The sequence below is a fragment of the Phaenicophaeus curvirostris genome, chromosome 5 (genome assembly GCF_032191515.1).
Source record: "Phaenicophaeus curvirostris isolate KB17595 chromosome 5, BPBGC_Pcur_1.0, whole genome shotgun sequence".
Classification (NCBI taxonomy): Eukaryota; Metazoa; Chordata; class Aves; order Cuculiformes; family Cuculidae; genus Phaenicophaeus; species Phaenicophaeus curvirostris.
In genome coordinates, this window is record NC_091396.1 from 3,787,017 (window position 1) to 3,931,195 (window position 144,179).

A 144,179-nucleotide genomic window follows, 5' to 3' on the forward strand; every position below is an offset into this window, starting at 1 on the left:
ATCACAAGTGATATTCAGAAACATTTGTCCTCCAAACAAATTTACCTGTGTCTAAAATGACCCATGTCTTGCTTCTGGGGATTCCTGACATGGACCATTTTGAGTAAGGGCCAGATCCTTGGTTGACGTTGGTTGGCATTGCTGCATTGACTTTGGTGTAACTGTGAAGGAGTCGAACCAGCTGAGCACTTAATCAAGTGACTAAGCATTGTCTAACATATTAGGGACCATTAAATTTGACTTGTGAAATTTGTACTAAACAAATATGGAGAAATATTTTAACTTTCACATTTCTAGAAGTTTTTGCTGTAATTTGCCATGCTCCTCCTTTGGCGCTGTTGCAGTGTTCTTCCCCTACATCACCATTTTATTTTCAGCTCGGTGATTCTCTTTTTTATTTTGGTGTTCTCTTTGAGCAATGAAACTCTGTCCGCTTTTCAAGACTAATATATAGCCTCTGAGTGAAGGCAAGGCTGTGATTCAAATCAAGACTTCTGTTGACATTATAATCCTTAGGAGCACAGCTGGAGCATTTCATGAACGGTAGCAAAGACCCTTCATTGATTTACTGCCTTGGTATTCAATCAGGAGTCCGTGTTCTGTGTCATTAGCTGCAACATACAGAAAATAACTCAGTGAACTTCTAATTAAGGCATTTAGCTTCTTGCCTATCTTGTAAGAAAAATTTTGCGCTATATATGAGATGCTGCTTCTTTTATGGATTCTCCCCTATTTTTGTAGCAGGAGGGCTTCAAGCCCTAAGAAGGTCCTGCGGGCTATAAGTGGGATATACCCTAACGATGGCCTCTGACCCTTCCAAGCAGAAGATGAAACAGTGTGGGATGGCAAGAATTTTCTCCTCCAAGCTCTATACCTTTTCTTTTTGTTCCAGTTTCATGTAAAGCTTTTATAGTGATAATCGTCCCTCAAGCACAAAAGAAAAGAAGAAATTACTCCAGTTCTCATGAAAGCCACAAAGGGGATGCACAGCTCTGCTTCTGGACAGCAAATAAACCCTTCCCTTTTTGCAGTGCCAGTCCCCAGCCGCAGCATGCACGAGAGCAATTTCGAAGCCGTGCTCTTTCTCGTCTCGCCCCTTGTTCCCAAGGAGAGAGCGACCGCGCTGCCAGCCCCCACTGACCTGAAGATGAGAGTTCCCTAGATTGTTTCCAGCTTGCACTGCTAGTCCTGCTCAACGAATAGCACTTACAGTATTTTTGGGGTGGTGACTCACAAGAAAGTCATGAATGCCCCCTGAAGAGGCGGTCAAAAGCCCCCTGGTAGAAGTGTTTTGTTTTTCCTGTTTTCGTTGTCCAGGCTGCCTGTGGATATTTCCACAAGTCTCCAACATGGTTTTCTCAATTCATTGTCCACACAGCAAGCTGTATCCTAAAAGGCAAAGGAGCAGAGATGCAGACCCTAATCTAACACCATTCCTGTTTATCACCCCCTTATTGTAACAGCCAGAACACAGCCCTTCTAGTCATCGCAAACAGTAACAAAGTGCCAGCCAGGACCACAAGCTCCTGAGTGCCTTTCACTTCCTTATCTGCCTGCTAATTTCAGTGGTACTTCAGGCAGCTAAACACCATGAAAATTCAAAAGTTTGGGGATAAAGATATCTTGGCAGGTCAGTTATCAAGCACATCAATCATATTTTTTTACCTTCACAAAGATCTTCAGAAATTTTATTAAAGTAGGGTTATTATCACAGATATTTGCATCTCCCAGACCTATAAGGTTAATGGCTTGATCAAGACCAAAGAAAAGTAGATGTTGAAGCAGGATATGGATTCAAAAAAGGGCTCAGAACAGCTGCTTACCTTCTATCATCTCTTACATTTATAATCTCAGATGCCTTCGTTGTATTTTAAACCCTAGTAGTTACTGGGTTTCCAACTTCCCTTTTCTTACAGAGCCAGAGGTTCAGCTGGTCAGAGAACTGCTAAAGCTGCCCTGTGCCAGGAAGATTGTAGTCGAGACCGGACTTGACATCTGTTGGTACATCTAGAGCTTGGTTACACAAAGCTTGCTGAATAATTCTTTGCGGGTCCCATCACGGTTTTATTTTATATACATTGTTAGGGCTGGGTTTTCCAGGAGGTGTGTGATAGCCGTAAAACACCATGAAATCACAAGGCTGGATCTCAGCTCAGCAGCAATCCTCCCATCAAGGTGACCCCCTAACCATAAAAATCTCAAACCAGAACAAGATCCCATCATCTTCTCAAAAATGGACCATTAGAGACACTAAGTAAGTCAAAGGAAAGCTCAATGCAAAACTTTTGAGCTTGGAAACATTACAGGGCAAACTAGAACAGACCTCTCCTGAATCACTTTCAGTTTTATACGTTGATGAAACAGGTCTAGACCCTGTGAACTGTGCAGTTGTGGGGGCCAGCGTCTTGTGGAAGAATTATCCTGCAAGTGGATTAACTGAAGCTTCCCAGGGTGACCCCACAACCTGGGAAAAGCTGATAAAGATAATGGACAGGACTGTAAGAGCAAAATTCCCTGTGTTCATGGGCTTTTTGGCATAATTTTATGCCCTGTTAATTTGCTATGAAGAACTGGGTAGAAAGAGTGGCTTGGAACAGAAATACTGGATTGCCACCTTCATTATTTAAGGGTGCAGTGTCTGCTGCAATGAGGTCCTGATATTTTAGTGAGCCTTTTGGGTATAATTAAAACAAGCAGAATAATAGGTGATTTATGGCTGTTGGCTTATTGCTGACCTACAGTTGCAGCAGAGACATTCACTGGAAACCTTATCAAGAATTGTTTGGTATATTCCTTTAGAAATATTTAGCTCTGATTTCTCTCACAGACATGAAGAGGGAGAATATTGTTACAATATCTGACTTTCAGAGCAACAAAAATCTTTCTAGTGTGGTTAAAGACTATGTGCAAGTCCTGCAGGAGTTGAATGACAGTAGATGGATAAACGAGCTATGAAGTGTTTCCATTATTGACACTTTAAAATAGCAATTTCTTAATTGACTGTTTCTTAAGTAAACAATTTCTTAATGTTATTCTTGTCAAACAAATAAAATATCCCATAATACTCTCTTCTCCCAGAGCCTGGATACTAACTTAGCAAAAATCAGTGTGAAAAAATCACCCTATCAATTTAAGCAGTGCAAGTTCTGACATTAGTAAAATAATGTAATGTAAAATAATGAGAGTGTAAGGTTTACAACTGCTTATTTGGTGGGGCTGGGGTTATCCAATGGGAGAAATACTACCAAAGTCCAGTGAGATATGGTTACCAGGCAGGAATCCCAGGAGATTCTGTTACCACACTGGAATCCCATGAGACAGTATTATCAAGAAGGAATCTGTAGTATTCAGTTCACCACAAGGCAGTAATATTAGATTTTTAGAATTAAATCCTGTGGTATCTTGTTTTATAAGGGTTGGCACAGAAAGAACAGAGAAAAATGCCGTGGAAGAAAGATGTCTCCTGGGAACCTGAGCTGGAAGCCCAAATCCTTACACCAATTTCTAGCAAAAATAAAATGTCACAGATTTTCCTCATGATCCTGAGATATTTTTACTAAACATGATGTCAGTCACTTATTAGCCAAAGAGTTTTTGGATTTTTTATTTATCATAGAATGGTTTGGGTTGGAAGAGGCCTTAAAGATCACACAGTTCTACTTCTCTCCTAATGTGAGCAGGGACACTTTCCACTAAATATAATGGATTTTTCTTTTATCACAGGTAGTACTATTTTGCATCATAAATGTGCAATAAAGCTATTTTACATTGGCACTAACCAAGCTGATGAGACATTCAGATCTCTGTCTTACACTGTATGTTCATGTGATGCCTCACACAATGACTTTTGACCAGTACTGAAATGTAAGAGAATTAATAAAACAATATTTTTTTCCTGATTATATTTTTCTTAGTACCAGGAATGCTAGCCTGTTTGGCAAGGAGTGACTGAATATTTCTTTCAAGAAGACCTAACTTCATTTAGCCTTTCTGGAGATCTGCCACTACTCCTGTAAGCTTTGATAGCCTTTAACCAGCAACAGAGAGCATTCTCAGAAAGCTATTGCCAAGGTAACTAAAGGACAAAACTAAAATTTGCTATTTCAATTTTATCACAACAGGTAAGTCTGGATGCTCATCCTCTCTTAAATGCAATATTCTGCCTGCCTGTATCATAGTACAACTTTATCAGTATTTAATCAGGTAGCGTCTGATCAGATCAGCTTAGTGATCAGCCTGAATCAAAGCCGAGTATGTGTCAAATTAGGACCTAATAGCAAGTTCCAGGTGTGCTTTTAATCCATCAGTATTTCTAAATAGATCCTTTCAGAGACATATCTCCAAAGCTGAGATTTGGAAGGTGCGTGATAGATGTAATAGGTCACAAATTCACGTCTTCATGCCTCCACACAAACAGAGTCAGGAAAGTGTCAGAATGTCTCGTCTCTCAAAACTTTATCTTATTGAAAAGGGAGACAGGAGAATCAAGGACTTCAGGTGAGAACCTAGAAGAGGGAGTGGAAAATTATGGAAACGAGACTTGGTAATCTGTGCTGGGACATTTAAAAGATCCATCAACAGGGGTGCCAAGCACAGCTGCAAGGATCAAGACTGAAAGCCACTGAGGAGAGCACAGTGTCCTTGCAGATGTCGTTGCTCCTTGCATCCTCAGTGTGATACCCAGCCAGCCATTCCAAAGTATCGCATCCTCCTGGCTGTGGTGACAACAAAGGTGTCACCCACAGGACAGCGTCAGGTATTCCCAGCGTTTTTCAAAGCTGCGGAAGGACTTGTGACTGGAATTCAGATGTGATCACAGTAAGCTGAAGAAAAAGACGAGGAGGTGGCAGGAAGGAATATAAAACTCAAGAGGCATTAGCCTGTTTGCTGTGTTTGCGAATACATTTGCTTGAGTGCCTGTGAACAAGAAAGCAGGCACAGCTGAATAGTAGGCTTAAGGAAAGTCAGTTTAGCTTCAGAAGAGGGTGTACATGCGCTGATCAGATCTTAACCTTAAAAGACATAATCAAACAATCGTGTGAGCATGGGAGACTTCTGAATGTGCTAAGTGGACCATTAGAAAACACAACACCTATAGTGGGGATATTGGTGACACAGAGGTACTAGAGAGATTACAAAGAGAGATTACTGGTAATGACAGATGGAGAAATTACTGTACCCACACACTGGAGAGATGCAAATCACAACCATAGTGCTTTTGTGATAAGGATTTCAATTTGGTAGGTAATGGTTTGGGACCATTAGTTCACATACCGTGGCTTTACTCAACAGCCCTCAAATGTTAATGGCTTGCAGCCCTGGTGACAAGAGTTGCATCACCCCAGTGGCCCTGGGACAGCTGAATCACCCACGTCTTTGTGAGCATCTGAAGATTCATCGCACATCTCCGATGCACATTTTGCTTGATGCATAATGTACCTCTGTTCAGAATGAGAATTTTAAATGGAACATAAATTTTGAGTGAACCCCATTGTTAAATTCATTCTCTCTGCCCGGTGAAGGAAAAAAGTAAAATTACTGCATCATCTTGGAAGGTTTAACTTCAGTATTTTCAACATTAAGCCAAAAGCCAAGCCAATAATTTGTGGATGTTCTGACTGTCAATCAACAATCTGTCAGGGAAATCCCCTCATCTATAAGAAAATATGGGCATTTCACAAGGTTGTCTTGCCCTGCTTAGATAAATGCTTTTTTTTCTTAATACAATGTGCTTCTAAAAGATTTTTCTCTTGCATTCGAAAGAAATCATTCTCCTCTTCCCTTGTTTCCCCAGAGCCTTTCGCAAATACTTTCTGCATTGTCAGTCTCACCAGCAGCATCTCCTGTGCTCGCCTATACAAATGAGTATGCAATGCATATTTTAAATCTTGTTTCAGTGAGTGACTTGATGAAGTCAGGTGGAGTTGCAGAGCAGCCTACGCGGCAAGTCACACGATTGAGACTTGGAGCAGAAATCTGGTCATGAATTTGGTTTGGGATTTATTGCTCGGCAACTTGGAGCACAGCTAGTCAACAGCTGGCTCTCTAGCCAAAACACACTGGCAAACACAGAAAAATTGCCATGGTAACAGAGTTACAGAGCATATTGCAATGGCACTCTAGTCTACTAAGGGAATTCCTAAGTGGTACCACAGTAAAAATTATGACTAATAATAACCAGTAACTATTGCTACTACTAATAATAGCAATAATTATATTTATACTATAACAACAGTGTGATATATTTGGCTAGTATTTGGTGATTCCAAATTGTTGTTTTAATGTGACTGGCTGTGTCTTATAACATTTTTGCTGAGGTAATGCAGCATTATACTGTTAGTCCATGAGCAAAAGTGTTTTCTCCTCTGCACCTAATGGAAATGTCTTTCCATTAGTTCTAATTATCACGGAAGCTGAAATAATACATAGTAATATAAAATCATAGAATAGTTTGGGTTGGAAGGGATATTAAAGGTCACATAATTCCAACCACCCTGCCATGGGAAGGGACGTGTCCCACTGGATCAGGCTGCCCAGGGCCCCATCCAACCTGGCCTTCAAGACCTCCAGAGATGGGGCAGCCACAACTTCCCTGGGCAACCTGTGCCAGTGCCTCACCACTCTCATGGTGAAGAAATTCCTCCTTGTGTCTAGTCTAAATCTGCCCCTCTCCATTTTACAGCCATTGCCCCTTGCCCTATCACTACAAGCCTTTGTGAACAGTCCCTCCCCAGCTTTCTTGTAGACCCTTCAGGTACTAGAAGGTCACTATAAGGTCTCCTTGGAGCCTTCTCCAGGCTGAACAACCCCAACTCTCTCAGCCTGGCCAACTTTGCATAAATTAGTCACATGCAACATTGTCATAAATTAATACGATGTTGGTGACGGAAGGGCTGAAGTCTCTATAGCAGCAGGAGTAGCACCACACCAGGGCATTGGGTACAAACCATTTCAGCCCTGAAAAGGAAGAGTTCCTGATTCTACTTTGCCAACATCACCAAATCATGATTCGATGTATTTGGGAGCCAACTCTGCAGCTTGTGCTCATGTTGAGTTGAAAGCACCTTGAAGCATGAGAATGGGTTGTAAACCACCCCTCAGGTGGTTTATTAAAAAATAATGGGAATTTGCTGCTGTTAAATGATAAACTGCACCAGTGTACGAGGTTTTTTCCTGCGATCCTGAAATATGAGTGCACTTGCACCAAAGCTGCTAAAGGAGGAAGTTCTGCAGTAGCCTTTTTACTTACACTCCATAATTTCCCTACTGCAATTTAAATAAATTACTGGGGGGGGAAGGAAATTTTCTAAGCTCTGCAAAAATCTAAGGTGGGACACCACTTGCCAGCACAAATCTTCTCCCTCCTGTCCTTCATCCTCCCAGCTCCCCATCAGTGGCCCCAGGTAAACCTCTTCCTCAGACAATGTGATAAAGTGCAAAGAAGTTCTAGAGGGAAAGAAGAAGAGATCTGACTGCAGGGGCAACTTATTTACCAATGCTGCTGCTTGCCTTTCCAAATACTGAGAATGAAAACTGTCACTACTACCAAAAATAACATTCTTATTAAATCATTTTGGCAGCAGTTCAGTGGGGACTTCCAGGCAAACAAACAGGGTAGCTTTGAGGTCTCCCTAGCTCTCACTCCTTCCAACAACTTCCAGTCCACAGCCAGCAGGATTTTTACTGGCGTCACAGTCCAGCAGTCCATGAAAAAGGTGACCGAACCAGGATTTTTATCTATCCTCAGCATAGGGTAGAGCCAGCACCAAGAAAACCCTCACCTTTCCTGGACTCCCTTGTTTGGCAGGATCTTCAGGACTGGTCCAGTCTCTGATTTGACACAGTTCTCTAGTCTTAGCAGCTTCAGCTCCCTTTCTTGCAGCCACTCTTCTTGCATGTGACAAGACATGAGCTGCCCCATCCTCCTCTTAAAAGCAATACACGAGTAGGTAGGTATTGCCCATCCAGGTGTCTTTGCTGGTGTTGGCCAATAAAGATTAAATGAACATGACCTGAATGCAGTAATTTGCAATTAATACTGCAGAAACACTGTTGAAATCTAGTGGCTGCCTGGGCATTTTGGAATACAGCCTGCAGCTGACTTGTATTGTGTTTGCTGTTTTGTCCTGCGTGTGGTTTGATTGTAACTGAAGTTTTAGGCTGATTTGTTTACTAGAAAAATAATAATAGTAATGATAATATGTGCAGTATTGTAGACAATAGGAATGACATATTACAGTAAGGACTACTGTATCATCATTATGTTCCTTTGTCTTCCAATCCCAGAAGCAATCAAGACTCCAATGGCTTTTTATTCCTGCATTTGTACTTCAGACGACAAGTAGCCTCTGAATATGCTGGTCCAACAACTGTCAGGAATATAAATTTACAAATTAAGACATGGAAGGAGGAAAGGGAAGAACACAGACTAATTTTGAAAGTTTTTTTTTAAATGTCAGAATCCTTTTTCACCCAAATACTGGTACCTAAGTTTAGGATAAATGGATATTCAGAAAACTCCTGATTATTTTATAATATCTCATTCTGGCATTAGGAAGTTTCATTAAGGCAACCAAAAGTGTTTGTTTTGCATTTCCAGAGCAATGCTGAAATATCACGGATGTACTGAAACCAGTTCCTCTGATTTTCTGGTACATATTGGAAGAAATTCCATGTAGCTTGTCCCATGCTGGTCAACAGGAGCTCTGCTCTGCTCCTTTTGCAGCGGAGGGCGTGCTGCGGTGGTTATTCTAAGACTGTAAGACTTTGGGGTTCGCAGGGCTTTTTCTGGCCATGTCTCTGACTGAGTGGAATATTTTGTGACTGTATATAGCATGTGGCAAATAGCATAGCAGTGACTGCACAGCACTGTCTGAATTCCCTGGCCAGGGAGTTTTCCCTTGGTTATGTATCATTCCTATCTCACTGTCCTGACTCCAAAAGCTCATGTGTGCATCCTTCATTCCCATTAATATGAATAATAATAATATACATGGAGACTAATATAAAAAAAAATCATTCTGAATGGGTGTGCTTCTTTTGGTTTTTCCCATTATCTCAGGAAGTTATGAGGCAATGAGGGAGAATAGTTTAGTTCAGTGTCTTTCATGCAATAACTTGACCATTATTCCAGTTGGGTAGTAGCAAAGTGAAAATGTTGGGGCTGTGAGACATATTCTGCTTGCTTATGGCAGCTAATGAGTTTTAGATGACCACGCTATTACATTCAGCATTTACAGGACACGCGTATTCAGGAAGGAGACTGGGCTTAGTTCCAACTTGCTTCCAATTCACCGATGGAGGGAATGATGTCCTGGGAAACTATTAAAAATACCAAAGTCTTCATTCTGTTGTTACCTGTCAGGTTTAAGCCTATTTTTTTTTTCTCCAGACAATCTTTAAACATGGTCATTTCAAGTCTGCACATAACTCATTCCACATCTTAAAAACAAAAAGCAATCCTAAGCAAGCTAAGTTTCTAAGTTTATTTCCTGGAGATATTTTCCCGCAGAGCACCTTAGCAGTATGGATTCTGTACATGCCCTTGGTTCAAATATAAAGACATTTTGAAATGGAAGTAAAAATCCTAAACTGAATGTTCATTTCTGAGAGCTAAGGAGACTGTGGCTTCACTGAACAAACTGACTCAGAGTTCAATCTTGTTCCTTCTTTCACCTGTAGGAATAAAAGTAGATTCTTGCAAGAAATCTGCTCTTTGAGCAGTACTATCACACCAGGAATTGTCCAAAAGGAGATAAGCGTCTCTCTCTTCTTTGGCTTGTTGTTTTTTAACCTGAACCTATTAGTTCCTGTAATGCTGTAGCTCTTGTAGCTTTATTAGTGGGATGAGAAAGCTGGAGGGGAAACAGATAATATTAAAATGGTTGACTAGAACTAAGTTGCTCCTGGCCTGAAATGATGAGAAGAATTAAATGATTAAGTAAAAAATCATGCAATGGATTTTGTCTTCTCTGTGTGTTTCTTGGTGTTAAGGGGATTTTTCTGGGCAAGGATCATTAATCCAAAACGTATTTACTTATATTTTGTGTGACTTGAAGGAAGAACTGGCTCCCATTGTAATCTACAAGGCTTGAGAGAGTGAATAATGATTGTGCCAAATCCTAAGACAAATCCTCTAGACATGTCTGATGACAGATGACTGATGCGACTGTTGACAGATAACCTGTTTTACATACTTCTGCAATATGCTGCTTAGCTATATATGAGGCTTCTTCGCTTTTCTTTCCAAGTGCCTCAAAGTGCAAGAAATTTCATTTTACCTAGTATGTTACTGCTGTCACTACCTTCAAGCAACGCAGAATTTGATGGGTAATCTCTGTGCTGGTTGGTCTTCAAGCTCCAGAGCTGTACCTATGTAACAGCTGTTATCGGTTACCTTTGCAGTTTACTTTTCTAAAACTCACCCAGCAAACCATACAGGTTTTTTTTCTGGCTGTTCTCTGTCTCCAGGCTGATTTCATCAGGAGTAACGTAGTGATGAACAGGGTACTTGTCTGAGTGGGTTGTCTGTTAAACCGTGGTTTTATAACTGTTTTCAGGGCCTTCTGTGGCCAGAGTGCAAGATAAAGCTATAGCCATTGCCAATACCACTAATAGTTATAAAGAAAGAAGAGGAGAGGTTTCAGGATGTATGTGGGAGCTCCCAGAAGACAGCACAGAGCAGAGCCTGTCCAAAATCAAAGGACAACTGTGTCTCCTGGTGCAGGTGAGTGCCATGATCCTGTTGAACCCATGCATCTCTCCTGTCCTCGGGGCTGAAGTTAGCATCGTAGGTTCTCTGAGCACTTGCCTAGAACAAGGTTTTGAGAACCTCTACCACAGTACTTCAACCCCAACAGATCAGGTTTATCTTCCACAACCTGGTCTTGATTCCCATTCTGTTGCCTCTGACGTATGTGAAGGCATCTCAGAAACGCTGTGACCAGCAGGTCCAGGGAGGTTATTCTCCCTCTGGACTCGGCACTGGTGAGACCTCTCCTCGAATCCTGTGTTCAGTTCTGGGCCCCTCACCACAAGAAGGATGTTGAGGCTCTGGAGTGAGTCCAGAGAAGAGAACCGAGCTTGTGGAGGGGCTGGAGAACAAGAGGAATGGCTGAGAGAGCCGGGGTTGTTTAGCCTGGAGAAGAAGAGGCTGAGGAGAGACCATGTTGCTCTCTATAACTACCTGGAAGGAGGTTGTACAGAGGAGGGTGCTGGCCTCTTCTCCCAAGGGACAGGGGACAGGACAAGAGGGAATGGCCTCAAGCTCCACCAGGGGAGGTTTAGGCTGGACATTAGGAAAAAATTTTTCACAGAAAGGGTCATTGGACACTGGAACAGGCTGCCCAGGGAGGTGGTTGAGTCACCTTCACTGGAGGTGTTTAAGAGTCGGGTAGACAAGGTGCTGAGGGACATGTTTAAGAGTCGGGTAGACAAGGTGCTGAGGGACATGCTTTAGTGATTGATAGGAATGGTTGGACTTGATGATCCAAGAGGTCTTTTCCAACCTAATGATTCTATGATTCTATGATGGTAGCGTAGCTGCCCCTCAATGCCACAGTGACCAACAGGCTGGGAAGGAGAATAGCAACATGGAGGTGTTCTGAGGATACAACCGTTACGTCCTCAGAGGACTCAGACCTTGCAGTGATGAGCGCTGTGAAAAGTCCAAGAGTAAATAAGGAAAAGAGACATCTGTTTGCTTCACAGTTGTGACACTAAAGGTCAACTGGAAGAACTAGTCTCCTACATGCTCGGTGGGGTTATGAATTGTACAGCTATGTCCATATATGTTCTGACAGATTTTAAGTGGTGCTTTGCTGGGAAGTTTTAAAATTCAGCAACACACGTCATTTGCTTACAACAGCCAATTTTCTTCACATTAGCCACCGTTAAAAAATGATTCATACAAGAGAGGCCACATGTTGAACAGGCTCATGTAAACCAATTGTGCTACATTCAATGTCAGCTAAAACATTCTCACACAAAAAGTTAACTTAAGCTACTATTTCCCACAATAATAATAACAAAAATAAGCTTAACAAACACTTACCCTGATTCTCAAAACTCATTTTCTATTATGTTTCCTTTTACCAGTTTTGTTTGGCAGAGTGACAAGTAATGTATCAGCAAAAGTATGTGTGCCATAATCTGACAAAAGGAAAAAAATGTATATTTTTAGTTTGAAAGTGTTTATAATTTCAATAGGTAAAAAAGAATACAGGACAAGGAAGAACAAAATAGCATATGCAGGCATGTCAGCAACGAATATAGAGTATAAGCATGTGAGTTTTAGTGTAAGAATAAGCCTGGCTGGGAACTAAGTTTTCTGGAAAAGACCTACACTCATAATCTGAGCCCTCTGAACATATTTCTCCATCTTGGTTCTCAGCAGACTTCCCCACCAAACCTTAATTCAAACTTCACGAAGCTTGTGGATGAGGGTAGTGAGGCTATGACAAGACCCTGGGACACGTTTGCCCTCAAAAATGATCTGGCTTGACTGATGACCTCCAAGGATAAGCCCATTATCTCATCCCACGGAACCCTGCTCTACAGTAGCACAAACTCAAATTATATTTCTGAGGAATCTTTATGTCCTCCATGTTCTCCACTCATCCCACTGCCACGTAGAAAAGCACCTCAGGCTTCAGGAACTGACACTAATCACAACATCAGAGAGCAATCCCTCTAAAGGCTGCAAAGAATTCCTTCCTTAGCTGGTTCTTATGCCATCACTCCCCAAAGCTCATTTTCATGACAGCTATAGGTCACACATTCAAGTAAGCAGTGGCACCATAAGGATCACTGGAGAAGGTCCTTCAGCCCTTCAGTTAAGGTCTGGGTGTTGTTTAGTTGTCTTTTACTATGAATGCAACTTCCATGACTGGCATTTTTCCCTTTAAGTCTGTCATCTTGTCCTGGGGATGGAGAAGAGAGTAGAACAGCTACAGAAAAGGGGAGAAAAAAAGTGAAAGGGTAGTGAACAACAGGAAGCACATGCAGCAAAAAGAGCTGATAACAGAGCAAAAGCCAACAGAGCAAAGAAAACCACAGGAAAACTACAGATGCGGTAGCAGTGGTAGGGTTGGGGATTTTTTGCTGTGGGCAATGCATAATGAAAGAAAAGCACAAAGCAAAGCTGCAGGCTGCAGAAACAGAGTGAAAAGCAGAGGGTGTACGCAGTAGAGTGTCCGGATGTGTTTCTTCATCTGAGAGCTGTTCATACGTCGGTCGGTGACAAGGACCAGCACGACAAGGAAACAGCTTGCCATGACCGCATCAGGTTGCTTGGCTAATGGCCTCAGGTCTCCCAGAGCTTTGTTGTCACCACACCAGCACCTCACACCTTTGAGCTGATGTTGCAGGAACAGCAAGCCTACATCTCAAAAGCAATAAAGCAAAGAAATAAAGCACAGAAGCTGAGTAAAAGTCAATGAATGTAGTTCATAGAAACTGGCTTGATCTTCTAGTTGGAGCTCTTTGGCATTCCTGCAGTAGTGGGTGTATATGAGATGCACGGTCACAAGCTGGAAGTGTGACTTGTGACATCTACGCCACTGAAGACCTACAGGAGTCCTACAGCTGGATGTAGTCGTGTCCTTTCTGATCCCTACTTTATACAGACATACACAGAGCTGTGTGACTGTGCGAGCTCAGCAGCAGAGGGAGAAACTGTTGAAAAAGTCCATGCCCACCACAAGCAAAGTGACACCCAGCCCTTTCACTAAATCAATCCAAATACACCGGGGAGAGGTTATTGGTGCCTTTGTTATCTGCCCAGTATTGTAGCTGCCCGCTGCTATACTCCACTGCCCTTTTCCAATATATAACACTACAACATCACTCGAGATAATAAGGTTTTGATCATGGCAAGACACTCACAACAGCAAACAGCCCAGGCACACAGAGATCAAATAGACCAGCTGCAAACAGAGACAAAAAAAAAGAAGAGTGCATATGCCTCGCTGGCTTGTGTGTGGGTATGCGTGTTATGCAGGCAGCAGAGGGCTGGATGGCGAAGGTCTCCCAGCGACCCCGGCCATTCGGGGCTTGGGCCCCCAGCCCCGCTCTGCATTCCAGCCTGCCTCCTCTCCCGGGACCACTGCCCCTGCTCACACAGAGAGGCAGCCAGACGTGAACGTGAGAAAGCTTTCTCAGGCGAGTCCCTTCTGCAGATCGCCGCGTAGTTGTCTTCCAAAATAATCATAATTAAAAGGGACGCGCGCAAAGGGGGAGCTGGGGTACAGGCTTGCTTTTTTACCATGTCTTCCTAGCAGGCAAACATGGTGAAAAGGATTTTTTTCTTAACAATATACTTCTCCATGCCCCTTCCAGTCCACTCCCCATCCTTCCAGATCAAAGTATCTTAGCACAATATTTGCCTTCAACAGAAGAACTCATGAGCAATATCTTTCAGGATCATTTACATGTATTTACTGAGGTTAATAAATATGTAAATTGACTCTTAAATTGCGGACCTAGATCACTTTAGAGGTATAAACACAGCGTCAAGTTCAGATGTCTGCTGTGCCAGTGCAATTGCAGAATAATTTTTGTTAAGTTTGTAAAGATATTCCAGATTCCTCGTTCTTTTTCCTTCTTCACGAATACACAATACGTGACTTAACATGGGTGTTCAGTGAATCCTTTCATTTTTCGTTTTTTTATACTTTAAGCCTAGAGGAATTTGGGAAGCAGAGCTGTCTGAACTGTGACATCCCCATATGCTTCTTAGGGACCAGAGCCAATGCAAAGATGAAGACATTTCACCTGATTTAATATTTAAATTATTGCTGTGAAAGTGCATGACATGAGGCATAGGGGACGCACAGCAGTGGAGCATGACGTTATACGGAAGATTCAGAATAATTAACTATAGGATGATCTGGAGACACCCAGCTCTCCTTCGCTGCAGCAAAACTGATGGCTCTGCACTGGACAGCCTGGCTGACACAGTTTCATTGGCTTCCATAGGGAATACTTTGATGGTTTCCTATGACAATCATAGAATCATAGAATAGTTTGGGTTGGAAGGGATCTTAAAGATCATCCACTTCCAACCCCCTCTGCCATGAGCTGGGACACTTCCCACTGGATCAGGCTGCCCAAGGCTCCATCCAACCTGGCTTTGAACACCTCCAGGGATAGGGCAGCCACAACTTCCTTGGGCAACCTGTGCCAGTGTCTCACCAACCTCATTGTGAAGAAATTCCTCCTTATGTCCAGTCTAAATCTACCCCTCTCCAGTTTATAGCCATTAATGATTTCCAGCTGGCAATATCTGTGTTGCAGCTTAAATGCCCTGAACATCAGCAGCTTCCACCTGTTGTTACACCTGGTGCAAACTGAAAATGCTGCAGTTCTGCTTTGCTTTCACCCTTGTGGATTTTTCACAGGTACGAACAACTTGGCAATCAGAGGACTTTGAAACATCAGGACCAGTGTTTCACAGGTAGGCTATATACAAGCTCACACATATATGAAAATATAACATTTGAAAACCAAACTAAACCTCATAATTTCATTCCTAGCTGGAAACTCATTGATTTTCATCTCAGAAAGGTTCATTTGAAGCCTTTATGAAAAGCGCCATTTAATTCTTAAATTCTTTTTTTTTTTAAAATTCCATTATTCATCAGTGATATTGTGGCAACAGAATTTGATGTTCTGAATGCTGTGTAATCCTTCAGGACCTAATCTTGTAGCTATAAGGACTCGGAGCCTAACATGGTGTTTTAGGACCCATTTCCATACATCCCAAAGGGATGAAGGTACCACAGCCCTAACAGCGCACATCCCTAACTTCAAACTTTAACATTTAGCCTCAGAGTACATGTTTTTGGGACAGGAACAATCACTGTCAGTAGCACTAAGGCCAAAGAGACCCACCCCTGACCCATTATTTGTGGGCGTTAGACTACACTTCTGCTGCAGAAGGGAAGCTGCCAGTAGCTGTGTTGGCACAAGAACCACTCCTTGGTCTTATCCTTCGCGGGGCAAATAAACTCAATCACAAATTCGTCCATTGCTCTTTGCTAACAGCAAATAAATCAAGGTTTGAAGTGAGGTGGGATCAGGCTGTTCTAAGGACCCTGGGGAAGGACGAGGGGTCCAGCTTAGCCTCTGCAGAGCAAGGCAGCTTCCAAACCCATGAGCAGCTGCCCTTTGCCTGATATGCAGGCCATTCATCCAGAACTGATCTACCAGGCTTGTCAGGTGTAAGAGGGGTCTGGATGAGTGCGATGCAAATGGAAACGCAGTAAATGTCTGTGTATTTAACCTTAATGGATTTACCAGCTTGGATACCTACACCAAGAAAAATCAAAATTCTGCTGCCTTTAAATGCACACACAGGAATTAACTTGTTTTGAGTCCAAACTACGCTTAGGAGTATTTTACCTCTATAAGACCAGGTTGCAATCACTCACAAAGCAGCAGCAGTGTCTTTTCCATCCTTAGAGGTGTGGCAGGAGAAAGACGCGCGCACACACACACACACACTGTGTGTAAGCACCTCACAAGAAGAAATAAAAGCACATCATCTAAGTTTGCTTAGGTTTAGCAAAGGTCAGAGATTTTCCGCACCTAGGTGAGCTGTCATCTGGCTTGGGGCAATTCTCTTTTCTCTCGCATCCTTTGCTGGAACAGCAGGAGAGCTTTGCTGGCGTGAAAGACTAAACTGTCCTCAGGCTATAAAAGACTTGAGTCACAAACCACTTCCCCCCCAACACACACACTTTCGTAATTATTCAGGACCTTCCAAAATTGTCCTAATGTCTCCTCCTCACCTGTTGGTTCTGAAAACCTGTTGAGGGCTGAGGCTTAAGCTCAGGGAGGTGACAAAACATATGGGATTTGCTCTAAACAAAGTAATTCTAGACTGACGGGGTCAAAACCTCCCCTGCTTTTAAATACTGAGCTTCATTTTCATGAATTTAAACCAAGTAAGGTAATTACCCAAGAGCACCTACATCATTAAGACACAGCAGCATCTAAGTACATGCATAGTAAAGATTAGAAAATGATCCTACCTTTAAAAAGCACGGCAATGCTTGCATGAGCAGGCAGCCCTTAAAGCTCAGGAATAAATTTGTTTCACTACAGCCACTATCAGTACAAGTGACCAACAGGGAGCTCCACGTCTTGTACTACAGAGCATTGCTGTGCTTTCTGATTTTTTAAAAGGGTATTTAGAATCAATAACATTATTATTGCTTTTGAGCACATGCTGCCTCCTTAAATGTTTTCCTCTCTACTAAAGCCTCGGCCCTTTGTTTTGTTTTGTTTTGTGTTTTGGGTTTTTTTGGTTTTTTGTTTTGCTTTTTTTTTTTTTGTAAGTTCTTTCATTTTTCATTTCTTAAACCTCCCATGCAACAGCTATTTTGGCTTTTAATGAAGGGAATTTTTCTGCATCCAGCAAACTGTAAACTATGTCGCTTGGATACAGTAAAAGCCGAAATTCCACAGATTTCCACAAAGTCATACATTGTGTTGAGAGGAAAGTGTGCTGGGCATTCTTTGATTTTTGTGCCCTGCATTAGCATTTGTAAGCACTTATTAAAGAGAAAAAGAGAGAGAAAGAAAGAGAAAATGAGAGAGAAAGAAGGAGAAAAAAAGAGAGAGAAATAAAGAGAAAAGAAGAAAGAAGGAGAGACACAAAGAAATAGAGAAACAGAGAGAAACAAGGAGAAAGAAAAAAACAAAACCAGGAAGGAAGGAAGGAAGAAGGAAAGAAGGAAATAAAGTAGGAAAGAAGAAAAGAAGGAAGGAAGGAAGGAAGGAAGGAAGGAAGGAAGGAAGGAAGGAAGGAAGGAAGGAAGGAAGGAAGGAAGAAAGAAAGAAAGAAAGAAAGAAAGAAAGAAAGAAAGAAAGAAAGAAAGAAAGAAAGAAAGAAAGAAAGAAAGAAAGAAAGAAAGAAAGAAAGAAAGAAAGAAAGAAAGAAAGAAAGAAAGAAAGAAAGAAAGATGAAGGAAGGAAGAAGAAAGAAAAAGAAATAGGAGGAGAGAGGAAGAAGAGAGAGAAAGTAAGGAAAAGAAAGAAAGAAAGGAAGAGAAAGAAAGAAGAAAGAGAAGGAAGCTGCTGCAATGAATGCAAGAGGTGACCTTTATTTTTAAAAGTTTGTGCTGTCCCTCTTGTTTAGCACCAGTGGGGCTCAGCTTTTCCCTTCAAGATGCTTCGGACTTGTTAAGCATCTAAGGGTGATAATTTGACTTTGAGCTAAAGCGGAGGGTGCAGCAGACAGCGGTAGGCGGTGATGTAATAGGTACCAACGCACATGGATGTATAAATATCGTGGCTAGGGCTAAAGCGCTATGGCTGAGCAGCTCTAGAAGAAGATCAGCACTTCAGACAAGACTCCTGGAGTTGAGATCAAGTTCAGAAGCTCTTGCTCCTGGGATTTGCTCTCCATGAAGCCAGCCCAGGGAAACCGCAGATCCTCGGGGGACTGAGCACGGGGCTCCCTCCCTCCCGCGTCGCTTTTTTCGGGTTTGTTTTGTTTTGTTGGGTTTTTTTTTTTTTGTTGGTTTACTTTTTTTCCCCCCCTCCCCTCCCTCCACCCCCCCCCCCTCCTTTTTGACCTCGGTATAAAGCAGGAGCTGGGGGGCGAGCGTCTTTTCGGAGCCGCCGTGGCGACGAGCCTCTAAGCCGGGATGCCTCTCCCCTCGGCGCTGCTCCCAGCTTTGCTTTTGGGGCTCCTGTGGCCGGGGACCGTCCGCGGCAGGTCCCCCCCGAACCGCCTCCCGTCGGGGATCCGGCAGCGCCGCTGGGATGCGGCTCTTTTCGCTCGCTCCGTCGCTCGCCTCCCCGCCGAGCGCGACACCGACTACCTCCTGGGCATCAAGCGCTTGCGGCGCCTCTACTGCAACGTGGGAATCGGTTTCCACATCCAAGTCCTGCCCGACGGCCGCATCGAAGGGATCCACAGCGAAAATCGATACAGTAAGCCAGCCAGCATCCCTCCTCTGGGGCAGGTGAGATGCTCTGGGGCAGGTGAGATGCTCCGAGACCGCGGAACCGGAGGTTCCGCGGTCTCGGAGCATCTCACCTGCCCCAGAGAGAGTGGTATGAGCTAAAGGGATGGTGGGTGACCGCTAGACCTCTTACTCCCCTAAAAAATCCACCCACTTACAGCACCGAGGTGCTGCCTGCCTCAGATCCCCCAAGGACCACGGGTACCCAGTGGTGATGGAGCTCACCGGGTGCTCCTAGATCCTTCTGGTGTCCCCGCCAGCAGGAATCAGGTTGTCTCGACCCACTCTGAGCAACGGATGGGGAAAGCTTAGCTGTGGTCCAGCTCTCCCCTCAAACTTGGAAAGCATCCGCTGGGGGCTTAACCCCATGGCCCCACGACTGGGATATCCAACTGAAACAATAAGATGCTGAGGGAAGGGGGGGGATATAAGCTGCGTGATGACAGATGTTTCGTTCGCCCCAAGCACACTCTGGCTTATTTTAACCTGGGTTTCACAGGAGGATGTCTAGGGGCGAAGTAAAAATAGATAATTAGCTAAAAGAAGAGATGTCCTAACGCGGGACATAGGCATGTGGAGGGTGAGGCTGGGGTTCTGAGGCCACCCACAGCATGGGTGGGGCATGGGGTGCCACACAACACTGGGGACAGGAGCCTTTGAGTGAGGGCAGCACTGACACCACGCCACTTCAGGGCACAGCCCTTTGTCCCCCTGATTCCTGTCTCCTCTGTAGGTCTGCTGGAAATCTCCCCCGTGGAAAGAGGAGTGGTGAGCATATTTGGTGTGAGAAGTGGACTCTTCATGGCCATGAATAGCAAAGGCAAACTCTACGGATCTGTAAGTAGCCACCAATTGTGTGTCTGGGGAGGGGACCATGGTTATCTGGGTAGAGAGGTGTGCATGGTGCTAGAAGCTGCCTAAGGCTCATCCTTGCCATCCAGAGGAAAGAAACACAGACCAGCCCTTACCAACTTGCCAGCGGGTGTGCTGCCCATGAATGGCGCTCACTGAGATTTTGGAGTAAAACCCATTCTTTTGCACTACACTTCCTTCATTTCCCCATAAAAGCTACAGTCGCCCAACCATGGCCACCCATCTCACCTACCAGACAGACCAAGAGTCATCATCTGTGTGGCAAGAACTCAAACTAGACTCAGTCTATATTTTTCTGAAGTCCAAACAGCCTTAAATAGCTATAGCAATCACTCATTTCATCTCTCAGAGTGCACTGGGACTTGTAATCAGCCAGGCCCTCCAAAATGATCCTTTACAATGAGTTGAATCAGTGCATGTCACATACGTATTGATCACTCTTTGATCGGAGAGTCTGTCCCATGACAGTTCAGCATCCTCAGTGTTTGGACTCCTGTTTGTAAGAAGGCAGACCTATTAGGAGACGATACTTTGAATTTTTGGAAAAGATAGAGGTATCTTATAAAATATACTTGAGATGGACAACAGTGCACATCATTGCTCATCTTAACCTATTTTCCTGTTTTTGAGTTCACCTCTGTATAAGTTACTGCAATCAGCACAATTACAAACCCATGTTCCTGGCCCTATGTCATGTTTCTCAAGCATGTTTTGAAGAATCTTGGGCTGACAAATCATCAAACTATGTGACAGTTAACTAGGGCATTTTCAGATGAAGATATGAGGCATCCAGTATTTTCTGGGGCATTGTAGAATCATAGAATGTCCTGAGTTGGAAAGGACCCACAGGGATCATAGAGTCCAACACCTGTCCCTGCATGGGACAATCCCAAAATTCTCACCATGTATCTGAGACCATTACCAAAGTGCTTCTTGAATATTGTCAATTAATGTCTTGAATCAGTCCTGTTATGGTGGATTTTGACATATAAAAGCCAGGCAGAATCAGTGCAAGAGCTCCCTTTGCACCATTTCGTAGGAAGGATGATGTTTTGGAGTCCTGGATAAAGTAATTCCCAGTGCAGCACTCATCTTGGCAAGCTGAGACCTCTCCTACAAACCCCTAGGCTTTTACCCAATAATAAGAGATGAGTTCATTTGTTACTCTCCAGATAACACACTTGTAACACCTGACCCTCTTTGTACTTACTTGGGAATGAAACCTATTCACTGGAAGGGTGCCTTTTGTTAACTCTGTTTTCCTGATCCATTAACGCGAGTTACCCAAAACTTTCCCTCGATTTTAGAACTAAAAAAGCAGAAAATACTGTCCACACTGAGTGTCTTTGGAATATCTCTTTCTCCTCAAGTGGCATAACGAAGTACTAGCATTCAGATTTTTCTGAAGCCTCTCAGGCAATTTATTGCCGGTAAGACAACCACTGAGCAATTAGATGAGCAGGGCAGCAGAAATGAGCTCTCTTATAACGTGCTTCCCTCCCTCAAGAGTGCAGACATAGCTCTGGATGTCCTTCCCACTTTTAGGTGTACATGCCTGGCCTGGACACAACATCCTTAATGATCCTCTGAGTCCTGTTTGAAGCTTCATTTGGGCGACCACTTCAAAAGATTATTAAGAGGGGGGGAGTCAGCTGCACCTTTTCCCAGCAGCACACCTTCTACACCTGGTTGCAAGAATATTTCCACACCTGATGTTTAAAATTCCTTCACTCTCATTCTCTCCTTTTCATTTCAGACCCATTTCAATGACGAGTGCAAATTCAAAGAGATTCTCCTGCCAAACAACTACAATGCTTATGAATCCAGGATTTATCCCGGGATGTACATAGCCCTGAGCAAAAATGGAAGAACAAAGAAAGGCAATAAAGTATCTCCCACAATGACAGTGACACATTTTCTTCCTAGAATCTGAGACATTTCCCTTCTGACCTACCTCAGCACAGGGGAAGACACAGAACATGTTTGGGGAAAAGAAACGTGGTGCACTTTTACTGGAGAGTTTTATGCAAGAGTAGGTGTAAGATATTTAAGTTAATTATTTAAATCTGTATATATTGCCACAAAATTTATTTATAGTTCTGATATTTTTTTTTTTTTAAGTTCTGAAAACAAAACAAACCTCCAACCCAAGGTATTTCATTTCATGGTGCAACAGTAGAAGACTTCTGCTTTGTGGGTTTTTAATACGTATCTAAGTTATCACAGGTGTGCTGCTACTCCATATCCTAAACCAGGTGAAATTCTATTCCCGTATTACAATGTTTTGCACTGTTTGTGTGTTTTACAGCGTCCGTCGTTGTACACGTGTTTGTTTGTTTGTTTGTTTGTTATGATGGCTTTGCTCTCCTCTGCGTGATTTCCAAACCCCCTTGACTCCCAAAGAAGCTCTTGGCCACGGAGAAGGAGAGGTGGCAGAGGTGCCTGGGTTAGGTGCCAGCATGGAGCCACACACAATGCTTGACCTCCTTTGTGCGGCGTTGCTATTTAATTGGAACAGTATCAGTTTACCTCAGTATAGAAAGCACAGTGCTGAAGAACTACCCCACAAATCTGTTTTTAGATCTGCCAGTGCTGAACTTTGAACTTCCCTGCAGTCAGTCTTCGCAGAGCTGCCAGGCAGCAGAGAGGCTTAAACACCTATATAAACTCTGCAGGGTTGGTTTGGGGTTTTTCTTTTCTGTTTAGATAAACAGGACCGTACGATCTTTTGTGGTCCTTAATGGAAGCTTATATTTGATACGATTCCTTGGCATTAGGCTAAAAAAATGTGTCTGTCTATGCCCCAACAAGCGCACTGTGAAACACGCTACCGTGAAGCAATTAGATATACTTTATTCAAACCAAATTCCCTTTCACATTTGGAGACTACATTCATTTTTCAAAGTTTTCAAAACTCTATAGTACTCATAAGTTTTTAAAAGGCAAAAGAATTTGCTGGTTTTTAGAAAACACAAGCTCCACAGGGAGAATTTAGATTGATTGCAATGAATCGAGGTTGTTTTGTACTATTTATTATTTTTGCTGCAGTATTTGGAAGGAGAAATATGCTGCTTTTTTCTTTCTCATTCCCTGACAAAGTTGATTAATTTCTACCTCACTAACTCTCAAAGCCAGTCTCCTAACAAAATCTGCATGGAAGGAAGGTACACGCTTTTCTGCTTAGTCTTACAGTTCTGGAAGAGGGCTTGGGGGAACAATCGTCATCCCAAATCTCTCTTTTTTTCCATATGTAGCCAAAAGTATTCAGGATAGAGTCGGTTGCATCCTATTTGAGCCTTGTCACGTTTGAGCTATCTTTACCCAGTGGTTTACTTTTAGTAAGGATAATCATGGTGAAAATATTTGCAGACAGCTGTCAGGCCGCAGTACTATACCGTCATCAAGTAACCCTATATTTTTCTTTATATATTTTGCAAGTGTAACTCATGTCTCTAATGTGATGAAGGAAAAGACAGGTTTGATCATGGAGAAATCACTAAAAAGATGCATTTTTCCTTCTCCCTCCCTTCCTTCTTTTCCTTCTTCCTTCCTTTCCTTCTTTCTTTCCTTTAAATACATCATCCTCGGGGCATCAATACGTTAAGCAGGAACCAGGACTAACCACTATGTTTGATGACTCTAGAGGATGTTCACAAATCATCTTCCAATCTAAACTATTTTTTTCTAACTACATACAAATCAGAATTCAGCTGTTTTTCACTCTCTCTTGACATTCCTAGACAAAAGCCTTTGTTTCTTTATAATGGTATAGACTTGCCAGTATCCTCTATTTACACATGACCTTGAAGACAGAATCTACTCACCAAAGTTCAGTAAGACCAGAGCAGACCAGGACCAGAACTTAAGCCAGCTGCTGCCAAAGCAAAAATAACAATTAACAAAAAGGAGGGCAAATCAAGAGAGAGCTCCTGGGAAAAGTCAGGCCTAAGGATTTTTAGATTTTTTTTTCTGGAATTCAGAGGATTTCTGTATTTTCTGTTTTCAATATGTGAGTGATCATTGTGTAATTATCACTGCTACCTCTGACAACAGATGATTTTGTTCCAGATAGCAAAATCAGCTCTCAAAGATTTTCTCTGGGAATGGTTCTTCTTTGTCATTTTTCACTCCATTGATTCCACAGCCGATGGCCTCACACAAGATATGTTCAGAGGTAGTTGTTGTTAACTTTAAAAGATAGTGATTAAACCTTGACAACAATGTTACATGGTATGAGCTTTCACCATTTACCAGAATCTGTCTGTAGTTTTATACAGGTGCTGTTCAAGACTGTGGTGTATGTGCTGTGCACACTTAAACGCGTAATAAATGATAAATGTTTACAACGTATGGCACCTTGGTATTGATTTTAACTCTTTAGAAAGGAATGCGTCCTGCAACAAAAGACAAAAAAAAAAAGTGCTATTTCACTTTCCCAAAGACCAGAGAGTCTTTGCACCTATGCCAGCTACTTCACGAATGACAGCCTGGATTTCTTACTCAGCTAAAGTTCCCCCTGCCAAAGTTGGAAATTGTCCAGCAAAGCCCAGCTTCATGAGCTCGGTAATAGATCCGCGTGCTTGCATCTGCCACACGCTAGTGTTCTTACTTGTATTATTTGAGTGGTTATTAATAACGGCAGCTTTTTGTGCAGCATCTGATGTCGACGATGAGAGACCGCTTCGGAGTTTATGTTGCTGGATGTGAATGTTACAAATGAAATCTGACTGCCTTTTTCTTGGCTTTAATGAGTGCCACTCTCTCTCTGTGCAGTAGGACTACATCGAAGAAGAAGACTGTAGGATTATCTGTTTGATTTGAGATTTTATTTTACAATTAGTGATTAAACTCATGCAAGCGCATAGAAATCTGCAATGCTCTGTAGCATATCTTCTGCCAAGATTCTTTTGTTACAACTTTTATTTAAAAATATTCATGCATACACACTTATACATGCTTTATGTCAAATCTATGTACTTTCAGCTTTATCCCCTTCCAAGGATTAGGGAAGAATATGTAATAGGAATGACATATCTTACACACCTTGATGCAAGCAGAGTTTAACCCGCTAAGGACCATACAAAAGAGAAAGCCAGACCCCAAGATCCAGGCTTCTTCACTTCATTTCCTGCCGAGTGATGCTCTTTTCCATGTTCCTAGAAAGGGAAAGGCAATAGATAAGCTGTGAATGTCCAGTACCGTCACCCTAAGCAAGAGGAATTTCTCTCTAAAATTGTAAAGACTCTATAAATATGTAGCACAGGTGGGGGTTTTTTTTCATTTGACAAGTATAGCTGCAGCATATTTGACACTCTGCTAAATATAGCCAGAATAAATAGGCGACTAGACATATATAAGCATTTTTCATAATTAACTTTTTTGTTTACAGTTCTTGTAAAAAAAGAACAAACATGAAATTATGACTGTCAGGTCTTCAAGAATTACAACAAAAACAATGGCCAGGGACAAAAATTTGTTTCAGCCTCGGGGAGACAATTTCAAGACTCGAGATAAATTCTAAGACTTGGCTCTTAGGAAGGTGAAATTTCAGAGTAGTAGCTTTGCAGGTTCGTAGCGCCTAGAGTACTGGTGGTGCATATGTGGTCCTACCCACACAACCACAGACGAGCAGCTTGAGATGTCACAGAGAACTCTAGAGAAACCTTCTTCCTCTTCTGGCATCACCCATTTCTGCTCATTGCTAAGCCAGCTTTCCTCACATTGCCTTTAGAGATGGTAAAAAGAACGAATTAAAGGTGAAAAACAATTTACCACCACCACCCCCCAAAAAAAGGCCATGATACACCAGGTATTGTGAAGATTTTGAGATCATTGAGAGCATCGCCAAACTCCAGTCATGCTCTGTGCTCCTGCCATCCTCTACCAAACATTTATCTGCACAGAACAATGCAAAACCTTTCCTGATGATGGATTAACCCCTTCCATAAGCCAGGAATATTTCCACAACCAGTGGTGGTCCAGCCTGTCCTGTAGGATAAGAAGGAGCAGTGCCAGCCTGGCTCTGCGCTGTGCCCCTGCTTGCCAGGGGGAGGGCAAAGATGAGGCTCCAAGCCCCATTACTCATTTACAGACTCGCATGTTTTAAATGGTCCGTGCTTAACATCTTCTGACTCATCTGTGACATCTATCAAGTTGTCTGTATCTAATCTGTGCTAATAAAAATCAGCATGACAAAACACTGCCTTGTATATAAATAGCTACAGGTTTCAGAGCGGTCACTGAGTTTATAGTGCCAGATTCAGTTGTTCACACTTTACCACTTGGTTTCCACCTCAGTATATTAACTGACCATGCAAGTGGCCAATTAAAGAGAGTCTGTTAAAGGGTGAGGAGTCTTTTGATAAAGGCTGGCAAGCACTTCAGCAACAAAGTTAAAAGGAATTCCCCACAAACCTGCAGCTCCCTGTATATGACATATAGTTGTTTGCCAAGCACAGATGAGAGCAGATTTTTAATGTAGAAAATCCAGTCTGAAACTAAAAAGAACCCAGAAATAAACCCACCCCAGCTCTTCTTCTTCTACCAATTAATCTGAACATGGGTGGGTTAGTGCAAAACTGTAGAACCTAGCTGCTTTCAGGCAATACAACATGCAAAGTGGAGGCACAGTATGATTTCAGTCTCCTGTGCATTGCTCATGATTTACAAACTTCAAATGAGAAATACTACCCTGAAGCATTTGTTTTAAAAATTGATCACTTGAAAATAAAAGCTTAATATCGTGCCAAGAAATGTCCACCGTCATCACTTAAGGCACACAACTGCTTCATATAAAACAATGACAATTTCTTATATGTTAAGTTTCATTATACTTTAAAAAGAAGATAGTTGGTGCTGTGCATAGAACAGTCCTACTGCTTTTTTCTTTTTAAGACTATTTGTAGGTACTTAAAAATGTATAACATTCAAACAACTGTTCCTGAAAACTGAGGATGATTCGTTTTTTCTTCTAGCAAGCACGTCAAAAAATGGTGCAATCTCTTTTGAGCATGATATTAGAAGATATGTCTTGTCCACGCTAAAGACAAACTGATTCTTGAGAACTATGCCTTATCAAAGTCTCCTGCTGCTAACAGACCTGCGACCTGAATGATCCTGTGTGGGGAGTGAAGCAAGGAAGTAAAATGAAAAAGACAGCTGTTAACAGGTTCCCTGTATGGTTTATTATGGAGACAGAAATCGTGTAGTGACTGGAAGGTATTTCAGGAGAAAATAGTTCAGTACCATATTGCAAAGAAGATGTTAGTGTCACCTCTGCCACCAGATAACTTGTGATGCCAGCAGTATCATGCAACAAGTGGTCCAACCCTTTCTTTCTGAACGCCCAACATGACACCATGAAACCTGGTGAAGACAGTGAGCGCCTAAAACTTAGCTCATCTGCAGCTATGCTGTGGATATAAATGATGAATAATGACAAGTGTTATGAAGTATAATACCAGGAAGATTTCGATCTGGGCAGTTTACATTACTGCACCTTTTGGATGTAATATCTCTGTGCTTCAGCTCCCTGTTTCCAAGCTGTCATTAAATACTGTTCAAAATACAGCCATTAACATATTAAAATTTGTGAGACACACAGACACTGAGTCAGCAAGAGTGTGGGATCAGTAAGCTGTATGGCTTGCAGCTGAGCAAAATAAAACTAGGCATGAGTGCTCATTTAGTGAACCCTGTTTGCACTGGGCACTGAACGAGGCAGGACTCCTTGAAAAAAAAAATAGTGCGTGATCAGATTTTAGTTGTAGGGGCAGGTTTGATTAAGTTTTTATTAAATTCTGAGTACTGGATTGACCTTGGGTACCTTCTAGTGTCATTCTGTGTGTGTACATGCAATTGCATTTTATCTCTACTCTACTATTTTATTGTGGGTAGATATAGAAGTACTCATTTTGTATGGCTCTCTAGGGTGTGTTGACCTCTGCAATCGTTCATTCACACTACTTTATACAGGTAAAAGAAAGTGATTTAGTGATGTTTGTACCAATTAACATATTCCAGATTCAAATTGGTTGCTAATCAGGTTACCTCTGAAGTACAAATCAGATCTTTATCAGCTTAAAGGTATTTGGCAAGTGTCAAAGCCACTTGGTAAAACTCTGTGGTTTCTGGGGAGCTACTATTTACATACTTTTTCATTATCTTCGCAGCTACATCTGTTTGCTTCCAGTGCCTTCAAGAAAGTGTTTGTAATGGTAGCTGAGGCCAATACAGCTGTTTAATGCCATTGAGGTTAAGGGTGCTTGTGAGAAGAAAGGGAGTACCACCTGCAGGATGAGCATCCATTGGAGAGAGGAAAGACCCCAACCTTGTGGGGATCTTGTTAAAAAACTTTAGAAGAAATGTCCAGCCATGCAGCTCTGCCTGACAGTCCCTTGGCAAGTTTGAGAGCTTATCTGCGAGGAACATGGTGGAGCTTTCGTTGAACAAACCTCTTTTATAAGCTCTTTTATAAGCTCTATAAGTTGGCGAGATAGCAACTGGGTCCCCTCTCTGATCCCTGTCTAGGGTGGGGTTTGTCCAGAGGGATGGGTGTCCTCCTCAGGGATCCTTCATCACCAAGCCAAGGCTGCTCCAGTGCCTCTCCATGCCCACCACCAACACTGAAACCCAGCACCACCGTGGCAGTTTCCCAGGCCCCTACCAGCCCTGCAGTGGTGCAGCCACCCAGCCAGGAAAGACCAGGGAGAGCCTTGGCTTCACCATCTGAGGTGAGGACCACCCCTTGCCCTCCCAGCTAATGCTAACCAGCGGAGTGGTTCTGTGTTACCTGGTGGGGAAACGGCATGTTACAGCTCTCCAGCGCTTGCTTTCCATGCTGAATCCCACTCCAAGAAACCCTGATGCTACTGCTAGTAGGAGCTTGTCCATGAGGAGTTACACATTAACCCAGGCAGTTAGGTTTCTGTCTCATCCATGTGATCTCATTCCAGAGCCGGTGTCTTTTTGTCGGTGCCTTTCCTTCAAATGAGGCTTGAGATAAGCGGACTGATCTCCCCGGGCACGAGCATTGCAGCCAGGAGGTTACTGCCGTGCGGTGACCTCAGGTCTCCCTCGGTGCTTGCTCTGGGAGTGACCGTGCCCACACAGCTAGGCATAACTTTGACTGCGAATTATTACAGCGTTTCCACAGCCCATGGGGAAAATGACCTTGGTTGGTTTTTCCCGTGTTTTTGACCTTCCTTTGTCTGGGCCAGGTGACTGGCACTGCCTTTCCCCAGCAGCCCTGCCTGTGCCTGGCTTCTTCCTTGCATGCAGACGGTTGCTTCTGCCCAGAAATATCCTCCATTTAACCTAGCACTACTTTTTCTTTCACATCATTCTGTTTTGACACGTTTTCCTCTCCTTTTGCCATTTCTCTTATTCCCTCATATCCCTGCTTTGATTTTTCTTCTCCCATTTTCTTCCATTTCTTAGTTGTGTCACCTCCAATCACCTTCCCTCTCTCTCCCGCCTCTTCTACTCTTTCTCTTTCCCTGAGATCTTTTGTTAGATTTTACTCCTGACACTTTATTAATCATGTTAAGGCCAAAGAGTTTTAACCAAGCACGTACCTGGATCTGCGTGCAGTGGCTGACATGGGTCAAAACAGTGGTGATGAAAACTCTGCAAACATGAGAATGACTCACGTTCAATTTGGGGCCCCTCACCGCAAGAAAGACATTGAAGCACTGGGATGTGTTCCAGGGGAGGGCAACAAAGCTGGTGAGGGCTCTAGAACACAAGTGTTATGAGGAGCACCTGGAGGAACTGGGTTTTTTTAGGGTTTGGACTACATATTAGAAAATATTTCTTCATCAAAACCGCTGTCAAGCACTGAACAGGCTACCTGGGGAAGCTGATGAGTCCATCCCTGGAGGTGTTTAAAAGATGTGTAGATGTGGTGCTTAGGGACATGGCTTAGTGGTGAACTTGGCAGTGTTAGGTTTACAGTTGGACTTGGTCTTAATGGTCTTGTCCAACCTAAACAACTCTGTGATTCTGTCTGATTCTATATCCGAACCTGTGACGCAGGTTTGTTCCTGCAGATGTTAATATGCATGACTTTCTACTATACTCTTGTCCAAGTGGGTATATTTTGATAGAACAATTTGTCTTGGAAGGTACATTTAGAGTTCATCTAGTCCAACTCCCCTGCAATGAGCAGGGACATCCTCAGCTTGATCAGGTTGCTCAGAGGCTGCCCATCCAACTTGACCGCCAATGTTTCCAGGGTTAGGGCTTCTACCACCTCTCTGGGCAACTTCTTCCAGTGTTTCACCAGCCTCATTGTAAAAAAATTCATCCTTGTACCTAGTCCAAATCAATCGCGTTTTAGTTTAAATCTCTTTCTTACTGCTCTGGTTGGTGTCTGCCCTTGGCTTTCATCTTCTGTGTCAAGTTCAAGCTCGTTTTCAGGGTAGCATAGAGCTTGTCACTTGCCTACATTTTATTTGTACCCATGTATCCCTTTTTGCTCAGTTATTTGTAGTTACTCTCTCCAGTATCTGAAGGTTGCAGAGGAAATCAAACCAGCTTTCAGCTACCACGGTGAGGAGTTCAACACACGCATCCATCTAAAGAGCAAGAGGTACCAGACACAAACTGTCACAGAAGCTGAATTAGGTCATCAAGAGTCTGTTTATCAGCCAAGAAAGCATAAAAACCAGGTCATTTGTGCTCCCCGATATGTTATCAGATGTGATTTACTGGATGGTATCTATTTTGGCAATCACAGTGTGGGCAATTCAGCACAGGACTTATAGCACACTTAGCATCATCAAGGAAAAACACTTATGTATTTATAGAATTATGTAAGTTATAAATACAACAACTATGATAGTCTCAGGCCATGCAGAGAAGGTATGTCTTGATGAAATAATCAAATAATATCATAATTTAGGCAGAAAGTTATCTATATAGATAGCCATCTCTGCACATTGCTTTGTGTTAAACCACGATTGTATTTTAACGAATCTAAATGATGAAACACTGCTGAAGTCAGATCTATAAATAGAAACTGAAGAAATTACGTGGTAAGGTAAACTGAAAGCCTTTGACCTTGAAGTTCAGAAATTTAACGCCTTCCACAAATCTTTATTCTAGTAATATTAGCCACATCCAAGATAACAACTTGTTTTAAATTAATTATTGTTGTTTATTCTGGTCATCTTATATATATATAAGCTTAATTATAGAATAAGTATTCCAGACACAAAAGACCGTTTTATTTCATGCCTTGGCAAATAACTCCTGGAGTTAACATTTTGGAGTAATGATTAGTGAATAGAAAAGAATGTGGCTTTATGGAATCAGGTGTTGCCTATGATTGTTACTCATGCTGTATTAGACTAAACCTTGTTCAGTAAAAGTTATAATTTTGTAATACATCCTCACTTGAAATACGGAAGAAAAAGAGTAATTACAGTGACAATGGTTGATGTGTTCAAAACCTATCAAAATACTTCCTCAGGTTAAAAAATGAGGCATTTCATTGTGGGGCTTTTAAACTTTGCAGTACTGAATAAATACACCAATGGCAATGTTCACACTAGAATATGACTCCAATTACCATGTTTCCAAACAAAGTCCTCCTATGCATATCTAGGTGGCCTTAGTAGAATAATTAGCACCTATTATTAAGACTTATTTGGAACATTTAAGCCTCAGCTTACTTGTAGACACAAGTCCCCAGCAAAACGAAGAACAGAAAAACAGATGAGTTAAATACTTTGTGGAGAAAGGCTGAACAATCAATAAATACCTCTTCAGGTTTTAACTGGTGGGAAAAGGATCTCCTGATAATTTCTGCTTGCAGGGCAGGCAACAGTAAATTAGCGAGCTTATAGAATGAGGGAATGCAGATGCTTGGAAGTATATTCTATATTATCAGTACAAAGCTCAGTGATAAAACAAACGTTCTTGCTCTTCTGCAGAATGGTCACAGAAAATAAGTGAGGCTACCAGTGCAGTCACCTAATGACCCACACTGGATAACAGTCATGAAAATATTTTATTGTATTCACCTTGTCATGACTCTTCCAGAAAGGTGAACAGATGCAGAAATAAAGAACATATATGCATTTAATAAAAAGTTGTATGTGTTCACGTGGGAACCATAGCTGCAGGTTGAAAATGATCAGAATCACATCTCCTGGTGGCATAAAATTGATGTTTCTTTCCATTAGGGTTTTGGAAGATGACGCAGCATAAATTTGCATTTGTTCATTGTTTACACTCTCCAAAAGTTAATTAAGGAAAAAAATGGAAGCAAATAACTCATCCGCTTGACAATTTGTTCTGATTCTATACATAGCATTGAATATGCTGTTCTTTTGATTCTGTGGAAAGCCCAACAAGCTGTACTGATGTCTCCTGATTTCACAGGGACACAGTCGGGCACTCACCTGTACAAGCTGCTGCGTTAACACAATTGCCTTTACATGTGACCATCAATAAAAATATTTCTTTATGTTGGTGGTGGGAGTGCACTAAAGGATATATTCCTGATAAAAGGGAAGAGTACATGAACTGACGATCATAAATCCACATGGGTTCTTTAAATGCTGTGCCAAAGGATCGCTGGGGAAGTTTAGATTGGCCATTAGGAAAAATTTCTTCACAGAAAGTGTTATCAAGCACTGGCAGAGGCTGCCCAAGGAGGTGGTTGAGTCACCATCCCTGGAGGTGTTTAAAAGATGGATAGATGAGGTGCTTGGGGACATGATTTAGTAGTAGGTAGGTGCAGTTGGACTTGATGATCTCCGAGATCTTTTCCAACCTAACGATTCTATGATTCTATGAAAAAAACCACAATGGCCATAGCTCTGTGAATGTGTCTATAGATATAAACATAGATATACATGCTTAAAAATAGCTCTGCTAGCTATAAATATCTATTCATTCTTAACCTTTCGTGGAGATCAAAGACACTTCACCAAAGCATACACTCCACAATGTTGTTCAAAATGGCAGCACTAGAAGAGAATCCACTCAATTATTCTAAAGAAAACATTTAAACCAGTCAATACTAATTCATTTTATAATTGAAACAATCAGTTAAAAAATTGAGCTACTCTGTATATCTGTTTAATGACACACAGTTTCAGGATATTCGTGCGGCTTTCCCATCTATTTTCTGTAAATAAAATCCATTTGTAAGTTAATGGAAATAATCAGAAAGACTAATTTAGTTTTTAAAAAATCGAGGGCCACAACAGTGTTGGTAACAAAATGATGCACTGCATCATTTGGTAAAGCTGTGGTAAAAATGGTCCTTTTTTTCCTTGCTAAGGAGACTGCAAGGTTATCATATGTAAAATAAGCATATTCCCGTTAATTAATTTAAGGACTTGGTCTGCATAAGCAAATATCAAACACAGGGGAGAAAGAGAGAGAGATGCTGAGTTTAACACATAATTTGTTTCTGGCTACTTAGCAGGGCTATGACAGACATTTGCTAAGTAGGAAGCAAACATTTACTATTCAGTTCACCTTCCCAGCTAACACCTATAAACCTGTATTAGCAAAAGCTGCCTCCTTTGGCAGAGGGGATGGTTTGTTGTGAAAAATTGACTCTGATGGCTTTGAAAGAGCATTTGCTGCTAATTTAAAGATGTATCAGCATTGACTAACAAAGACACACTTACAGTTTGATAGGAATGGTTGGACTCAATGATCCGGTGGGTCTCTTCCAACCTGGTTATTCTATGATTCTATGATTTATAATTGTGGTATGACGTCATATTGCAGCCCTGATTCAGGTCTACTGAATTGAGTAGGGAAGTTTCTGTCAAGTTCAGTGGAGTCAAACCTTAAATCAAATGCTGGGGAGGAAATATACCCAGCACATCCCTCTCAAAATAATCTGTGCTCAGCCTCACACAGGTACGTGACGAGGATCTTTACAGGGATGGAAAAGTCTTTCCATCAGTGCCTGCCCTCCGAAATGTCAAGTATAATGGACAGTCTCTGGAATGGTTTTGCTCTACTCATCTGTCTCCGAGGTGCAGCCCATGTTCAAGGGGAGCTCCAGGGTAAAACAAGCCAAACACCCCGAAGGAGGTGAGAAGCTCCCTTTTGGGATTCATGGCTGCACACGCCGCTCATGCCTGTGCCTAAAACTTGCAACTTCAGCTGACTGTGTTCAACAAGGAGTCTTGTATTAGGGAAGCATTAATGTAATTCTGCTAAATGTCAGCTCAAAATCATAGCAGCCAGAACAAAGCAGGAGGAATGCTGTGTCATGGCATGGGCTGCAAACTGGCAGAGCACGCTGGAAATAACAAAGTGATTTCAGCTACAGTTTTTGCAGGAATGTGTTCCTGGGGAGGAGAAAAGGAGGGATGGTTGACGGACTTGGATGGGAAGTGCCTGTTTGAAAATATGTCTTGTCTAAGACACAGCACTTTCTTGTTCTCCTCTTTTCAGAAACCAGAGATAAAATGGGATATTCCTCCATTTCTGTCCTTATTTTAAAAAAAAAACCTAATGCAATGGGTGGGCACTGATGTAGTAAAATCTTTATTTATGTGGAGATTTTAGACAAAACTGAGTATCGCAAAGATATGAGCTGATGAATTGCTGCTACACATTTTGCTAATCCAGTCTAAAAGCTCTATATAAATAGTGTTTTTGTTGGGTAAGCATCCATCCATTGTATTTCTATCCTAGGGCAAATATGACAGAGTTATTAACAAGGTATTTACCTCTGTTATTCATCGAAGGCTGTCAGAGTTTAAATGAGCAAACTGGGATATAAAACTTACTGCTTGCACCAGCCTGAGTATGAGAGGAAGAATCAGAGATTGCAACTGTTTTCAAAAGGGCTGAAGGGAAGATAAATAAAACTAGAAATCAGTAAATAATTTGCACTGGGCACTTTGTTTGAAACAATGAGATATTATTAGCAGACATAAGGGTAAACGCAAAAGATTAGGCAAGATGCCACAAAGATTCTATGGAAGTTACAGCTCAGCTCTGTGGTTTTGGACAAATCCCCCTGCTAAGGCAGCTGTGGGATAGGAGGGAAGTCTTAGAACTCCCATTCCCTGCAAATATCAGAGCTGTGGTCGGTGGTCATCAAATAAAACATTAGTCCCATTATAAGCTGTTGAGGACAATCATCCAGATTTTAACCTTCATTTCGTAAAGTCCCTACAACAAATATTGCCAGAGGTGGAAGAATGACCTTATACGGTCTTTTTCACCTGGTTGTTCCATAGGTATCTGCAGCCAACCACTACCACATTGGCAGGATTCTGAGACCAGATTAATCTTTCATCTGACTCATTTCAATCACACGTACATTCTTGCAAGCCTGACCAAAAATACTCTTCCAGTTATAATGAAATATTTGATGGGTGTTAACACCAGGGTTCTAGATTTATCTAATCCCTAACTCTGATAGTTCAATACGGGGTCCAATCGGGAAGCAGGGAAACTGAATTTGGAATATCCTTGGTCTTATGTCCTAAGCCAGAAAATGTTATGTTTAACATAGGAATCTTAAAGCCCCAAACTTATTGTTTGTAAGGTAAGTAGCTGGCAACAGGCAGCATGACCAATGCAGCATTTTCTTGGGAAGACTTGGCCAGCTCTTTAAATCAAACATTATCTCAAATGTGATAGCATTTTTTGCCAAGTCTTTCAAAAAGTAATGATGGTTACTCCTATCTCTGGATCAGAACATATGCACTGTGTTTGAGCTGTGACACTAAGTTTTCCATAAACATTGCTTCCATAAAGCAATTTTTGAATCATAATGACATTTTGTCACTCTTCATATAGACTGAAGTTGAATCTAGTCATAAATGTAAATAAATATGAGGCTAGAGAGACAGAAATTAATAAGGCTTGTGTCCAAACAGACCCCACTGCATCTCCTTTGACTGGTAGGATGTCCTCAGCTCTGTCACGGTGGGCTGGGGGCACTCAGCACCATAGCAAAGCCTTCACACACTCCTTGGCAGGTCTTGAATCAGCTTCTGAGAACAAATGCCAGTCCTCAGCCCAGCTATTCCTATGGCAACACAGCAAAGTCTGTGGGGCCAGATTGCTTATTCTTTGAAGGTGAGTAAAAAGAAAATGAAGAAAACAATCACCAAAGCAAGTAACAAGTTAACAACATACAATTTCAAGCGAGCTAATGGGAAAGAAAAGAGTGGCATTTGTAAGTGATGTGCGTCCTGCTGATCTTTTGTAAAGCCAGCTGTGAAACATAGATGCCATGTCTGTTTATAGCTAGGCGTGCAGGCTTCCAGATGTGCAAGTGTAAAGCCTGCAGACATCAAAAGGACTAACATTCAAAACCATTACCTGAACACCACCTTTCTATATTTCAAAGGGAAACCACCTGAGCTTTCCCTGTAATCACTATCCTGCAACATGCCTTTAATGAACCAGCTAGTACAGGATCATTGTGTCAGACAAATAAAGACGGTGTCAGCGTTTTATTTTCTTCCACTAGGACTTCCCTACGCCCCTAGGATCCCTCACAGCCCTGTTGTTCATATGGGGGATTGAATAGGATTATGTAGCAGCACTGAGTGGGAAAAGGCAGACTCAGCAAAGCCATCAAGAGCTCTGATGGGCAAAACCTGTGGTTGTAAACTGGAAATGTTGGAAGATGGCCAGCACTCAAATCTCGGGATAAGGGGAAACATGAGCTGATAACCCCCTCACAAGTGCATATGCTATTTTGTAGTTTGGTTACTTTGCTTTCTGGAACTTAAGAAGCCATCTCTTAGCTCAGTATAGGTGAATGTGCCATGACAATGACAAGTGGGACATTGTAAATTGACCACAAAGAGATGATTACTTTATTAATTAATTAATGCACAATTGCTTATTCAAACAGCAGCCAGTGGACACTTTCTAACATGAATCTAATATTGTGACTGGTAGCCATTGCAAAGAGAAAAACTGGTGAACTTCCTGTATTTAGGATGTCCATGTGCATGATATTTCCTACCCTTTTCAGTGAGCAGCTCCCCAATTCACAACCTGGCATTTCTGCTCCTTTATTGAGTAACCAACACACTTAAAAATTACTCAGAGTTTGCTTCTAAAGCATTCCTGATCAACTGTCCAAATGAACAATATTTTTCCTCTATAGTGATCACTGAAAATTATTTGGCAATTACATTCCTAGCATATTCGATGGATAAAAAAATCAGAATGGACACCTCTTCGTCAATTTATCCATTTTTTCCTCTGTTACACTGCTATGGCAGAGACTCAAGACGGGACATAGGTTTTCTGTAGACAGGTTTAAAAGTCACGTGAGTCACACTGTTTAACAAAACTATTAAGGAAATATCTCATCCCATGATACCACGGATGAGAAATTAATTTCAGAATTAGCTCCTACGTGTTGTATTGCATTCCAGATAGCAGGTTCATTTTTTAAACTCTGATCCTATCTTCTATATTCCTGGAAAAATCTCTGAACTCTAAGACAGCTGTAAGCAGAAGCATCTGTTTACAGCTCCACAAGATTTCAGAGATATGCGACCTGCCTTATTTCACTACAGTGACTTTGTACAATTTGCAGTTTTCTGGCCGGGAGAATTAGCATTTTCTCAAGAGGAAATTCAGGGGGTTTGCCATAGACTTCATCCCTTTTGATCCACGTTAAGTTTTTTTATCTAGCAGACTACTTTGCATAGCTACCTTGGTAGCTTTCCCACAAGTAAATAAGAAGTTGATGATAATCCCCTCCATAATTCTTTAGACCTACACTTCAGAAGCCTGAGAGCGAAGAGTTAGAAATCACCTTGCAAACAGACATCAGCTCACACCAAGAGCAGGCAGACTGATGTAAAACCTCAGGTGCAAGTATTCATTGCAGTTTGGTTCACACTCTTCATTTCATTAGCCTAAGCTGGCAGGCCGGTGAATTAAGATATGAAGGACAGAGCCAAAGCATCTAACATGCATAATAAAACATTACCATGTTTTCTGCTGAGCAAATACATGAAAGATGTAGGTGGGTTCATCAAATACCATGTCAAGATTTGGAGTTACTGGACCTGCTGTTTGTCAGGCACAGATAAAAATATTTAAGGAATAAAAAAGATGGCATGAGTATCATGAATTGTCCCAAAATTGTCCCTATATGCTGAGGACCTAGAATCCACACTAGACGTAGTTCAAGGGTATTGCTGTAGGCAGGGTCTAATCTGGTCCCATGGACTGATCAGCCGTTAGCAGCTGACAGCACGTAGGGGACTTCATTGAGCACATGTTCAAGTTTAGTTTAACCCAAAGTGAACTCAGTCCACATGCTCTTATAGCACTTATTCAAAAAAGCAAACTTAAACTCAGAAAGGGAGGAAACTGGTTTTCCTTCAAATCATTTCTCTTGACTTAAGCTAAGCTGCTGCCATAACCAGACTGTTTTTCTACTTATATACTGCACACCAAAAAAAAAATCAAATATGGATTTGCAAAATGGATTTGCAACCATTTGCTTCTAAATCACCACAGTAAATTAATGGAAGATAATGTATACAGACATGTACACCCACAAGCAGAAAGCATGCCTGAAAACTACATATATCCAATAAAATGCCTTCAGCCACCTGCTCCTCTTTCCCACCACGAAGCCTTCAAGACCAAGGCAGCATTTGTAGCATCCTCACTCTTACAACGAACTGTACTGCTGAAGGACTGAATTTTATCTTCCACTGGCAGCCAGCAGATATGAGACAGGATTACAAGGTCACTGGCTACATTGCAAGGATCATAGCTAACTCCCTCCACCGACTGTCCTTGAACCACCATCAACACACGCTGGTGAAGATGCCCACAGGCACAAGCAGCTTTCCCACCCAGGGCTCAAAGGCACGTCCCACAAAACAAAATCATTGCCAGTCTTCTCATGATATTTCCAGTTTCTTTGCTTTACTCGTCTTGATTTATAACGTAGAATTGTAGAATCATAGAGTGGTTTGAGTTGGAAGTGACTTTAAAGCCCATTCAGTTCCAACCCCCCTGCCATGGGCAGGGACATCTTCCACTGGATCAGGTTTCTCAAAGCCCCATGCAGCCTGGCCTTCAACACTTCTGGGGATGGAGCATCCACAACATTTCCAGCAACCCACTCCAGTGCCTCACCACCCTCACAGGACAAAATTTCTTCCTCGTATCTAATCTAAATCTACCCTCCTTTAGCTTAAACCCATTATCCCTCATCCTATCACTGCTTTCCCTGATAAAGTACCCCTCCCCAGCTTTCTTGTAGCCCCCTTTAAGTACTGAAAGGCTGGTCTAAAGTCTCCCAGGAGCCTTCTCTTCTCTAGTCTGAACAATCCCAACTCTCTCAGCCTGTCCTCACAGGGGAGTGAGTGCTATAGAGTTGATCTGGTTTCAGGGGGCTGTAGAGTAATGTCCTGCACTTGTTCACATGAGCTGTGCAGTGGAAGCAGTCAATCCACCCTTTCCTGTGAGGATTAGTCCTAAGAAATGAAAGGTTATTTCTTTTCCATTGCTTGTTTGATCCTTGCCTTTTATTTTTCAATTAACACCATCACGAGTAATAAAATTAGTGTATTATTTTCTTGTCATGTAACTTATTTTTTAGGGGCTGGGGAGGTGGCTAAAAACTATCCATTGTTCAGTGCTAATATCAAAAAATATATAAGTGCAATCTGATAGAATATTTAAGTTCTAAGCATTCTGTGAAGCTATGTGAAGAGGAAATGTTTAGCTCTATACAACCAGCTGCTGTTTGGCTCATAATCAGACCCACAGTAGCCTATTTAAAGAACATTGTAAACACTTTGGACAATGTGCATTTTATTAGGAAAAGGAAGCGCTGGAGAATCAACTGTAATATACACACAGGAAAAAGTAAACGCATTAACTACTTTACTGCGGATAAAAATGGTGGCGCAGGGAGAAATTCTGTTTCAGAAAGGTCATTCATCTGCCTCCACATTCCTTCCCCACATTTGCATGCTGCTCACTGGATTCATCAAAGGTCTTCATTATTCCCTCTTGGCAGCATAAAACAATCACTTTCAGATATAATGACCTAATTACTCAAACAAGACAAATTAAGAAAAAAAATAGCAGTTATTTACTTCAGACATTAGCATTTAGCAACTCTTTAGAAGAGATTAAGAGGACTTGTAGCATCTATTTAAAATGTGAGATGCAGTATCACCTAACAGGGTGGGGTTTGATGACTAAAATCACTGGTGGTGATCCTCTTTCCCTGTGAAGTTCTCTCAGGCAGCACCAACTTACGCTCCTCTTCCCTGCTAACCAAGTCACCACGAACAGCTGCAGAACAAGGATATATTTACCATGTTTCTCCCTCAGTTTCCCCATGGTCAACCCCAGATCATCCTGCGTGCCTAGGGCCAGCCAGGGGGCTTTTAGTGACACTTGGACCTCTAAGAAGCCTCAACAACCAAACCTTACCTTTAAAAGGCATTTCTGCTCTCTCTACAATCTTATTCTCCTAACTAAGCAGCACGAAGATCAGATAGAACACGGGAAAAATTTAGGCGTATTTAAATTAATGCAGGAGCAGGGTGATTTATTGTTCCGATTTGCTGTGTCTGAAAAAAAGAGAGGTGGTTCAAAAGGAGGATTATGACGGGTTCTTGTTTATTTTGCGGTGTCCCATAGGATGGTATAGTAGTAATGATGTAATCACAGTAAGTAAAAGCCATACTCAGGCAATGACTCATTTAGAGCTCACATGATTCCAGAAAAAAAGTAGATGCTGGCTTTATTATGATGCTTATCAGTTACACAGAACTGTGTTGATTGTCCCAAGAAGAGTTGACTCTGGGGACAATAGTCGAAGCATGAACTTTTGAGCCTCTCTGCACTTTCCCCTACAGAGATGTATTTTGTTTGCTGTTCCATTACCTCTGCAAGAGTGAAATACGTGTCCCTGTATTTGTCCAGAGTAGCTTGCCTACTAGTTCACCTTACTTCTTTGGCAGAGTTAGTAAATGTTCACAAACATTACATAGCATTTTCCTTGAACCTGTTATATTTGTGTTAATATACATGATTTCAGACAGATCTAGCTCATTTCCTAATTACTAAGCATTTCACACTGGATGGCAAATGAAAGTCTGAAGCCCCAGTGGGATCGTATGTGTCTGACCCAACAAATAACTGTTTGACATCAGAAGGTTTATTATCTCCTAGCAGGAATGAGAAGCATATTTTTTAATAGGTTCCCCACCCTGGGCAGTGCAAGCCTTCCTTTGATGAGTGTCGCTATGGTAATTGATGTTAATGAGCAGCAAGCCAAGGAGAAACACTGGGTCACCAGGTAGGAAGCCCCCCAAGAGATAATCTAATTACTCTCCAAAACAAATTACTTTCAACCAAAACAAATTACTTTCAATCACTCTGCAGCAGATAAGATCAGTGGAGGGAGCTCAAAGCTGATGACAGCTGGAGACCGAGGCTTCACGAGTTTATGGATTGATCGCTTTTCTCTTTGGTCCGTTTTGTTGAATGACAATGGAGTGACAGAAAACTGGAGCCAAGAACTGAGCTCCCTTTCATTTCATTCAGTTGAATGCAGAGGACCTGCCAACTTGATGCTCTTTGCTGTGTGGCTCATTGATCTGAAATTGGAAAAGCCATAACCGTGCGTGTTCACATCTGTAACACGAGCAAAACTCCCTAGGAATAATGTGCAGGCTGGGAGACTCTAAAATCCATTCATTGTCTGTGCATCATTATGCTGGGAAGCAGGAAGTTAAACATGATGTTATTGTTTATTTGTGCATAAAATGTGAGGGAAAATGAAGCCTTCATTCTTATGAGGCCTTAACAGAGCTAAACCATAAATAATATTTGATGCTCTAATAATTCACTACCAAGAATTGTTGCCAAATGTCTGACTGCTCCCACTGAAGTAAATGATTTTTTTTTCCTTGCAAGGCAGAATTGGACCTTAGCTCCTTTTCTTAACAAAGTATTAGCAGTATTGTTCTGAACATTGAATTATTATTAATAATAATCAGTATTTTATGGTGAAGTCAGATTGAGATACAAACTACGCATGACAAGCCACTCCATTAACCAAACAGTAAGATCTGTTTCAGTGTGAAGTGACGACTAGAAATCGCAACTGAAAATCTTACCTAATGACAGTGCAGAAAGAATTCAGGTAGCAAGGGTTATAAATTACCAGCAAAAGCTGTGGTTGATATGTCTGTCACTACCTTTATAAGGAGATCAAGAGTTAAAATGCAGCTCTAAAGAAACATAAGTCAGGCAGTTAGGTGAGGGGTGAATGATTAATTAATGATTTTTTGTGTCACTGCCGTTTGCTATGATGTTGCGAAGGGTTGTCATCGCTGTTTGTGTGTGTGCTGGAGGAAAAAGTGTGTTTTGGGAATGGAATAGAGGCATTGCCAGTGGAGTGATGAGAAGAAAGGGTCTGCGTAGGGCCTTTTTATAGTTCTGTCACTCTTTGTTTCACTAGTATTGGCTGGTTGCTTCTACAATATTATACAACCAATGGCACATCCGCCTAATTGAATCCAAATCACGCTGATGGCAACACAGTGTCGGCAGCTCTTCTGAAGAATGAGGCTACAGTAACAGGGACCAGTAGCTGTTTTGTTGTAGGCTTTATCCGCTGGGGACCTCTGATAAAGAGTAATATACAGGTCTCGATGAGCCTTCACTATCAACTGAAACCTTGGTAGTCCCCACAGAGCTGTAAGAGAGAATCCTGCCTCACTCTGGAAATCTTCTGAAACAAGTTAAATTCAGAATGAATTATCTTTACAATTCCCTTTGCAAAATGAGTGCCTAAATCAATAGATCCATACTCAAAATTATAAGAACTGGAGACCGATCCATATGAAAGAGGCACCATGACTCCATTTTTTCAGTGTTAGCACTTTTGTCTGCTTGTTCACTTCAAGAACTGAGGTGTCCCAGCCTCTTGCCATGCAAGGATCTTTCTTGTACCTCCAGCCACGAAAGAACCAGAGGCAATAGGGCTTTCACTTTTGGTTCGTAATGTTCAAGGAACCTTCCTGTAGAAACCCAGGAAAATTTAAAATAATTGAAGATGCATTTAAAATAAAAACATCTGGAGGTTTGAGATGGTAAACTAGAATCCTCCTGACCACAGTTGTAAATATACATAAATGGAACACTGAGTTTAATTCTTCTTCTTACATCACATCAAAGTACGTAACATATGCCATAGCCAGGTGGTGAAGGGTTTTAGATTCCATTTAATATTTTCTGTGATGTTTAGATAAATAATCCCTTTGTTTTAATGCAGGTATTTTACTTTTCAGTGATGTTTAAGATCTTATATTGAAAGAAGTTATTTAATTAATCTGAATTACTTTTGGAATAGGACATCCATTACCTACTCATTTTGTCACTAGTCAGATGTGTAAAACCTAAGTAAACTTTCTAAAGACCAGCCAGGTTTTTTTTCCATGCTGATTTGTTCTGCTTCTCTTACTTTCAAATGGCCTTTTAATTGGCCATTAAACTAGGAAATTATGGCTGATTAGGATCAATCCAAATGCAATGTTTTGGATGGACAAGCTATTTGAATACCATTCTTTTAGATCCCATGTTATTTCTGCTTTGTCAAGTAAAGGTCACTTTTAGCCTGGTTGGCAGGGTGCTTTAGTAACCTTTGCCCTTCAATTCTTGACCCCAAATGTCCCATAGCGATGTTTCGTGATAGCAAACGTGACTAGTTAAGAAGCCACTACGTGACTAGTTAAGAAGCTACTCGGTTTCCTGATTCATGGCAAATTGTGGAGCTACTCCCTGGCTGTGGTATAGGCTTCCTTCCAGCAGAAAATGTTTCCTTGTGACCTCCAAGTGGAAGAATAGCCATTAATAAACTTAATCTCTTGCTTCTTGAGCAAAGCCACTGTCTAAACTTTCACTATGACTGTCTCTTGTGTTAAGGGTTGAGTCTGGGTGTCTTATGAAGCAAAAGGCAAGTTATCGTCACACTTTTTAAAATCCAGGTGAAGTAACTCCATCTACTAAACAGATTTTGGAGATATTCCAAGATATTTCTCCTGGATTTAGGCCCTGGCTATGGGCTAGATTGAAAGGCAGACTTTTATTGACTCAGCTGAATCACTTTGCTTCCCAGAAGCAGAGGATGTGCCTGTGTATGAAATATTCTAAACAGCCTTAAATGATGCCACTAGGAAACTTTGGACTTTTTAAAGTTTACATTTGTTCAGAACTGTTTCATAAAGGGCTTCATTGTTTCAGGATGAGTCCTTCCTGCAATATCATAATAATCAAAAAAGCAATGACAGTAGGTGAATAAGCACTTTTGAACTGAACTGACACATTCACCTGCATTCCGTAATCATCTACACTTCTTTAACAGTTTATGCAATTCTGTTGGTGAATTGCAATTCCAAGTAATGATAAGCAGAGAGCGTAGAATGAAACAATAAGCAGCAAAAAAAAACCCCCTGCAAGCCTTAGCTGGCTTTCTTAACTCCTTTTCTACATATTTCACTCTACAACATGATAAACTGTTGTGATGTGTTCAGCATAGACCTCAGACTCCTTTTTATCTGATCCTGGTAAAGTGTTTGAAGCCTAAATCCAAAACCTCCACAGCTATCTGTGTGGAATATAAAAAGTTCCCCAGACATGTATAATTCTTTTGTTCACATCCTTCAGCCTTAACATTGAGAAATCTGGAACTAACCTGTGTAGGGAGACAATCATAAGCCAAACACTTCACTCTGTCCTCCAAGAGACTCACTGTGCCAAGTATCTGCAAGCCCCACATATATATCGGCAAGCACAGGACTCCCATAGAAAAAAAAAGAAAAAGGAATGCCAGCTTCATCAACCATGACTTGACTAGAAACCTTCCACAAGTTTTAGAAAAATACAGCACTGACTTAGCATCAGTCTAGTGAATAAAGAACGGAGGTCTCTTGCCCTGAAGCAATTCAGACCCCTCACACCTTCCTCAAGAGAGCACAAAGGCAAGCCTAGTAAGCTGTTTGAGCTGGCAGAAGCTGTGAGGAAACTTAGCTCTTTCTTAACACAATTGCTTACATAGATGTTTGCTCATCAGTTTGTCTCAGTTATATGGGATCCTCCTGGGACAGCTGCAGTGTGTGACTTTTATATGCTTTAAAAGCTCAGATGAACGTCTCAAAGATATCGTACCTTTATCATAGAATCATAGAATAGTGTGGGTTGTAAGAGACCTTAGAGATCATCTAGTTCCAACCCTCCTGCCATGAGCAGGAACGCTTCCCACTAGATCAGGTTGCCCAAGCCCCATCCAACCCGGCCTTGAACACCTCCAGGGATGGGGCAGCCACAACTTCCTTGGGCAACCTGTTCCAGTGCCTCACCACTCCCATTTATGGGCCATCAGAGACAGCTATAGGGTAGGCTGATCCTCAACACGACTCAAGCTGTAACAATTCTCCCATAGGTTCTTGCATTTAGGCTATTTGAAGCTGACGAGAGTTTTGTGAGCTTTAGCGTAAGACCTAATCAGAAGGTATAATTAGACTATGAAAGATTCAAGTCAATTACAGCCAAAGTATTGCTCTCAGGAATGCATTGAGTGATAGCAATAGTTGAGAAAGAATTAGATAAGAGAATGGTGAGAGGTAGTTGAAACTAGTTGTGCTCATTGGAAAGAACCAGCAACTGCATATTCCAGTAGCAGCGATCTCTCTAGTGTGTTGACCTTCTTTAGCAGAGCAGTTTTAGAAGAGGAACCCCCGCAGAAGCTGATCATTTGTAAAATCTTGTAAGTATCTAATGCATTTGGATCTTATTAATTCACTGGGGACTATTATACTGTATTATTATCTGGGGAGAGCCTCTGTGAATGCTCATCCCATCGTATGACATCCTGTCAGTGGGCGCACACAGCGGGAGCTGTGGAATCTCAATTCTGCGCTCATTCACAGCCCAGGGAGAAATATTGTCACCTTTATGCCTCTTGGATTGCAGAAGCAGCTGGGAAGCAGAGCAGTCCTTGACATATGGTGGAGTAACCTCTCCTTCTTAGGCAGGTTTTTTAACTTGCGCTGTGCTGATAAGGCTCTTTATAGAACAAGCCCGTGCTCAAATAACCGCATATCGCAGTGTACTGTGTCTTCACCTCTGCCTTCCCTTATTTGCCTGACATACTCATCTCTACCAGAAGCAAAAGAAAGGACTGGACTGTTCCGCTGGCTCCCTGCCAGAGGGGAAATCAAGGCTTTCTTTCTGCTGTCACTTCTGGGATGACATGCAGGACTACAGCAGAAATCAGAAACCAAAGGAATTAGCACTAACAACTCTAGCTCTGCCTGGGACCTTACTTCCCTCAGAGTATTTTCAGCCTCTGTAATTCTCCCACTTCCGAATTCAGAGGTAAAGGAAAAAGCCTTACAAACCTTTTCTCAAAAGTAACGTTGAATCACATTCATGTGACGTCTACACCTAAATCTGTGGGAGATGCCAAAGATACCCCAAAGGAAGCAGAAATTCTTTGATGTTTCTCTGCTATTTTCCTTTTTCTGCAACAATTTCCATAGTCAAAGGTTTCACTGCAGTATTCTGAATTTATTCTACTATTGAGCAGATGTCTCTTCAACCTAAACACATCCAATTCCTCACATTTTGACTCCCATGCAGCCTTGACTGACTCACCTTTCTAATTTTTCCTTTGATCTCCACCACAAGGTAGCTTGCTGTGAACACCTTCTACTTATGGGTGGCTTCATGCTCTCCTTCTGATCATTGCTTGTAGCAATCTTCCTTGGTTTCATTTCAGTTGATTCCGATGATGTTACTGCCTAGTAAGGCACAAGCCTTCTGTTATCTTTTTTTGACATGCTCCAGGATCACTGGATGTTTGACTTTTAAATATAGGTAGTTATGTCCTTCCAAAACCCATTCAGTTCATCTTTAGCATAACAGAAAGCTGAAGTTCTTGTTCTGCAGAAATTACACTGGGACATTGCAAAGTGCAGTGGAAATAAATGATTCATTACAACAAGTGAAAATGCTTTTGCAGTTGTGTATTTATTTGGTCAGGAGGTATTTTTATTCTACAAGACTTTCTTCCTGGGTTGTTGGGTTTTTTTCCCTGTCTCCATAAAAGCAGAAAGTCATACACTACCAGGTTTCCCTGTTGAAAGCTCAGTTTACACAGGGAGCAGATCCAAGACAGGAAGTGATGGTGTGTTTCATCCCATAACACATTTGTTCTGCAAACAATTTTTTTGTGCAATACATTTGTAGAAAAATGTAAAGACATGTCTTTCTATTGAACCTTGGTAAAAAGGTCCCAATAAATGATAAAGTTCAGTGACACAGATAGGAACTGAAATGAAAATCATGTGTTGCCATTATTACATTTTTAAAACAGTGAGATTCGTTAGCTCATTTGGCTCTAGCTAAAAATGAAGTACTTAATCTGGGTTAATCATCTAGGCTTTATTTCACAGAGATATTAAAGAAACAGGCACTTCTAGAGACCTACAAGAAAGCTGGGGATGGACTTTTTACACAGGCTTGTAGTGACAGGACTAGGGGCAATGTGTATAAACTGGAGAGGGGCAGATTAATAGCAGAAATAAGGAGGAATTCCTTCACTGTGAGAGGGATAAGGCACTGCTACAGGTTGCCCAGGGAAGCTGAGGCTGCCCCGTCCCTTTAGATGTTCAAGGCCAGGTTGGATGGGGCTTGGGCAACCTGATCTAGTGGGAGGTGTCCCTGCCCACGGCAGGGGGGTTGGAACTGGATGATCTTGAAGGTCCCTTCCAACCCAAACTATTCCATGATTTTATGATTCAACCTGTATCTCTCAAACAGCTGGTTTGAGATAGGATTGGTGCTACCCAGTCCAGAGGAGTACTCGGAGGAACTCACCGCTGTCACTGACTACAGAGGAACTAGGATAAATTATTTAGATTGAAAGCTTACTATAAGAAAAGAGACTATTCCAAAAATTAGTTAAGTGCTTCTTTTTCAGTTTAATTTGATTTTATAGGAACCTTTAAACATAGTCCATACAACATCAGCAACCGTAACAATTAAATAATCTAAAGCTCTCCATCAATTATTAGGAAATTCTCACATATAGCTTTTTCACTGACTTGAAATGTCACTTAAGTGCAAATTATTTGCCTTGTCTGCCTCAATTTTTGATTTTCACAATAGAATAATAATACTGTCAAAATGAATAAATAAGCTTCAAGCCTCAATTCTTTGCCACTTCAAAGAAGTTTTACTTCTTGATGAACAAAACAAATACGTCCATGAATATTATTAACATTATAGACTAGCAGAAGTAGAAGTCATAAAATAGCTCCTGTTTTCTGAGATGCACAAGAAAATAAACTGAAAAAGCCTTTCGGATTCATTCCAGACCATAACCTCTGTGTGTGGTGGGTGCTCGATACCTTGAAGAATGCACATGCAGCCAGGATGAGTTACATGCACAACTGCTGTGGGGCCCAGGGTTGCAGGGCAGTGAACTGCCTTTGTAGAAGTCATGTAATAACATTGTAGAATTCTGTAGAGGGGGGAAAAAAATGAAGGTCTCGGATGCCTTAGTGCTGTTTACGGGATTTATAACATTGTGAGCTTGTGTGATGGTTGAAAGGCTAGAGTTTCTCAAATCAGCCCATGATTTGGAGGGTTCATCAGGAGACACCTGAAAGTGAAGCAGTCCTGATTTTTATTAATTATTCATCAACCATGCAGAGAAAACTGGGAGACTTTTTGGGTGTCTCAAGCTGACTATGAAAAAAATCTGAAGATGGTCAAAATTAGTAGCTACTTGTAAAATAGTTGGTGACATAGAATCACTTGCTTCAGGGAGCTTGTGCTGCAAGACCCTGATCATTCAAACATTGATTAATAGATATGATTAATCACATACCATTCGGCGCAGGTGATAACACGTGTAAGCATGGTTCAAGGCCACCATCCTGCAAGACTCTGTATTTTTGTGTGACCTTGTCTGTGTGCACAGCCTCACTCAGCTAAGACTGCTCGTAAAGTTATTTGTGTGAGGGTTTAGAGGAGGGAGATGCAAGAGTACAGAAAAAAAGGATGAAAGAATCATAGAATCATAGAATAACCAGGTTGGAAGAGACCCACTGGATCATCGAGTCCAACCATTCCTATCAAAAGCGAACAGGATGAAAGTAAACAGGTAGCAAAATACAAAACCTGATAGGAATTTTGTTGTTCCTGAGAAGTTGCTGGGGGCACGGGATTATGTTTTATTCCATCATCATTTAATGTGTCCTGTGGAGGAAGGATTTTTTTTTTTCTTTATGAAATCCCATCAGTATCCATTTTCCCTCTTGAGACCTGAGAAAATTCCCTTAACGCTTAGTTTGAATGGACAGTAGAAAAGTTAGCAGCAATTGTCTAAAGTGCATCTGAGAGAAAAAAAGGATGGAAGGAACCAAAATTCGTGTGACTGCTTCTTTCTATCTCTGAGCAAGGTCCCGGGGAGGAGCCTGCGTGGAAAAAGTCCACGCAGAAGCCAGAAAAAAAATGTTTCATGCTCAGATTGGGCCAGTGCCTGGGGGAAATGCAGTTTTTACCGCACATGCTTTGTACAGATGGGGTCGAAGAAGAGCTGGAGCTCCCCCCGGCAGCATCTCCTCGCAGCCAGCCCGCATCCCAGGTACCAGGCTCCATCTAGTGACAGAGCCCGGGATGGCTGGGCGGCAATAAAGACCCAGGGGCGCCGTACCGTGTCTTACCATGTCTTACCGTGTCTTACCATGTCTTACCATGTCTTACCGGGCCATCCCGGGCCATCCCGGGCCGTATCGGACCGCCCCGTCGCTGCGGTCCCGTTCACCCGGCGCATCACAGCCTCTGCCTGGGTTCTGCTCTTCCCCAAGCCAATTCCCGTTTTCCAGGTTATCCGAGCATTCCCCGGAGGCGCAGCTCTTTCTTTCTGAAAAGGGGAAATAAAGAATACGCAGGGGTTGAGGCAGGAGCTGAGCTGCGGGCAGCAGCATCCCTAGGTTGGCTTCCTCACCACCTCGCAGCCGCTGGATGGGGGCTGATTTACACATGCCCACGTCTGGTCCTCTTTACCTCGGGGCAGGACCGGCAGCGCCCCCCATCCCACCCCATCCCCTTGGGGCAGGACCAGCAGAGCCTCTCATCCCACCCTCTCGGTTCAGAAGCGCCAGGACCGGCAGTGCGTCCCATCCCATCTCATACCCTCAGGCAGGACCAGCAGTGACTCCTATCTTATTCCATCCCATTCCATCCCCACCCCACCCCGTCCCATCCCACCCCGTCCCATCCCATCCCATCCCATCCCCTTGGAGCAGGACTGACAGTGCCTCCCATCCCATCCCATCCCATCCCATCCCATCCCATCCCATCCCATCCCACCCCATCCCTTCCCTTCCCTTCCCATCCCATCCCATCCCATCCCATCCCATCCCATCCCATCTGCTTGGAGCAGGACTGACAGTGCCTCCCATTACATCCCATCCCACCCTATCCCTTTCCATCCCATCCCATCTGATCCCCTCCCATCCCATCCGCTTGGAGCAGGACTGACAGTGCTTCCCATTACATCCCATCCCACCCTATCCCTTTCCATCCCACCCAATCCCATCCCCTCCCATCCCACCCCATCCCCTTGGAGCAGGACTGACAGTGCTTCCCATTACATCCCATCCCACCCTATCCCTTTCCATCCCATCCCACCCTATTCCTTTCCATCCCATCCCATCCCATCCCATCGCATCCCATCCCATCCCATCCCATCCCATCCCACCCTATCCCTTTCCATCCCATCCCATCGCATCCCATCCCATCCCACCCTATCCCTTTCCATCCCATCGCATCCCATCCCATCCCACCCTATCCCTTTCTATCCCATCCCACCCTATCCCTTTCCATCCCTTTCCATCCCATCGCATCCCATCCCATCCCATCCCATCCCACCCCACCCTATCCCTTTCTATCCCATCCCACCCTATCCCTTTCCATCCCTTTCCATCCCTTTCCATCCCATCGCATCCCATCCCATCCCATCCCTTTCCATCCCATCCCATCCCATCCCATCCCACCCTATCCCTTTCCATCCCATCCCACCCCATCCCACCTCATCCCCTCGGGGGTCCGGGAAGCAGCGCAGCCGTCTCCTCGCAGGTGCGGAGGGGGGGGGGGCGGGAGCGCCTCGAGGGTGTCCCCTACGACGTGATGTCACCCGATCAATAGTGCCGGGGGCGGGTGGGAAGGGGAGAAGAGGGAGGGGAGTGACCGATTCCGCCCCATTCCCCCTGTGGAACAGGTTGAGGCTCGGGGCTGGATGCGGCCGAATCGATCGGGCTGATAAGCGCGGGCTATAAAAGGCCGGGGGGCCGCTTCCCCCGCGCTCCGTCCCCGCGGAGCCTCCAGCGCCGCCGCCGCTCCCCGTGCGCCCCGCGGCTGCCATGGGGCCGCCCCCCGCCGCCCTGGCGCTTCTCGCCGCCGCCGCCGCCGCCGCCGCCCTGGCGCTGCCGCTGCCCGACGCCGGTCCCCACGTCAACTACGGGTGGGGGGAGCCCGTCCGGCTGCGCCACCTCTACACCGCCAGCAGGCACGGGCTCTTCAGCTGCTTCCTGCGCATCGCAGGGGACGGGAGGGTGGATGCTGCCGGCAGCCAGAGCCCGCTCAGTGAGTACCGCGGGGATGCTGGCGCAGCCAGGGGGATGGGTTTGAGTTAACCTAAAGCAGAGTCGAGTTTCATCAAAGCAGTTGTGTTTTTTGAAGGTTAGTTATCCCTCCGATAAGAGGTTTTCTTGCAAGCCGTGTTTTTCCAGACACCGTGCTTATAACGATAATAACATCTTCTCTTCAGCGCAGATCATACTGCACACACGTGTGTTCTTCTGTGATCTTATAACAATTATAATATCTTCTCTTCACCACAGATCATACTTCTTACATGTGTGTTCTTCTGTGATCTTATATATCTTATAATATCTTCTGTTCAGCACAGGTCATAGAATCATAGAATCGTAGAATCATAGAATCATAGAATAACCAGGTTGGAAGAGACCCACCAGATCATCAAGTCCAACCTATTCCTATCATTCCTATCATACTATACACACATGTCTTCCTCTGGAATCTTATAAAGATTATAACATCTCTTCAGCACAGATCATACTTCACACATGTATCTTCTTCTGTAATCGTAGAATCGTAGAATCGTAGAATCATAGAATTATAGAATTATAGAATCATAGAATAGTTTGGGTTGCAAGGGACCTTAAAGATCATGCAGTTCCAACCCCCCTGCCACAGTCAGGAACATCTAATGGGTAGGTTTAAAGCATATTCTCTAAGTAAACAAGCTCTGCAGTACAGAAAAAAAAAAGGAAGGTAACAGATTATGCTTCCCAGCAAATCAATGAATAAAGACTAGTCCTTAGATCAGATATTTCAGTTGAATGAAATGTGTTGCAATTTATTTAGACCAGATATGCCTGGTTCTTCTCCATATATGTATGACTTATGAGATTAATCACTTCTGTTTTCTCTATCGCGAATGCAAGGTCAAGCAGAGAGATGGAGCCAGCACCAAATCAGCAAGAGATGACTGTTGTGAAGTTCATAATAACATTAAAATTAGACCTTTGAAAGTAATAGAGTACACATAAGATTTCTGGGGAAATTTATGCAGGGAAGCGGGGAATATATTCTGTCCCCAGCTCTTGTCTTGCTGCACTCTATTGATGGAAATCACACACTCCCCCCACCCCGTTTCCCAGGTCTCATAAAGGGTTCTTGCTTTCTGAAGCTCCAAAATGAATCTTAGAGAGTTTACTTGCTGGCATTTTCGGTATCAGCAGGATGATGGTACTGGAGTGGAGTGGGATGGGGACATGGACATAACACCACTCTTCCCCCCCAGGTCTGCTGGAGATCCGTGCTGTAGCGATGCGCACCGTGGCCATCAAGGGCGTGCGGAGCTCCCGGTACCTCTGCATGGACGAAGCAGGGCGGCTGCATGGGCAGGTGAGATGCGATGGTCCTGGACTCCGGTCCCCAACAGCTCTGCCCCGCGCTTACCTTTCCCTGGGAAACTTTCCATGCAGGCGAGACCAAAGGGCTTGGCATGGTTCTCTTTATTGCTGCGGCTGGTGATGGGTTAACAAAGCTTTCATGTCGTCCCCCACCACCACCCCCTTCTCTATAGGACTGCTGATTCTTGTCAATGTTGCTGCCTGAAAGGCATCTGAATCAGTAGAATTGAGCAAAAAACATCATTTAGAATACAAAGTGCATATTCCCTGCCAGAATACACCGAAAACACAGTCCAGAGCAAAACTGAGTTTATGTTTGAAAAGCCTAATCAGGGAGTGACTGCATTTCTGCTGCAGAAATAGATCAAATCAGGCTATAGAATCAGATTAATTTCTCACAGTTCAGGCCAGGTATTCTGAAAAAAATCCTAACAAAACACCAAGGTTATTCCTTTGGAAAGGAGGCGCAGGCAGATGGTTGCTGTGCAAACAAGTCCCAGAAACACAGGGCTGACATCTCTGAGGCAGTACTAGACAGAAACAGGATTTCCAGGGGAAAAAAGGACTCTTCTCCTACTGCCTCCCTTCAGACCCATGACAACAGCCCACCTGTGGGACTCCAGGAGGCTGAGGAGTTGAGTGACCCCCTGACACCACTTTGTTAGGTCATGGTTTTTACTTTGCCAGCGTATCAGCTAGTCATTATCAGCAGTGTGAACCTGTTTTTTTTTTTAAGCCACATCAATAAGCTGCCAACTCTAGAATAGGAAGGGTCAGATTCAGATTCGATCTGTGTGGAACTGCTTTACAGGAGCCCGAGTTTCACAGAGCGACGGCTTTTTATTGTGCCGTAGTAAAGATACAGCTTGAGTCTGCTTTGATTACTCCAGCAAAATTTCTGCTGATTTCAATCGGGAAAGGACTTGGCCCATTCTCAAAGCTCCCAGTATCTTTAATAAGAGCAATACTGTCGCAGTGATGTTTTTGAATGCATGCATAACATAGGATTAAGCCTTTCGTGCTGAATTTCCTTGCTTTTCTGGGCTGGAATCAATCGATGCCGTGCTAAGGTGCATAGGTTCAGATGATACGGCAGGTCAATTATTAGCCTGATGTTTTAATGTATATCCAAAGCAAAATGATCAATGACAACAAAGCAGAGCCCGGATCCTGCTCCCATCGGAGCTGCTGGCTGGACTTTAGCTGTCATAGAATTTTAAAAGAGCTTTTGTATAGCACCGTTTTGAAGGCGTATGCATATGCCTTGACTGACACTGGCTTTGTTGGTGATAGTATGACCTGCAGGGTGTTTTTTTCTGAGAATACAATCACATGTAGCCGCGCTGTCACATCTAAATGTTGTGGATACCTGCTGTCACCTCTCTGCTAACAGTCCCGGCAGGGACAATCCTTTGCCTTATCAGTGCTACGCTTGGGAGTGGAAGAATGAAAGGGCAAATACAGTGTCTGGGGACTGAACTCAGCGACCACTTGCACTCCTGAAACGTGCCCTTTTTTAATATTGGAAAACTGATGACTAGGCTTGATTTTTGAAGGTGCAGCCTTCCATAGTCTGTAGTTTAGGGGGAAATTGCTTTACTGTAGAACATACTGACATGCTACAAATTCCTCTTGTGAAAAAAAAAAATCTGGAAATACTTAGAGGGCATTTGGTACTTGTTTAAAAAAAAACACTAGAGACAATCCAAATGAAATTAAGAAGAAACGATTATAGTTGAGATGTGGGGCACAATCGATAGCAGTTACTTGCAATGCACACTTGCTCAGGAAGCTCTTTTATTTAATCATCCTTGTTAGTGAGGCTGAGCACTCATAGAAATAAGGATAGCTAACAATTCAGTCATAAATTTGTATGATAGACACAAATTTTTCTGAGATATAATGTTTGTAGAAGGATAAATATTGGGTAATTTTATTTGGAGAAAATGTGTGTTTTAAAATTACTTGATTAGTTTTAAAAGTGCTTTTAAAAGACAACCAAATGGATACATCTAATTGTACTCCGTATTATTGAGGGTGTTTGAGAAAAGGCTGAAGAGTATCAAATATGTTTGCTATTCAGACAGGAAGAACATTCATGTAAGGAGAATTTTATCGCTGCAGACTGAGACACAATCAGTAATTGTCTTTTATTGACCGCGAGTTCAATCACCTGTAGTGGCAGAACCTGAAATAGCACTGGAGTTGTAAGAAATACAAGGCTTGTGTAAGGATCTCAAAGGTCTCACCTGGTGATACAAAATCATAATATACTATCTGTACAGTATATCACAAACCTAATTCTACGGATTCATACCTAAGAAACTGCATTCTTCTATACAAAATTTCAACGTGCGCTGTTATTATTTTGACAGTTCTAATTAATGCGTAATAAGCAAATAACACTGCATTAACTGTTCTTTCATAATTTCAGCAAATACTAAGTAGAAAGCCCAGCATTTACCTTTTTAGTGTCGTTTTACTCTTTGGCTACACTTGTGGAAGTGCTGTCTTTGAATGCACTGCCTTTTAACAGACCTGATCCTGAGCCCTTGCACAGGTAAATCTCTAGTACAGACAGTGTTTTATACCTGAGTATTGTTTGGTTAGGGCTCATGGTTGCAGTTAGGTACTATCAACAATTAAGGACAGTTTATATAAACAAGCACTGTCATCTGATATTCTATTTTTGCTGTGCTCAGGACCGGACAAGTGTGGTAGCTTTGGAGAAGCCCACATTCAGGATTAAAAGCTCATTTAATGTGGTGGACGTGTATTAACTTCAGGAATTATGGATTAGGTCTTTTAATGGCCTCATAACCCAATATAAATGCTGTGTGCAGTGTGGGAAGCTCTGGTGGGATGGGATAGGGTAGGATAGTATAGGATAGAATCATAGAATCATAGAATCACCAGGTTGGAAAAGACCCACCGGATCATCGAGTCCAACCATTCCTTTCAACCATGTCCCTCAGCGCCTCATCCACTCATCCCTTAAACACCTCCAGGGAAGGTGACTCAACCACCTCCCTGGGCAGCCTGTTCCAGTGCCCAATGACCCTTTCTGTGAAAAATTTTTTCCTAATGTTCAGCCTAAATCTCCCCTGGTGGAGCTTGAGGCCATTCCCTCTTGTCCTGTCCCCTGTCACTTAGGAGAAAAGGCCATCACCCTCCTCTCTACAACCTCCTCTCAGGTAGCTGTAGAGAGCAATGAGGTCTCCCCTCAGCCTCCTCTTCTCCATGCTAAACAACCCCAGCTCTCTGAGCCGCTCCCCATAAGGCCTGTCAGAAAGGGCTGGTTGCATTAAAGGTTTATGTTGTGTTTGAACACAATCAATCTGGTGGGTGTATTTGTAATTCTCATTACTCCTTGCTATTCAGCTCAGGTATTCCACTGAGGATTGTTCCTTTGAAGAGGAGATTCGTCCAGATGGCTACAATGTCTATAAATCAAAAAAATATGGAATATCGGTGTCTTTGAGTAGTGCCAAGCAAAGACAACAGTTCAAAGGAAAAGATTTTCTTCCGCTATCTCACTTCTTACCTATGATCAACACTGTGCCTGTGGAGTCAACAGACTTTGGTGAATATGGTGATTACAGCCAGGACTTTGAAACAGAGGTGTACTCCTCACCTCTTGAAACAGACAGCATGGACCCTTTCGGCATCGCCTCCAAATTGTCGCCAGTGAAGAGCCCCAGCTTTCAGAAATGACTCTGATCACACATACACACACACGTTTCTAAAAAAATATTGCAGAATACTGCAGGGTTTTTTAGCTTTTCATGTAGTGATATTTCAACTTTTTTATATATTTCAGTATGGAGCCAGCTTTTCCCTGCAATGTGTTGTACCTGTAAAAGATGAGTGCCTAGGAGTTATTCTATAGTGTAAAGAATTGCCTATCTATAGTTTTATTTGGAAAAGAAGGATTAAATAAGGAAAGCTTAATAGCTTCATCAGAATTCTTCCATTACTTTGGCGATGATAAAGTAATTATCATTTTTCTACATCAACTTCATCGCCACATATGTTCACCTGTTATTTCTGCTCATAGAAGCAAATGCAGAAGACGGTTTTTTCCTCGTCATTGGGACCAATGGACAAACATTTGGAACAAAACATGGTTAAGGAAAACCTAGCAAATGTGGTTACGTGAAGTAGAGTTAACACTGTTTCTTGAAAAGCTGCTGAAAGCCCTGGAAAAAAATTCTGTTGAAAGTATACCACTGAAAAAACAATTCTGCCTGTATATTGTGCTTTTTCTTCCCCTAGTAAATAAGGGAAGAAAGGGAAAATTTCTTCCTTCCCTTATTACTAAAGGGTACTTTAGAAAACTGGATCTTTGATTCCTTTTATTGGCTAATTTATGTTCACTGTGGCATCAGCATCATCCAGCAGAGGGTTCTTGTCAACATTAGTGAGAATTCAGTGTGTGGTTGGAAGAACACAGTTTGAATTAGTGTTTAAAATAAGGTTCTTGTGTATATAAGCATGTGTATTATTAGCAAACAGAGAGAAAGGCTGAAAATGGGTGATGTATAGGTCAAATCAGTTGCAAAATAAGATTTTGTATTTAACTTCTAACCATCAGCCATTCCTTCAAGTGCCTTCCAGGCTTGATTCTGCATCTGTGGAAATCAGTGGAGAGACAGTTTAGTGACTTCAGTGTGGTAGAATTGGGTCAGCCACACCATTCTTGCATGAAGGGACTGAGTACCTCAAATGTGAATGTTCCATGTCTTCAGTTCTGTTCCCCCATTGTAACAATTCGACAAAGGAATAATCAAGCTTAAACCAAAGACAAAAAGAAAAAAAGCCACCAGCAATGCGAGAAAAGGGTTCAGGGATTCTACTTCTTTTCAAAGGTTCGTTTATAACACAGATTTCTACACAAAAAAAACTCTACTGGAAATACTGGTGTTCTTCTGACCTAGCACTTCATTGCCAATGCAATATTTATAATTAATTTATTGAATACATACATCTGTTTATTTTGTTACTGTTATTTATGCTCAAAATTCTATTTATATAGTCCTGAAGTTTTTTAGTTCTAACAGATTTTGTGAAGTTTTGTAATCATGAAATTTTAGCAAATGATAGCTTTATAAATTTATGTGCGTTATCAGTAGTGTAATGTGTACATTTGCAATAAAGAAACAATCATCTTCAACACAGAAATTTGGCTCACTCTTTTGTCACTCCTTTAGTCTAGAGACTTCAGTGTGCTTTAGCAAACCATGGCATCTGGCTCCACAGCAGCTGTCTGAAGACGGAGTCTCCTGTGAGCGTAGTACATCCCTGGAGGTGTTCAAGGCCAGGTTGGATGAGGCTTAGAGCAACCTGATCCAGTGGGAGGTGTCCCTGTCCGTGGCAGGAGGGTTGGAACTGGATGATCTTTAAGGTCCCTTCCAACCCAAACTATTTTATGATTCTATGATTCTAGTGTAGTTGAGATACAACAGACAAGGACACGGAGAGACAAAGGGGTTCTCCCAAAGCTGGGCAGTGAATGCCAAGGCTGGAATTCGAGTCTGTTTGCTGCCAGTTACTGATGAGCTCCACATGAAAGTGCAATTTTAAGAATAGCATCTCTTTTATGGAAGGGCTTTGGAAATAGCTCATTAAATTTTGACCTTGGGATACATGAAGGTCACTCCATCTAGTCCTAAGTTATTATCCTCTTGATGCAACAAATGAGTGAATCATAGAATCGCAGAATCACCAGGTTGGAAGAGACCCACCAGGTCATTGAGTCCAACCATTCCTATCAAACACTAAACCATGTCCCTCAGCGCCTCATCCACCCGTCGCTTAAACACCTCCAGGGAAGGTGATTCAACCACCTCCCTGGGCAGCCTCTGCCAGGGACCAATGACCCTTTCTATGAAAGGTTTTTTCCTAATGTTCAGCCTGAACCTCCCCCAGCGGAGCTTGAGGCCATTCCCTCTTGTCCTGTCCCCTGTCACTTGGGAGAAGAGCCCAGCTCCCTCCTCTCCACAACCTCCTTTCAGGTAGTTGTAGAGAGCAATGAGGTCTCCCCTCAGCCTCCTCTCCTCCAGGCTAAACACCTCCAGCTCTCTCAGCCGTTCCTCGTAAGGCCTGTTCTCCAGCCCCTTCACCAGCTTTGTTGCTCTTCTCTGGACTCGCTCAACTTAAAGCTGTCTGAGTGAGTCCTGATGTTTTGCTCCCATTCCTCATCATTCAGTCATAGAACTGTAGAATCACAGAATCGTTTAGGTTAGAAAAGACCTTTAAGACCACTGAGTCTAACAATAAACCTAGCACTGCCAAGTCTACCACTAAACCATGTCCTTAAACACCACATTTACATGTCTTTTAAATACCTCCAGGGATGGCGACTTAACCGCTTTCCTGGGCAGCCTGTTCCAATGTCTGACCACCCTTTCAGTAAAGAAATTTTTCCTAATATCCAATCAAGTCTTCCCTTGCCACAACTTGAGTCTCTTTCCTCTTGTTCTGTTGCTTGTTACCTGGGAGAAGAGACACGACACCTGCCTCGCCACAACCTCCTTTTAGGTACGTGTAGATCTAAGCCAGTGAGTGGTGCCTGTAGCTTTTATCAGTTATACTTCATCTGCAATAAAGCAGTTGTGGATTTGCATCTGTTCTATAAAACTTCCTTTTCACACTCTATTTATGTTGTTAAAACCTGCTGTTCGCACTGCTCACAGCCTTCGACGTGCTGGACACTGAAAGGAGTGCTAACCCCCAGCTGCTTGGAGGAGGTAATTCCTCAGGGAGGTGGAAGAATCCACTGTAAGGTGTGGTTTCTCCAATTCTCTACCTGTGCAAAATCCACCTGCAAATTCAAAAAATTCCTGCGGGTGAAAGGCTGCTCCCTTTTAAAAAGGGGAACCACGCTCAGCAGTGCAGCTGGAGAAAGCTGGTTCTTTTTGCCTGAAAAAGTTGTTGATTTCTGGAAGGACCTTTTCCACTTGGAAATGCTGTGAGTCACAGGAATTGCAGATTTCTTGGCTGGCAAACATCTCCCGTGGTGTTTCTCATGCTCCTTTGTGCTGAGTCACTGCCACACAACCAAAGGGTTCTCACTCCTCGTGTACTGGGAGATGAAGCCCTGATTTTCAGGTTGGTTTATTCCAGAAGTTTTCAGGTTTGGAGCATTCTGGTTTTTTGGGTTTCATTTCCAGTGTTAATCATACAATACATTTTCTTAGATATTGGATATTGGATTTACTTAGAAATTAGATATCTTTCAAGATCCTTTCATAAAAAAAAAAATTAAGAAAAAAACCCAAAAAATGAAATAAATAAGAACTAAATTTTGGTCAAAAATCCATTTCTACTTTTCTGCAAAAACAACGCACAGTTTTGATGTGAAACAGGAAATAACAGAGTCCAGAGTGTACATTGTTTAATTTCAAAGATGAGCAACCTTGCATTTGCAAACAGCATCTTGAGCTCTCTAGTGACCCTATTTGCTGACATACTTGGTTCTGCATCTTCCACCAGCAGCACAATATTTCTTACCGCAACAGCATGGTTAGAGGTTGGCTCAATATTTATACAGACGGAGGGAAGAACGCCAGGAGCTAAATTACCCACAGCTCTTCCTGGAGTACTTTAGTTTTCCTTGGAGGTTTCCCATCCAAGCTCTGACCAGACATGTCTGTTTTGCTTATAAAAACTAACAGGATCACAGCTTGAGGTGGCAAGATTATTGGAAAATGCTTTCCCTGCCATCAAACACCTGACTCAGCCAGGAACTTGGTGTGCAAGACCTTGAAACACCATTGCCTTTGCTTCTGTGGGAATGTAAACACCACCACCACCATCCACGATTATATCCCAGTGGATCATAGTTTCTCAAAGATAGTAGGACAATTGCAGTGCTTTCATTTGCAATAGTACATTTTACAGCCCTAAAAGGTTTTTAAAGGTCAGGTGTCAAATATCTCCGTGTGAAGTCTGAGTTAGAAGCTATGATGTGCAAATGCGAGTTGCTAGAGCAGAGGGAAGGTGGTAGGAAAGGAGATACTAGGCACCTTCATTTCACACTTAGGGGAAGTGTAAAAAGCTATAAATCTTGTATTTAAGAGCCACAGTATCGACTTTATCTCTGCTTAAAGCAGTGAAACTGTGTTTGTGGAAAATCTGGGACAAGTCTTTCTACTCTGCCAGCGTTCTTTGTAAATGGAGAATGACACAATAAATTAAATAAATGTACTTTCTTTCCTCAAAAAATATATGGAAGCCAAGCCTCCTTTCAGGCAGATTCAGATGTGAAAAACAATAGATTTGTTTCCCTTGGAAGAGAATGGCAGTGCATTAAAGGCATCATTTGGAATCCGAATTCAGGATGAATTTGTGACAGCCTAGACATGCAACAAATTTATCAGGAACCCAGTTGGATGAGCCTGAAGATATGTAAGAATGCCCCAAAATTACACTGGTATTTTGTTGTCTTCTTGCCAGGACATTCTTATATTTTCAGCATTTTTCATCTATCCTGCTACCTACTGAGATCAAAGAACTCGTTTTTCATTTGCTAACAAAGCAAGGTTTAAATTGTAGTTGTTAGCTTAGAGGAAACCTTCTAAGATGCCTTGTATTTCCACTGCCATCAGTGAACAAGATGTGTTTGCTTGTGATTGTGTGGTTGTAGAGCAAGTAGGTTTTCACACTTGGCAAACCTTCAGTGAATTCATGTGAGACCCAGAGCTACCTACACTTTAAATTAATGCAGAAAATGAGCTGGCCAGCCAATTGCTCTCGCTCTGTGTCAATCAGCAAATGCAATGAAGCATTTCTAATGAACTCTGATTGACGCACCTGGTTAGCTAAACCTTTAGTACCAAGATTTTATTTTCACTCTGATGTAGTTCTCTGGTTTCCTTAGACCCATCTCTGGATTTCAAAGCTGTCTTTTTGAGTTCTCTGCCCTCCTGTGTTGGATTTGGGGGATAACAGACCTCCTGCTCCCTTGCCTGCATAGACAAATGACTTTGGTGTACCCAGAGCCACATTTTCATTAAGAATTTGGAAAACAATACCATAAATTAACATCAAATTATATGCTTATAAATAAGTATAAATGTTTTATTGTACCCGTGTTGATCTGTAGTAACAAATAAACATTTTAACAACGCATCCTACAGTTGTGGAATCATAGAATGGTTTGGGTTGGAAGAGATTTTAAAGCCCATCCAGTTCCAATCCCTCTGCCATGGGCAGGGACACCTCCCACTGGGTCAGGTTCCTCAAAGCCCCATCCGACCTGGCCTTGAACCCCTTCAGGGATGGGGCAGCCACAGCTTCTCTGAGCAAGATGTTCTAGTGCCTCACCATCCTCATAGTGAAAAATTTCTTCCTAATGTCTAGTCTAAATCTTCCCTCTTCCAATTTAAAGCCATTCCTCATCATCCCATCACTACATGCCCTTGTAAAAAGTCCCTCCCCAGCTTTCCCAGAGCCCCTTTCAGTACTGGAAGCTGCTCTAAGGTTTCCCCGGAGCCTTCTCTTCTCCAGGCTGAACAACCCCAACTCTCTCTGCCTGTCCTCATCGCAGAGGTGCTCCAGCCCTGTGATCATCTTTGTAGCTACTCTGGACCTGTTCCAACAGCTCCCTATCCTTCTTATGATGAGGATTCCAGAACTGGACATGATAGTCCAGGTGGGGTCTCACGAGAGCGGAGTAGAGGGGCAGAATCACTTCCCTTGACCCACTGACACACTGAAGTGTAGGTATTTACACAAAAAAAAATTACATTCTGGCTATATACATCAGAAGTACACCACCTGAAAATGAGAAATGTCACGGCCCAATGCAAAAGCAGCATCTATCAGAGCCTGGGATTTGTGGGGCTTTTCAAAATGGCAAAATACCAAAACCACTGTTTCTTTCACTGTTACTGCTACTTTTTTCCCTGTGCCTCCTTCAGCTCACAGTGGGGCACTGAGGGTTCCCTACAGCCATGGCAACCCCCGGCTTACTGGCAGAGGGGACTGGAATGGCATTGGGATGGGATAGCACAGGGATAGGACTGGAAGCGGACCAGGATGGCACCGGAGTGGGACTAGGAGCCAGATGAGACAGGGATGGGAGCGGGATGGCACGAGATGGTAGTGGGATGGTACCAGGATGGGAGCGGGATGGCACTGGGATAGCATTGGGATGGTACAGGGATGGCATAGGGATGGGAGTGGGATGGGACAGGCATGGCACAGGGATAGGAGAGGGATGGGAGCAGGATGGCACAGGGATGGGAGTGGAATGGCACCGGGATGGGAGCAGGATGGTACCAGGATGGGAGCAGGATGGCACTGGGATAGCATCGGGATGGGACAGGGATGGGAGCAGTATGGGACCAGAATGGCACAGGGATGGGACAGAGATGGGAGAGGGATGGGACAGGGATGGCACAGGAATGGCACAGGAATGGCACAGGGATGGGACAGGGATGGGACAGGGATGGCATAGGAATGGCACAGGGATGGCACAGGTATGGCACAGGGATGGCACAGGAATGGCACAGGGATGGGACAGGGATGGCACAGGAATGGGACAGGAGAGGGATGGCACAGGCATGGAAGAGCGATGGGAGAGCGATGGGACAGGGATGTTACAGGGATGGGAGAGGGATGGGAGAGGGGTTGCACTGGAATGGGAGAGGGATGGGAGAGAGATGGCACAGGGATGGCACAGGGATGGTAGCGGGACGGGACAGGGATGGCACAGGGATGGAAGAGGGGTGGGAAAGGGATGGGAAAGTGATGGAACCGGGACAGCACTGGGAGAGGACGGGGATGGGACGGGGATGGGACGGGGTTGGCACTGGGATGGGACGGGGATGGGACCAGGGTGGCCCCGCCCCGGTGCTGCCGCCGCGCTGCTCGGGCGCCCCCTACCGCGCACAAGCCGCACCGCAGGCTACGCGGCAGCTGCGAGGGGCGGGGCTAAGCCGGAAGGGGGCGTGGTCTCCGCTTCTCGGGCCACGCCCCCCTCCGCGCTGCACGCCCCTCGCCCCCCCTCCCTACAGCGCCGGGCCTGGCCCCTCCGGCTCGCCGTCCGCTCCCGGCGTGCACTGCGGCCGCGCGCTGGCGGCACCATGGCGGCCGCGGGGCCGAGCTCCGATATGTTTGACGAGATCGTGATGGCTGAGGAAAGGTGGGGTTGGTGCCAGAGGCTTGAGTGGGGCCCAGGGACATCCGGGGAGAGGACGGGGCAGAGCGGGGTCCTCGGGGAGGTGCGGGTAGCTGTCGGGGAAGGGAAGGAGGGAGGGATGCTTGGGCCTGGGCCTGGGCCTGGGCCTGGATCTTGGGTCCGGGCAGTAGAGAGAAGGAAAAAGTGAGGAGTGGAGAGTGGGTGTTAAGCCTGAAAAAGGGGTGAGGAAGGAGAACGGTGGAGCAGATTTTCGTCTGCTCTTGCTGAGTGACCGAGCTCCTCGGGCTTGGCTCTTCTTCCATGTGGAAGCCTGACCAGGAATTGGGAGCTTGTAGGTAGGGACGTTGTTCTGGTGAAGGCACTGAGCTGGGCTGCAGAGTGTGTTATTGGTGAGACTGAAATGCTGCATCCAGTGCTGGAGTCCTCTGCGCACGGAAGATATGGTCCTGGTTGAGCAGGTCCAGAGGAGGCCACAAAAATGAGCAAAGTCCTGGAACACCTCCCCTGTGAAAACAGAATGAGAGAATTGTGGTTGTTAAACTTGGAGAAGACTCCTAGGAGACTTTATTGTGGTCTTCTAATACTTAAAGGAGGTTTGTACGAAAGACGGGGAAAAACTTTTGAGCAGGGCCTGTAGCAATAAGGCAAGGGGTAATAGTTTTAAATGAAAAGAGAAGACGTTTAGACTAGATATTAAGAAGGTTTTTTTTTTTACTCTGAGGGTGGTGAAACACTGGTGTGGCTTGCTCAGAGAGGCGGCAGATGCCCCATCCCTGGAAACATTCAGAGTCAGGTTGGATGGGGCTCTGTGCAGCCTGGTCCTGTGGAAGGTGCCCCTGCTTACTGCAGGTGGAGTGGACTAGGTGACCTTCATGGTCTCTTCCGACCCAAACCTTTCTATGATTGTATGACCCTGTGATCTTCAGCTCTTCTTCCATGTGGAAACTTGATCCAGAGTTGAGAGCTTGTAGTTAGTGGTTTTATTCTGGTGAAAGCACTGAGATGGATTGTAAAGTGTGTTGTTCGTGGCAAATTGTTGTAAACTTGTTTGAGAAGATCACAGCGTACATAAAAGGTTGCATCTTAATTTAAATAAATGCCACGTGATATTTCTGAATGTAGACAGTTGCATTATGGAGATGTTAACAGCGTGGTTTTGTTTCTGTGAGTTGCTTGTGTGCAGTGTGAGTTTGATATGAAATGAAAATAGATGCTAAATATTGTACTTCTGTTTGTACAGGTTTCGTGGTGAGGGGTATCAGGAGGGGTACGCTGAAGGCAGCCAGCTCGGAGCTGTTGAAGGAAGGAGGTATGGATCGCTCCACGGTGCCAAGATCGGATCTGAGGTAAATAGGAAAGTGCTTCGGAATCACAGTGTTTTTCTCACTAGAAAATTATTGTAACACAGGAACTGTTTGGCAAAGCCTAATTATTGGTAGTCTGAAGCCCGTTGTGTTACACTGTTTTGTCCAAGAGGACCCATAAAGCTAGTTTAAGGGTGGTGTTTTGATTTGAACAGTTAGATAAATTATGGTTTTATATTTTCTGAGCTTATTTGGTATATGGGATTTTGATTAATTTTTTTTCTGGAAGGCGGCATAAGAAGAGACAAATTCAAACAAGCTTTCTCAGACAAAAATGATGATGGACTCTGTTTTCTGTAACCCAAAATTTTGGGTAAAGGCCCCCCGTACCATCTCCTGTGGCTCAGGATTAGGGAAAAACAGGCAACATTGAGACAACTTGGGTGGAGATCCATAAAGGGATGATTCTGAGTGTCTTTGTTGCACTCTGTTGTTTCTAATACTGGGAGACTTTATTGGTCGAGGCACTGTTATCCATAGTACATGGAGTCCATTCTGTGTGTTGGCATTCTTGGGCAGTGGAATCAATAAGCCTTCCCAGAAATGAAAGCAAATCCTTACTTCAGGTACAGCACCACAAATCTAAATCTTTTTTATCTACTGAAGGCCTTTGGATAATTTGGCGATTTGCCCTTTTGATATTTTCAGAAAGTTAATTACAGAAGGTGATAACCAAAATTCATTTTGAAGTGAAGAAGGTAAACTGGTATTCTGAAAGGCCGGTTATCATAAAATTTTGCTTTGCATTTGGATGTGATACAGTGATTAAATATTTTCCTACTTAAACTACCGCTGTGTAGTTCCAAGATAAGAATGTTAAGTAGCAGCCTCCAAAGATGGATTGTTTTATACAAAATGGTCCTAGACAGACCATAATAGAGAAGTGCTGTATTCTACTTATTTTGGGGAAACTCCAGAGGACAGCGAGTCACATTAAATGAGAGGAAGATTGGCTTGGGTAGTCTTGGAACTGTCAGCCTATTTTGTTTCTTGGGCAAAAGTACAATGCTAATCTGATACTGATCTTGCTTGATAGGGAATGAAAGTAAGAAAATATATTTAAAGTGTGTCTGTTTTGGAGCACATCCCTCAGGCAGGCATAGACACACTGTCTGCTTGGGCTCAAGCAGAAGATTGGCACTATGCCTCTGTGGTAGAGCAGTGCTAATTATACTGAGAAGTCTGTGGCTAAGTGTCCAGGGGCAGTTTTGGGCATGCAAATTCAATTTCTGTCAATGAAAAATTAACTGGAATCTTCAATTCAAATATGCTTCAGCACTTAATGGGATGTTAAGTTCCAAACCCAGGTTTGGGCCTCAAAAAGAACTTCCGCTGTGTGCTTTAACAACATAACTGACAGAAGACCGGAACTACCAAACACTCCCACTCTACTCTGAAGTGGTTTACAGGCCACAGGAGCTTACAAATTCAACAGTATTTTATAAGTTTAAATGACACGTGTATGCACATGCACGCATACAGACTATGGGAATTAGGTTGTATTTTGGACTTAGTTTCTTAGTTAGCTAATTTTTTGATGTGTCTCTGTTTGGTTTTTTGTGAATGTCAAGTCACTCCAGCTGTCTTATCCAGTTGGTGCCTTGAAGAACTTAAGCTGTATGCCTATTTCATTTGGTGTTCAAAGTTGTAATGAAAAGTTCTGGCAGCAAGACTGGCTTAGTCAGCTCCTTGTGCTTCTTTCTGATTCCATGCTACCCTCTTGAGTTAGGCTGGTAAAATCGTTTGCGTATTAACTCAGGAAAAAGTGTGGTTTCCTGCTTGGCTGACTTGGTGACTGCCTCAGTCCAGCTGGTGCACTTTCTTGTAGAGCTGTATGTGAGCTGCTTAAATTGACAGTGCTGCAGAAACTAAATACTTACTGAAACATCTTAAATCAGTGGTTTCCTAACTGTTTCCCAACTACGCTTTAATAAATGCGAGGGTTCAAAGCATTTAGAGTGTGGTTAGTGTTTTGCAGAATTGCTTTTTATGCTGCATTTTAAATGTTCCGTCCACTGATAATAAATGGATTCTTACGAGAAGTTTTCTGACTCTTGTCCTGTGGAACACAGCCCTCATTTATCCTACTCTAATTTGCTGAACTTCCCAGCATAGAAACATATTTGTTTAACCAGTTACCCGTTTCCTGAAGAACGGGATAAAATATGCTCTACTTTTGTTTTACTGTATATATCATGTATTGTGACATTCTGATAAATTTGCAGATTGGCTGCTACCTTGGGTTTGCACTGACGTGGCAGTGTCTGCTTCAGAAATGCAGGGATGAAAAGAACAGGTAAGGTTAAAAAATTACGAATATGTACTGTTCCTTTAATACTGTTTCAGATTATGGCATCCAGTTTCACTGCTTCTCCAGCACAAAAGAAATGGTGAAAATTAGAAGAAAGATGAGTAGAGGGCCGCTGGGGTGTTATCACGTGCTGGATAGTGTGATTCTGAAAGGAGCATAGGGGAACTTGGTTCTTGAGCCTGGAGAAGGCAGGGTTGACACCTGGTTGCACCACAGAAGGGGACACCCTCCTCTATCCCTGGAGGTGTTCAAGACCAGGTTGGATGAGGCTTAGAGCAATCTGATCCAGTGAGGGTTTCACAGTTTCAAAGAAGTGACATTATAATTAAGCATAAGGTCCTTTCCAGTGCAACCAGCTAAGCGCTAGGACAAATTGTCCAGAGGGACTCTAGAAGCTCCATTTTTGTAGATTTTCAGAATCTTTTTGGAGATGGCCCTTAGCAACCTTGTGTAGCTTTGAAGTGAGTCTGGCTTCCACAGAAGGTGGACTGGATGACCTCCAGCTGTCCCTTCAACCAACATTTTTCTGTGACTTTAATTCTTTTCTCCATCAATTTTTTTCTGTCTAGTTTTGAATAATCTATCTGACAGAGTAGCCACTATACTGTCTAGTCTCTCGATATGTGTTCTGGCGAGCTCTTTTTATTGCTTTTATTTATTCTGCTCAGTTATGTAATCACTATTGCTGAAGCTTCTTGAATATTTCTCAACTTTTGGCAGGTAAGTTAAGAGGGAAACCTTAACTTTGTCAGTTGTGCTACAGCTTTGTTTCTGATTGTCTTAAATATGTATCGATTACGCACCCTTGCTGAGATAAATGGGGGAAGCTGAATGAAAAAGAAGGATGGAGGGCTGGGTTATATGCTCTGAACTATTATATAAAAATATTAGTACCATTTTCATGTTGTGAGATTGAAAAAGCTTCTGTAGTAGGCTCATTGTTTTTTGGTTTGATTTTTTTTTGGTAGCAAAAAGATAAAGGCTCTGGATTCACTAATAGGAATGATTCAGAAATTCCCATATGAAGACCCCATGTATGATAAGCTGCAAGAAGATCTGGAAAAAATCAGAGGAAAATTTAAACAGGTTTGTAGGATTAAGTTGTTATTGTATGACAAAATGATACTAATTTCTAAAATTATTTAGTCTCTAAACCTGCTCAAAAGCACAATATTGGTGCAGAGCAATTATTGTTCTTCTTTTGCAATCATAGTAAAGATACTTTATTTGAGTGAAAATACTTGATGGTTGAAAATTCCCCAACAAACAGGAAATGCAAAATAAAAATATTCTTTAAATGAAATTGAAAATATTATTTGACAATTAATTACGTGTGGGACAATAAGAGAAATGGAGGAATCAAGAGTTTTCTTGAGTATTCTTTCAGGAAAATAAATGCTTTGAAACACTTCTGTGTATTCTTTTTTAGGTTTGTTCAATGCTAAATATTCAGTCTGATTTTAGAATCGGTACTGAAAGATCTTCACTAACATTTTGAATGTAACAGATGAAGATAAATATGGATGACCAAAGAAGAACAGATAACTGGAAAAGTTTTTATCTGCTCTTATTTTAAACAAATCAAGACAATAAAGAGGTGCTAAATATTAAAGGAGGAAGAGAAAAGCATTAAACTTAAAATTGTATTTCTCATATGTTATTTCACATGTATCATCTCCAGGTTTTATTTAGGATCACTGAAGCACCGATGTGTAAACCTGTTAGAAATACTCATTTTAATTCCGCACTGATAGATTAATTCCTCCAAAGGAAGATGTTTGCATTTGCAAAATTTCCTTATTTAAAGGACGTATGTTATTTAAAAATCTGTGTACACAGATCATTCGTTTACACAATGTGTAGACATTGTAGGTGAAGTAAAATATAGTCAATTACCTGCAGACTTTGCAGTAGGAAATATTTTTATGGGTAGAATGACAAATGAAGCCAGAATGTGGAGGAGAAAGATTAAAATATCTGCTAATAAAGTAGGTGCAGCTCAGAACATGAAATTTGCACTTCCCACTAGGTCTGCAAATTGATCCAGTGTGGGGAAAAAAACATCACCAAACCCAAAAAGCTGTCAATGTGAGTGATGAGTGAGAGGAACATGACTATCATGAGAGCTGCGATGCTGATTTAATGTATTAGTAGATTTTATCAAGGAATAGGTTTTTATTTTCCAGTCTTGAAAATATGCTCTTTAAGTCTCATTCTAAAAAAGTGGATGACATCAGCTAAATTTATTCAGCTGTGTTAGTTTAAGAGCAAAACAGTTAATAAAAATTATTTTACCTGAAAGGTGGTTTAGGTTGGGTTGCTGAGGGTAGTTGCATACCATTTGCAACATAGTTATATAGTGAATTCTGGAACTTGTCCCCTGAGTTGTAACATATATGTAAGGCTACATGACATGGAGTGCCTTCATAAAGAGAGATTTGACTGTCATGGATATTAGAAGTGTTGTGCAGGATAAACTATCTCAGGTGAAGGATGCGTTATAATGTGGCCATATCCTTGGGCAGGACTAGTTTGTGCCATATAGACCTCCATTTTAGTTTACTTGTACAGCTTTTTTATTGTACAAGAAAACAAGCAACTTGAATTTTTACATCTTTGCTGTGCATTCACATCTTGTATATGAAAGGCATGCATTCTGCTAAAAGTTTTGGATTTTGGATTCTGAAGATAAAACAGTTTTGCTGACTGTATGGAGGGAGTTGTGTGCGTATAAATCGATTTATTTCAAAATAGCCTCTTCTTGTTTGTTGCCTGAGTATTTGAGTATGCCAATATCAGAGGCTTTTCTTAACTGGCTGGTGTACTTTTTTTTGTGTTTGTCTTACGTGGGTAAGTGTTCAAACAGCTTTGATGCACGGAGTGTCAGAGCCATCTAGTGGAAGAGGTCGTGGTATTGTGTAGGAAATGCATGAGAAGAGTTAAATATTTATATAAAGTTCATTAAAATGGAGTGCAGAACACATGTACGCATGATACAGCTCTTCTAATTATGTGTGAATTTCTTTGAAGTAAAGTAACATTGAGACGGAATCATCTGTGGATGTTTCTCAATTTGAAACCTTGGAAGGAACATGAGAGCATTGTCTCTTTATTTAGGGGGGTTTGAGGACAGCTGGCTTTTACTTGTTATACAGTAGCATAACCAGAACAAGCACCAACCTGCAAATACCAGAAAATAGAAACAAAACAAAGACCCCTTAATCTCAGTAAACAGATAGGCGCAAAACAAAAAGATCACACATTAGAGGAAAGAAAGGTAATTTGACTTTATAATCACTTCAGAGAAATCCAAATTCAACAAGTTGTCTCTGCATCTATAAACCAGTTTAGTTTTGCAAATTGAAGTATTTTACCTGTTTACTTCAGTTTAATTAAAAGTACCAAATATTCATCTGTGATAGAGTCAAAATAGTTTTTCTTGGAAGTCCGTGAATTATGCTTTAGATAAACTCCCCCTGGATCTTGGTCTAAAACGAGACAGTTTTGTTGAACGGTAGTACAAAGAAAAGTAAACACTCAAGGTCTTAGTATTCATATTTTAAAATGTGGCCTTTTTGGAATCTTTCTCTGTGGTTTACAAAAATGTGTATAAATGCAAAGGGAAGCAGCATCAGAGCTCCAAGTGTCAGTGAAGCATTTGGTCAACAGTAATTTGTGATACGTAGGTTATATGCAAAGTGCTACTACAGAGATTGTGTCAAAAACAGCATTATTTGTGTTTGACTAAGGAGAAAAAGGGTTTTTGCAGGTCAAGCAGTTAATGATTTATTTTGAAAATTGGCTTGGTGGGTAATTTTCTTGCATTGCTTTAATTTTATTTATAACAATATTATTAGAATAAATTATTCCATAACTGTATTTGTATATACATGTATTTAACTATAAAGATTGTAGCAACCAGGATTTCAGACTGAATGATGCCAAGTTTAGGGTTGCCTGTTGGGTCTTTAATTCAGCTCCATATGTGTGTACAAACTGCTGGAGTCTCTTATTCTACAGTTCTGTGTTTTTCTGAATATTATCTGTCTTGTGTTTTGTATGGGCCTGATGGTCTTTATTAAATGAGATATGGTTAAAAATCCTGTTGTATACTTTCTTCAGTGCCAACTTCTTAAACTTCTCTGCAACAGATTTACTGGGTTTTCCATGATGTTCAGGGCTGTAACAGTGGAATCTTCATGGCATATTTGGGGGGTGTTTTTATACCTCATTTACAGCTAAGGAGCTAAAGCCCAGGTTACATCAACATTATTGATTTGCCTTAACCAGTGTGAGATGTCTAATGTGACTCGTTCCAACTAATTTTGCATTTTGAGTACTTGACTACTTCAGAACGTGCTTCTTGCCGAGGTCAAGGCTAGGAGTGCTTAGCTTTTTTGCATATTTGTATTTTTGCCTGTGTTTCTCAGATCAGTCACCTAGAAAATGAGGAACATGAGAGTTGGCAAATGCCTGGGAAAGGTGTGTGCTTAAGCCAATAAGAATGCTACTGGTGTGTGTGTTGGGGGGGGAATCCATCAAGAGGTGGGAAGACCGCAGTTCTCAAAATGTGAGATCTAGGCATATGGTGTCTCTTCTCTTGATGCCTTTTCTGTTTTGCTAACATCTTCCTAAAATCTGTAACAAAGAGAACAAATTCTTATGAATGGCTTTGGTAGTTTCACACCCTGCTCTCTCAGCCTGTGTCTTGAATGGTCAGGACTCTGGTGGAAGCGAATATTACCCTGTCAATAAAGACTATCAGAAGATCTGTGCACAGAGAGCCTGCACAAAGCTTTTGTGGATCACGGTCATCCAGATATTTCCTGATTTGAATGCTTGACTGTGCAACTTAAGTATTGCTTTAAAGCCTGGGTGGAAAAGATACAGAAAGAAATGTAGTCTTGTAGATGATAATATTGGTTATTAATGAAATAGGATATGGGGATTGTTGCTTTGTGCTACATTGTCAAACAGGTTTGAAATTTTGCAGAAATACTACATAAGAACAGTTAAGATAGAAAATTTCTGCTGAAATTGTTGATGTTGCTAAGACTTAAAAATGTCTCGCTGTGTTCACCACCACTAGTTCTCGCTCAGTAGGAATGTTTGAAACATTTAACTTGCACATTTCTGACTTGCTTGGGCTGTATTCTCACTTGGGTTTTTTAATTCATTTTTTTTTTATCTCTGAGCTGCAACTGTGGGATACTGAATGTATTAAAAAGTGGACACAAAGCTCGATACTGCTAGTGCACTGAAGTCATTGCAATCCAGAGGACTTGACATTTTTCTTTCTACGATATATGATAAGTGTAAGAAATAGAACCTACTTATAGCTATACCAAATGTAATACTGCAGGAAGAAAACATGGTCAGTGAACTTCTCTGAAGTGTAGCTGACATAGGAGACTTTGGAAGTCTTTATTAGCATAGATTAGCACCCGTTCATTCTCATATTAATTGCGTGCAAGGTAAAAAAAGTACACAATAAGTGCCAGTTGATTCAGAAGTGGCTCACTATACAAAGCTTTTAATAGTTCTTTATGTTGCATTTCATATACGTATGTAGCAAACCAATAATCTGTCAGTCTGTATATCTGGATTTGGCATGGCAAAATTGCCTACAGAAGATTTCTGAATAGGACTAAGAAATAGCATATGGCTCTTGTCTTGGAAAACTTAGAAAGCCTGACTGTGGTATTTGCAGAAGAGGATTGCATCTGAAATAGTACCATGCTGACTGAAAGATTTTAACTGATATTTGTTTATAATTATGGAGTTTACTTTTAGCAAAATGTTTAGGCAGAAAAATCAATTATTCAGCCTCTGCATCCCGACTGCACTAGACAGAATCCCCATCAGTATTTGTCACTGCCCCTCATCTTTTTATTGTTTAGCAGCACATTTAGCTGCTTTATCTCAGTATAACAGTAATTACAATTTTTAACCTTCAGCATCTTCAGGATTGAGTGGTATAATCAACACTGCATGGGATATTTCTTGATTGTAGGAACTGTGAGTCAGCAACCCTTTAATTTTTTTAGTTGCAGCTATTGTTCGAGCAGCAAGCTTTACTGCTATTGTCCACTGTTTGTCCAGCTCACGTTTACTGGACTGTGGGAACGGATTAGGGTTTCATGGCTTTTTTTTCCTTCTTGCATAAACTCGTGATCAAAGACATTCCTTGGATGACAAAACACTGTATACTGTGTCACACAGTCCTGACCAGACTGCGGGAACAGTAGTTTAAAAACACATGCCTACATTGTTCTCTAAACTAGTCTTTTTTTTTTTTTTCAATGTATGTGCAGACATAGAATTTTTGAGACCCCATTTACCTCCTTTAAAAACCACATATACAGAAGTTTTTGTTGATAAATGACTGACATCTTCTGAAATACAAGTGAAAACCAAATGACTATTTGAAACTGAGAATCAATCTAATAGTATTTCATTTTTAAGCAGAGCTGCAGGTTATGTCTGCAGTGTATTTTGTTCTTGAGGAGACCGTGGGTCATGCTGCAGTCAGTCAAGGGCACTGTAAACTTAAAACCATATGGACTTATGGCACCATTTTATGTGTCATATCCAGAACACTTGAGTACAGTAGAGAATGATTTGAGCACAGTTTGGGAATTCATAACCCTGCTTTCACCACTGACATTGTTAAAACCACATGTTGAAAGTCTGCCTTCTAAGAGTTGTACGCCTTGCTCTCCTTTTAAGTTGTCTTATGCATTTAGGTGAGGACAAACTTCAGAAAAATCTGGTAGCATCATTATTTTTCAAACTAATAAGAAAAAAATCGTGTTAATAATATGGAGAGACTTTTTCAAGGAGCTTTAACTTGTGATTTGCCTGAAATCCGCCTTCAGCAGAAGCATGGGAGATGTGGAAAGAATCCCTGAAGACACCTTAAGCAGGTTTACAGAGGTATTTAGAAATGTGGAGGACTGTATTTAGGTGGTTGTAAAGTTGTTTGAAGATGAGAGACAACACTTGTGTTTCCATAAACATGTGAGGCTTTGCATATACTTGTTTGACTGCAGCACTGTTGAGCACTGTCGTGCAGAAGTGAAGGCAGATGAACTCTTTCACTTATATTAGAAAGATAGTGTCCATAAAGGAAGAACCTTTCTGATGCTTTGCGGTCCAGGAGTCTCCATGAAAAGAGAAACCCAAATTAATAACGTGGCTGACAGATTTATTGTCAAACAGACAAAGTGGTCGTAGTGAATGACTGAAACAGCTACAGAAATGTTGAGTCAAGAACATGAAATAAATTGATTATGTTTATAAGAAATAATGTTTACTTTTTAGGAGGTAGTTGCTGATGCCTTCTGCAAGTCTTGAAGATGTTACATCTGTGCATGTAGAAAGAACACAGCTATATTTAACAGAATACGTTAAGCTCAGCTGTCTGTTTCAGATAGTTTGCCATCAGAAAGGTGACTTGGGACGCTAGGTTATTCCTTCGGTGTTGGCACAGGTGAGCTGTCGCAGTGCTCTAGGAGTTTAGTGGTCTTTGTTAAATGATTTGCCCAGCTCCTTGAAGACTGGTGCTAATGTTACAAATAACATTTTTATGGTGGGTAGTGTGTTAGCTGTCATAGGAGACCAAGCATTTAATGGAATATAGCTTGTGGATGGATTAAGACAAGTGTCACAGGGCAGTCTAGTGGGATGGATGAAATAACAAAACCACACCACACGACAATGTATGTAATCTAAAATGCATTTCCTTAGCAGATTGGGAATGGTGAGCGGATAGCAATTTCCATTCTGTGATGCACACACTGCATGCACAAATCAAAACCCTTCACCGTATGGACAAGGAGGAGGGGACTCCTCTTCAGCCAGTTGATGTGTCAGGTCCTGGCTTGGAGCTTGGCCTGTGCACTTAGCGATTCCTTCTTTGGTTCAGCTTTCTTGATGATATTTGATATCTTTACCTGGAGCTCTCTTCAGCCCTGAGGGCTTAACCCGTCTTTAACCCCTCTTAACCACCTATTGTTTTATCTGTTTGTCAGCACAAGCATCCCAGGCCATTCTCTCTTTTTCCATGTCTAAGGCCAGTAACTGGTGGGGAGGAGGTTCCTATCACCCTCTCATTTCCCATCCCAAGCCTGTTAGGAAGTGCAAATTTGGCAACAGTTGCCTAACGAAGTCCTTATTTCGCTTTGTTTTCCAGCTCATGCAGTATTAGTCAGAGCTGAGCAAATGTAGTTAAGGTCTGTCAGGTAGGCTTCACCCCTCGACAAACATGTTAGCAGGGGAGCTTGTATGTCCATTAACATACATTTTGAATATGATAATATAATTTTTTACTGCAGACTTCAAATGAGCGGACAGGCTGGTATTTTGGTTTTGAGATCTTTCTTTTTATATGAAATAAACACTTTGTTGTATTTATTCAAGGATATTATCATAAATAAGAAAAGCTGTAATTAAAAGGAGAGGAGAGATTAATTCCACACAGATGACTGGTTTTTATCTTAAAGACCTCTGGCAGCCACTAAACAACCTCCTGTGTCCAGAGAATCATTTAGAGAAAAGCAAAATACTCACTGTGTTGGTCTCTGTGCCTGCTCCCTAAGAGCCTGGGATGTTCTGTGAAGGAACTGATGCTCTGAAGACCATGTTAAAAGCAGCTACAGGAGTTCAGTAGAAGTGGTGGTATGGACCCTGGGAACAGATACGTTGCCCACACGCTGCTGATGGTGCTCTGCATCAACAGGGCCCGTGCAGAGTGAAGATGCTGCCTCTGTGCCTTATTCATGATTTACTAAGAACACAGTCTTTCTGCCAGCAGTTCCCTCTTCAGGTAAGAGTGCTCAGCAAAATGACAGCTGTAAATACTTGGTGACTTCCCTGAAAGAGGAGACTTTTTAATAAATGGTCTTCATACATGCAAAAAATAGGACAGATGTAAGTAGGGCTCTGGAGATGCTAATGGCATCAGCAAGAAACTATTTTTGTTTTCCTTTGTAAGTGTCTATCACATTGAAGAAACAAAAGGGTAACTTCTGCCTTGCTCCTAAATTCATACTCCTTGACTCTGAAGAGCAAAATCGGAAGTCTGGCAAGTCGCGCATTACCAGTGCAATCCAGTTGTCTAATTTGCAATCCCTTTCTCATCACTTGATTGGAATACTGTGTGGAAGCCAGATGGGAATCTCTGTTTGCCATGCCCAGGCAATTACTATTATCAATTATATTTTTGGGATCATAAAAATATTATGTATATCTAAAGAGATACATTTTCCACAAAACTATGCCTGCAGGAATTCATTAAAATGTCATCATTTACAGCTTTACTGCCTTTGTCCCATTGTAGCTTTTCAATGACGTTGCCAGGAATCTCTATCAGAGTATCTAACCCACATGTCTGGGTCATTCCTATGACTCCCTTGAAATAATAGCTCCAAGCTTCACTTTCTCCTTTATCTGCTGGAGTTTTCTATGACTTAAAATGCCAGATATACTTGAATGTAAATGGATTCAGAATTTTTACATTTAACAGATCTTGTTTATTCTTTAATAAAGAGTATGTGAATTTAAGTGTTCATGAAAGTCCAAGCTTGTCAATCAGTCTGAATTCAGCAATGGAAATGAAAAGGAGTTTTGGAGGCTTTTCTGTGTACATTTCTCAATCTGATATAAGAAAATACAGTATTTTTCCCTTTAATAAGCTACACCATAGCCTAGCTGAACATGTGTATTTTTCATAGCCTATAGTAAATTGTTTTTCTTGCTACATTCTTGTCTTTCTGCCCTTTGCAACATGAATAATATTGGCATAGTTCACCCAACATTCAAATTTAGTAGTCTGTATTCAGAGATGTTTTAGAGAAGGAAAATGTAAACAACAAGCTACGTGGGCTTAAACCTATCTAAACCACAGAAGACTTCAGTGGGTTTGAGTTTATAAAACATTAGGAAAGGCAAAACATATTTAACATGTTCCACAAAATGCAGGTTGAAAATACTCACTGAATTCATTGTTTCAGCAAAAAGGTTTTTGTCCCAAGTCAAGATTTTATAAGTATGCCTGAACTCAGTTTTAAAACATTAAAATCAGAGGGGTTAGCCACCAGTGTTAGAACACTGAGCCTTTCTTTCTCACCCTTTTCTTTTTTTTAATTCTATCTAAATAAGCTGAATTTTTGCAGAAAACTGATAAAAGGTCTACGTGGAAATAATGAGTCGTTTTTCACGGAGTCCAATTTAAGCTTTGGTTTGATCTGCTATACGAATCTTCCTCAGTGGCTTGTTAGTGTAGCCTGATAATATTGAGGAGCTACCCACTTTGAACGGAAAAGATTACACATCACACCATGTACTGATATGACTTTACCTGCCTAACCTCGGATTTTACAGCAGGCCATGTGGTTCAGGTTTCTGTCTGAAGTGACTGGGAAGCTGACAAGCTAATAGAAGCTCTACTGGGATTCTTCTGATGCAAATGGTTTCCCACCTATTGGTAACTGCACTAAAACTGATTTTGCACTAGACTATAACTGACATGTTCAGTGTTAACTTGGGAGTTTCATTTCTCATTTCCTTTGCTGTACTCACCGCAGAGAATCAGTTCTAACGTGGAGTTTAGTCAGTGAGAAACTCAGGCAGCAGGTACTAGATTTCTAATTTGCAACAGGAGAGACAAACACTTGATGTTTTACGTTAACTAAATTGTTTTCTTAAGGCAGAAATGTTTTCATAGGGTAGACAGTCAAATACATAGGCTAGAAGCTTGACCATTCTCCACTACGAATAAGCTGTTTCTGCCATGTTCCACTCCTGTAATAATTGATTATGTGCATCCCTGGTTTTCAGAGAGGTTTTGGAATGTGACTTGGGACATAAGTTATATTTTTTTCTCATTTTACTTCATAACCATCTATCACTTCTGTACTTCCCAGTTCTTTATTACTTGTTTTTAGTAGGCTTTTACATTTTTCTGGCTTATTCCTTATTATCTTAGTAATGTGATAGTAAGGCACAAAAGCAGCATATGAGGGGAAGGGAAGGAAAAAAGGGCAGGTTAACCTTACCACTTCTAAAACTATCTTCTATAAAGGAATTCGAGGACACAAAACCTTACACAGATAAATACAAGCAAGCATCGTTTACTTTAAAGAATCACCAAATGGTGTTTGAGTAATGGCCTGAGATGTTTTTGAAAGAGTCTTCAGCAAAAAAAAAAAAATATTTTGCTTATTTAAAAATACACATTACTGTGAGAGGCAATCGCCCACCCATTGCTAAAAATGCCTATGGTTTCCTAAAATAACAACAAAAGGGTTTCAGCATTGCAGCTATTAAAACACGCGAGAGTCAAACCCACAAATGTCGTGGTTTCCTCATTTCATCTGGTAGTTACAACAATTCAGCATTCATGAATTGAAAAAGGAAAAAAAAAAAGATGACAACAAGCAGCCACTGGGTTTTAACAATTTTATTTCTAGACTTTAGTTTTTTTTGCTGGAAACTTGTCTGTTACAGGTCTGTTGGTGAAAATGTGCATTTCAGACCAGTGATGCCAGTAAGTACAATATAAAAACGTACAAATCTGAATTGCTTGCTTACTACAGATTGTTATAATAATGTGACAAATAAAGCATCTCTGTTGGCACATGAACCCACTTAATCTGGATTTGGCCTTTTAGTACACACAATATTTTAAAGAAATTTGCAGTACGCACTGCCGCTCAGTGTAACACAAAATATAACCCACAAGGACTAACTCAATAATCACGTTTGGTTCAGAGACACAGAGATGCCACAAACAGAAGTGTTTTATGAGGTAAGCAGTAAGAAATGTTCCTGAAGTTTGGACAGAATGTATCCAGTCCTCCTGGGTCCTGCGACTGCTAGTAGCATTGCGATGCTTTATTTATGCACTAAGTAGGATCTTAACTGCATTTGCCTCAAAATGAGTTCTAATTCTGTTTTGGTTTAGCAGCATACAGGCAACAGCTAGATTATTCTTCAGCATACAACTCCGTTAGCCGGCTTATTGATGAGATTTACAGGCTTTTTAAATTAGCATTATGCTATAATTAAAAAAAAAAACCAAAATAAAACAAAAAAAAACCTCCTAGTATATCATAACAGATTAAACACACAAAATACTTAGAGTTCCAGACGATAACCTATCATACCAAATGATGTGTCCCAAACTGATGGGAAACCACATCAGGTGGCACACAAGAGTTTTATTATAATGCACCTTTCATATATCAATGTGGCTAATAACACAGCTTAAAACTACTATGATAATAAACCCCAGATCAGACAAAGAATCCAGCTTTATAAAATGCATAACAAAAAAAATGACATTACTTGATCTTCTGAAATGTCTGCTGTTTTTAAATTAATGCAACCTAGTTGCAAATCGCGAGACCCATTCAGAATAACGTTCGATGCATTTCCCCTTGCAGCAGAACTATGAGGCACTGTGTACAAACATTAAAACCTGGTCTAGACACGGTTAACTGAAGTATGAGGTATTGTGAAACAGGAGCCTTTTTGGAATAGAGCAGTAATCACATTAAGTAAAAATTGATCACATAAAAAATCTACAAAAAAATGATGTCAATAATATAATTTTCTATGAGAAAATTAAAACCTATAACATGGCAGTATATGACATTGTATAACAAAAAAAAAAAACTGATCCACAAAATAGCAGCAAAACACAATGACAAAGATACAGAAAAGCAATGTTAATTTTTTTTTTTCAAACCGTGCTGGGAATTTATCCATAGCAGCTCAATAAAAATGGAGTATCCACTCCTTTTCTTTTCTCTTTTTTCTTCTTTTTAATTTTTAAATTTTTTTCTTTTTTCTTTTTTTGTTTTTTTTTTTTGTTGGTTTTTCTTTTTACAATCAACACCTTAGCGGCAGTTTTCTCACATACATTTCACCATCACATTCTCCTCGAGCATCAACTTCAACAGCTATGTCCACGTCCCTTCAGCTACTTTCTAAAATAATAATAAAAAGATACATAGCCAAGATGTGCAAATTTTCTATTTGTAGCTAAATAAAAAAATGGGGCATATACTGGAATAAGAACTTCTTTCAAGTACTCCAATTTTCATATCTATTAACTATGGCGTTTTCATGGTTAGACTGCTTTTGAAAAATGTATAGGAAGGGGCCAAACAGACTGCTTTGTTTTGGGTTTGTTCTTTGAAGCGTGTCCTTTTTTTCTTTAATAAGCTGTGTTGAAACTGCAACATCAAGGGTGGAAAGATTTTTTTTTAAAAAGGGGCGATTGCATTATTTTACAAATCATACTGGCCTTATGAACATCCTCTGCAATAAATATTCTTTTTTAGCCTTAACTATAAATTATATATTTTAGTGTTTAAAAACCTTCAGTTGTAAAACATCTAGCGACAATCCTTAAACTATGTGTCCTATATGTGAACCTTTAAGGCCCCTAATTTATAAAGATGAGTTGGCACCAAAGGATTTCTAAACTTCAACTTTTCTATAGAAAAGGATAGGAAAATATCCTGGCAATCTGTGAATGAGTTTTCTCTCACTGGAACGCAACCTTCGGAAAAAGAAATCACCTCTCCTCTAACACCATAGTTAAATGCACTTGCTTTGCAATTCCAAGTTTGCGAACAAGCACTTATATATTTCCAAACCATTCCATTAAAAAAAAATTCCCACACAATAAAAGAATGTATTTCCTATATCTAATGGACTGAAAGTGCTTTGAATGGAATGGTTTTAGAATATTACAAACAAACAAAAAAAAAAAAGACTGAACTGTGGATTGAACCTGACCATAATTAGGCTGAATATCTGTGGGGTCAGACCAGCATTTTTACACAGGTAACTACAAAAATATGAAGATTACAAAAATATAATATATTATGTCACTATTTTGAATTCTCTTATAATAGAGTATCGTACGAGTAGTACATTGGCCTTTCCCAACAATGCTAAGCTGAAACCCTACAAATGCCTTATGCACAGGCAATCCACAGGCACAAAAAAAAAAAGATTAACATATAATAATGCTGCATACTAACATACACTAACTTATGGGTTACGTTAACCATTTATAAGGTGAAGAGGATAAAAAAAAGCTAAGGAAATAAAATAAACATTTACAGATGAATTATAAAGTGACTAAATGCATAAGCAAGCAAGATACAGAAAAGCCTAGAACTGCGTTAAAGCTATGCTTTTTAAGGAAAAAAGAATATTTCATTTACTATCTAAAAAAAAAAAAAACCCTCTTCTACTTTAAAAATGGTTGGTTGGTTGTTTTATATGCAAGAAATCAAATCTAATACCTCCCCTGGAGACATTTTGTGTGTTAATGCCTATTTTTACAACATACAGACAAGAACACTTTAATATAAAAACTAGTTGATTATTATTGTATAAAATCCTCTATTTTTGTAGCACAAACCCCTGGGGGTAATGCAAATACTATTTTTTTCTTTTTTTAAGACAGTTTTTGGGGTATTTTTGTTTATTTGTTTGTTTGAAGTCACAGATGGAAGGGAGACAGAGCAAGAAAAAATATAACTGGACTGGTTTTCCCTTCTGGTATAAAAATGTCCTGGAGAAAAGGGTTTCTGGGGGGGAGATCCTGATGCTGATTCCTTCTCAGATGCCCTTTCTTTGTCTGCTTTTCTTGCCAAGCAAACCCATTAGAAGAAGTCCTCTTAAATGTTCACATCTCGCACATCAGTAGGTGTGCAGGAAAGGTCTGCTTCATCCTCTACAGTCTTTGTTTCTGAAGATATGTTGTGCTGCTGTGCCTGGCGTAGACTGGATTCAAGGAGGGATTCAATCTGTTCTTGGCAGGCTCGTAAACAATCCTAGAGAAGATTAAATGGAAGGAGAAAAAAACCCACGGTCCTTTAGAAAAATAGATCACAGACCAAATACCATTTCTTGAAAAAAGCAAGAGAAGCACTGAATAGTGAGTGGATTGGATCAGCTACCCCATTTTCTGCAGGATGCTAGCCTGGATCCAGACTTCAGCAACTACCTCCCACCATCTCCTATTTAATGGCCACGGTGAGCATCCCCACACATGGTCCTCTGGACAAACCACGCCTTCTGTTTTGTGTCTAAACCCACAGGTCTACAACCGACTAGGATGAACGCTCCCCTACCATGACTTACAGAATCTAACTAGGGCAGGACCTTCACACAGCGTGATGCCGGAGCTTGCCCTACTTTTCTGCCTGTACCGTTAACACTTCAGCCATTCTGTAGTTGTCCATTCATACTATTTTTTACCTCACTGTCCTTTGTAACTTTAGAAAAACAGGAACAGTCAGACTGGGCAGCAGCATGAATCCATCAAAAAATTAAATGAGTGGAGTTGCAAAGACATGAAACTGAACTGGAATGAGAGCTGGTCCAAGCATTGCTGATGCTGTAATGATTTCTACTTTTAGCATAGAAACATTTCAGTACAGTCTACCAGAAGTGGTGGTCATCAACAGTGGTTTTCCCAGGCTGAGTTCTGATAATGTAAAGTTCTTGGATAGAAATGCCATACATATATATTTAGAGGCCCAAAGCTGCCTGCCAACTGCTGCTGTGTCCAGCTCAAGTTAGCCAACTCATTTCTAACTCAGAAAGCATCTGAAGCGACGAATGTACCAGACTGTATGACTCCAAGATGGAGAGACCTGTCAGAAGCACCACTAAGCATCTTCATAACCATGCCTTATGAAGTTTGCTGCCACATTCACCCTGAAATCTCAGTCAGGGTAAGATCTCTTTCCCTTGCTTCAGAAACATTTTATCAGAGCCAAATGCGCACACAATCCTGCTGCGTGTTCAGGAGGGTGCAAGGGCCACGCTGCTTGCACAGACTCTGTTTTTGAATTAAATGCATAAAGTACCAAGCAGGATCATATCTCCTGTGGGGAAAAGTACTTCCCCCCAGGCATTAAACCATAGCAGGAGTAGACAGAGCCAATTCTACTTATCTATCCACAGCAATTAGAACTGGAGAAGGCCTGTAGCTCAACCTGTTCAACTTTCAGCAAGTTAGGGTTGTGTTCTTCAGAGCCACTGCAACCACCCAAATGGTGCCTTAAATAGGCAGAACAATCAGACTGCATTTTGCCAAAATTCCTCCAGGACTCTGTTTACTCATATCCTTATAACAAACACCGTAAGCTTTTCCCCAACATATTTAACTCTGTGTATTAAGAACTTTGAAGTTTCCTTTCAGTATTGCCTTTTCTGACTTAACCTATGACATGTGTTAGCCCTTGCGGTGAACCCAGTCTTCCATGATAAATTGCCGTCAAAAGTGTTAGGATGTGCATGACTGAGAATGAATGTTGTTTTCCTGAGAGGGTGACCTGCCTGCTGTTTTCTTTATTTCCCAGTTTCAATTCTGCCTTCATTCAGAGGCTTCTTGTGTGATCTACCAGCTTTTCACTGATTCCACTACCACAAGAATCTCCTCTGCCACCAATAAGGGCACATGGCATTTGGAGTAAAATAAGATTAGAAACCCAAGCAAACAATTCTCTGCAAGTCCTTTCTGAGAGAGAGGGAGGTTAATCCTACCTCTAAGCAGATCAGACCATCAGTTACAGCTCACTGAAAACACATAACCTATGACCTTTTCTGGTTTAAACCCTAGTGTAATATTTCCTCTTGACAGAGACACACAGCGTTTTAAATGACAAAAAGAAACGCCTCATATCCTAAAGTCATCATGCCTTTGGCTCCTACATACCTTTAGCCTTCACAATAAGATCTCTATGAAGTCCTCTCACCCCCTTCTCAAGATATGACGGATCAATCCTGACTTCTACTTGCACATCCTGTACCACGGTACCTCAGTCACACATGGAATTAGGCGTATTAAAGAGACTACATGAATACAGGTTTAGGTATTTGGGGTTTTATAAATCCAGGCACTTTCTGGGTAATTCTGTTTTAACAAGATAGCATGTTCCAAACTGAACGCCAATTTATTTTCAGAGCAAAACAAACCCTCTTTGCCTTTTTTTGGGGAGGAGTGAGGGGGGCGAGAAATGTTTGGTGGGGTTTTAGTGGTTGGTTTGGGTTTTTCAATGCTATCATTTGCATATAGCATGTTTGAGCTCTGAAAACTAAAACCACGGAAAAGAATTTCTATAAACACCTATTCTTCTCCCTCTGGAGTCCAGTCATGAATAACTACATAGGACTATGTAATTTAAAGGTCATTTTTGATCACAGAATTTTCTTTTCCTGTGAGATTCTCAGAGTACAGCATGCTGTCACTGTATTTTTTTTCAACCTAATCTTTACAATTTATTATGAATGTACCATGTCTTAAGCTACACTTGGATGAACAATTTTTTTTTCATGTTTTAGGCTTTTTTCTTCAAATAATTTCTTATTCAGATGCCTATTAGAAGAGTCTGTCTGCAGGTATGTATTAGGGCTAGCAAAAATAACTTTAAAATATAACTGTGAGCAACCTCAACAAGACTTTTTTTCATTCTCAGTACTTCAACACTGAAAAGCAAATACAAAACTTGTGCATAACTCTGATAACTTCTCCCAACAACTTTTCTGCTTCACTACCCAAATTTTCAATGCCCACAGTTTGTTCAAGGTCATAAACCCTTCCTGGATTAATTAAGCTCCACGGTGAAAAAAAAGGAGACTTGCTAGCTTAACTGATGCGGTCAAATACCTTTAACACACAGAGTAGACATGATCAGACTCCAGGGTCAGATACTAAAGGAAACAACAACAATAAAGAAACTGCTTGGAAATCCTTTGTTACTGCCTGACCCGTTCTGGATAACAAGCACATGTTTGAAGGTGCCTCTGAGTAGGGGCAGGCGGGAGACGAATTCCAGTGTACTAACAGACAGCATGGAAACCCAATCTAATCTAGTTTAGCAAATTTCTGGCCTGGAAATGAACGTCAGGTAAAATTCAATCTGTTTGGCTGATGGGGTCAAGAATAGAATGATGGAAGACAGCCCAAGACTTCTAATTGTGATTATCTGACTTCTAATTACCCCTGATCAAAGGCAAAATGGGAAATTGGACTCCTACCAACGTAAACATGAACCATAAAGGAATTCCAATCAGGTGATATTCATTTTACTTTCAATTCAGCTTTCTTTGAGACTAAAGGTAAAAAAGTGTAATTACATAACCTGAAATCCAACAGCCCGGCTGCTCTAGCTAATAGATAATCGGGGGAGTGTTGTAATGCACGCTTTCAATATTTCAAGACAATCCAATATAAAACATATTCATTTGTGCAGTGCAACAAGGGGCACCACCACAGTGCAATAACAAACTGCATAGACATACTAGTGAAATCAGATAATAGGAACAGCATTCAATACCAGGGATTACCTAGGCACGTCTTACGGGAAATTCTCTATGCAGGAGAACCACGCTTTATATGAAACCAAGCACTTTACTCAAAGCAATAGTAGTCAAAAATGCTGTTTCCTTATTACACTACAAAACCTACAGTATACAAGCATATAATTTTACGATGCTTATTTTTTTGTAGCAACCTATACAAAAACCTTACTCCTAACTCTAGCTGTTCCAACACAGGGATATATTTAGTATTGGAAGCTGAAGGGGGGTTACTTCCTTTGAAAGCTCTTAAGTTCAGGTCATACAGATTGTGGCCTTGCAATGATTCTGAGCAATAAAAATGAAATAAGGATTCTCCTTCTTGTTGAAACTACTTTCTTGCCTTTTAAAAGGGCTGTCATCAACTAGGTCAAGTCATGTAAGGACACGCTGCTGTTTTCCAAGATGTGAGAGAATCTACTTCAGTGGTTTTTATCAAGAATGATTAAATAATGTTTTTGTTTGAATCAGATACTGTCAGAACAGGTAACAAGCCTAGTCTATTTCCTTAGTACCTGCTTCAAGTATCTCACGCTGGATAGTGGCCAACCATACACTGAAATATCTACATTGTTCACAAACTGACTACAAGTGTTACACCTACATACCAAACTGAGCAGCATTTTATTTCAACATTTGTAGTTCTTATAGTATTTAATATTTCAGCACTGGATCCGTATTACTTTAGCTGCACTGATATAAATGGCAAAAATAACGTGCTCAGTACTGAGGCACTGTTTAGGTGATCAAAATAATAAGCTGAGATATCGTATTTGTCAGCAATTTTTTCACATGGTCTTCCAAAAATAAAATATTCTTTTGTGAATAATTAATTGTGATGCATTCATCTTTCCAGGAATCACTCAATCCTGTCAACAAAGTGCAATTATACAAACCTAGTTTTGCAGTGTCTGGACTAGTACAGATTTCTATGTATTTAAAGTTATTAACATGTAAAATAATTTAACAGCATCTCAAAGATTCTGCGCTAACCACAGAGTTGTCTTTATTTGACTCAATTGTCCAGTGCTTGGAGACCTCACAAGAACCTTTTTAAAGCATCTATTTATTGGTCTTCCACATTGTTACAAAACAAAGCTCAACTCTGCCCCAACTTCACACACCATTATGACATGGATCATTGACTTTAGGTCTTCCTTGTAGGCTCCCTTCCTGGCCCATTCACTCATGAAAGGTTTATTGCTCACTAGTTACTGATGTGCATCTCCTGGAAGCTGCAGGGCAAAATGAGAGTCCTGTGAGGACCATCTACCTTGTCAGAAAGTCGTGGGACAAGCATTTGTTCCAAAAAGGAATTCAATACCAGCTACTGTGCAGGTCTAGCACGTAATAAACCAAATTAGATCATTAGAACTCTTTTAAGAAGGGCTTTTTCACACCACTTGGCACAATAAAAGGCCTCAAGAATGGTCAAAGATAAGGTCAGAGATACCACAAGGTCTATTTATTGCAATCTCAGTAACTATTTCGTCTTATTTTCAAAGTTTTGTTATACATAGACTCCTAGTTTAATTACCCACAATCAAACACGGGCCTCTGCAACGTCCTACAGCGATGCAGGGTTTCCTTTACCTTGTCAGATAACGCCTCTCTTACAAACATTAGAGCTGGATGTAGCATTCCTATCAGTGAACTGCCGCAGCGTAATCGCCCATTATTAATGGACGTAACGACAGCTAAGTAACCAGGATGGACACAAGAGAACACGTTCAAAAACCCCACTCCGAGGTTTGACTTTTATCAAGATTTACCGTCAGATTAGCTACTATGCATTAAGCAGGCATTCATTCAAACTCTAAGGGAGATCAACTGAGAAAGAGTCACTTACCGGATCACATTTGATAACTTGTGATAGGAAATGTGTGAGGCATTGATAGGAGAGGAAAGTGTTAGTGTTCCCCAGATGCAGGCCTTGCACAGCTGCTACCACGCTGCCAGCTGCGATCATGGAGGGTGGGTTTGAAATAAATTTAATATCTGTATGAAGAAAGAAGAGAGAAAAAAAAAAAAAAAAAAAGAGACTGAAATGATTGCTTTAGGAAAAGCCTGCCCATACACATGCACTCTTCTACCAGCACGGCTTCAGCTGCCAACTACTGCATCCAAAAAGGCAGGGAAAATTGTGAGCAGAAAGGTGCCTCCTGCTCTACGCGGTTACAGGTCCAAACCTGCAAGCACTTACCCACATGAGCAACTGTACTTGAGTGAGTAGCTCTTCCCGGCACTAAGCCTGGGAGGCCATTCATCACTTCAAGGTATTTTTATCATAAGCAGGGCCCCCATTCTTCAAATGTTCAAATACTTTGCTCATGTGAATAATGCCACTGGGGTCAATGGCACCATACATCTGAGAAAACCTGTTCGCATTCTTAAGCGTTTCGCGTGATGAGATCCTAGGTGCACTCTAATAAGGAGTCCTCAGGCCCTTTAAAGCAGAAACCTTTGCACTGTCATTCAAAGGAATATAGCTTTAATGAACAACATCATCAACAAAAAGGAAGAAAGAGAAGGACTGCTTAACCCTGTCAGGAGGCAGATAATCCATATTTAAATTAAGGTTTCTTCTTAAAAATGCTTTGTCTCAACCTAGTCTCTTGTCAGTGGCTGCCATCCATCCTGGCAACAGGGATTTTATGTAAATGTGGCATAACTAAGTGACGGGGGTCCCAAGAATTGGCGGACAATCAGTTACATTCTGATGTGACACCATGCTGACAAGAGGCTGGGCCCCCTTCCAGACTGCATTGCTGTAGGTCTCTCCACAAAGCCACTCCCATGATTCCTTAAGGGGCTATCTCTGCCATTTAGCATGGGTTTGGTTTGGTTTTTTGTTTTGTTTGGGTTTTTTCTTTTAATAATAATAATAATAATAATCCACATTTTAACGCTAAGACTCTTTTCTGCTGAACAGGAATGCCTTTGATCCGTGGCTGCGTACACCTTGGAGGAGAATCAGAAACAAAGGAAGTAAGTGGCACAAGCACAGGTCTAATTTTGTGAGGAAGAAAGGGAAATGCCACATTATACACAAGAACCTGAGATACATTCCTTCAGCTTTTATCAGAATACAACTTCCTCTGCGTTGAAAAAATATAAACCATCTGTCAAACCCTTGAATGAAATCAAAGGAACGGACAGCTTAGCGGGCTCAGTGGAACAGTTTAAGTATTAAATCATGCATCTCCTTTATTATGATAAAATAACTTTTGTGTAAATGTTTTACCAGTGAAACTAAAGCCTTTGGGACTCTATGCGTCCTCCCTCTGAATCTATTCATACACCTCTGACACTCCATTGTAGCCCAGACCAATACCCACCTTCAAAGGGCCATTTTGCCCAGCATTCCATGAACCTTCAAAATTAAACTGATACAATGAATTGTGGCCAAACTTTCGTGATGCGTTGCCAATGAAAAGGCAAGCTTGATCTAAAGTCATATCATTTATGTTGCCGTGCTTAAAATAAATTCAGTTTATCCCCTTTTCCTAATCTACCCATTTCCAGGCAGATATAAACACACTCAACCTTCTAGCAAGCATCTGTCCTTCCCCAAAATCAAACCAGTCCAGGCTGCTTATTGACGTGATACACGTTCCAGAGCCAGTCCCCTTACGGAAATCCTGATACACAGTTGCAGGTAGACTTCAGAAATTAGGGATTTCAGCACGCAAGCATGAATTCCACCAAGATTGGGTTGTCCAGAGGGGTATGGTGGCAGCTCGTTCACGCCACTATTTTTACTGAGCTCCACAAACGGGACACGACCAGAATCTGTGGGTTTAATGAGTCTGTCCCGACAGGATCATGTTCGGGATTAATATTTGCGTTCTTCTTTCAAATGGAGCAGTAAACAAGAACATGAATTCATAGTCACACCCTCATTCTTTCCAAGGTGGAAAAGTGATAATGAAGTTTAAATGACCAGTTTGTGTCTGTCCCTATAACCACTCCAGACAAGCAGCATGGACTGCCTTTTTGTTGCAACTCAACAAGGAATTATTTGTGGCAGAGGCCACTAATTTCAGCATATTAATCAGGGGGCCCCTCTCGCCTGTAATTGGATGCCCCCAAGTGAAGAGTGTGGCATCATTGTCAGCCTCCATCGCCTCATCTTGCGCTATTGAGCGCTCAGGAACAAGGGGGCTTCGGTGAGATGAATTAGACCTGACACAGCCACAATGGGGTAGGGGGCCCCATCAATTGAAGCACACATCCCCAGTAGCCTATCTGAGACTTCATCCAAAAAGAATAAACAACTTCAGCGTTGTTAAAAAGAGAGAGAGAGAGAGAGAGGAGGGGGAGGAGAGAGAAGAATGCCAGCCACCCTGAAGGGAGGACAAAGCAGGCATATAGGCGCTGCAGCGCTTTAAAAAAAATTCCTAACAAGGCGAGTCACCCCTTTTCCTTTTTAAATGGAGCAGCAATTCCATCCGTCTGGAGAGCTGGGGGCTATGAATGAAAATCTTTTCATTGAGGCAAATCAAAACTGCGAACATAAATCACTTGCTGCAAGATGCAACAGGTTCCAACTGGTCACATACCTTGAGACTTCCAATTTTATAAAGGCCAGAGAATAGGAGAATTGTAACATGCTCGTTTCAAAGGGTGATCTTTCTTTCCCCATCCCAAAGGAGGAAAGCAACAACAATAATAATAGCAATAATAATAACAATATAAAAGGAGCCTGGTATGTTTTGATAACCAGAGGAACATAATGAAATGCTGAAGCTCCAATATTTGTTGCTGTTCATTGTTATGCTTGTATAGAGCTGCAGTTCTTCCTCAACACTGGTCTTAACTTCGGCCAAAAGAGGCCTGCTTCCTTTTGAGTTCTCTCTGCCTTGCTCGGCCATGCCAAAGCCCCATTCATTAAGCTCAATTATGTGTTAACTTCAAACAACCCCTGGTATTTTTTTTTTTCTTTTTTTGCTTTTTCTCCCAAACCTACCACAGCACAAAGACATCCTTTGGTGAAAATGGATTTTTCAAAACCAAACCAAATCAAACAAATCCACTTCTACTAGCCAGACAACTGAAGAGGGAGCTTAGAAGGAATTCCCCTCAACTTCACCTCGCAACCTTCACCTTCTCTTTCTGGAGCAAACACATACACGCTCATCTATGAACACTTCCACAGCCTTCACCTTGTTAAGCCAACTAGCGGAGATTTTATTTTCTAAGCAAGCATTATTTTGCCATCTTTTCTTAGGAGACCCTCCTTTACAGTAGAGGACACGGGCTGTACTTCAAGCAAGGGATATACCGCACTTGCCCCTGAGGCCACTTGAGCGAGTGTCAGTGTTTCCAGTGGACTTTGGATTTGGCCCCACAGCATCCAGGCAGCACAACGCGTTTGCAGTCCATCTAGGTTCATTTTGGCAAGGGGAAACACAACACAACCCAGCAACAGCAAAGCAAAGTCCAGATGCTACTTAAGCCACATGTGATCTTCACTAGCCAAGAAAGAAGTTGTGAGGAAAGCAAGTGGTAGAGAAAATCCTGACATCCAAAAATAACAGTAAGAATACAGAGCCTAGTGGCAGCCTTCCTGAGTGCGCTTTCCCCAGGCAATATTCCCAACTTCAGTAGGGAGCTGAAGAGGGCCCCAGTTCTGGTGAGCTCAGCACTGTTTTTTTAAAAGCTATGTAAAATTCCCAGAACATGGTTCTCATTTACTGATCCACTCTCCAGCTATGGTGCGTAGCAGCATTAAATAAGGGCTCTGGATGTGCTTCCTAAAAGAAATGTAACAACACCGACAGTAGATCAAAGTACTGGACTCTTCGCAAGTCTCCAACCTTTGAACTACTCTTGTTTTCATCCCTGTCATTGCCAACACAACAACCTAGGTTAAACATCCCCATATCCAAAGGGGAGGCTGGGTGGCTGTTCATTTTAGCCGACAGCCGAGGAAGCTTCAAACTTAGCAAATCACGCATTCAGAGTCGCAGCAGCCTTATCTGGTAGAATCTGGCACGGAGAGTTACATCTGATTTTCCCAAAATGTTGCTGCAGGTAGTTTGAAGGCTGTTTGAAGGTTGTAGCACTCCGAACACCGAGCATTATTCCAGGCAATCTAACTTACGAACTGCCCATTATGCTGATGTCAGGCCCAAGATGAAGAGCAGTGCCAGTGTTTATAAACGTCTCTCTTATGGCTTGGTTGTTCTATCTTTAGGCCTTGCAGAAGGGCCACTTTTGTGAAATAATTTTTTTCTTCTGAGAGCCTGCAATCTTTCTTCAACCTTTTTACCAAATCCATCTCTGGAAAATAGAACTACAGAACATTAATTTGTGCCACTGACCACACACGTCCACTGAGGTGTGGGTACCTCTTCTCAAGTCCAAATGCAGGCTTCATCTCTTTTTTTCTTTATAACCACAACTGCTACCGCATATTAACATTTACTAAAGCACTGTATCTCCTTTACACTAAGTTTTTATCAGTGTCGACAGTGTGTCTGGCATTCCTCTTTATGTGCTACTGCAAAAGAACATTTGCTTTGGCTGCTTTTTCTTCCTTATTCTTTTGCCACTTCTGGATTGCTAAAAGAAAACGCACCGAACACGTTCTGTTTAAAGAGAGCATCTTCCCTCCAGAACTTCTTTTGTCCCTGGCTCCTCCACTCTGTCCTGTGGGAACAGCAAGATCTGGAGCATGGAAACTCTTCTACAACTTTTTTTTTTTTTTTTAACTTTCCACTCGTTAGGGTTCAGCAGGTAAAGCCAGTACGTGTACGAATGTATACACACGCAGTCCACATGCAAACATGGAACTTCAAAGAACCAGCGTGCGCGCACACACACGGTGCCCTTGAAACCAAAGATCAGGCCTCTGCAAAGCTGGCCTAGCGAACAGTCGGCGTCTTTGGCGGCCGCCGCTGCACATGGCTTCAGCGCAGCACGTGGTCACAAGGGTGCAGATGGCAGCGGCTCGGTCCTGTGCCAGGAAAGCCTCCGCGCCGCGTGGCCCTCCTCCAATCCACCAGCCACCGGGGAGGGGGAAGAGGCAACCTGAAGAGGGAAGTTTTCAAACCCCCCACGCAGAGCTATTCACCAGCAAAATCTGCCTTGAAAAACTCTCCGAGATGGGATTCCCCGTACGGGCTGTAAGCCTTTTGCAGCCCCCACACAAAACCCAGCGTACAGAGGTGAAGAAATCGTCCGCGACACCCCGGTTAGGGTGCAAAGAAGGGGGGGTATTAACCTCTCCCTCCCCGACACCACCACACACACCACTCGGAAGCGAAATATCTTCTGAAAAACAAAAAACAAACTTACCTCTGCAAAGTAATCCACCTTCTGCAAACAACAAGGGGCAATAATCGGGGTTTAAACTACCTCCCCGCAGCTCTGTGAGCTCGTTTTTAGACCACAGCTACGGGAAGCGTTACAAGCCGGGGGTAGGTGCGTGAAAGGGAGCAACACGCTTTGCGTTAACGTGCAGGGCTCATACCTGTAGCGCACAGAGCCACAAAAGTCTGAGCATGTTTACGGATGATCTGCTTGGTGTCCTCTGCCAGAGGCATTTTAGTAAGGAAATGTTCAATGAAATCGTGGGGGGTCATTGCAGCCAGATTCCATTTCAGCTTATTCACCAGAAGCAGCTCCATTTGCTGCAAAGACAAGAGAGGGAAGGGAAGGAGGGGGGTGGGGGGGGGGGAAGGAGAGAAGAGGAAGGAGGAAAACGTGGTTAGCTCGGCTCGCACACGAGCAGCATCCGCTTTTTTTCGCTCGGGATGCGGGGAGCGAGCGCGCCGGGGCGGGCGAGCGGGGACACTCCCCCCCCGGGGCCGCCAGGGGGCGCCCGCACCGCGCGCCGCCACCGGGGCAGCCCGGGTGCCCCCCCCCCCCGGGATCCCCCCCCGGGGCCGCAGCCCCGTCCCCTCAGTTCCACATCGCCTGGGCCGGGGTTGGGGGCGGCGGGGGGGGGGTGTCGCTTTTATACGTTTCTTTCTTTTTCCTGAGGTGATTAAACGTGAAATTACCAGTAATTCGTCGGGTCTAATGGAGTTATCTGTATAAATGCACAGTTTTTCTGCGGTCAGAGGAATAGTTTCCTTCATTTTTGAAGCCACAAACATGCAGGTAGCTCCGAGCAGTTGCAACCGGCTCTTCTTGAGGGGCTCGAACGACAAAAATCTGTCCAAATAATTCATAGCCAAGGGGAAAACTTCCTCTTCGCACTTCTGCTCCTCGCAAACCTGCAAGAAGGAAAGAGATGGTTGAAGAATAATTTAATAATAAGCGAAATCCAGGCTTGTCCCGCTGCCCTCCCCCCCTCCGGCCCCCCAGGCTTTGCAGGGCAAGGTTGAAGGAGACCAAGGGGGAAAATGTGTGTGTGTGGGGGGGGGCTGGTAAATAAGGGAAAAACAGAGGAATCGAAGAAAATGAAGGAGAACGTCACGAGTGACAAAGTGGGGCTAAATGCGGCGTTTGCAACCCGCAGGCGATTCGAGGTAAAAAAAAAAAGGGGGGGGGGGGTCGAAGAGGAGGTCTGTCCCCATCTTTCCACCCCTAGAACAGTTTTGAAATAAAGGTAAGAAAAAGAAAAGCGGAGGAAAAGGCGAGCCCCAGTGCCTGGGAACGGGCTGGCCCCCCGGATTTATTTATTTCGCTTTTATTTTGTCATCTAATTCGCTGTTGTGCTGCCGATTCCCCTTCTCCGCTCGAGACACAAAGGTGGCGTCCAGCCGCATTTCCCCAGACGTCATCTTTTCAAAAAATATTTAAAAATATTTAAAAAATCGCCCGAGCTTTGAAAAAAGGTTGAAAATGAAGCGGAGGGGGTCCTTTACCCAGCCCCGCAGCGATGGTCCCGCTGGGGGGCTCCGGGGAAGCCCCCCGAAGTGAAATTCACCGCCTCCCTCTCTCGCCCCGCAGCACAGCCGGGCGCGACGTTTCCCACAGCAGAGGCAGGGCGCTGGGCTTTCAAAAATTAATTAAAAATAGATCGCGGGCTCGCAGGGGCTTGGAAAAAGCATGAAAATGTAGCTCAGCTCCTGGGGTTTCCGCTGGGAGCCCCCCCAGGGGTGTCCCACGAAAAGACGAAGCCTTTTCCCACCGGCTTTTCCCAAGCCACCTCGCAGCTCGCCGCCGCGGCACAAGAACGCCTTTGAGGGGGGACCACAGCCTCTCCTCGAACAAAGAAACCTTCACCCTGCAGCTCCCCCAAAAGAAAGGCTGGGAGCCCCTCCGAAGGGTCCCCCAGCCCGCAGCCCCAGCGGGGTCCCCCCCGACCTCCTTCCCCGGCCCCTTTCCCCGCTCCCCCCGCCACACACACACACACCCTTGGCTTCCTCCCCGGGACTTTCTTAATTTTTTTTTTTTTCTTCTCTTCTTTCGATTAATAAACCCCCCTTTTTTTTTCTTTTTTTTTTTTTTTTGCTTTTGCAAATTAAAAAGATCAAAGATGGCGCATAATACTGGCACGGGCAGCTTGCATACGTGTACAAGGATATTAATTTAAAGTAAAATCCCTAGGAAAATGAAAAAAATTATATATAAATAAATAAATAAAAAATCACGGAGCTGTTAGCCGGGGGGGATGGGGGGTTCGGTCCCACCGAACCGGCTCCGCGCTCCCCTCCGCCTCTACCGCCTCGCCCCGACGGCTGGAGAAGCAACCGGGGCTCCCCCTGAGGGTTTGGGGTTTGTTTTGGGGGGGGGGGTGGGTCCCCCTGTCCGCTTGCCGCAACCCCCGGGGGGCTAAAAGAAGAGGCGATAACGGGGTCGGCGGTGGCAGCTCCGTTCACACGCGGGCGTCGGCGAAGCCGGAGCAACGTGTGCCGCGCCGGGGACCCGGGAGGGGAGCTGGGGGGGAGAGCGGCTCTCCGGTTTAATTCATCTCGGTGCCGTGGCTTGCAAGGAAAAAAATCCCCCAGATACAAACCTCCAGCATCCAAGTGGCAACTATTTTCCTCATATATGGCAAGATTTCTTTCTGCACGCACTTGAAGTAGGAGACGGAGGGCGAGCAGGTCTCCTCCGCCTTCAGCATTGTCTGCAGCACCCTGTCATTGAGGAGGTTGGCGTCCAGGTAGGCTCGTCGGATGGTCTCCACCTCGCAGCACAGCAGCTGATGTTCCATGTCTGCCTCCGTCGCCTCGAGTCGGTTTTCTGCAGCAGGACTGAGTCAGTCGCTCCCTCTCTTCCCCTTCCAGGAGTCCCTTGGATGCTGCTTCTGCTACTGCCGCTACAGCCCTCTGGAGGCTGCAAAACTTTCTAACTTCCAACAAAACTCTCCTGTATAGTCCCTGTGACGTTACTGTTGTTAAGCAGAGATCAAAGCACGAGAGAGAATGAGAAAGAGAGAGAGAGAGCCAAAAGCAAGGGGCAGAGCCCTAAAGCCATCCCATAGGCTTCAAGTCCTTCCCCTTTGCTTAGCTTATAGAGAGCAGGGTTTTAATGCAAATGCAAATGAGACAAGGGCTTGCTTTCTTCAAGGGCAAGGGAGAGGTGGGGGAAACCCAAATTGTCTCTTCAGTGTATCATGCATAATTTTAAAAATGGAGCGAGTTCTGCAGTGGGAGCCAAATGATGAATGGGGGCTAAGGCCACACACAGACACGCAGGGATATAAATACGAGGAGACTCGGTTGGTGTTATTGTACTGGGGGCACCGGGGAAGGGAGCAGGGCAGCACCGGTCCGTCGCTCTGCGTTATCTTCTATTATTATTATTATTATTATTATTATTATTATTATTATTATTATTATTATTATTATTATTACTGCCACTGATGTGTACCTGTGATATCTGTCCCTTAAAAAAGACACTCCCAACCTGAACTCCCAGTTTTGGTAGTTGATCCCAAGGGAAAAGCTTTCTCCCATTTCCTCATTCCTGTTTTTTCCCAGCCTAGATGGTTTTGCTGCATGCCAGAAATTTAAAGCAATTGGGGTCTCCTCCCTCTGCCAAGATAGTGCTTTTTTGTCTCTTCACTTTTTTGGGTTGTTTTTTTTTTTCAACGTCTTTCCTTTCACTTAAAAGGTTTTACCCTCCAAAAGAGACACAGAGGTGGCAGGGGACAGGGCGACAGCTAAATCTGAGCGATGCACGCTGGGCAAGCCGCACTCAGCACCCCACCCCCAGCCAGAAAAAACATCCCAGCAGAGCAGCAAAATGGTGGCCAGAGCTTCCTCCAGCACCTAAAGGGAGATGGATTGGGGCGCGGGGGAAGAGGGAGGTGCTGGCAGCTGCCAGAGCCTGCTGGGGCCTCATCCGACACGCCGTGCCGCCAGGACAGCCTGTCCACGCGTGACGTGCAACGGTGGGGCCCCACTGTAAATAACTCCCATGCCCGGGCTGAACTGCCTTTACCTGAAAACGCTTAGGTCTGTATTATTTCTAATGAAAAAAAAAAGAGTGTATCTCAATCTTCTCGCTTTTTGAGGGGCTGATAGGGGAGCTTGGGGCCCACTGGAGACCACTGAAGGTTGTCGCCAGCGTCGAAGTGGAGCGGGGAGAGGTGGGAAGGCCATAAACTTGGGGCTCATGCTACCTTCTGCCTGCCGGCCCCTCCAAACGTAAGCGCTCGCAATAACCTTGGCCTCGGTGCTTTAGTATCACCTGGATGCGGCACTGATAGCAGGAATAGCCAGTGATGGAACGGTGCTCATGGCAGGCGTTTGGGCAGCAGAAGGGCCTCATGGCTGTGGTGGACATGCCGGTGTGGACATGCCGTGGTGGACGTGCCGGTGTGGACATGCCATGGTGGACACACCATGGAGGACACGCCATGGGGGACGAGCCATGGAGAACATGCCGTGGTGTACATACTATTGTGGACACGCCACGGAGGACAAGCCATGGAGAACATGCCGTGGTGTACATACTATTGTGGACACGCCACGGAGGACATGACGTGGAGTCATATAGCATCTCTCTGGCATGACCTGTGGGGAAAGCAGTGCCAAAGATCAGAGGGCAAGTTATTGCACAGTCCTGTGCTTACATAATCTCTTTGCAGGAAATATCTGCCCATCTTTCCTAGCTTACTGGCTTGCTTGGCCATTTGTCTCCATTTTGGCGTTGTCCATTAGGAGGACATCGAAGGCTGAGGGATCTCAGATCCCCCTTGCATGCTGTAGACCCTGTGGCCAATTCGGGTGGTTTTCTCAGCTGTCCCCTGCCCACGTCCCTCTGTCTGTCTATTGTGCTTTGTACGCAGGACACGCACTTCTGTTTCCACAACTTCACTTGGCCGGGAAGGTTTTAATTTTTAATGGAGCAGCACGCCATGACCCTGCACTCCCGTATTGGAATGTGGTCTCCCTGCAACGCACGACTGGGGGATCCTGTTTCATTGATTTGCTTTGCACCCTAACACCTTGCTAGGGAGCAGCTGCTTTGGGGGTGACAAGGAAGCGGTTGGGGCAGTGGGTCCCTGCTCCTTCTTCTCCCCAGGACAGGATGCTTCCAAACATTTGGAGGAGGCTGAAGGGAGACCTTATCACTGTCTGAATGGATGTTGGAGAGATGTAGGTGTTAAGTCTATTATTTCAAGTGATAGGATGAGAGGGAATGGCCTCAAATTGCACCAGGGATGGTTCAGATTGGACATTAGGAGAGTTTCTTCACCAAAGGCGTTCTCAGGCACCAGCAAAGGCTGCCCAGGGAGGTGGTCGAGTGCCCATCCCTGGAGGTATTTAAAAGACAGGTAGACGAGGTGCTTAGGGATATGATTTAGTAGCGGAGAGGTACGGTTCGGCTCGATGATCTCAAAGGTCTTTTCCAACCTAGCGATCCTACGCTTTGCTCCAGCTCACGTCGCCCAGCCCTGCCCAGGAGAGGGGGACTCGGAGCCCCGCTGGGCTCGGCGAGGGGTCGGTTCCCCCCTTCCCCGCGGGAGGCCGGCGTTTCATTCATCGGGGCGGCGGGGCGGGGAGCGGCGCTGCCCCGGGGGAGCCCCCGGCGGGCGGCGCGGCCGCAGGAAGCGCCCATTAGCGGGAGCCAATGGGGGCGCCGGGCTGTTACCGGGCAGATCTCGGCGCCGGGGCTCGCCCGGTTCACGACGAGACAAAAGGCGAACGCTCACAAGCCACCGAGCCGCCGCCGGCACCGGCAGCGCGGGCGGGCGAGGGGACGGGGCTGGACGTTCCCGCCGATGGGGGCGCCTGGTCCCCTCCTGCCCGGTGCCACCAGTACAGCCCGGTCCTCTCATTGCCCGGTATCACACCAGCTCAGGTCCCTCCGACTCCGGTCCCTCATTGCCCGGTATCACACCGGCTCCGGTCCCTCCTGGCCCGGTATCACACCGGCTCCGGTCCCTCATTGCTCGGTATCACACCGGCTCCGGTCCCTCCTTGCCCGGTATCACACCGGCTCCGGTCCCTCCTGGCCCGGTATCACACCGGCTCCGGTCCCTCACGGCCCGGTATCACACCGGCTCCGGTCCCTCCTTGCCCGGTGTCACCGGTAGCGCCCGATCCCCCCTTTACCCGGTGCCCCCGGCTCGGGCAGCGCCTGCTCGCCCCTCCCCGCCTCCCTAACGCTCTCAGCCCGCCCTGCAGGGATAGCCCGGTCGCAGCCACCGCCGCTCTCGCCCCCAGGGGCTTCCGACGGCGCTTCCTTCCTTCTTTCTTTCCTTCCTTCCTTCTTTCCTTCCTTCCTTCCTGCCCCCACCTCCCCGCGGCCGCTGCCGGGGACGCCGCTCCCGCCCGGCACTTTCTCATGACGTCATCCCGCTCCGCCGGGCGCGCGCCTCCACCCGCGGCGGGCGCGCGCATTCCTCGCATGCCGCCGGCCGCCGTAATCTTCCGAAGAGCCGCGCGGCTGCGGCGGCGCGTGTGGGAGGATCCGATCTGCCCCGTCACAGCAAAAACCGGAGGGCCGCTGGCTTCAGTGGGAGCAGAACCGAGCCTGTAATCGCCACAAGACATAGAATCATAGGTTGGTTTGGGTTGGAAGGGACCTCAAAGCCCATCCAGATCCAGCCCGCTGCCCACCTGCTGCATAGAATGGCTTGGGTAGAAGGGACCTCAGAGCCCTTCTCCTTGGGGAGTTCCAACCCTCCCCCCCCGCGTAAATTAACGTCAAAATATATGCTTACAAATAAGTATGAGTGCTTTATGTTACTGGTGTTGATATGGAGTAACAATGTTTTAACAAAGCAGGTCCAGGGAGGTTCTTCTCCCTCTGTACTCGGCACTGGTGAGACCGCTCCTCGAATCCTGTGTTCAGTTCTGGGCCCCTCACCACAAGAAGGATGTTGAGGCTCTGGAGCGAGTCCAGAGAAGAGCAACGAAGTTGGTGAGGGGGCTGGAGAACAGGCCTTATGAGGAGCGGCTGAGAGAGCTGGGGGTGTTTAGCCTGGAGAAGAGGAGGCTGAGGGGAGACCTCATTGCTCTCTACAACTACCTGAAAGGAGGTTGTAGAGAGGAGGGTGCTGGCCTCTTCTCCCAAGTGACAGGGGACAGGACGAGAGGGAATGGCCTCAAGCTCCGCCAGGGGAGGTTTAGGCTGAACATTAGGAAAAAAATTTTCCCGGAAGGGGTCATTGGGCACTGGAACAGGCTGCCCAGGGAGGTGGTTGAGTCACCTTGCCTGGAGGTGTTTAAGGGATGGGTGGACGAGGTGCTGAGGGGCATGGTTTAGTGTTTGATAGGAATGGTTGGACTCGATGATCCGGTGGGTCTCTTCCAACCTGGTGATTCTATGATTCTATGAAAGCATTCCAGAATCATTGAATAGTTTGGGTTGGAAGGGACCTTAAAGATCATCCAGTTCCAACCACCTTGCCATGGGCAGGGACACCTTCCACTGGATCAGGCTGCTCAGGTATTTAAAAGATGGGTAGATGAGGTGCTCAGAGATAGGATTTAGTAGCGGACAGGTACGGTTTGGCTCGATGATCTCAAAGGTCTTTTCCAGCCTAGCGATTCTACGATTTGCTCCTGTCCAGGCAGGGACACACCATAGTGACCTTCTGGAGCTGACAGAAATGAGCCCAAGTTAGCCTGGATGGCAGAGGTGAGAAAATGGAGAAGGGGGGCAAAAGAGCTAAGGACCAGCAAGAAAAAGGAAGGAAACAAGGGCTGGTTTTGTTTCTGTCTTCAACAAGGGAAACTTCATGTTCAACCATGCCAGAAACAGGCCAGTGGAAGGAGAGGCACCAAAGGAAGCTTGGCAGACAGTGTCGAGGTGAATAGACAATGTCACTATGCAGCAACATCCTCAAAGTTAAAACCTCTCAATGGAAAATATTTTGATTTTAAAACCAGCAGCTACAGTTTCTGTTTTGCTGTGCACTGTTAACTGGAGTCCTCAGCTGACAGTACATTTTGATAATGTATTAGCATGAAAATTACCAGTGTAGATTTCGGTGTTTGAAGAAGATTAGTGAGGTGTGAAAAAGCACATCCTAGCCACACAGAGTGTTTAAACTCAATTTAAAACATAGAAAAGAAACGTTTTCTCCATTCCCCAAACTGACACTTCCTCCATGAAGTGTTGCAATGCAATTTAAAGGCATATTATAAATACTGTTAGAAGTTTGCTGATGAATTGAATATTGGTAGTAGTCTTTGAAGGATTGTGTTACTATTTTTCATCTCTCTTTTCACCTATATTGCAAGTCAAAAACGACAGGGAAATGTGATTGCCCAGAGAAGCTGTGGGTATCCCATGCCTGGAGGTGTTCAAAATGAGGTTGGATGGGGCTTTGAAGCAGCCTGGTCCAGTGGAAGATGTCCCTGCCCATGGCAGGTGGGTTGAAACTGGATGGTCTTTAAGGTTCCTTCTAACCCAAACCATTCCATGATTCTATGTTTTGTGGTCATTATAGGTTCAGTTCTGCTCCCACTGAAGTCAGCTGCTGTCGGGTCACTGTAACAGGGTAGTTTGCTGATGTGCTGACTTGACTGGTAGGAGAGCACAGAGAGTATACTGGAATGATTCTTACACTGTGTTATTTATTAGTGGCAAAGCCCTAATCAAATTTTGCAGATCCATATTATTGGATGGGCTGGTGGAATGGCTCCAACGAAGCAGATTTGCTTCCAGGTTAAACGCTTTGGCTCCAGAGAGAGGTAGAGAGGTGATGACAGAAGCTTATCTTGGGAATCTGTTCTGAATACAAATGAGATCTGGCACATTTTTTGTCACTGTCTCTGCCACTCGTTCTCCAGAGTCTGGATCCAAGTCTATCCAGCCACACATTCCATTTCTTGTTTCAGTCTCCTGCACTGTGCTTTCCTGCCTGAAAGTGATAAATCTGCTTGCCATATCCTTGCAACACACTCTCTGAATAAAAGTGATACAAATAAGCTCCAGGGCCAGATTTTTTTGCGGTGTTCAGGACTTCTTAACTTAATTTAAGCCAGCAGCAATCCTAGTCAGTTCTGTCCATCAGGTGCTTGGCTCCCCTGTCATCTCCTCATCTTCTCGATTCACTGCCGGTGGCAGTTCACCAGTTCTCTAGTAAGGTCCCAGTTCTTGGTATGTTTACATGGGGTAGAGGGAAAGGCTTTCAAAGTTGACATCCTATGAACATCTGACACTCATTTAAGTGGTCCTGTATTCTCTTACCTTTCTGTTGACTTAAAGGGAAGTCCCATTTTGGAGAAGCTCATCTGTCTTGTTTCAGAACTTCTTGAATATTGCTGTTGAATTTGGTTGAATGACCACGATGACCAGAAGAACTTACCTGTTACTACCTAACGTTTCTCACCTTCCAGTGTTCTCTATCAAGGCCTGAGAGAAGGTGAGGATGAGGAAAGAAACCTGCTTCACTTAAAAATAGTGGACTGGATGATATAAATGATTAGGACTTAGGATATTTCACTAAAGGAGCTGCAGTTCAGTAGCATAAATACGCCTGGAAAGTCTCCTTCACTTCTCATATTCTGCAAATGACTTTCACAGCTCTTTCCAAGCAGGTGGGCACTGTTGTGCCCCCAACAAAAGGAGGGTCTTGCTGTTTGCTGCAGCAAGACCATAGGAGCTGAGATTGCTGAAGTCACCTACAAGATGTTTGCATCCTTCAGACCATTTTGAAAACTTCAACTGTTTTGCTCCTTGGTTGTAAAGTGGATTGGCATCTCTCTGAAGGATGAGTATGTGTTCTTTGAACCTTTAGTAAAAATCGTTTGGCTCAAAACCAAGTCTAAAACACTGGATTATAAGTTTGACCTGAAGCATAGATGACAAAATGATAAATTTGCAAAGCTCAGGTATTTTTTCAGAGCACATGAATTCAATGGGAGTATTACCATCAACATCAAAGGGAGCAGGATTGAACCTGTAATGTATAGCACTAATGACTACAATCAAATAAACTTACATTGCTTGGGTTTTCTACCACCTTTTGCCTTTTGAGGGCACTTTTATGTGTGTGCCAAGTGAATGGATCCAGAGTGCTACCATTTTGAATCTGGAGCAGTTATATTAGGTAAAAATATAAATAATGATGCAGGGTGACAAGCTTTGGGGAATCTGGTCTGCCTGTTTCCATAAATCAATAAAGGAAGTTAAGAACTATAAACCTTGAAAGATGAGATTGCAGTCTTAGTGAAGTCCTCAGAAATATTTACACTTAATTGGATCTGCTTGTGGCAACTGGTATTTTTTTACTTGTGGTGCAGCCAAGTTTGGTTAAAAACATGTATGGAATAGCATATCTATGTGGAAGCACATAATCCTAGAGTTACATCTTTGAATACTATTTAGTTTATATTTATTGTTTCTTTTTGCTGTGTTTGGAATAGTGTCCCCTCTGGTTAGTTCTTACCTGACTCCATCAAGGAGCTAAAGCTAGTGACAGAAGAGAATGTAAGGTATGATAATAGCCTATTTAACTCAATTGAATTTCTTTTGTTGGCTAATTTTCATTTGTGTTTACATCATTTTCTAAATTGCTCAGATTTACAACCTTAAACTAGATGCTTCTTCTTGGGAGGGAGGAGGGGAAGAGGAATCATCTTTCTAAATGTGTCTTACATTTCATAGAGATTAAAGTAAAAAAGTAAAAATAAAATGTGAGTGTCAGTTTTGGTTAACAGCTGCACCAGAGATGCTTTATTTTTTCCTCCCAAGTATGATATCTTCTGTGGTCTTAACATTACGTGGCCTAGGAAGAGCTTAGAGTTTGTAGCAGCATTAGTGTGCACTCTGAAAATAAAGAACCATCAAAATGAAAAATGTGATGTCATTCCATTTAAAATTCTCTTTATCTTTTATGTTATCTTGATTCCCAGCCTGGGACTTAAGTGACTTCATTGAAGTGCTTAGTCTGCTGTTGCCATTTGATAGGATCCCCGGTCATTCAGAAAGTGCAAAGGCTCAGTCTGCATGTGTAAAACATATTCATTTGATTACAGCAAGGAGATCTTTTTCATGCAGCTAAAAAACTCGAAGGATGCTCTTGTGGGATTCCCTAGTCATGAACGCATCCAGGTAAGAATGAACACAGTGAAATTAAATGAGATCATCTGACAGAGATTCTCAACTGGAAAATGGTACAGCACGTAAATCCAAGACTTCAAAAACCAAGATAAACCTTAATATTTACTTCCAACCCAAAATACACACAGAGGTCTCTCTGCCAAGCACAGTCTTGTGTGGTGTGCGAGTATATCATGGCATGAGTGCTAAATGCAGCAAGTCCTGAAATGCATGGGTTACTTCTCAGAGTATTGTGCTGGGAGAAGGAAGATCTAGAAAAAGGGAATGGCTACATTTTTGCTTGAAATGCATGATAAAGCCATACCCTTACCTCTTTAAAACCTGTGTATAGCTTGAGCATATTTTTTCAACAACCAAAGTATTTAGCCAAATCCCAGCTTTGGCTTTCAATTCATGCTGGGGTTAGAACTGGTTAAAGAAGCTGAATTTCAGCAAAATGGTGGTATAAAACCAGTAAAACTTTCTCGAGGCATACTGAGAATATTTTTTTCCTGCTTCTGGAGTAATCAAATGGTGTAGCACAATGATTTGCATTGATGGAAATGAGGCCAGATTGGGAATGATTTAGAAGCTCGTTCACGCAAAGTCTTGAACTTGTGCCTAAATTTAAATTAAGTAATACACCGGAATTACTCATATGCTTAGAAATTAAATATATGTTTAAATACATTGATGAACTGGAGCCTAAGGGTACAGTTTGAAGTTAAAGCTAAGCTAAACTACACAGTAGCAGTTGCTGAAAGTGATTAGTCTTCTTCTGGTTTAATTCCCTGAAACGGCTCATGCTAGAGTAAAACAAATGCAGATTGTTGACAATAACGGGTACTTCCTCAACAGCTTTGAAAAGCATTTATTTCTCATAAAGACATAAGTGAAAGTTTTAGTTAATACAAAAAAATCAATGGAGATTTACTGGTCAGTTTTTGTACTAACATGCAATCCCTATTTGATTTCACAAGCTACAGCCTGTTAGAGAAGGAATTAAGAAGAGCAGTTCTCACATGGGCTTGGATGCAGTCATTACTTCTTAGAGGCTCCTGCATCTTCCAAGCAATAACTAAGGGTAAGGGAACAACAAAGCAAATATGTTATTGAAATCAAGCTGGCTGCAAAGCAGGCAAGAAGAGACAGCGTGTTTTGAGGTGCTTGCACTTCACAATGGGATACAGAAGATATTGTGGGCATACCAGCATCACTGGTGACCTGTCAGTTTCACTGAAACCAGCCATAGAGAGATTAGGGTTTCACCACTGCAGTTTGACCCTCAGTGAAGGTTTTGCTACAAACAGGACCACGCTGTCTCCTGGCATACTGATTGATATTTTTCTCAAATAAAACCATAGAACTTGAAGGCTGTTCGGAGGACCAAGGCAGGTGGTCCCTTAGGGAGGTTAAGACTTCCTGGATGTACATCAAGTCGTGGGCTTGGGGAGATGATGCTTGCAGAACTGTCTGCAGTTTTAAGGGTGATGATAGCATACCTCTGTCTCTCAGTGCAAACATTTAAAGGCAGCGGAGGTCTAAGAACCCCAGGTATCCTTCTGGCAAGCTTTTGTGGAAGGAGGAATTCCTATTTCTGTCATGGTCATTTGTACTGCAGCTAAGCACTTGGCTGCCTGCCTGAGGTGGCTTTGTGATAAGACTCTGTGCAAAGACCTAGCATATTTTTAATCAAATGTTTCCATTAGTTTTAATATATTGTACCCATCAGATTACAGTCACTCAGCAAAAATCCAGCCTTCCACATGCAGTCTCATTTATCCTTGTTCCTACCATGCACCCAGCTCTGATTTGCTGACGTTGGTTCTGGTTGTACCGTCCTCTTGTGAGCATTTTTTTTGGGGAGGGTGGTGCAATTAGCCCGATTGGAGCAACTGGGCCAAGGAACATCAAGCAGGAAAATAAAGTCTTGATGACATATTTGAACACTTGTAGACATATTTGAACTCTTGTAGACCACCGGTTATCTGATCTGCAAGGTCACTGCTATTCTCTGGGAAAGTTTAAAAGAATCTGCTCCTGTTTCAAGCTTAAAGGGCCCTTCTTAAAAATTTTAGGATGCAAATTCAGTTTTTCTTTAAGTATACACAGTTCCATGTAAGTGTTTTAGGGTATTTATTACCTGTATATTTTTTTTGTTTTTTGGATATAACTGCTCGTCAAAGGCCAACAGTGGAATTAGTGTTAATAAAAAGAAGGAAAAAGTGACTCCAATAAGGCTCCTTCTGTTACTAAAACTGAATGAAATGCAGAAAGGAAAATAATAATAATGTGAAAATGAGAAACCTAAAAAGAACTTTAAAATGCCTTTTAATAATTTAAGCTGTCAGCAGCAGCTGAAATAAAGAATTATATTTCATACATTATTTATACCAGGCACGTCTTAGAAAGGAAGAGAGAAAGACAAATTGATAATGCTTGAAGAGACTGTCCCTGGAATAAAAAAGTGCAGAATTAGGCCCTGGGAAGCCAAGTATCTTTTCCACCATTCAGTCTGTAGAAACGAAAAAAAAGATGGCGCTTGATCTTTAGCAACTCTAACAGATGGACTTGGGGAAGCAGCAGGAAAATAACTTCAGTGAAAGTTTTGTCTTTCTATACTTATGAAAAGTCAAGTTGTGCATCACTCAAAATGTCTGAAGCTATTATATTACAAAGATTTGGTATTAATATGATTAGCTTAACAGTATTCTTCTGTAATACACATCATAAAGGCCTGTCACAATGAAACTGAATGCTAAAAACATCATATAATAACTTTCACAGACCCTTGAGGTTTAACACTACAGCGTGGGAGCTCATTACAAAAGGACCCTGAAATGTTGTACACTCTTACATCAGCATATACTTTCATTTAGAGGTATCACCTTCTCCAGGCTGTATTTGCTCAAGGTATGATGTTCTGATTTTATGTTCATACACAGACTAGCTTAGATTTGCAGTGGGGTTGTTGCAATAATGCAGGGAATCCTGTAGGAAGGAATTGTGGTGGCTATTCTTTCCCTTCACTGGAACATGAATATGTAAACTCTTGATCATTTTATCCATGCTGGCTGTGGCAAACTATCGCACCTCTGTTTCTCTCCTGTTGTAGTAACAGCACTATCCGGCAGGATTCATGCCACTCTGTGTACTGTTGGGAACATGGATTGTTCACGCCCTTGCCTCAGGGATTATAAATTTAATGCCTTTAAGGAACATGTAGTTTATCTACAAAGCAATGCACTACTTGTGCCATAAAAATTTACTGTTGTCCACTAGGAATATAGATTCAGATCCATTTATTTGACAGTGTGTAGGTATCAGAGTTTAAAGAAGGATCCTGCTACCTTGCGATTATCTCCTTGAGCTGATTTTTACCCTGGCGTAATTCCATTGGCTCCCATTAAGCCATTTCAGACTCATGTTGGTTGGGCTGGTAGGGAAAGATTGAGTGTGTGTACTTGATGAAGTTAGAGTGATAGCAAAATGTGATTTGGAGTCTTTGACGGGAAAATCCATCATTTTCCATTGATAAAAAGTTTATGATTAATCACTGGCTTGATTACATTACCCTTAAAAGTTTAAGAACAGGGACTTCAGTGTGTTTTTTCTTTGTTATCTCCTGATCATGGCTCTGCTGGTGTGATCTTATAAGAAGTCTTGCATCAATTTCCCCTTACTACAACTGTTCCCACCCCCTAAAGGGGAACTGAGGTCATATTCTTCCTTATCGATGCTTCCACACTTGGAACAACTTCAGTGGAAAGCAAAAATGTACGTGAAAATATGTGCTGGTTCCATTTATATCGCAGAGTTACCATCCTTTACCTTGGATTCATTCCTGATCTTTCCCTGGAGCTCTCAAGAACCCACACAGACATCCATGGGATTTTCTTCTGCAGAAAACTGCTGATGCAAACCACGGATCTACAGCACAGGCAGCTGTTACCAGTAGTTTATGGTAACCTTCCTCATAGAGGATGCCACTGGACTTTACGAACTAATCAAATACAGCTTTACTGATGGGCAAGGAGCACCAGGGCAGTGTGGCAGCTATTCAGCGTGGAGTATATGAATTGGGATAGTTTTGTCCAAAGCCACAGAAACCAATTTCATCTCTGATGAAAAGCATCCTGGGATGATCAAGGGCCAGATGGAAAAGGAGAATTTTAGTTCCAAACATAGTATCTGAGAGAAGAAAATATTAGACATCTCAGCAAGGCATCACCGGAGAAATAATGGGCGCTGATGATCATAGACTCATAGAATAGTTTGGGTTGCAAGGAGACTTAAAGATCAGCCAGTTCCAATCCCCCAGACATGGGCAGGGACGCGACACATTGGATCGGGTTGCTCAAAGCCTCATCCAACCTGGCCTTGAACACCTCCAGGGATGGGGCAGCCACAGCTTCTCTGTTCCAGTGCCTCACCACTCTTAGAGGAAAGAATTTCTTCCTAATATGTAATCTAAATCTCTGCTCTTTCAGCTTGAAACTGTTCCCCCTCATCCTATCCCTGCACTCCCTGATCAGAAGCCCCTCCCCATCTTTCCTGTAGCCCCTTTCAATACTGGAAGGTTGCTATAAGGTCTCCCTGGAGCCTTCTCTTCTCCAGGCTGAACAAGCCCAACTCTCTCAGCCTGTCCTTGTAGGGGAGGTGCTCCAGCCCTCTGATCGTGTTTGTGGCCTCCTCTGGACTTGCTCTAACAGATCCATGATGCCAATCGGGCAGGCAGAGAGGCTTTCACAGATGGACTTCCTGAGGTCTTGGATCTCCTTCTGATATTGAGCCGTTTTAACCCCTTTGTTTCTTTCTAGCAGTTTTGACGCCTTTCACTGGGTCACGCCTGGGGCTTTGGTTCTAAGCAGCTCTTTTTGTTAACTGCAGTGCAGTACTGAAGGTCTGCTCCATTCCTTTAGCACCATCAGCACAAGGAGAAATAGCCTTTAAAAACATCCCATCCGGACCCTGTGTGCACAGTTCCGGGACCAAGAGGTGAAAATTCAAGTGCAATGTGTGGAATTTGCAAGTGCAGCTTCCCTTGTTCCTAGCCCACCCTCTGTGCTATGAAAATATTTTCTGACTAGCGGTTGTTATCCTTGCAGCAGAAATATAACAGCAACAAAGTATTATTTGAAATATCAACAACCAAGGGGAGGGCCAGAGCTTGTTGCTTTGGGAGGGCTGTGTCTCAGATGTGCAAGAAACCTCAGCTCCTTTTGTCCTGAGAAGGATTCGGTGGCTGGGGTCAGATAGGAACAGATGCCTGACTGGGTGATGAAGAGGGACCAAACCCTTCAAGAGAGGGGATGACAGCTCTGGGAGCCACATCTGTGCTGGGCTCTCCCCACACAGTTTAGCCAATTTGCTCCAGATTGTTGTCCCACTCTAGAGACCACACACCATAGGACTAGGCACCTATTCTTCAAATAGCCAAGTCCAGTCCTTAGAAGCCTAGAAGCTACAGTAGTGAGTGCGCTTGTTTTAGCCACTTTCACGAGTCATTCACTGTCTAGCAAGAATCAGCTCCAAACCAGAATAGACCTTTGATGCTATCAGCCTGAAGATAAGGAGGAAGCTTGCTGAGCCAGATGTTGGCTTTTGGTGCATGCCTGGCAGGCAGCCCGTAAAGCATCCATCCTTTCACAAATCACTGTCAGGAAAAGTCACCCTTATGATTTACCTATTAGAAAGTGCAGGCAGGAGTTGGAAGAGGGTAAGGATCAGGCCACAGGTCTGTTACACCACTTTCAGCTGTTGGGTTCAAGCATTTCGTTGCTGGCACTGACCGCTGCCAGGCTGTTTCAGACAGTGCTGTCACACTTCCAGTCCTCAGTCCAGTGGAGCAGGCTGGAAATGTGGATCAGACACAAGGCTCTTGTGCTCCGATGCGCCTTCTCGGTAGTAAAGCCAGATCCACAACTCAGGCTGGATCTTCTCTCCTGCTCTTCTTGCAAGGGAAGTTAACACGCTCTTACTCACAAACCTACCTCTTCTTTAGAAACCCTCTCTGCTGCCTTCGCTTCCAAGCTGACGGAACCCAACTAGCTCAGGGCCCTGGATTCACTTGTGGCGTAGTTATCTCATCTGTCTGGCTCAGCTGATTGAGAGAGAGATGGAATTGCACACAGGTATGCAATTTTGGACTAGTTTAAATGATATCATGTAATAATAGTAATGATAGTGATGATAATACCTTATGCTATAGATGAGAAAATTAAACTATTGTTTCAAAATGTACCTGACAAGGAGTACAATGCAGTGTTATGTACTCAGGAGGGAGAAGAGAAGTTACTTCACTGATTTTCATCCTATCCTCTGAGTCTTGTCTAGCCTGCGGGTTAAATCTAGGAGACAGAATCATCTGCATGAGAAATGTGGTATGAACCGTCAGCTCAGGCTGATAGGCACTGCGGGCTCCCACACAGCCCATACCAAATGATAGTACTATCAGATGGAAAGAGGTTATATACATAGTATAGCGTATCAGGCTTGCCTAAGTGTCTTTGCAATGGTTTCCCGTATCACTTAGCAGCTTGTTTAACATACCATGATTAACCAATAGGCTCTGCAAGAATATTTTTCACCATCAGTAGGAATACAGCAAAAGACCTAAAGGACCACAGTAGCAGGCAAACATAATGATGGGCTGTAATTGTAGTTCATGCCTCTCCTGAATAAGGTCTACAGCTCTCTGGGTTCCAAACTATTGTACATTCATTGCTAATATTTTTGTTTTGTCCCTTTCCACATGATATTGTGGTCAGGTTAAGAAAAGCAGCAGCAATCTTGATTATTAACATTCTGTTATATGTGTGATGGAACTTTGCAAGGTCACATTTTTTTCTCAGCTTGCACAACATCATCAGTTCTCTCTCTGATTCTCAGAAAAAGTCTTGATCATGAAGTGATTGTAGTGAGATCTTTTACTTGAGTCTGTAAAGACTTTCATAAAATGTGACAGTCGATAAATGCCTTATCTGGCATGCCAGCTTAGTTGGTATTAAATTCAAATAGACAATGATAGCATGATTTATGATGCTTTTCACCTCCTTTTTACCATGTGCCTTTGCCTATGTACCTCTTCTCCAAAGTTAGATAATTGGTAATGGATTTGCTAGCCAAGCAAGTTAGAAAGTTTCTCTCTCTATTATCAAGATCAATGATTTCCTTTCCTTCTAATTGCAAAACACTTTCTTTATCATGAAAATTTAGAATTTCCATAAATAACCTTCCCAAAGGCTAAGTAAGTGCTAAACAAAACTAAAAACAAAGTGAGAGGAAGTACAATGTGAATAAATAACTCAAATGCAAAGCCTGAATTCTTTCAGGAGGAGAAATTATGAGGTGCTGAGCACCCCTGAGAGCTACTTGCATTGATTTGAGTTCAGCATGGAGGTGCAAAAGCATCCTGCAAGGCCTCTTAAAACAACCCCTGTTAGCTTTCCTTCTCAGGCCAAAGTCCAAAGCTGATTCAAGGCAGTAACAAGCCACAAAACTTTAGTCACAGAGATGGAGGAAGGAACAGCTGGCAGATGAAGATGACAGATAGCAGAAGCGTGTCTTAAATGAGACTTCTAGTTGCTCAAATGCTGTTAAATTAAATATTGCCTTTCCATAATTTAACTCCTGAAAACCCAACATGTTATTCTACACATTATGACACAGAGAGTAGATGCACGGTACATCAGCAGTGATGAATATTGGCAGACAAGTACAGCTATTGTATTCACAAATGTTCACTTTACAAAGCAAAGAGCATTGTAACAAAATATACTTAATGCTTGCAGGATAGACTGCAATGTAATCAGTGCCTTGGATGAATTGAGAACACAAACAAAAATAGATTAGCTAAGATCTAAATTGTATTTGTCTTGCTTGACGGGGCTTGTTCAATAATGAGTCATTTTCTGATCTAATATCGCTGCCATCTCTAGTATTGCGGGTAATTGTTACTGCTGAGAGAAAAAGTTCAAACAACCCAAATGCTGAAGAGGCAAAGGAGTATTAGTGTGCCTAACGTAGAAGTATTAGTGTGAGTCTGTCTGATCCCCAGTAGACGCAATATACCGATAAATTGCATGCTTCCTTGAGCCGTGAAGCTGGGGTCTCGGCCACCTGGGGTCATTACAGATCTCATGGGGCTGAGTTATTTTTCCAGGCAGGATTGTAGCCGAAGGCCTGACATGCTTCACGTAAGCTCTGCTGCCCACGCTCTTCTGGCTGCTGCATCCCTCACATCCAGCGGCTAAGGCGAGAAGAGCAAAAACCTTGTTCTGCTGACTCCACAGGGCTATCCTGCTGGCCCTGAAAGCCCTGGGATGTAGCCAAAGGTTAGATTCAGCCACCTTTACCAATCCTGTCTTTATCTACCCTGTGGTGAGGGCAGCTCACGTAGTCAGCACCCAGACCTGCCTCCCAACTAGCTAGCACAAGCACTGATAGCAGCCTAAATAGAGCAGCCCAGTGCTCAGGACAGGCTAGTAGCCCAAGTATTTACCCAGGGGCCTGGGTGGGTTTGCTGGCCATGGTATGCTCCACGCTGTAGCCAGTAATGTCCCAGCTGACAAGCTCAGGCACATCTTCATGAACTGCATTACTCTGAGGACTGTAGCACTGATGTATCTGTTTGTTGGTAATCAATGGGGATGAGTAGGAAACTTAATCTCCAAGCATGGTTCTTTAAGGATTAAGAGAGTTCTGCGCTTACAATGGAGAGTAATTACCTTTTTTGAACATAGCTGTCAACTTAATTTTCCATAATAAGACTTTGCACTGAGGTCAATCGGGTTCCAGGTGGAAACGTGCTATGAAAGACAAATATTCAAAGCAAGAATGGGCATGAATGTGATTGGGCTTGGTTCTGATCAAGTTTACATTTGTTTAAAGGCCCAGCCCAAAGCCTGTGAAAGTCGTTTGACTGACAGAATAAATGAGCTAAACTCAATGGGATTACCCTACTGTCAGCCCAGCGAGGGCGAGATCAAACTCCAGATCATTATCTTTTTGTGGTTTTCCTTTTTGCATATTGAGAGGGAGGCAGTGTGAAGGGCCATTGATTGTTTTGTAAAACACCCTTTAAGTTCAGTGGGAGCCTGTGGACTGTTGGCAGGATATGGCCCATAAAGCTACCAGGAGGCTGAAGATTCATACATACCTCGGGATGTGCACTGCATCTCTTTGGTTTTGCTGCCAGAGGTAATCAGACAGTTAATAGCTTTTGCATAGAGAGCCAATTGACTGTGTGCGATGGGAGAGCCCAGCCAGGCATGAAAATATAACATGAAAGAATAAGTTAAACCACCTCATTCTTTGGGGAAATGCTAATGGGTAACAGTTATCATTTACCACCTCAGTCTCTTGTTCTTTCATCAGAATCAATTACTTAATTTTTCTCTTTTTTTTTTTTTTCTCTGGGCATGATGATGATGCTTTCATGAAAAACAAGTCTATGGAAATACTGAATACCAGTATGTCAGAAGAAGCGAAGGATGCAAAACTGCAGTTTTCCCATGGCCTGAAAATGACTCCCTCCCTGGCTTAGGGCAGCCACAGGTATGTTGTTAATTTTAAGTCCTCTTGCCAGGAGGCTATAAAATGTCTTTTCATCTTATGTTACGTAAGTATCCAACAAATAAGAAGACTGTTATTACAAAGGCAACCACACTGAAAAAAGGTTTCATTTACTCTGAAAACCTGCATTAAAGACTTCTGATGTCTCTATGAAACTTGTAGGTTGCTGAACACTTTTGGGAAGGAAAATTCACTGAATTCTTTAAAAAAAAAGAAAAAGTAAGTTTGATGTGACACCAAATGGAGATGCTACTAGGAACCACATGATAAATCTTCAGTTAGACATGGTGATAATTCACTGTCAAAGATGACCTTCTGTGTTCTTTAGGCATGCCAGGCAGCATTCTGGAAAACAGTGCTAGTATCTAGCACTCTGTAATTAAACATTTCAGTGATCCTTCTGAACTCAGTAGAAAAGATCCATGTATGTCAGGAGGGAAAACTATGAGGTACTAAATACATCTTAAGATATGAAAACTCAGCTGAGTCTGAGGATGCTCAGAACTTGGAAGAAGGTACTCAGCAAACACAGGAAAGGTCTTAAAAAACCTTATGATTCTTGCCATCAAATAATTAATTCTACTTGCCTTCACTGGGTGCTGGATTGTTGCTTTGCACTTTGACGCGATTTTCTCTGCGAAAATTAAATGTGGTTTTGTACCAGTAAGATAAAAACATTGTGACAGTGAGATAAGGTGTAGGAGGATGCCTCTCTGAAGGTGATTCAGCATGTGTTCAGCATACCTCTTAGTAATTAAGGCATTCTTCCTGAAGGTGTTTAGTTGCATTATATCCTTCTACATCTTCAGAAATTGATAGGCATCAGCTGTATTTAATATATGCTATAGGTCAGTTAACTTCCAGGCATCCTCACCTGCTCATTTCACAGGAAAAAAAAAACCCAAACAATGGAAATCACCATGTGCATGTTGACATCCTGCTTGTGAACCAATATTGTCACAAGCAATAGGCTTAGAAAAAGCAGACCAATCAATGAATATGAACTGACTTACACGGAGCTAAAATTAGGTCCAATATCCTGATTGAATTTATTACAATTAACTAAATAAATACACATTCTCAGTTAATTATTTTTGTAATACCAATGTGCCTAGAGGCCACATATGAGACTAGGAGCCATTTGTACTAAGAACTGCAAATACATCCAGTTAAGATACAGCCTAGGTCCTGCACAGCTTGCCGTTCATATAGACGAAAGAAAGGACTGGAGGTGAAATCATTCTTTATTACCTCTGTGTCACAGAAACAGGCTCAGAGAAATGGAACTGTCTTGCCCAACACTGCATAAGAATTATTTGGCAGGACTTAGAAGCACATAGAGAACGTCAGTATCCACTTCAGGAGTCTGCCTGCCTTTTCTCTAGCACAGGCTCCTTTTCAACCAGGAGACTTCTCATGCACAGGACAGCTTTGGTGTCCTATTACTCTACATTACATTCCTCCTTTATTTTGAATGTAGCACAGTAAAGAATAGCTAGAGCTTTTTGTTTCTCATGGCTGTTGATGAGCTTACGTGCTGTCCATCTCACCCACGTGAAAGGCACAGCTACCCTATAGGAACAAATGATCTTGCATTAGCCAAAATTCAAGGCCTCAAACACACACAAATCCATGAGCATCCCCGTTTCCATGGACTACATTCACCTGGTTTAAGAGTTCATATATTAATATACTTGTCCTATAATCTACAGCCAAGCTTTGCCTCCTTTGTGTACATTTGGAAATCAGCTATGTAGAGAAAACACATAAAATCTCATTGCAAGGGGAGCAAAGGTATCTTGTAAATACAGAAACAGCCCATTCTTTTAGGTCAGAGCAACTGACAGTCATAGCCTCAGCCCTGGAAGTAAAAAACAAACTTATCTAGCAAATACTTTGGCTGCAATAATTAAGTTGTTTTTTTTCACCATTAGCCTTTCCTGATTAGTTTCTTATGCAGAAAATTTCTGCATTATGCAGAAGAAACTATAGAATATAAACTCATTGAAGAAGAAATTGTGCTGCTTTCTGACTCCTTTTATCTGCTGAAAAAAAAAAATAGGAATACAGAGTGTCCGGGGTGTGGTGACTTGACTCTGTTTTTAAAGGGACACCCTGCAGTGACATCTTCAAGGATTGTAGACTTAAACCCAAGATACTTGCCTTGGCCTTTTTCTCTCTACTTTCTGTCAACCTTGGTTCTTTCAAAATCAATGATAAAATGGTGCCGGTTTCAATTTAATCTAGAGCGTCACCTTCTATCTCCAGACAAGCAGTGCAGTGGTGTAACCAGTGCATAGTTTTCAAAGTTCCTTTCCCCCTTTCTCTGCAGAAACCAAATCTCAGAAGAAGGCTGAAAATCATGAGGTTTCAAAAGCACTGTTCCTACATCTGTACCAAACAACCTCAAATGTGTGTTCCAGTCTTTGATAGATTCATTTTGTAGTCAATCAACTATACTTGTGGATTTGAGGAGCTTTGAAAAATTGGCCCAAAATAAATAGTCTGTTCTTCTTGTAGTCTTAACCATGGAGTTACTTGTAATGATTTGGTGATGAAAATTTCCCTTTCCAGCAGTTTAGCTATAAAATATGAGTTTATGTGAGTCCTTGAGTCCATCTGGAACTCCAACAAGTCAATGTCTGTGCCATCTTCCCAACCGTAAAATTACATTCTGCCTCTTTGCCAGACTGAAAGTTCTAAGAAAGGCTTAATTGACAAATTACAGAACAGTGTATCAAACAATAATTTTTCCCAGACAGCCACATGTCTGAAACAAAATCTTCCTTTAAATAGCATGGATATACAATTTGAATATGTGCTTATTTTCTAGTTCTGGAGTATTTATTTACCTGAAAACATGCAGCTTTAAGAACTATATTGTGAACTGAACAAAAAAGGACTAGCAGTATAATAGATAGCCTAGACATCTCCCTTTTTGAAGTCTCCTGGCTGACAGCATGAAAAAAAAGAGTCCTCTGTGTTTGACGAATGCAAGAACCCGGTTTCCAAGCATGGAAAGAGCCTTTAGAAACACAAGTAAGGTTTTGATCCCTGGCCCCTGTGTCATCCATCTTGGAAAGCTTTCTGTTTTTATTATTTTAAACAGGTCAGCAACAGTGAGATGGGAAACTGTAGATTTCAAAACAGATGTCTCTACAGTGTTTCAGCAAAACATCACATCATTTCAAATGGAAATCTAATGTTGGTCCTGGATCCCTCGCAAATTACCTAGCCTTTTGCCAGTGGGAGCCCCAAATCTGTGAAAGAGCAGCACCTCCTGATTTACAACAGTGAGCGTGCACAACAGAGGAGACCAGAGCTCTGATTCCATGGGGACCTTTGTCTGGGTCCTGAGTGCAGGGTTGGGGTCAGAGGTATTCCCTTTGCTTCACCTTTCCCCTGTTTCCATCAGATCTTGCTGGAAGATGGATCTCATGTCCCAACATCTCTGCCTGTCCCAGCTCCCCTCCAGGTGTTTGATGTTCAGGCATTAAGCATGTAGCTGCCCTATGGGTTGCATGTGGATATGATGACCCAGAATCCAGATCGACACTGTGAAGAGAAGTCTTCAGCAATGAATGAAAAATATTTTCCCTTTTCAGCTCTGTGTTATATTAATGGAAATTTCACTACTTGCTTGGACTGATATAGTTAGGGCTGTGTATTTGCTGGTGTGAACAGGAACACAGTGGCTGTTTTTCTGTTTCCTGCATTTGAACATGGTGAAAATATGATCCGGTCCTTCTGTAATGCTATTTGCTGACACTCTTTCTTTAGGAAAGTAATTTGGGAAGAACAACAAAGAATTCTTCGTCAAACTTCCTTGCACAAAAGGTTGTGATTGTCTTGCCAGCTCTCAAAATTAAAACTATATTCCAGTCAAAAATGCCTATTCAGACTGACATCAAAGAGAAAAATGTGAGCAGGTCAAGGAGTTTAATTTCCATGGCACTCGCATTTGTGATTCACATGTATGGCACAGTAATGGGGCGCAGTAATGACTTATATGCCCATTGGCAATAATGTAATAGAGGGCTAGTGTGAATAAAAAGAAAAATGAATTGGAGGCAACAGTTATGGGCCAAATTCTGTATTCAGTTGGATGCACAGAGCTCATTGAAGTTGGGCAGTGTCACAGAGAGCACGATCTGCCACCTTTCATGAATACCTACCTTATGGAGCACCCGTGCAGTTGCTGGGAGCCTGGGTGGAGGTTTTTAGAAAAGAGAAGTGGTGCCACTGTTTGGGGGCCTGATGCCAGAGGGCTTCTTTTCACAGTCTAGAGACCAGGTCCCTTTCACATATCTCTTTCTGAACACACTGGATAACTCCTAAAAATGTGGGTCTCAGGGCACGTTTCCTGGATTATTTGAGGTGTGTTTTCATACCAGCCTTGTAACTTCTCAAAATCTCTAGTTCAGGTGAAGGACTATATCTTGAGGTATGAAAGCATGAGGTATGTAAACTTTTTAACAGTGTCTGTATATTCTCCTACTACTCTGTATTTGCTTTTCTCATGGGACGATCCAACTAGGCATTACAGACTGTTGATTATAGATTTTCAGCCCATTTCATTTAAACATTACTGCATTTCCATATCAAAGATTTTACATTTGGCATGCCTGAGCCTATTTTATTTGTAATCTTTTCTCAAATGAGAAGTTTGGAATGTCTTTTCATTATGTGTTTCATCTGCAAGGTACTGCCTTCATATTATTTTTTAAGATGAGATCTTATACACTACCTCAAGTCATTCTAAAACTCATTGGCTCTTATTTGTTCTGGCCTCCTAATCTAACACAATTTCTATGTTGAAACTTGTTGCTATTTTTTTTCCAAGGATACACCATATGATGTTAAGCATGTGCTGTATATCAAAGTGCAAATATAAACTAGTTGATAGTCTCTAGTCACACCCTGGATAGGTGTGGCGGTTGGGAATTTTTCCCTTTCTGGCTGGAGATCAGAATGTGCTTAACATGGCTCCACATACAAGATCTCGGTTGGGAGAGAGCTAGTTGGGGTTTTTTGGGTTTGGGTTGTTTTTTTTTCATGTATGTTCTTTGAAGGGTTAGGAGCTAAATAGTTGCACTATTTCCAGACACGGGTTTTTACTTGTTTGGCTATATTTAGAGCTGCACTTGGGAGATTTGAGGGTATGATAATCCACTGCCTTACTGTCTTTCCTTCTTTCTCTCTTTCTCTATCACTTTGCGGATAAAAGCACGGATGAGCTTAACTCTAATGTCAGCCTACAGCATGGTGCAGAGCTGTGCTACTCCAAGAGAAACTCCAAGGAGGAAGTATGACTCAGAGAGCTGCAATTCCTTCCACGGTTCCTCCTTGTTCCAGCCAGGGAAGTAAGTTACTTCGGTATTTATGTTGCTAGACTGAAGCTCACTTCTGCCCTTGTGCTTACAAGCCTCATCTTGCAGAACAGAAAGAAGATGGATAAGGGTCTGCGCCAAAAACAGTGTCACTAGCAAGGGAAAGGGCATTTTGCTGCCTTTGACACCTCAGTTGCCCAAGTGAGACAGGGACCCCTCTATCGCTGTGTGGATTTCACTGTTAACAGTCACCTCATAGCTCACCTGTCATCTTGCAGATCTATACGTGGCTGCCTGTCTTGTCAAGCATCTTTTACGTTAATACCAAGAGCAACTACCAACTATTGGACAGCTTTGTGCTGTTTTTTCTGCACAGATTGTTACATCAGGCTGATTTTCTTGCTTAATTTTCAGTCTTTTATTCAATAACACGTAGCCACTGTCAGGCTAATGTAGAGCTCACTTCTGAATTGCCTCTCAGACAATCAACTTTCCACTGACTTTTATTTTCCATAGTAATAGTTTGTTATACTCAGAAACTAGCAAAGGATTTGCAAGCAATAATTCTTTTGCCAAAACAGAAACACTAATAAGGATATTTATAGTGAAACGTTCAAAATCAGTATTTTTTCACTGGTGGTGCAACTCTAAGGCCTGAGAACACCAACTGACACATGATCTGTTTGCAAATGATGCACATGGCTATTCATTCACCTGCCTGACATTCTGGTCAGCATCAAATTTTTTTGGGAAAAAATACAAAGTTTGCAGCCTTTGTTTACATGTGCTTTTTCATGGATGGGCAGCAGAGCAGGAATACTGTACTGCAGTACAGAGGGACCCTCAATTGAGTGCTCTTCTAAAAGAACTTTTAAAATGATAGTAAAATCTTATGTTAATGGAGACAGTGTGAAATGAGACCACATACTAAATACTTATGTGATGCACTGGCCTGGAAGATAAAAGGGGTCAGGAAAACAAGAGAGGAATCCATCCGTGTGCACATCAGCTAGGTGGTCCAGCTAGGAATAAAACCTCAATACTTGTTACTGTACCCTCTAGGATCACCTGGGAGAATTTTTCAGGAAATACCTTGCAATAAAAAAAAAACTAACAAAACCAGGAGTAAGAATTGATGTCAGAAAATAGATCTGGCCATCATATGGTGTTCAGAAGTACAGATACACACACATATGTACACTAGCACATCCTACCTGAGTTCTATCTGTTTCAAAAATAGCCTGTGAAAGAAGATTCAGGCTGTTGGACCAACTTCTGTTTTCAGTGAAGTGGACTGAACATAGAGCTGGACTTATACCTCTATGTATGATTATGTGTACCGACGTGTATAAAGCTCATCCTTATACTGTGAGCTTTGAATGGCATCAGTACTAATTCACCTGAGCACCTGACTAAGGTCTACAGAGAGATATAGAAAGAGAAACACTATCCATATAAGCTGCTCTTTATTCCTACACTGGAAAAAAAAAGTGATGTAAAGGAAGCATGCAGTTTAAACAAGCAAAATTTGCTTTTATTTTGCATCAATTTATTCAGGTATTTTAAATAGGCTTAGTTAAAATAATCAGTTGAGCTTTTTTGACAACTTTGTAAGAAAGCTAATTCTTAAATAACATCAGACAGCAGGCTAATTGTCTCCAAGTGCACACTGCTGCCCCAGGTAGCAGATAACTTCCTGTGTTGAAACGATGACTTGAGAGCAATATACTTGTAGACAAGGAAATATCATCTTCCAATCCTGCTGTGTCTTAAAGTAATCTATGAGAACTCCCTTTAGCTGAATGTCTGTGCTTAGCCAAGGTATTAGACACATTCAGGATGTATTAAACTCATACACCTTCTAAATTACTTGATGGTTCACATTACTGTGGTTCACATAGCTACCTAATTTAGTCAGATTTCTAGTGCTTACAGTAATCGAATATGCCGAACTGCCAGGAATATTACTTGTATAGGTATGTAATAAATATGCCTAGCTGTGTTTAATTATACAAATACACAATTGTAGAATCACAGTATCATTAACACTGGAAAAGACCTCTATGATCATCAAGCTCAACCGTCAAATGGACACCTTTACCACTTTCTGTAGTTCTACCCTGCTCCCAATGCTTAGTAATATGGAACACCACTTGTGAAATGGGAGAACACTTTGGAGTAGCAAACATTCATGTTTCATGGTTCGGTAGTTCTGAACGCATAGTCAAAAATATGGCAAAAAGAACTTTTAGTCGATCAAATTGCGTGTCTTTTTGAATAGAAGTAAATTCAAAATAATTCCATGAAGTCAAGTCAGAGGAGAACTTACTCTCCTCAGTAAATACTGCTTTAAAAGATTGGCTGGATGACTTGCTGTGACCAATTCAGTGCAAATGTTATCTGTGTTTTATTTAGCCTTCCTTTTTCTTTTCTCCATATTCCTCTTTCTCTTCCTCATCCTCTTTTTGACCTTTTCCACCTTCCGATGTTAAGCATAGAAGACCTAAGAACCTAAATGAAAGTAAGCACGAGAAACAGATGATAGAGTTAGCTGTTTGGGCAGGATGAAAACAAGCCATTGCTGGAAGTGCAGAAGATGGTAAAATACCAATCATCTATATTGGTATCTGACCTGACTAACAGAGGAAGGGTTCGTTCCTTGTATTGTTTCAGTTCCTGAGCGTGCCCTTTGCCGTCTACATTGTTTAATGTAGCCTGAATAAAATGTGACTACAAAAGGAAAGAGGTAACACTGATCCTACTTTAAATAGGATTTAATGCTGTGCTCATCACTGCAGTGTCTGAGAGCAAGATACATGATAACTGCTGTAGTGCAAAGCTCACTGAATATCAAGCGTTGATTATCTGTGCTTAGAGTCTGTAAATGTATGTGCAAATGGATCAGATCCACAGCTGGCATCTGTCTGGCTCCAGATCTGGTCCAGTAAATTTCTAAAAAGTAGTTCACGACAGACCATTGAAAACTTCCAAAGAAAGTCCCAGAGCACATGACAGAAATGGCCAAGTGGGACAGCACAGTAGAAGAAAGAAATCCTGTGGGTTCATTTCTTTAAAGCATAGAAGTCATTAATCATTTCTATTCCTTTCCATTTGAAACAGCTGCCTGCCTGCATTTGCTAAGTAACTGCTTTCCTAACCACACAGAAACTGAGCTGTGGGCCCCAGAATGCTCATGCTTCCAGATATTAATAAACAATTTCCCCCTTTTGCAGTGTCAATGAGAGCACATTAACATTCTTAGCGTCTAATTTTGGTAGTGAAATAAAACGCTGATGTTTCCACACTTTCTGAATTCTTTCCAAAAATCTTTCTTATCACTTATCTTCTCGACTGGAGCTCCAAAAGTTCAAAAGCTTGACTTGAAAAATCTCAGTGGCCTTCTACCTGTCATCTGCAATGTAGGATGTTGCTCTTTATCAGGCAAGAAAATAATCTCTTTGGTTCTGCGTATTTGCTCATCATCCTGTGAAACTGCGTTACATTTTCCACATAAGCCGTTACTTCAAAAACGTACACTGTCATCTCTCCAGGCTATTGCAATCCGTGAGATGCCAGCCAGCAGGTGGAGACGCATGAAAGCAATCTCAATTCATAGACAGACTGCTTTGACATTTCATTCCCATAGCCCTGGCCAAGCACTCCAGCGGGCCAGAGCCAGAAAATATAGCTATTGGTTTCATGGAAAAGTTCAGAATTAAAATCTTGGATGGCTGACAAACGCGTGATGGAGCAGCCTCTACTGTATGACTGCTCCGCACAAAGCCACAGTAAAGAGCCATCCAGTCAGTACCTTTCATGTATCAGCGAGTCGTGGAGGGAGGGAAGCTTGCTGCTGACTCTGGCCTGACCTTAATTCATTCAGTTTGTTCAACAGTTTAGAGCTGCCTGTCAGCGTCAGCTGTGCTGAATGATGCAAAAAGCCACACACGCTCTGGTTTGTGCATATTCTCTTTTGGCGTGGTGTACGGCCATGGGGCTCTGATGGCTCAATAGCGAACTTCACCCAGAAGCATTTCCACCTATTTGCTATAAAAGTGCAGCTTGAGGATGGTATGAAAACAGCTTTGCTTCCTCTGTTCCTTTCATAACTCCTCCCACCCAGTGTTTCCTCTTTCAGAGTGGAAACACCATTGTAATAGCTATTTCTGAGATATCCTTGCCAAGATCCGGAAGTGCAGAGGAATACATAAGTATGAGGAGGGGGAAAAGTAGTTTGCAAGTTATTTTGGGAGTGGGGAAGTTGATTACATGGATTTGAGAGAAAAGCCAAGGATAATTCTGTGTTGTCTTCAAACCAGTTGTTAAGTTTCTAGCTCTAGTCTTTCTGCTCTATAGAAAACACAAGAAACTGCGGAATACCTAATGTGAACTGATTGTCCTCAATGGAAAAATGGCATGTGAAAATACATTATGCTCACAAACTCTTCCCTTATACCAAAAATCACTGCTGAGACAGTGAAAGACAAAATTTAACTGGTGACAGCAACAGCATACATTGGTATGCACATGGAAAGAGATGGTGTAAAATTAGTAGAGCTTGGAAAATTTTAAAAAAAAATCATCTGCATTTCAGTGTTTGAATGCATGATGTGGTGGTAAATTCACTGTGGAGAGACAGGAAAACTTGGTGTCTTGTTTTGCAGCTCCAGAACCCCCAACGTTTAATAATTTGTGGTGAGTTTGGATGAATTATCAGAGTTTGTTATTGTTCTTTTAAAAGAGAAAGGTTCTTCAGACCTTGCAAATTCGATTTCAGTGCTTCTAAAGAAATGTATTTTGAGGCTTTTCCATCCTTTGGAATTCTTCTTCCTTGCCCCCTCCAGTACCTCACCTCTTGCACTCTTGGAGAGCAGAGTTTAACACGCCACAGAGGAGATGATAGCCTGCATGCAAAGTCCCTCAAACATAAACACACTTCAAGAACAGATTCATCACAGTGTGTTTCCGAATGTGGAAACTGCATTCCATCTGCACCCTTATCCAATGGCCATTAGCTTAGATGTTGAATGGACATTCCTTAAAGTGAAGATTATGAAAACACACATACTGCTCAACAGTGATTCATCAGCTTCCAAGCTCTCTCTGCTCAAGAGCTCAGACTTAGGCTGGGGACTTTGAGAATGCTGTGCAGATATTTGCTATACTGAGCCTCTAAAACCATCTTCAGGTGACTTCTCTGGTGATTAGGAAGCCCTGTGTTCAATTGACTCAGGTATTTTTCTGTATTTCTTGTATTTTGAAGTGTTTGTTATATCTGATACATAATTATAAGAGGTTTTTTAGACCCTGGCCCTGATTTTCCACTTAGGTTTACAGCACTGTAACATCAATGACTTCTTTGCTGTCACCCCAACAGAAGAATCAGAGCCCACGTGAGTGTGCTTTTCAGTAGTTTATGGATGACAATGGTCACACACACTGCTTGACGATAAGGCAAGTCATCACCATTATTCCTTGACCTATTTTTTAGCTTGTAAATGACTGGGTCTAAATTCCCAGCCACAAGCTGAAGATATTGTTTATTGATCTATTGTATAAGACGGCCTTGAAAGAGTTAGCATTTCTCTTCGATGACTCATGGATTGTTCTAATGACGTGTGTGTCCTCTCATTTGCTCTTTCCGTGTATGTGTGCATCTCGCTCTCTATGTGCATACATTTGTGTGTACAGAGATATATATATGTAAAACTCTTCTTTTCATGTTATATCCTTTAGCATATATATTTCTTTTGGGGACTCTTTTCCCAAGAGTCACTAATAGTCAAACAAAAGTTACTGAGGAAGAGAAATAAACTTAGATTATATGGGGAGCTACCAAAGACATTTGAAATAAAGGATAGGGAAATGGAGTAAGGGTGCAAAAGGAGAATTGAATTCAAATGCTGAATTACATGGACATGCTTAGTATGCCCTTGATAAGTCACTTAATCTACATGGTAATTCAGTTCCCTTTTTATAATATAGGGACAACACTTGGTAGCCTTGTTACTAGAAAAAAATCTGTGGATTAATACAGACTCTGGACATGACGGCAATGACAGCTTACTCAGAACTTACACAGTTTATCCCTCCCAGCCATACATTGCTGTTGGATATAATTATGCCCTAAATAACATTCTGCTACAGATCTCTTAAAAATATTGGTCTCTGTGGCACCTACTCAAACTGGAATTAAGTCCTCATTGGGTTGCGACAGAAGACAATGGCATCAAACTGAAGACATAATTCCAGTGTACAGTTTTAAGGCAAACCACCAAAATAGTTGTCCCAGGACAAAGTAGGTCTCTAAAGTATGTCCCTAACAGAGCCATATTTGCACAAATCAAACATATTAATGAATAAAATGTTTTTAAAGTATCACTTTGAAGGATATTTTGGAAGCATCTAACTTGACTGTTCAAGTACTGTTCAACCACAGGCTATGAAACTTTGACATCTACTTTGACAGAGCACCAAGTAGGTGCTATTTCATGCAAAATAAAGGTTGCTATAAATTTCTTCCAATCTGAAGTGCAATTGCAGGTATTTTCAGATCTCCGTATTCCATCGTTAGTTTTATGGGTCACATGGATGCATCTTGTACCTGTATATTAATGACAACATTTGGTTTCTGTCATAAACTTCTCTTCCCACAAGTACGTGGTGGTGTTGTAGAGAATGCACATTCCCATAATCATTTCATATGTTTTCAGTCTTAAAAATAAAGTTTATATAATGAAAATACAATATAATTATACACATGGGAGTTCTGGTTTGGAAGAAGTTCAGCAGAATTCTTTGATAAAACAAGCCCCCAACCACAAAAGCTGCATACAGTGATTTGACAGTCAAACACATATAATCACTTACACTAAATTAAAGGCAGTGTCACCATGTTAAAAGCAGCACATTGAAATCCCTTCTGTCACTTTTGGCTAACAAGTGACAGATAATGTAAATCTAACCAAATGCATCCTTGAATAAACTTGGAGCAGCTTTTTAAAAAGGTGCTTGGGGTGGTGAGTTATAGCAGGAAATGGGAGTGCAAAGGATACATTTATATAGGGTTAGTTTATTATACTAATTGAGCTCTCTTATATAGTCAGTAGCCTGGTCCTTTTTCACTCTGCACCAATTTCTAGTACCCAGAAATGGACAATACGAAGCTTCCCAGAGTAAAAAAAAACCACCCAGAATTATCTCATTAGGTAGAACTGAGATGTTAATATCTGTGAAGTTAAACACCTCATTGTTTAGGTGGGATTTTCCATTTGCTCTTCCTGCTAATATCTCTTTCCAAAATACGTGAATCCTTTTTCACTCCAAAACTGCCTCTTTGTGTAGAAAGTTCCTGGGCAAGATCCTCCATGGACACAAAATTTTGTAGCTCCACTGAGAGCAGCAGGATAATGCTGATTTACACCAGATATGGATCTGGTTCACAGCATGTTTCAGTCTGAATTCACAAAGCATGGAGTAATGTGAAACAAGGAAGTGACTTTTGTGAAAAGCATTTTGGAAAGGAAAACCAAAAATGATGGATGTACCACTGGGGCAGAGGGAGTGGAGCCCGCCTCAAAGAAGACCTTGTAGAGCTGCCAACCTTCCCACAAAATGTGCTGCTGCTCTCAGAGAGGAGGGGGAGGTTTCCCCAGGACAAATGCAGCCACACCAAGCACCCTAATAACTACTTTGTGGATATTTTTATGTACCATCACATCAAAACCAGACAGAATTTCCAAAACATTTGAATTCGACCCATCACTGATTAATGGAAGGAGGAGAAGGAGAATGGGTGGGAAGAATAGTCATTGTGAACTGCCATAACTGGGCAGTAAGCCATGCTATTCAACAAATGAGACAATACATTAAAAAAAAAAACTTTGTTTTCGGGGGCCTTCTGTATATATCAAGAGCTTGATTCACAGACCACTAAACTTAATGGGAATCTTTCCTTTGACTTTAACCAGCTATTGGTCCAGCTATTACAAAAACAAGTGTTAATACATCTTTGTGCTTACTCAGTGTCTCAAGACTAGAAAATTATGAGGTTTAATACAACAACATCGAGGTTTAGTTACTAACTGCAACTAATTTCTTGGAATACATGGACATTTTGTCCACCTGCTGTACTGCATTTTACTATGGCAGCTCTTAGCATGAACTGATACATGGAGAAAAGATTTAACGGAAGACAGAAAATGTACACGCTTACAAGAAAAAATAGATAATTATTTATGTTCTACCTGACATTTAAAGCTCCACAAACAGTATTATTTGCAGGGGGGGAGGGAGAAATCTGATTTTCAAATATTATATACATTTTTATAGCTTCTTTCTTTTTTTCTCCCTCTGGAAGCAATTAGCTCAATCATAGTATAATTCTTACATCTTCAGCTCTGCGAGTGACCATATTACCATTCCAGTTAAATATGCAGCAGAGCCACTAGTCCTTTGTGAGGAATGGGATTGTTCTTTTCAATGGGAGTGGGGATAGTAAATCATCCTCTTCCTGATCCAGATGTGCTAAAAGAGGTGACCCTCCTCCTTTTACCATTACTTTGTTGGAGGTCCTGCTTCCACCAAACTGCAGAGAGGGCAGTGCAATAACTTCCAAAATACATGGGACATTCTCATGTCTTCTTCTTGATCTAATTCTCTGTCAGGGGTGTTAATTTCTCCTGAAGCCCATAATAAATTTTATCAAAGTTAGCTCATCAAGAAAGACTAAACTGTGAGGATACATAGGACAACTCGATGCTTTCACAGGTAAAGAAGCATGGCAGCTCATCCAAGCTGTGCTCTGAAACTCATAAAATGTGAATCAATATGGGATCTCTCAAAAAATACAGGAAATGGGACACATGTGAGACCATTAGAAAGAGTAACATTAGAGTTGGGTGGCAAATAACCTAGTGAGATCTAGAGGAAACCTTTATCAATAGCCTTAACGTTAATCATCAGAGAAATGGAAAGCAATTCCTCTTTCTCTCTTACAGGTATTTCCTCTGGGATGTTTTTTGACCTAACATTTTTTAACCATGCAAGACACACCACAGTTACAGGCTCTAGATCAGATCCCTCCCTTATACACATCAAAAAGTGGTTGAGAGAAAGTAATGTCTATAGTACAATACCAGGTGAAAGGTGGTGGCATTGCCATCTAATCAGAATCTGGGGTAGTTAGAGCCTTAGATGAATTCAGCAAAGCTGTCTTTATCAAGCTTGAAGAGTATACGGAACTCAACAATTTTCAGAAGGAGCTTAACAACCTGAGATTGCTCTTCATCATGCAAAGGTCTTCCCTAGTATAGCTGAAATATATCCCTCAGTACTTCCACTCTGCCTTTGGGAATCTGAAACTGCAGCTCTAATGATTCCTCCAGCTCTGAAGATATACTTGTGTTTCATTCACTGATCACATTTTCCTCACATGCTTGGAACTCATTAATAGAAAATCTATACTTAGTGTCATTAAGAATCAGGACTAAAGACTCTTCTGGAGCAGAGCTTTGTCAATGAGCCAGTCACAATTAAACTGAAACAATATACAGGTTTTTGCACAGTACAGGAAATGCTTGGATCACTTTTCCCCTTCCTCTTATATTTAACTGCAAGCATATTTAGTATCCTAGACACTTCTATGTGGTAATGTTGACAGAAAGTGACACTACTGACATTAAGTGATCAGTTGACACTGGGAAGTCAAATGGCAGGAACAAATTAAGGTGGCACAAAAATTACCATGGATATTTTTGTGCCTTCAGTGACAATACAGTCCAATAAACAAAGAAGATTTTTCTTGGTCCATACTCAAGGACTATGCTTTTTTTCCAACTAAGAAATGTCAAGTTTGGAAATTTTGCTGTAGGAAACAGGAACGGTTCGCATCTCATTCAGTTCTGCACTTAACTCCACCTGAAACATCAGAGGTGTGTATGGTGTCTCTTTTCACTCTTCAGGACTGGAAAGAGTTTTTCTTTTAATTTGAGTTTTCTATTTTTTTAAAAAAGGCTTTTCTCCCCCTCTTTCCCTCTTATTGGAGAAGAAATGTTTATTCTGAAAGTTTGACCTTGTTTGAAGCCAGCTGTATCTCCTTATCAAAAAAACAAGGCACAGGCACTCGCTATGTCCAGCTGACTCCTTTTCTTTGACTCTGGTAGAGATCTCAGCATGTACTGAATTTAAATACCAACTTTTTCCCAAATTTGAGTGCTTTCCAAGGCAGAATCCTTAATTATTAATGTTATAACAAAAGTAAGGAAAAACATAGGTAGTACCTAGGAAAAGTAGATTGCTGGAGAAAGGAAAAATAGCCTGGCTCCTTCTTGACCTTACCTAGGTCAAAGGGAAAAGCTGAGGCACTGGCTTCTGCTTACATTCTGTTCTTTCACCTTATTGATAGCAGGAAGATGAGTCCAATTCTCCAAGACTTTCTGTCCAAGCTCCTCCCTTTGCTTACCTCCCTTCCCAAGACAAGTCCCTTTTCTCTGTAAACCTTACATTGCAATATTCACCTTTGCATTTTGGAGACTTCAGCTGACTCTGTGCAGAGTTGGCTAGTTGGCTAGTTGAAGAAAGACTGAAATGTTGATTTTAAAAGGCATTTTGGCATACCAGTATGCAAAAGGATTCTAGCTGGACCACAGGAAAAGAAAGCATTTACGTTCTTCCTAAAAAGATGCACATCTCTATTTCAAGAAATTGGCTGAATGGGAATGTTTGCTGCTAGTTAACTTCTTTGGAAATATCATCAACTGAAGCATCCTAATTGTCTCACATGAGGCATCATAATTGTAAATAACAGTCAGGGATTCCATGCAGGAAGAAATCTTCCAGGCATTACAAGAATGTGGCTGAACCTAGTGACAAAGTCAAGACCTTCAACATAGTTCCACTGTGGTGCTCCGGCAAGACATCTGTAACATTCCATGGTCCTGGGAAATGCACGGGGCTGTTGAATGTATGGTCATTTGTAAAGGTGAGGGGAGCTACTCATTCTGAGTAACCACACACATGTCCATTGCCTACTCAGCCAAAGTGAACTTCCAGTCTTCAGCCTTCTCCATCTGCTCTGTCGATTTCTTTTGACTTATCTTTTTTTTAAAGGCACCAATTATGCGCAAATCAAATGAGTCTGTTTCTTTAGGTCCATTAATTATTACATTCCATTTACATTTTCTGTTTACTTTTTCCCTTCTCTATGGAAGCTATTGAAGGTCTGATGATTCAGAATGCTCTGGGAACACTATGTGGCTTTCCTTCTTGTTTGCCCATTGTAATGGAGCTCATTTTTCAGTGGAGGTTTCCCATTATTTCCAGGAAAAATGTGGTCAAACCCATGTACTCCCAAACCTTTTGATCTCCTGAATCCTCTTCATATCCCAGATAAAAAAGTCAGTGATTAAGACAGAGTTCCTAAAAGGACACATAGTCAGGCTTCCCTTTGACCAAAATGGTTTCCCAGTGAATCAAACCTTTCTCAGCTCAGGGGGGGCTCAACAATAGACCCTGAAAAGATGGATAGAGCAATTGTCCTGCTTAGTGATCCACGAAAGGGAAGGGGTCCTCACTGAAGGGAGACCTACACTAAGTCTGACCTGACACTGCAGGAGTAAGACAATAAAAGGTCAAGGAGACTAACGAGAGGAAAAATGCAGACAATAGGTGCCACAGCTAGCACACAGCTCCTGCCACGCAGACTATGGGGCAGCAACGTTAACTGCCTCAGACATGTGAAGGGGAAGTGAAGCGGAAAGAACTTGAAGTTTCCTTCTTAAGAATTGTGGCCCAGCATCTTCAGGATTTACCCAGGCCTCACAGAGAGGTCAAAGTGATGCAGCTAGACCTGAGGTGAATGAAAAATAAAGATTATCTAATTGGCGAGGAGAAAAATATAGATGTATGTTAGATCAAATGAAAAAGGTAACAACTTGACAGGTGGGATCTGCACCAACTTCCCAAGGCATTTTGTGGGAGGAAGGAGAGAAAGCTTTTGCCTAGTTCTGTTTAAAAGAAAACCAACAACTTGATATCAATGTACGTGAAGTCTTGCAATGGGCGTATTTTCCTTCTACATGAACACAAAGATTCTTAGTTTACACTATCCTGGGACTCAACTGCATTTCCTTCAAGACCCCAGCAATTGCTTCTTTCTGTGTGTGAAAGAGTCCTGGTCCTTGTGATCTCTCTGGAGACAAAAGGAGGAATCTCTGTGGCTTCTGCATGCTCCCTGTCCTCAATGGCATCTCCATTATCACTTTCTTTGTAGCTGGGCTTTGCCCTCCTCAAATGGAACAGCCCCTTCCTACATGGGTCAGGAAAGTCCATTTGCATGTATACACCAACAGACCACTCTTTAATTAACAACTAACATGTAAAAAGCCTCATCAGAGGACTCAGGAAGAAAATCTTCCTAGGTTGTATTTGTCATATAAATAGCTGAATATTTTTTTCATTTTGAACCAATTTTCTATTTTTCATCTTTTCAATGACCTTATTTTTTGACAGCAGGTATCATGAGCACGGAGATTTATGTGTATCATTTCGGTGAGAGAAACCGACAGGTGGAATAAAGTTTTTCTCATCTGTAAAAGCAAAATAATCGAGCCTTTAAAAATTCAACAACTTCAAGTAAGACAACTTACTTTGCTTTGGAACCCTGCACAAAGCCAACACTTTCCCAACACCGCTAGAAATCAGAATATAGATGTAGAGAGAGGAATCAGGATGGTAGTATTGGTTAGAGGCTGCATGGGGAAATTAAACAGCGCACCTGGATTTTATTCTCAGGTCAATTGCTGTCTTGCTGTGTGATCCCAGCAAACCCCTACAGCTCCCTCTGCCTCAGCTTCCCTGTCTGGAAATTAAATCCAGCTTCTTAAAGAATTTTTTGGATCTTGGGTTAGAAGTAGAGCAGATTATTATTTTCGCCTATTTATTTTATTAGATGTATATCAACGGGAGAGAAATATTAAGGAGCATACATTAGTTGACGAGCAGTGTGAATTTCAGCTGACACTAGACAACTAATGAAAATTACGATTTAAGAGTAAAGTACTTTTCCTTATTCTGAGATGACGACTGAATCAAAACCATATTATTTTAAAAGCCATCTCAATTGGAAAGTATTAGGTCATTTCTTTGGAGAGTGGAGAAGGGGGTAGACAACATTTCTCCTACAGTTACTAAGTCTTCCATACAAATGAAATGATCGCTTTGCATTCTAGTGATGATCCCAGACTTTGATGAGAGGTGAGTTTCTCATATGTCCTCTTGTTTTAAGTTTCCACCTGTGTAACTTTGCATTCTTATTATTAACTCCATAGAGCCTGTAGGTCAGCACAACACGTGGAAAAATGAAAGACAGACCTCTCTTTTAAGTAACTTGCAGCTTAAGGAACTTTATTCCATTAGCGCTGGAAGAAATTCTTCTCACGATCAAACTGCAAAGTGACAAATGCTTTTAAAGCCTGTAGAGTTGCAAAAGACCAAGCAGAGAGGGTTGCAGGTAATTCTGCTGTGCTGAAGCAAAGAATTTGTATGAAAAAAGAGAAAGGACTGCAGTGCCTAGATTTGCTGAACATCTGTTTTTGACCATTACTCAGGAATTTAGGGTAGAGAGAAACACAGACAATTAAACACTTGCTCAGAATGCAATATCTAAACCATAGTTTGAAATCCAGGCAGATACCTCCCCAGCAGGCACTGGGTGTTAGGCTGGCTCCTTATGTGCTTTCATCCAAAGCCAGGAAGCATTTTAGTTCTGAACTTAAGTGCTCTATTTGACAGGAGTCAGCAACCACACAACCCAAGACAGAAAAAGGAGCAGACTACTTACTTGGGCTGTGGGAACATATAACTGAGTGTCTCTAGCAGCCTATGGACTAGAAGGGAGAAGATAATGATCACTGATGGAGTTCTACCCTCAAGTGTTGAGCACAGATCCACACACCTTAACATCACAAATAAAAAAAAACTTGGGATGTATCTACATTAATGTTGTAATGCAGACCCGGAGTTTGTTTCTGAAGTGAATTTCCCTGTTGTTCTCCTTGCTGTGCTTTGGTTCACATCACAGAGCACAAAGACTCGATTTCCCTTCAGTTCATCTAAACCAGGAGGTCCATTCCAGCTCCAGAAACTCTGTACTAACTTACACGTAGCCAGTGGGATTTAAACTACAGCTGGTCCAGTGCAGAATCATAGAATCATTAAGGTTGGAAAAGACCTCTAAGATCATCAAGTCCAACCATCAACTCAACACCAGCATACCCACTAAACTATGTCCTAAAGTGCCACATCTACATACTTCTTGAACATCTCCAGGCATGGTGACTCCACCACTATCCTGGGCAGCCTGTTCCAATGCTTCGCCACTCTTCCAGTAAAGAAATTTTTCCTAATATCCAACCTAAACCTCCCCTGGTGCAACTTGAAGCCATTTCCTTTTGTCCTAGTAAAATCCCTGAAGTGCTGAAAGCGTGGACATTGGGACCTTGTCTCCAACATTTTTGCTGGACAAATCTTCTCCTTTAAGCAGCCAGCACTTACTGGAGGTGACACGGCTGTAGGGCTTTTCTCTACTGCACCTCAGGGACCAGGATTGCAGGGGAAAACCATGGATCTGAGCTGAAAATTTACTCCCTCCACCCTGTTGTCTCGCCAATTATTTTCCATCTGGCCTTTTCTTGGTTGCTCAGAGCTAGGGCCATGGCCCAAATTTTCTTAACTGCCACACATACTACAAATGTGATTCATCTGTCTACATGTAAGGTAGGTGTATGCCTTAGATCAAATGAATCATGTCGTAGAAGTGCCTGTGTTTTTCCATTGACTGTAGCTCAGATGGCAGAATAATGAAGACCAGCTAAAGAGTGGTGGAACTCCTCCCATAGCACTTGCCTACCATTATCTCAATTTTTCAGGTTATGTCTAATAGGTTAAATAATCACTTCACAAGCTCTGGAAGTGAACAGTAACTCTTCTAATCATTCTGATGGCCAGATTGTTGCAGTCAGTGTGCTTTTGTATTGCGGTCAGTGATTAGAAAAGAATGCTATGTCACACAGGTGCAATTCGCATATCAAAGCAGTAAATCTGGGCTCTTTGTAGATGATAAGGACCCCTGCGAAGCTCCCTTCTGATCGTCATAGATTTTTAATTGAGTTTAATTAGCCATTGAAATAATTTCCCCAAATTTATAGTGTATTTTCCCTCACTGGAACATTTTAAATCAAGATGATATCTTTTTCCAAAAGATATGCTCCAATTCAAACAGGGATGAATTCCAGGGAACTCAGGAGGCTGAGGCGCTGCAGCAGCTCACAGCTTTTTCAGTCTGGACAGCTAAACCTTTCACATTGGAAGCAGAAAAGTCTCTGTGGCAAACTCAAATGTACTATTGGTAGGTTTGCTTCCTCAGCTGCAGCATGGATACAGACTCATGGGATGACAATTGCCTTTAGAGCTCTGCATCGGGGCATATTTTCAATAATTTGCCTGAAACTTAGAAAATAATAAACTTAATATACCAGGATTTTCTTAGTTTGCTCTATGTTCATTATTAATTCTGATTTCCAAATCCTCCCAAGGAATATATTGTGTGAAATAAAGACTCATCAAATTGTTGTGCAGAGGTAAAAAGATACAATCTTTAATATATTTTTCAAAAGCTTTGCTTCGTTTCTCCTGAGGAGGGATTTTGTTAATCAAAATGGAAATTGGCTACATGGGGCCCAAGTTGGAACCCTTTATCCCAGCTGGATCTGAGGATACTGGACATTTTGCTGCATTAAGTCATAAATTTGTGCCAGAATCCACAATCAGTCTACTCTAGGCTCTTAACAATGTCAGTGTGAGTGCCATATATAGGTCAGCCACAAAACCAGGTAATTTTTAAAAGGAGATGTTTTCTCTCAGAATATGTCATGATTTATACGACTCCTACAAGGCGATGTCCCAAACATTTAGTGAAGTGAGGTGCAGGTCTAACTGTGTTTTATCCAGAAAGGAGAAAGCAATTACAGCAACAGAATTGACTATAGGAAAGGTGGGAAGGGGCTCTTTATTAGGGAGTGCAGGGTTAGGATGAGGTGGGATAGGTGAATGGTTGGACTCAATGATCCGGTGGGTCTCTTCCAACCTGGTTATTCTATGATTCTATAGCTTTTAGCTGAAAGAGGGGACATTCAGATTAGATATTAAGAAGAAATTTTTTACTGTGAGAGTGATGAGGCACTGGAACAGATTGTCCAGAGACGTTATGTCTGCCCCATCCCTGGAGGTGTTCAAGGCCAGGCTGGTTGAGGCTTTGAGCAACCTGATCCACTGGGAGGTGTCCCTGCCCGTGGCAGTGGGATTGGAACTGGATGGGCTTTAAGGTCCTTCCAACCCAAACCGTTCTATGATTCGATACCAGATAGACCATGAGGTGGTCAGTGCCATGTTAACCAGCTCAGTTCTCCCAGCTTTGTGGCCCTTTGTAAAAGGACAAGACCAAATAAGACAGTAAAAATTGCAGTGTAAAGGTTAATTACTCACATGCCTGTTCATGCTCACCGTTACTGTTTGGTTCTCATTCATCTCCCTGCTTGAATTTGTTTGCTATTGTCTTTGCTCAGTCCTCAATGGCCACATTTGCCCCTTTACTTGCTATTTTATGGTTGATTATGGATCATCTATCGTGTCTCTTACTGTGACTATATAATGATATTACTGATAGCTCATACTTCTCTAGCACCGTCTACTTACTTGTTGCCATGTTTTTCATTTGCATTAATAAATGAAATGTCTCAATAACCTCACTAAGTAAGGATGGCTCTGCCTGCTTTCCATGTAGGTCAGCTACGCTGGGATAGGTTACAGTTCATGACTTGCCCAAGGTTACACAGGAAATGTGTGGCAGAACTCGGAATGGAAACCAGATTTCGCGCTCTCCTGCCTTAACAACAAGGTTATCCTTTCTCTTTGTGATGCTTTTGGGCAGTTTGTATAGATCTACGCATATGTTTCAAATGAGTTAAATTTCCATGAACTTACTGTTTCGAACGAAAGTGGACGAATAAATGACAAAGGGCTAAAATATTGAAAAATGGCAAAAGCTGTCTGGAGATTTGCATACCTGGTCACGGTAGTTGTATACATAAATAACTAATTGATTACATGCATAATAGTAGGAACTGTGCATGCTATTTTCTGAAAATTTAGACCCAAATGCACAGAAGGGTAACTGGAGAAGAGGAAAATGTTTAACGTAATACAAATACATAGTGAGCACGGGCTTAAGTCATAACGGATGCTGTAACTGGACCTAGTTTTGGTGTGTGCAGTTCACAGATCTTGCTGTGCACGTGGACACCCTGATAAACTACCTTAAAATGTGCTATAGCTTACATTTTCCTTTGTTGACTGAACAGTGATTTTCATCTCACACCACTTAAGAGAATAGAGAGGTATGTTCATCACCCTCTTTTGTGTAATTCGTTCTTTTTCTCTTTTAAAAATAAATACAATTGGGAAGTCTTGGGATTTTTAAGACTGTTTTCTCTTTGCCAAAGGCTTGTAAATTGAACCCTGTGACAATTAGATCTTTATTAAATAACAGTGCTAAGATATACTGACTGCAGTGGCACACGGAGGCACAGGGGGATCCTCAAAGCGAGCATCCTCTGAAAAACTCAATACAGACCTCAATATGCTGCTTCCCAATATAAAAAGTCATGGAAAAGTGGCATTTAGAAATACACAGACACAGAAAACTCCAGCAATTCCTTTTTTGAGGGGCAATTTTACAAATAGCATTTTCCTCATCTAGAAAGCAGGCAGTGTAGTGTCAAATATTTAGCTGATGTCAATCAGGATATTTTCCTTGCATCCCAAAACAGAGCTATGGTGCTTTGCACCAAGACAGGAACCAGCCTGTAGATTTCTAGGTGGCAAAAGACTATGTTTTGATTTGCAATGCGTCTGGAGCAGATAGAAAAGCCTTTAAGCCTGAAGGTCTGCAGCACTGAGTTTATGTTTTTTGCTTCATTGAGTCCATTCCTTGCTGATTTGATAATGAGGGAAAAATGTGCTGTTAGTGGCTTCTGAGCAATGCGCTGCAAATTTATGAAAATGAAAAAATCTTTAACAAGAATTGAAAGGAAATCATTGATTTATGGCAGGAGCTTCAGCTAAGCGTACATTAATTAAAAAACAATACAAAGATGATCATGGGTCGAGAGATGAGCAAAGATTGAATTTTGCCAGGAGCAGGACTGCGACTGAACTCAGGCATGTGGGTGGAGTGATAACAACACCTGGCCTTCTACATACAGTGCGAAAAAATCTTGTTGGCAAATGCTGAAATGTTACAAATAAAATGCAACTGGCAAAGTAGCAGCAGCTGTTCTGGAGATGCTGTTCAGAAGAAAACATACGCGCGTAATTCTCTTACATAATCTGTAGAGGTGTATTTTTATCTTATTTATAGAGCTCATGCAACGTGAAGGTGATCAGTCAACGCTGTACAGCCAACATATTTTAGGAGTTATAATAGATACCTCTTGGCACGAGGTAAGAAAACACAGAGGCAGGGCTCTGTTTTCAGTTCCAGTGATGGGAACAACCATGCTGTTCAGAGGAAAGGCAATCCTTGGACACACAGACCACTGCTGGCTGGTAGGGAATGTTCGTTAACTAAAATTGGGGGCACTCTATGCAGAAAAGAAGGGAGATTGACAACAGAGTGATGATGGAAAGCTTGGAAGAGTGGAAAGGAAAAGGAATGTCCTCTTTCCTCCTTCATCACCCCCGTATTCTACTAGGAGAGTATTTCCTGCCCAGCTTTCCTAGGCACAGGGGTGCAAGGACTCTACTTAAACCTCACAGAGGTACAAACACGCACATGCAGCCTCCTGCAAAAACAGGGAGCAGGAGGAGCATGCACTATGACCTTGTATTTTAATCGTATTCCTGCTCTCTGCCTCCTTTCCCTAGGCTAGCAGAGAGGGGTGTGGGGTATGGGCGACCTCCGTGGGATCAAGTCTGTAATTCTGGTTATCTACCCCTCTGCTAGACCTGCAGGGACAAGCACAGCTGTTGCTCCAACAAGGTCCGCTCCTCTCCCTGCGGCACAGGAGATGCCGTAGTAAAGAAATGTTGGGGATGCTGTAGTAAAGAACAACTCTGAATAGCCACTGCTGTCTTAGCCCCTCTCCATAACAAGCCCTGCCAGACAGGTCTTGTGCAAGACCTGCATGCCTATATGTCATGGTTGTTGGTTTTTTTTCACCAAGACTTCTACTGTTAATCTGTAATTTTCTGTTTATTGTTAGCAATGAAGTGAAGGTAGAAAGCTGAAGTCCCTGCCCTGAACACTTTCCAAATGAGACCTAAAGTTGTTGGCAGAGCATTCTGATGCTGTTATGGAGACTAAAGCAGCTGCCCAGCTCCTACATCCTCAATGCACGCAGCTTTGTATGAATAGAGAGAGAGGAGGTATGGATCATGCGTGCCAGGGAATGGAAATGTTACCCTTTTTAAAAATCTGCGTTCATTCTTAGGCTGTAGTGATGGTGGTTTCACTCTGTGGACTAAACATAGGCTTTCTTAATTATCCAATTCATTTAATTTGTAGAGCGGAGGATTTTATGAAGTTGGATATTGTGGCTGTGTTGGTGAGGCAGCAATAATTAAGAGCCGCAGTTATGAAGTGTTATTTAGTAGTGGTAGGTTTATGCTTTCAGTTATTGTGTGCTTTTTTTTTACGGTTTTGTAATTATTTATATTGGTAGCAGTGAGTTTCTGAACATAACTTCATTGTGTTCATATTAAAGAACAACATGGTTTGCAGAACAATTTTAGGAATTATTTTTCTCTATAAGCTACCTTATCATTCAAACATAAGCATGTAGACTGGTTGCAGTAGAAAAACAGTGGAAGACACTTATTAACTAAGGTCAGGAGATTGTATTTTACTGGGGTAAAATAAAGATAGCATATTCCAACTGTTTAATGGCCTTTCAGGCCCTTTAACACTGAATCTACTAGATAGCTTATATTAGGGGAAAGATGAATTAGCATGGAAGATCAGAGGAACAATTTTACGTTGGACGAGTGATGACAGAGCTACTGGAACCTCTCCTTTTTGCTTCAATTCAGTCCTGTTGTGCTCATCACTCTGGTACCCGAGTACCTAATCTGTCACCAACTGAGCATGCAAGGATGTGACCTTGAGATCTAGCACTACTGATGGCACACCCTCTCATCCCAGAGAACCAAGTCAATGTCTCTTATCCCACCCCATGAATCTATTTGGCCTTTTTAAATATATAGTCCAATTTTGGTATTCCTCACAAATTCACAGAAAGGAGGAGGCTGGAAGGGACCTCTGGAGGTTATTTGGTCTAACGTCTTTGCTCAAGCAATGTCACCTAGAGCAGGTTGCCTAGTACATTTACAGGTAGCTTTTGAGTATCTCCAAGGATGGAGACTCCACAATCTGTCTGGGCAACCTGTGCCTGTGCTCTGTCATCCTCACTTCTCAGGCAGAAAAATGTAAACCTAAATCCCTCTGCAAATCCACCAAAAAAAAAAATTTTGATTTTTCAAATCATTGCACCCTGTTAACTTATGTCCTCACCGGTTCCAAGAAGTTCCTAGTTGCTATTGGAGCAATACAAACTCTACAGAGAAGTGCCAGGATAAACAACTAAAGGCAAGAGATTAAAATCTCCTAAAAGGTGCAGAAGCACAGTCCTGGGGAAAATTACTGTGATTCAAAACACCATTCATTAATTGCTATGAAGAGATACTATGCTGGTTCCCAAAGGCAGAACATCTTTATGCAGGCAGCACACCTACTCACCATGAATGTTCCTGCTCTGTGTTCCACTGCTTCAGTGAAAATGAACTCATTTCCTTCTGCCGTGTCCTGCTGCAGGCATTTCTTTGTGTCCTTAAAGATATTTTCCTTCAGTCATTAATAATGAGTCTTTTGGAATGCTAAGGAATTGCAGTAACACTTAAATCAGCATAAAACTTAAGTTCTCTCCCTGCCCATCTCCCCCGTGACCCCACTGTATTCTCAAAAGCTAGAAATAGGGTTCTCAGAGAAAGTTTTTGACATTAACATGATGGTGAGGAAATGAGAAAAAAAGAAAGGGGAACTTTGTGTGATCAGAGTTTAACTTGACTAGCAAAAAATTTATTCACTGAACACATCTTGAAAATGTTCTCCTTGAGTGGAGGATCCCAGCAGTGGAAAAAAGGCACTTTTGGAATCGGTGGAAGGAAGTTTACACAGATGGTGAGAGAGAGCTGGCATTGAGCTTGGAGATGTGGTAGGGCAGAGAAAAAGCTGCCCTAAATAGAAGGGACAAGATGCTGGGTTTATTTTAGAAATGCTATTGGTGTTTTTGTTACTGGAATGAAGGGAGCCACGAGTCTGCAAATGAAACAGCCCAAACCCTTCACCACAATCCCGTAGTGTAGCAAAAGTGCAATGGGTTAGCATTTCCAGGCTTTGATTTTTTTTTTTTTCCTTTGTCTTGCCAGATTCTGGGGTGCTTTGTCACCTATTTAGTTGCTTAAAGATAGCTTTCAAAGTACAAAATGTCAGCCTGAACAGAGCTGTAAAGATTTTTTTAAAATTCCAGTCATTCCTTTGGTTTAGCAACCGTAAAGCTCTTGCAACTGTTATCATTTGTAGTGGTCACAAGGAAGTGACATTGTCCAATAAAAAGAAACAACCCACAAGTCAAGCCACTATGCAAGGACAGAATTCAGACATTGGTTTGACAGCTTTTTTCTGTATGAACTGACCAAGTTCAGTTGTTCATTAGATGCATTTGGAGGTGTCTGGGGCTTTTTTTCAAGTATAAGAGAAAGTGGTTGCTAATATCCCATCTTTCTTGCTTATGAAACCACACTTCCTCATAAAGCTACTAGAAAAGCAGAGAAATATGGTTAACAACTCCTTGATAAAGCTGGATTAAGATTTTGCTTTATTTATGTTAGCAATAATCATTGTGGTTTAGTGGCATTTGAAACAGCTGGAACCTTCTGTTTCAGCTGATGTTTTGATATGTCATTTTTTCTTGGACTTTGGTCCTGATTTTCTGGTCTGTGTGAAACAGGCAAACCATTTATATATCTCAGAGGAGTGCTTTTAATTTAGGAATTTAGAGAATTATCAAAGGTGGTTATTTTAATCTCTGCCACTCATTCAGATGCCTTAGTCACTAAGGGCTAGGTTAGAAAATAGATTTAGGGGTCTAAATTGGTACAGAAGTCAGATTCAAGTACTATATCTTTAAACTAGATTTAAATGCTGGAAAAATCCTTGCTCAACTAATATCTGGTTTCCAAAGTACTTAAACATCATGTAACCATTGTATTCCAGCTTTAAGGTATCCAAGTTTTGATGTCCTGCACATCCTTAAAGGCACATGAGGTTTGCTAAAGCTCAGTCAGTGATGAGATATAACATGTACAACCAAATACCTGCAAGAGCTCAACACCAGGAGTTTCCTTGCTGGAGGAATTGGGTTCAGAAAGGAATCTTCCAAGCCAGTCATCTGAGTGTCTGTCTGCACATGCAAAACTGAAGAATATGTACATGGAACATCTTTAGTTACAGTAAATTTGGGCTGTCTAGAATATCACTGAAAAGTGTTGGGAGGGATGCACGAACCACAGTGGCTGATCCATTTAATGCTACTAGATGCACATTACAAATCTAAATAGTGGATTAGATGTCAATCTTATGGTACAATGGGATAAATTCCCAAACTTTTCACACTGCTGCTTATCTCCTGAGAGCGCCTGCCCCAATGGGCAGGGCTTCCAGGGTAATTTGAGTGTGAAAGGAAAACAGAATTAGCTGTAGCATTGCAAGAACTAGCAGCTGTTCATGAGTCAGTCACAGTACTTAAGTAATCGTCATTCTTTGCTTCCAGGTCGTGGAGCCTGGAAAACTTGCAGATTTTATAACTGAGGGTCAAATTGTTGAAGTTAAAAACTTTGGAAGGCACAGGGCAAAATTATTTTTTTATAGGGGTAATCTGAATATCTGGAGGAGATGAGAAGCTCTGAAATAGGAATTAAGAGAAGAACATTTATAACGTTATCTGGTGCTGTGTAAAGAAACATTGGTCATAGTCTGTAATCTCAAAGTTGAATTATTTGGGAAAATGGGCTTGAGACATGGGAGTACCAGTAGGAGATGCTATGCAGGTTACATCAGCATAAAGCTGGAGTCAGGAACAGCTATTTGTACCCACTGTGGATGTCTGCATATAGCTATCTCCTGGCGTTATTCTGAGGATGAGTGAACTGCTGGGCAGCTGCCTTTGGAGACTACTACTTAATTCCTTATATGACGTACGTCCAGTTTGGTAGAATTTTGCTTGTGTTTGAATTAGAAAAAAAATATCTGAACATGAATATAATTCTACCTCTTCACAGCAACAACTCTCTCTGTTGCTACCACAGATGGCAAGGGACAAACTGAATAGTGTACAATTTTATAACTTTGGGACCTTGCATAAAGAAGTGGATCTTCTGACAAGTTCTTACATGTCATGTCAGAGCAAGGAATGAGTTTCTCCATCTGGAGCAAGTGACAACTGTAATAGCAAGCTGACTTTCCTTTAATATTCCTTTAATATTTCACAGAAAGGGTCATTGGGCACTGGAACAGGCTGCCCAGGGAGGTGGTTGAGTCACCTTCCCTGGAGGGGTTTAAGGCACGGGTGGACGAGGTGCTAAGGGGCATGGTTTGGTGTTTGATAGGAATGGTTGGACTCCATGATCCGGTGGGTCTCTTCCAACCTGGTTATTCTATGATTCTATGATTCTATTGGTCACATTTTGCTTTCATTTCACTTTGCAGATCTGTAATATGCTCTTCCCCATGCTTTTGTGGATAAAGTCAGGGAAGAAAAGAAACTGAAATCTCATCTCTGTTGCATGTGAAGGATCCAGGACTCTTTGAATCATACTTCTACAAGAGAAGCCGGTTGGGATTCAAGAATATGAAGAGAGGTTTCCATTGAGAAGCTTGGGTTGAAACCTGGCTATGGGGCGACTGTTCCACAAAGAAAACTAAAAAAAAAAAAGAACAAAGAAGAGGAAATGAGAAGGCTCTAGAAGATCTAGAAATAAATTAGGCATTATTCTCTGATTATTACATAGGATTTGCATGAAATATTGATGGCAGATTTTCAACCAGTACTTGGTATAAATGCTGCTAGGTAGTGCTTGTTTCTTTCTGAGAGATCCTACCATGAAATGGTGAATGACTTCTCTAAGGACAGAGTCCTTTAGGGTACTTTCATCTGCCAGACCTCCTTCTAAGCCTGCTCAGGAATACCTGGGAGAGTAGAGAGTAAGTGTAAATGGTGATATCCCAGAAACAGCTCTGCCTGTGTCTTCTGTGCTAAATTGCTGGAGGGTGCTTTACGGGAACCTAGCAGAGACTGGATCTTGAGTAAGGGCTAACAGGAGAGGCTCTGGCCTGACCAGGTGGAGGTAATGTTGCCATGAAAGGGAAGCAATCAAAAGGAAGTACAGATAATATCTGTCACTACTGATGTCTGTGTCAATAGATAAGGTTTCAGGAGACAAGTTCTCCCAATAAAATTCCTTCTTTTTGTACACTGGGATGTTTTCCTTTGTTCAGTTCTTTACATCAGCTCTTGACAGCATCAGTCCTCTACAGGGTGTGTGCATCAGCTGCTTGTTATGCAGGTTTGCATGTCAGAGTTTCCTGAGAAGCTCAGTAATGTGCTGCCCATAACCC

The 144,179-nt window shown here is 42.2% G+C and overlaps 4 protein-coding genes across 8 annotated transcripts; 3 read left to right on the forward strand and 1 right to left on the reverse strand.

The window, feature by feature from the left end:
• The first annotated feature begins 18,653 nt into the window (after positions 1-18,653).
• FGF4 (fibroblast growth factor 4) lies at positions 18,654-21,877 on the forward strand. The gene is made up of 3 exons (XM_069857420.1): positions 18,654-18,942; positions 19,708-19,811; positions 21,604-21,877. Exons 1-3 carry the CDS (start codon positions 18,654-18,656, stop codon positions 21,778-21,780), a joined length of 570 nt encoding a protein of 189 aa, XP_069713521.1. The 3' UTR covers positions 21,781-21,877.
• A 29,412-nt stretch (positions 21,878-51,289) lies between these two features.
• FGF19 (fibroblast growth factor 19) lies at positions 51,290-56,670 on the forward strand. Its single transcript, XM_069856980.1, has 3 exons — positions 51,290-51,512; positions 52,756-52,859; positions 56,249-56,670. Exons 1-3 carry the CDS (start codon positions 51,290-51,292, stop codon positions 56,579-56,581), a joined length of 660 nt encoding a protein of 219 aa, XP_069713081.1. The 3' UTR covers positions 56,582-56,670.
• A 7,233-nt stretch (positions 56,671-63,903) lies between these two features.
• On the forward strand, positions 63,904-92,797 carry LTO1 (LTO1 maturation factor of ABCE1). Of its 5 annotated transcripts, none has more exons than XM_069857424.1 (6): positions 63,904-64,016; positions 65,254-65,359; positions 67,603-67,673; positions 68,657-68,774; positions 85,065-85,121; positions 89,014-92,797. In XM_069857424.1, exons 1-5 carry the CDS (start codon positions 63,958-63,960, stop codon positions 85,080-85,082), a joined length of 372 nt encoding a protein of 123 aa, XP_069713525.1. In that variant the 5' UTR covers positions 63,904-63,957; the 3' UTR covers positions 85,083-85,121; positions 89,014-92,797. The 5 variants fall into 5 exon arrangements, with proteins under 5 accessions (XP_069713525.1, XP_069713524.1, XP_069713526.1 ...); XM_069857423.1 differs by lacking the exon at positions 85,065-85,121 and adding an exon at positions 86,435-86,509; XM_069857425.1 differs by lacking the exon at positions 85,065-85,121.
• On the reverse strand, positions 79,108-96,755 carry CCND1 (cyclin D1). Its single transcript, XM_069857416.1, has 5 exons — positions 95,995-96,755; positions 94,091-94,306; positions 93,559-93,718; positions 87,931-88,079; positions 79,108-82,546 (listed from the first exon to the last, which is right to left on the reverse strand). The coding sequence occupies exons 1-5, from the start codon at positions 96,190-96,192 to the stop codon at positions 82,391-82,393; spliced, it is 879 nt and encodes a 292-aa protein (XP_069713517.1). The 5' UTR covers positions 96,193-96,755; the 3' UTR covers positions 79,108-82,390.
• Between the last annotated feature and the right edge of the window lie 47,424 nt (positions 96,756-144,179).

Excerpts from the sequence above, each read along its gene's own strand:
- FGF4 (XM_069857420.1), top strand. The coding sequence starts at position 18,654 with ATGCCTCTCCCCTCGGCGCTGCTCCCAGCTTTGCTTTTGGGGCTCCTG. Across the intron at positions 18,943-19,707 it reads CCACAGCGAAAATCGATACA|GTCTGCTGGAAATCTCCCCC; the intron begins GTAAGCCAGCCA and ends TCTCCTCTGTAG. Across the intron at positions 19,812-21,603 it reads AAGGCAAACTCTACGGATCT|ACCCATTTCAATGACGAGTG; the intron begins GTAAGTAGCCAC and ends TTTTCATTTCAG.
- CCND1 (XM_069857416.1), bottom strand. The coding sequence starts at position 96,192 with ATGGAACATCAGCTGCTGTGCTGCGAGGTGGAGACCATCCGACGAGCC. Across the intron at positions 94,307-95,994 it reads TTGCCACTTGGATGCTGGAG|GTTTGCGAGGAGCAGAAGTG; the intron begins GTTTGTATCTGG and ends TCCTTCTTGCAG. Across the intron at positions 93,719-94,090 it reads TTAGACCCGACGAATTACTG|CAAATGGAGCTGCTTCTGGT; the intron begins GTAATTTCACGT and ends TTGTCTTTGCAG.
- FGF19 (XM_069856980.1), top strand. The coding sequence starts at position 51,290 with ATGGGGCCGCCCCCCGCCGCCCTGGCGCTTCTCGCCGCCGCCGCCGCC. Across the intron at positions 51,513-52,755 it reads CGGCAGCCAGAGCCCGCTCA|GTCTGCTGGAGATCCGTGCT; the intron begins GTGAGTACCGCG and ends CTTCCCCCCCAG. Across the intron at positions 52,860-56,248 it reads CAGGGCGGCTGCATGGGCAG|CTCAGGTATTCCACTGAGGA; the intron begins GTGAGATGCGAT and ends CTTGCTATTCAG.
- LTO1 (XM_069857421.1), top strand. The coding sequence starts at position 63,958 with ATGGCGGCCGCGGGGCCGAGCTCCGATATGTTTGACGAGATCGTGATG. Across the intron at positions 64,017-65,253 it reads ATCGTGATGGCTGAGGAAAG|GTTTCGTGGTGAGGGGTATC; the intron begins GTGGGGTTGGTG and ends CTGTTTGTACAG. Across the intron at positions 65,360-67,602 it reads GTGCCAAGATCGGATCTGAG|ATTGGCTGCTACCTTGGGTT; the intron begins GTAAATAGGAAA and ends ATAAATTTGCAG.